Genomic DNA, 144,179 nt, shown 5'->3' with positions numbered 1-144,179 from the left:
GAGGCCTAAACACTGCAATTCATTCTCAGCATCATGAAGCTTATGTCTCGTAGCAAGTACTCCAGGGCTCATGGCTTGCTTTCGAAACCCTTGCAGCTCCAAGATCCTGACTCGCATTCTTGAGCTGATGTTTACCATCATGCAGTCGATTTCTGAGATGGTCATTTGCACTCATGATGTGCTACAAATCAGAGAGCCCGAAATATGACAGGCTTGATGTCACTTTGTGAGAGCTGTAAATAGAGAGGGGTGTTGCCCTGGCAGCAGAAACAACGTTCAGAGCTACTTGGCCAGCACAATCGTCCTTTGTTTTTGCAGAGCCTTCCTCTGTTTTTTGACTTGAGAGGTGGGTATTACGCACCTCCACTTTTCAACATGGGCATCGTATCCTTTTTCTTGAAGGTCCTGCAAATGCTGGACAGCAAACTCAACCCAATTGAACTGCATGATTGAGCCACTTGCAATTGCCATTAGACTGAATTGTTTTAGACAACCCTTTGCAAAAGACAAATTAATTTCCATGTTGGTGGGGGGCTTCTGGTACACCCTGTAATGCAGCTGAAGTACTTAGTCGTACATGTCGCTACGAATGCTACTGCATTTGAAGCGATATTTGTTGCAATCCTTTGCCTCTCTAAATACAGTAAACCAATCCAAATCTGTAATCTGCTCCCATTTCACCAATCTGGGGTCGTCACCGTTCATGGAGAGGCCATGGACAACATCAAACTCTCATGCTGTTACACAAAACTTTTCCTACAGTGGGATGTTCAGCTTGGAAGCTTTCCATCAGCCTACACACCACACGGGATTATAAGATTAAAGCCTTACAAAACCCCACTAGAATAGGGTTGTCAAGTAATTTCTACACAGGCAATTATGCGGGCTCTCCTTAGATGCAATCATCTAAGCATGCACCTTGAATGCCTAAGGCAATGCACAAGCACCTGATCAATGTGAGAGAATCCACAACTAGATTGCAGCCAGAGGCAACACAATTTTCTCATGGGCGAGAGGATTCACTAACAGATTAGTAGTCGGGGCATGCTGGAGGAATGTGTCATGCTTGCTTGATTTACAACTTCCAAATGTGGCCCCCTCATTGAAGAGAGAGAGAGAGAGAGAGAGAGAGAGAGAGAGAGAGTACCGGAGTCCTGCTTCCCCTTCTTTTCATGCATGTACTTTGACATTGGGGATCCCTAATAATTAGAAGCATTCAATATTTTGCAGTACAGAGGAGAAGCAACAGAACCTTTGCCCCTCAACTTCCTTCTCGGTCGAGTACTGTCAAGATTGTGGTCGGAGGTGACTGGCTCCAGTGGTGAGCTATCCCTCCACTTGGGCTAACTGCTAGCCTCTGGCTGCAGACCTACTTGCATCTTGCAATCACTTTCCTCCCTGTCTCTAGCCTGTGGCCCTTGCATTGTGCTTCCCTCCATGCTTCATGACTACACCACTACCTCAACGTAACGAGACTGAGCTTAAATGTTAGAGATTTTAAAAATATTATGATTCATTTTTTTGAAGTCCAAGTATTACACTTTGTATAGTTCATGATGGTGGCCCACACACTTGAAAAAACATGACTATCCTATCCATGTGTTATGCTTACAAGATGTGCTTGTTGGCATATGTTAACGAGCACAAAAAGCGTGACACATTAACATGCTTTCACCCACCAATATTTTATCCTTTGACAACCACCAAAGATCCCTTGAGATCTTCAAATGTTTGTTTTTGAATGCAACATTGTGACCTTCGTCGCCCAATTGTCTTGTAGAGATAATTTTTTTACAAAGAGAAGGAACATGCCTAACATCTTTCTTTAAGCTTCCATTCATTTCCATTAGCAGTTTTGACACAAAATTGTACCTTTGCCAACAATTTCACAAGCTTCATCATCTCCCAAGTATACATATCCAAAATTAACTTTGGTGTAATCTTGGAAATGTTGCTTGTGCTATTTTGCATGGAGTGAAGCACCAAAATCTACTATCCAAGAACTAGATACATGGTCTAATGAGAGAATTAGAACATCTTGCTCTAATTTACCTGCCACATTGGCCTTCGATGTCACCTTGTTGTTTTGACACTCCGAATCCTTATCCTTCTTGGACCATCAATCCTTCTTGATGCGACCTTTCTTGCCACAATTCCAATATTCAAGAACTGATTTTGTTTGTGACTTGCTCCACCTTGAGCAATCACAACCCTTTTGGTTGTTCAAACTCTCCTTTGATATTCCCCTCGTTTTTGCTGACAATGTAGTTCTTGATGATTCACTTGTGCTTCTTCATTGAATTTTCTCTCTTAAGAGACAACCACAATGTCATCAAACTTAAGAGTCTTTGTGTCAGAGACAGAGTTACTTACAACCAACAAGGTTTTCCCAACTATATAGTAGAGATGATAGTATAAGGAAGGCTTGCACTTCATCTTTGAAATTGACCTTTACCATTCTAAGTTGGCTTATGTTGGTGTTAAAGTCGTTTGGACTCCCTTTATAGGTCAAAAGGGCTACCCTCTCTCATGAGAGGAAGCTATGCATACCTGCCCTTGTGTAAACAAGTCCAAGTTGGGGTGTCCAATGTGCTTATGTGTGGCCTCCCTTGAGAACACAATTCTACCTTGAAATCGGCCACCGGCCATTGACTACCGACCATCATCCAACAACCTAACACCCATTTTTTGACCACTTTTCGGCCGCCAAGAAATATTCCGACCGTAAATTTTTCATTTCCCGACGAGTGATTTCTCTTTGTGCATGATGGTTTCTCCTCATAACAAGGGCCTTATAAATGTACGTTTTTAATACTAAAAGTTACAAGGGGTAAACTATGCCCCATACTTAACAGCTACAACTTCCATGTAGACTACTTTTTAAAATTTGGATGGAAAGTGGACACTAAAATTCCACAAAAACATGTCTTTCTTCTCTCTGCAATAGTCTTCAGGTAGATCCCTTTGCATTGAACTTACTTATGGCTCCGAGAATATACACATGATAGTATATGTAAGAAAGATTATGATCTTTGAAAAGAGTGTCCAAGAATCTATACGCATCCCGATAGAATATAAATATGAATTTAAAATAAATAATAAAGTATGATAAAATGAAAAATAGGATAAATGTAGTATAATCATGATATCTGACAGGATCTAGATAGTAGATAAACAAAATGCAGAGTCGTTAAAACTTTTTATCCATGTAATTATTAGCAATAAAAGTTAGAGAGTTTATCCTCAAGGTTAGTTGGTAAATAAGATAGATAGCTTTGCCGTATGATACACACATACTTATGATTGAGAATGCTATAATGCATCTAAAAATGGAATCATAGCATTTCTTCCCATGATACTAGTGCCATAGCATGAAGACACGATTGTCCACAAGTTGTTTTTGTTTCCTGCTTGGCAGCTCATGGATATCATGGTTCAACACGAAGTAACCTATTGTGGCCACTTCCAGTCGTGGTTGAGTACAATGTAGTCCTCGTACCTTCAATTGAGTGTGTATGGCTCAGATGCCTTCTGGCTTATTTGGGTGTTGGATCAGACATTGCCAGCATCATCGACACTAACAACGATTAGAGCGCATTGGCAATTGCAAGGAACCCAGTTTTTCATGGTCGCACAATGCACAGTGAGGTGCATTATCACTATGTCGAAGAGAAACACTCAGTAGGAGAGCATTAGGGAGAATTTGGACTCTCAAAGGGGCCCTATAAGGACTTTGACTTCTCTCTCTCTTGTCCAAAACGGGCACAGAGTAAAAATTCTACAAATGAAATCAAAACTTGTCCGACCTTTTGGATTTAAAATTTACTCATCGATATATAGCATGCCATCAGCTTCCTTGTATTCTGGAAGATTTTGTTTTTTAATTTGACAGCTCTGTCTTATAAATGGAATCTCTCCCAGCATTTCAACTTTAGTGGGGAGGCCATAACTTATACAAATCAACTCCAAATTTGTCAAAACTTTGGGGATTTAGAATCCCCTTGCTACAATCTTTCCAGTAATATGTTGGTTTGACAAGGTTTTGACAAAGCGTTTGTGTACTTCCAGGTTACCCACTTTGGATAAGGAGGCAAAGTCCGTGAGTGTGTGAATGTGGTGCGTGTGTGGAGAGTGAGAAGGTGATAGGGAGAAAGAGATAGGGAGCATGACACAAGGATGTGGGGTGGAGCTCCCAAATCTCATTTTATGAACACAATGTAAGAATGAGTGAGAGCTTCTTATTCTTTGTATGTATAAAGAATAAGGACATAAATGTAGGCACCTGAACACTGGCCGGTGGACACGAGCAAAGCAGGGCGAGGCACACCACCTTTATCTAAAATTCTTCCACTAAAGGTTGTGTGCCGATAAGTGGGAAGAATACTAGCCTACGACTAGTATATACAAGAGGTGAGAGAAGACGTCTCTCAACCTATACCCATTGGCTCACTCCAAACATGTGAGTGCGTCTATAATCTCTCTATTGTAGATGCAACATGCATACCACTAGGGCTAGAGCTATGATGACACTCTGATGTAGGTATCGACTGAGGACGTGCATGGCTCCATAATGCACAATTCTAGGGTCATTTATCGCACAACTGACAACTCCCACTACATATGCACCAGCCACATAAGCAAGATCAGGTCTCGAGACCAAAAATTCAAACATGAGAGACCCAAAAGCCGATGAGACATGCACTATGTGTGCCAACCTATCCCTGTCAACAACCTCAATGCCATATGCATCCTCATCAGGAACCACCTGACTATGCATCACCATGCCAGCATCATCTAGCAAAGGTATATGTGTTGAGAATGACTGCAAAACCAAAAAATCAGCACCATTGCGATCACACACAGCTATCTGAAGGGCACGATCTCCCTCAAACATATCATATGCATCATAGAACAATGCATCGATCTCTAGCTCAACTGATGTCACCTCAACTAATGACTGACCAAGATGTGCATTTCCAGAGATAACACTGTCTGCATGAATGTCACCACAAGACAAATGCACAACCTGCTCTCCATGCAGCACATCCACAAAAAGACATGCCTCATCTCTCGCTCCAAACATGGCTACAAATACACAAAGACTACATCGCCTCATATGTCAAAAATATGAAAAGGGTAAACCATACCACTCCTAGCACCTCTAGCTATCACCAATGATTCCCACTGCATCTGAAATGACCGCTAACCAAGCAATACACAATGTCCACTACTCTGCAAGTGACGCACTGAAATGAGACTCTGGCGGAGTTTTAGTACATAACGTACGTCTTGTAGCATATGCAATGCACCGCTAGGTAAAGACATGCATACATATCTAGCACCCTCAATGTCATATGCTAAACCATTAGCAAAATGCACACAACCAAGTCTCCTACTAGAGAAAGAGAAACACAAATCATGACGCAGTGTCACGTGAAAAACTACATGCTTGTATAGTAGGAAACGCGTAGACAATGTGCCATCCCAAGACACAAAGTATTCTGGAGGCAAGTTAGACTCAAAAGTGACATGCCTGTCACATCCATACTCTCTAGCATCTTTCCTTATAGTAGCACCATGCATCTGCCTCTTTTGTTGCCTCATACACATGAAGCAACAACACCTAATATGTCCATCATGGCCGCAATGCCAACATGTCAGTCACGATCGTGAAACCTTTATCTTGAAGTGTCTCCATATCCATGCCAAAACTATGGAAAACAATGCTCGAGATCACAAGACTCTCCCTCCAAGAGCAAATTACTATCTCAAGCAAAGAAGGTGAGCAAACAGTGAAGCTCACTAGCCTCGTTCAATAGGCATACATATTTGGAAAAATTTTGGTAGATTCTCCTCTGTAAATGGAGAAAAAAACTCAACAATAAATTGCAATGGAGACAACAAAAAATGCCCAAATGGACAATCCGAGAATGCACTTGATCGGAATCATCTCACAAATTCATACACAAAGCCAAACCTCTCTAGCCGGAGTATCACTCAACGTCGCCATAAATGATATACATCTGTGAGTGAAAAGCTGTTGCTAAAATGTGTCAATGAATGAACAATGTGCCAGAAAATCGTAGCATACACAACTCATCACTCCTGCGAGAGGGACAAAAGAACACCAAACTATGCCCAAACTGACAAAACATGTCAAAATGAGATTAAACACTCCATCACTGTCAAAGTGGGAGGCGAGAATCTGGGAAAAATTCAACAAAGTTTTCCTTGAAAATTAAGCAAATACTCAAGTACAATCTCTACCATAAACCATGACACTACTCAATGCCAATGAGTAGAAATGCCAAAATGGCTCCACATTTTCACATACAATGGCAATCTCCACTCAATGTACATCAATGGAGTGACTGCACATAAGCAAGCATCAAAAGAGTTGAAATCCAAAAACTTGATCAATGCGAAAACAATGCTCTCAAGAGCGCTCATCGGCACCTTTTTGAAAGTGCTTGCTAAAATGCATGTACAATGGGCATCAACAATGTTATATCACCTTATGAAAATCATCCACAAATACCATGAATCCAAGCACAAAATCTCAGTCAAAGTACTCTAGGAAAACCTGTGAAAGAAGCTCCACCTGTGTTTTCCAAAAACAGTGTCTCTCAAGAGATCACTTCGATGGTGTGTAAATGCCTCCGTACTTCGTTGCCTAAATCTACCAAAAAATCCTCAAACCACAAGCTCTACACAAGCTTAAATTGCATCTTCAACTCAATATTTATGCACCCACTTGGAGCATTTGTCGGGCTTCCAAAAGTGCATCAAACTCGCACACTATGTAAAAACCAAAAACTTGCAATTTTTGTATACAATCAGTCTGACCTGAATATCTGCAAAACGATGAGGAATTTGCAAAAAGTTTCTGTTAAAAAGTTGTAGACCATGTTAAAAAGGATGGGCATTGTGGGATCTACATTCTATAAGGAAAAAAACAATTTTGAAAATAGTGTTCTTGGGCACACAGTTTTTAGGACAGCACATTCACTTACACACAATCTTCCACACTCCTTTTTGAGCTTCCACAAGAGCATACATCACTCTCAACTGAGCTCAAAATCTCTCATTGCATTCTCACAAAGCTTTCAAGATTTCTTCATCTCTCCACCACGGCGAACAAGCAAGCTATCACCTCGAAGCTCTCGAAGTGCTCTCAATCACCATGCACTTTGATACCAATTGTGAGTGCACGATTGATGTGCGCGTACGGAGCGTGAGAAGGAAAGAGAGAGAGAGAGAGAGAGAGAGAGAGAGAGAGAGAGAGAGAGAGAGAGAGAGAGAGAGAGAGAGAGAGAGAGAGAGAGCACAACACAAGAATGTGAAGTGGAGCTCCCAAATCTCACTGTATGAGCACAATGTGAGAATGAGTAAGAGCGTCTTATTCTTTGTATGTAAAAAGAATAAAAAGATAAATGTGGGCGGTCGGACACTGGCCATTGGACACAACAGGCAAAGCAAGGTGAGGCACACCGTCTTCACCTAACAAAAAATTTCCTTCTAGGAACCCTTTGAGAGTCCATTTTTTTCCTAATGGGTCAGCTTGGTTTATATAAAAACACAGGACAACCTTGCATCTTTGTTCACAAAGGCATTTCCTCGTGAGAAGTTTGAAGCTTTTAAATATATGGGCTTGCTTGCCTTTGTGGATTGATCATGTCCTCAGGACATGGGACTTCTTTATACATTACATGTGCTATCACTTGTTCACTGCATCACTCACAGGGATGATTTGTAACCATATATATGGTAGTGATGTGCATGAATATACTAAGGAGCGTCGGGGCATTTTTTCTCGCACTAGGAAGTTTTTTCCTCATGAATTGTATAGACGCCCAATCATTCTAGGGCTAACTTGACTTTCCATTGTGCACTAAAAAATATACTCTCTGATGTGTGTCGTGAGGTTCTTCATCTTCTCCAAGTTGTGTGTGTTTCCTTGCAACCCTAATTCTGACACTCTCATGAGACTCGATTGACTAGTAAAACCCAAGAGCCAGTTCTTACAGGCATTGACCCTCTTGGGCAGATTATTGATCTTCTTATCAACTTGATGAATCTTTTGGAGTCGCTTAAAAGTGCTGGTGTGGTCAAAAAGAAGAAGGAAAAAAAAACATGTCTCATTTGTGTTGGTTTCTCATCTTTCGTGTCACGGTGCCTCCCTTGTTAACCCGTTTTGGAGTTGTCTTTGTCTTTAATATATTGTTCCTCATGGATTGTGTGACATGAATTTATTATTAATTTTTTTCAATTTTAGTAATATAATATTCTCACATAATGTAAAATTTTTATTTTTTTTTTAAGTTACGTCTATTTTAGTTTCCCCATCGAGAACTTCCCTTTTAGAAAATTACTTTTTCTAAAAAGTTAGCTCCATTTTAGTTTTCCCACTTGGAAACTCTTTCCCTTTTCTTAAGACAACACCTAAAAATTTAAAAATATTCCTAATGGCTTTAAAAAATTAAAAGGTATTCCTAATTCAAAGATTCTTCCAAAATAGCAAAAATGATGCCCTAGTCTATAGCACGAAGCAATGGACAATGATGAAGCGTGTCGATTTGCAATAGTATTGGCTAGGAAGGATAGATACAACATAGAGAGAGAGAGAGAGAGAGAGAGAGAGAGAGAGAGAGAGAGAGAGTACAAGGACACTTTAAAGAGAAGAAAACGCGAAAGGGAAAATAAAGGAGAAGAGAAACACCTCTTTATATAGACACAAAAGGTTTTTTGACTTCCACCTTCATTTGTCTTTTGATGTCTTAAACTCGCCTATTATGCATTCGATATGTTTTGAAAGAAGATTCAGAGGCCTAATTGTTGGATTTCCCTTTAAGGAATAGGGTCTTAAATTGTGCCCAAATAGGTGCAAAAAATATTTTTTTGGGGACATATTAAGTGGAATCTTGCAAGATGCCTTTGGATTAAAGAATAAATGGGAGACTCTGGAAAACGTTAAGGTCCACATGTTAGCATATCTCTCTCTCTCTCTCTCTCTCTCTCTCTCTCTCTCTCTCTCTCTCTCTCTCTCTCTCTCTTCTAAGGCTTGGAGGCAAGGAGACGTTGTCCATGCTTCTTCCCTGAAACATATAGAACTATAGGACAAAGAGTTTCAAGAGGGAGATTCTCTCTCTTTCTCTCTCTCTCTCTCTCTCTCTCTCTCTCTCTCTCTCTCTCTCTCTCTCATGGTCGTTATGGCGTGAGGTTCATAATGGGACTAGTAGTCTCTTCTAGGCATTTTGTCATCTTTCTTTTTATATATAAAAAGAAAGGAAAAAACCCTTTTGTGTTATATCATTTTTCTGGGTAGCAAAAGACATTTCTCTCTACCGCATGATACCATAAGCAGTTGTGGGTGCCAACAAAGTTGCTTGGCAACATGGATGAATGCTCAAGTAACCAAGCTAGCGTTGTTAGGAGTTTTTTGAAAGAAGTGATTGCGCATATGTATATACACATGCATGGTGCATTAAATAAATAATTGCCCATTTTCTAGAGCCAGGTGGTTATGTGGGGCCCACATGTGTACAGGTAGGACAGCATATACATAGTGCATCGATTTTCACTATCAACAGTACCAGTGTGTTTTTTCTATAATAATGAGGATTTGGTAGCGCCTAAAACTTCTCGACGAAGCTATTGGTGGGCCGACGACATGAGGTAAGCAGGCACGTCAGATGGCATCTAGTGGTGTCAGGAGGTCGAATGGGGTCAATATTTGCATGTGGATAAGTACGGACACAATGTGGGTGTTTTCTTGTGATAATTATGCAAAAAGGTCATCATGAGAAGAGAAGAAAAAGAGATTTTTAACGCCATAGGAAATTATCCCAAGAGACTTTCAAGTTCTATCTGACGAGGAGAGTTGAACTCTAGACATGTTGTGAGAGAGAGAGAGAGAGAGAGAGAGAGAGAAGCTACATTGCTATTCAGCACTAGCTTGACCAGTGATGCCAGCATGCAAGTGGCACCCACTGCAGCTCTTCAAATAGTTCGATCATTGACACCATTGCCCATCTTGCTACAACATCCAAGGCCTCATGCGCAGAAGCTGCATTGTGCTTACGCAATGGTGTTTACCTGGTGCATTTGCAATGGATGTAGTGTTTACTACCTCGCTTGCAAAGCGAGAGTTTGATGCTACAATTTTTTTTTTTAGCATTAGGAGGATCCACCCCGGTCTAGGTGAGCAAGAAGGGGTTCAATAAGAAGCCAAAAGAGTGGAGGATCTTGCATGATTTTTGGCTGAATGTTCAAGGCAAAAATGGGATGCATGTGCCAATTCTAAAAAAGCAATTGCCTATTATTTTAGTAATTAATTAATAATACAATTATGGAAAATACATTTTTCCTACACAAAGAAAATAAGTGTATCATGGCACAACATGTAGCTCAGCTCATACTACAGCTACCCCATGATGTTTTTGACACACGTTCTGTGTGCACCATGTCGAATATATGATTATGATCGATGTGGCATTGTTGGCAAGGAAGGATTCACACACTTTGGTGTAGTCAAAGCAATAGGTGGCCTTGAAGGATTGGACACACAAGCTGTCATTCACGATGTTTGAAGGCATGCTACGATGTCCACAGACGATGAAGACATGAACAGTGTGTCATCCATGAGAGAGAGAGAGAGAGAGAGAGAGAGAGAGAGAGAGAGAGAGAGAGAGAGAGAGAGAGAGAGAGAGAGAGTATGCAAAGTAAGATGCCGCCTACGGGCCATACTTCCCAAAGAGAGACAATCGTAGAGATTGGTCAGGAATGAAGGAATCTAATGGACTGGTGGAGAATAGATGAAACATGTGGGAAGAAAATGGGGCCTTCTCTTTTGTGGAAGCAGGAAATCGCTAGAGAAGAGCAACATAGACATTGCATACATGAGCATGCTAATGGATGCTACAATTGTCCATAAAAGCTATGGATTAGGGAAGCACAGCTAGACAACACTTGGAGCTTTCCATAGACCTTGCAACAATAGGTAATTGTTAAAGAAGAGCAACAAATATTCTCAATGGGCAGGGAGCCCCGAGAGAGAGAGAGAGAGAGAGAGAGAGAGAGAGAGAGAGAGAGAGAGAGAGAGAGAGAGAGAGAATAGAGTACATTAAAATAAGGGACATTTATATTCAATTTTGGAAAAAAAATATTAAAATAAGGGATCATTTAATTCATTTAGACATGTTAAAAGAGTTTTTAATACCCCATGAATTTAGGTTATATACGGGGGTACTGAACGGTGAGTCCCCCCGAGCAATGTAATGATTCCATCTCCACTTGCATGCTCTTCATCCATTCTTCTTTGGATTTGTGTTGCATAGCTTCTTCGTATGATTTTGCCTCTCAAGAATTTGAGATCAAGAGATGGTTGAAGAAGGAAAAAATCTTTTTGGATGTCTGCTTGCTCTTGTAGATCTTTCGGGTATAGGTTGAGGCTCCTTATTTGGTTGACGTTGTTGCATGTTGTCACTGCTCGCACACTCCTTGAGTCTTCACTGTCCTCAAGCTCCATGTACTCATCGCCTTTATCTTTTGTTTGTTTTCTTTCTAAGTAATCTTTGTACATATTTTGTTCGTTGAAAATTATAGGCCTACTTCTAAAGATTTTACCATATTCGATATTCCATAGGCGATACCCAAAGTCAGCCTCTCCATAGCTAATGAAGAAACGCTTTTTTGGACTTTGCATCTAGCTTTGATCTTAGGCTTCTATCTATGTGTATAAAAGCCTCGCACCTAAACACTTTGAGAAATGAATAATTCATTGGTTTACCTATCTATTCCTCTTTTGGAACTCCCCAATCCAATGTCATTGAGGGTGACCGATTGATTAAGTACACATATGTACTTACTGCTTCTGCCCAAGCTCAAGCGATAGGCCTACATGTAGCCGCATTCTTCGTTCTTGCTCAATGATTGTACAGTTCATTCTTTCCAAAATTCCACTTTGTTGAGGTGTCCTCGTGATTGTCCTTTGCCTCAATTGCCATTGCTATTAGAAAAGCTTTCAAAACCTTGGCTACAATATTCACCTCCATTGTCGAATCTGAGTTATTTAAGCTTGGTACCTGTTTCATTCTCCACAAAGGCTTTCCATCTTTGAAATATGGAAAACACATTGGACTTATTCTTCATTACACAAACCAATGTTTTCCTAGTTGCATCGTCTATGATGTTACATAGTACAATGAGCCACCAAGTGATGTGTACTTGTAGGACCCCAAACATCATAATTAACCAATTCAAGTTTTTTATTTTTTCGTTCATGCCCAAGCTAGTAGTGCCACACCGCACTATCAACTTTTGTAGATGTAGATTCAAACCTCCTTATAGGGCCCCTTTGAGAGTCCAAATGTTTCCTAATGGTTTAGCTTGGTTTATATACCAACACACGACAACCTTGCAAATTTGTTCACAAGGGCATTTCCTCGTGAGAAGTCTGAAGCTTTTCACAAAGATTTGGGTTTGCTTCCCTTTGTGGGTTTCATGTCCTCAGGGCCTGGTACTTTGTTATACACTATGTGTGCTAGCACTCATTCACCGCATCAGTCCCAGGATGATGTATAACCATATATGTGGTAGTGATGTGCGTGAACACACTTAGGATTTTCGGTCATTTTTTCCCTCACTAGGAGGTTTTTTCCTCATGCGTTGTATATATACCCATTCATTCTAGGGCTAGCTTGTCTTTCCATTGTGCACTAAAAAATAGATTCTCTGATGTGTGTCTTGAGCTTCTTCATCTTCTCCAAGTTGTGTGTGTTTCCTTGCAGCCCTAATTCTGACACTCTCATGAGAGTTGATCGACTAGTAAAACCCAAGAGCCTTTTCTTACAGGCATTGACCCTCTTGGAAAAATTTGATCTTTGTATCCACTTTGTGAATGGTTTGGAGTCGTCTAAAAGTGTTGGTGTGGTAAAAAATAAGAAGGACAAAAAAATTAATGTCTCATTTGTGTTAGTTTCTCATCTTTCATGTCAGGGTGCCTCCCTTGTTAACCCAATTTGGTGGCGTCTTTGTCTTTAATATATTGTCTCTCATGGCTTGTGTGACATGACTATATTATTTATTCTTCCAAGTTTAGTACTATAATATAATACTCTCACATAATGTGAAAATGACTTTTTCTTTAAAAAGTTGGCTCTATTTTAGTTTCCCCACCAAGAACTTCCCTTTTAGAAAATAGTTTTTTCTGAAAACGTTAGCTCCATTTTAGTTTCCCCACCTGGAAATTCTTTCCCTTTTCTTAAGACAACAACTAGAAATTAAAAGGTATTCCTAATGTCTTCAGAAAAATTAACGATATTCCTAATTCAAAGATTTCTTCAACAATAACAAGAATGATACCCTAGTCTATAGCACGTAGCAATGGGCAATGACGAAGCATGTATATTTGCAACAGTATTAGTTGGAAAAGATGGATACAACATTGAGAGAGAGAGAGAGAGAGAGAGAGAGAGAGAGAGTACAATGACACTTTAAAAAGAATAAAACGTTAAAGGACAAATAAAGGAGAAGAGAAACACCTCTTTATATAGACACAAAAGGTCTGTTGATTTCCACCTTCATCTATCTTTTGATGTCCTAAGCTCACCCTACTTATGCACTTAATATGTTTTGAAAGACCTTTTTTTTTTTTTGACATTGGGGAGACCTAATTGTTGGATTCCCCTTTAAAAAAGAGGGTCTCAAATTGTACCCAACATGTGCAAAAAATATTGTTTTTCACGCATATTAAGTGGAATCTTGCAAGATGCCTTTGAATTAAAGAATAAATGGGAGATGGAAAATGTTAAGGTCCACATGTTAACATCCATATCTCTCTCTCTCTCTCTCTCTCTCTCTCTCTCTCTATCTATCTATCTATCTATCTATCTATCTACATGCTAAGGCTTGGAGGTGAGAGGAGATGTTGTCCATGCTTCTTCTTTAGACTTCTTCCCTGAACTTCTTTCTCGAAACACATAGACCCGTAGTGCAGAGAGTTGCAATAGGGAGAGAGTCTCTCTCTCTCTCTCTCTCTCTCTCTCTCTCTCTCTCTCTCTCTCTCTCTCTCTGTGGCATGAGGTTCATAATGGGACTGGTAGTGATAGATTGTATGAGACAACATAGAGGTGGTGCATCCTTTGTACAATCCCCTATGGCGGCCATGTCCCTTGGTGCTACATGCATGCAAGTAGAAAATGCAAGGACTAATCTGGGTGATTGTGGCTACTCTTTGCAACTGCTTGTTGCAAGGAGGGGATATATATATATGTATATATATATATATAAATATGTATAGATATATATACATATATATATATATATATATATAGATATATATACATATATATATATATATATATATATATATATATATATATATATATATATACATATACATACATATATATATATATATATATATAGAGAGAGAGAGAGAGAGAGACCCTCTATCTATGTGGAGAGGAAAGGGGGTCGTGTAGATGAGATTGCATAGAGAGGGAGGAGAAAGCGAGGGACGATGCGCACAGGCGGCCATGGCATAGGGGTTGGGGGGCCTCTACAAAGCAGATGACATCCATAGAAAGGGTACTTTTTCTTTCAAATTGATAGATTTTGAGGTAGTCTTAGACACTAATTAATGATTTTGGATGATTTCTATATCAAGTGTAACATCAGAGCTTTGTTAAAAGCAGGTAGTAGCGTATTTTTACGAAAAGGCCAATCCTTTACACAAGAAGGCTCGATAGGATGGTGACGGTGTGAGCGGGATTAAAACACACACAGCGCCTCTATAACGACCCGACACACACTCTTGGGAAGATACACACACACACACTATGGGGCACCACTCGGCTTACACAACACACCTGGCCGAGACAGGGAACACACCTCTGGAGTGAGAGGAGAGAGACTATCCACTTGCCCACTCCACACAGACACACACACACACACACCCAAAAAACTCAGCTCAAAAGAGGATAATTTCTGATGTTTAGATACAATTGAGCTTGGGCCAACACCAATGGGGCAAATAGCTCACACAATATGGGTAAAATAAGCAAGATATAATCACAAACTGGAGCAGAAACTTCGCTCATAGGAGAAACTTACACAGAAAAACAGCAGAAAAAGAGTGAGGAATTTGGCAAAATGGACAGCGCCATCCCGTCCGGAACGGCCCAAAACCCCAGTCTACAATGTCAAAGTGCTCAAATCCGACCTCGGATGAGTAGTTTACGGCCAAAACAGGCTCCAAAAACCCAAAAAACACACCTGCGGCTGTTCCTCCTCTCTTCTCCACGTTTTTTCTGGTCTTCTCTCTCTTTTTTCAGTTCCCACACTTAGCTTTATTAGCTGGGCACCCTTGGCCTTTTAGATGACCTCAAATGGACCCCGAACAGGCCAAAAACTGACCTCGCAGTGCATAGTTGTCACCTTTTTGCATCATTTGCACACCTGGCACTCAACTTTTTTCCAATAATGCATCTCGCCACCACATGAAGTGGCCCCAAAAAGTGTTCCTAATGATGACCTTTCTGCATAACTCTCACCAGAAAACACCCACGTTGTGTCCGTCCTCATCCGCGTGCAAATATTGACCTCGTTCGCCCTCCTGACGCCACTAGATGCCATCTGACGCACCTGCTGACCTCACGTCGTCGGCCCGCGGATAGCTTCCTTGAGAAGTTTTACGCGCTACCAACTCCTCCTTATTGTAGAAAAAACACACTAGTATTGATAATAGTGAAAATCGTTGCACTATGTACATGCTGTCCTACCTGTACACATGTGGGCCCCACGTAACCACCTGGCTCTGGAAAATGGGCAATTCCTTATTTGATGCACCATGCATGTGTATGTACATATGCGCAATTCCTTGCTCCAAAAAACTCCTGACATAATTTGCCCATCCCCTAGCCTGCTAGATCATTCATGATCAGCAGAAGCAAAGAGAGATATGAGACTCGCCGCATCACAGGGCTCCTCATCCCTCACCAACACTGCTTGATCCACAGATAACTCATCTTGATCCACCATCATCAATCTAGCATGATACAATTTAAGACGCAACCCATTTACCCTTGACTTATGTAGAACACCATCCTGGTTAGCCAGCTGATATGTGCCATTTGGAAAACACTCCACTACCTTGAAAGGGCCTTCCCACTTAATTTGAAACTTCTTTTGGAAGGTGTTGTCCAGCTTACTATTGTAGTGCAAAACCAAGTCATGTATCTTGATACCCTAACTTTTAACTTTTTCATTTATCTTTGCCAAAGCCTTATCCTGCATCTGCCCATAATGCTCCAATGCGCTCATCCGATCCAACTGGACCTCTTGTAACTGCAAGAGCCTCTCTTTGAATGCATCACTAGGCGACCCAAGCAACTTCTCTAACATCTTGACCGCAGGCAACTCTACCTCCACAGGCAATAGTGCTTCCTTTCCATACACTAAATGAAATGGAGTAAACCCTGTACCTGTCTTCACCGAAGTACAGTAAGCCCATAATGCACTAGGCAATTCCAAATCCCAATTCTTTCCTTGGTGCTCTGTCACTTTAGAAAGAATTTGTACCAACTCACCATTGAATCTTTCATTTAAGCCATTACACTGCGGGTAATAAGGAGTGGTATGCTGGTGCCTAATCTTCATCTTTGTGCATAAGAAGTCTAGCAGTTTAGCTCTAAATCCTGGCCCCTTATCTGAAAGTAGCTCTAATGGCACCCCAAACTTGCAACATATTTCATCATACACAAATTTTTCCACATCCTTTGCAGTGATCTGTTTTACTGCTATAGCCTCTGCCCATCTAGAAAGATAGTCCACTGCCGTCAAAATATAGCTTTTGCCCCTGCTTGTGATAGGTAACAAGCCTATTGCATCAATCCCCCACTTTTCAAACACATCAAACGCCATAATGGTTTTTCGTAGCTCTGGCTTCAACACTCTCTTCCCAAATGCTTGACACCTATTGCAAGACCTACACCAATGGTGAACATCCTTGTGCAAACTAGGCCATACATACCCCTCTTGCAAAATCTTATGCAAGGTGATCTTTAGAGCAAAATGGCCACCACATGCGCCTTCATGATTCTCTTCCAACACTCTGTAAAGCTCCTCCCGCCAAGGTACACGTCTCAACACGAGATCAGCCCCTTTCATGTATAAGACATCGCCAATCAATTTGTACCTGTATGCTCTACGCACAAAGCCATACTTCTTAGACTTCTGAATCTCCTTTGGAATGATTCCTGTTAGCAAAAACTCCTCTTCTTGAGCCAAACTTTCCCGGCCATGATAAAGAGGTAAATTGGTCCTCAACACGAATAGCTCCCCAATCATGCCTTGAGCTGCTTCATGTGCCTCTCCATTTAAATCACGTTCAATGTGTTTGATGCTCCATGCTTCAAACTTTTTTAACAGGCCTTTAATTCTAAAGCACATTTCCTTCAATGAGGTGTTCTTGCTCTTCCACACACCCAGCACTTGCTTCACCACTAACAAGGCCACCTTTTATGCTCAACCTTCGAACCCCATGCTTCAAACAAATGTGTAATCCTGCTTCCAATGTAGCATATTCAGCCTCATTGTTACTATGCGCATCCAATTTGAACCCTCTCTTGCATACTAGCTTCCCCTCTGGATCATAAAGTGCTATACCCCCTGAAGCTGCATTGTGGCTCTTTCTGTATGAACCATCAAAGAACAACACATGTGCATGGCTGATCTGTGGCACTTCTTCAACTACCTTTCTCACCACCTCTTCCTTAACAATAAGGGGATTCTCCTTGTAGGTCAACAAATCAGCTAGGGTAGCCCTTGTACTATCTTCCACTAGAAAAGAGAACTCAAAATCTTGCAGCTCAATTACCCATTTCTTCACCACATTTGACATGTTAGTACCATTAATTAACTGTGGCAAAAAGGCATAACTCGTCAAGAAAACAAAAGGGCGTGGTAGCAAGTAATGACGAAATCGTCGACAAGCAAATATTACACTGGCCATCACTAGCTCTACTTCCGATAACTTTCTCTCCGCTACCAACTTCACTCGGCTTGCACAATACACTGGCCTCATATAATGGCTGCCCTTCCCCTTTTGCAATAGCATGGCTCCAATGGCATCATCCCCTACTGATGGATTTACATAAAAAACATTCTCCCAATCAAGAGCCCGCATGGCTGACAACCCCCCTAACACCTCTTTCACCTCTTGAAACACTTCTTCACACTTGTCATCCCATTGCAATGGATCATGCTTTGCCACTTGCTGTAATGGATAAAGAAGCTACGAAGACAATGGAATAAACCGTGCCATGTACTTCACTTTGTGTATAAAGGTTGCCAATTGCTTCGTACTCATAGGTGATGGAAGAAGAATAATAGACTTAACCTTGTCTGGATCAGCCTCAATGCCATTTTCTGACACCATATGGCCCAATAACTTCACCCTTGGCTGTGCTAGATGACATTTCTTTGGATTTAGTTGTCCTCCACATTCATCATATCGAGCCAATACCATCTGCAGCTTCTCATGGTGATCAGCCCTACTGCTATAGACACAAAAGTCATCCATAAAAGCTTTAACACAACTACCAATGAATGGTTCCAACACCCAATTTGCTCTCTCTTGATAGAAGGAAGGTCCATTTGACAACCCAAATGGCAATACTGTGTAGCAATAGCAGCCCCATGGCGTAATAAAAGTTGTCTTTGTGCGGTCTTTAAGAGCAATCTTCAATTGAAAATAGCCTGAAAAACCATCACACACACTGTACCTCTCATAACCTGCCACTGAATCCAAGATCTGATCGATGAATGGAAGAGGATATGGGTTCTTCTTAGTGGCTGCGTTTAAGGGTTTAAAATCCACACAAATTCTCCACTTCCCATCCTTCTTTGGACTGACTACAACTGGACTCACCCATTCTGTGGTCTCCACTGGAACTATGAACCCTGCCTTCAATAACTTGTCCACCTCTACCCGCAAGGCTTCCATTTGCTCTTGACCCATTTTTCTTAGCCTTTGCCGCACTGGCTTAGCACCTTCTTTCAGCTCTATATGCATCTCTTCACCCTTGAACCCTCTGATCTCTTCATATGAAGTAATGAACAAATCAGGAAAACTAGCCAGCATATGCAAAAATATATCCTTCTCCATAGCTGAGAGGTCTCCACTAATCATTTGCGTCATTAATTTCTGCTTCTTTGACAACTCAACCTTGGTTTGCATCAGCCCTTCAATCACTTCATAAGGATCTTCACTTTCATCTTCAACCTCATTCGGAAATGCAACTAAACCAATCTCCTGGATTTCTTTGTCCATCAAAAGAAATGCAACATCAGCATCCTCATCACTGCTGGTAGTGCTATCACTGTCCTCATCTGTCACCGTGGAAGAGTCTTCATCACTAGACTCATCCTCATCTTCATAAAGCTCCTCTAATCGTTTCCTTCTATCCATATTATAAAGCTTCTTGGTACCCGTCTTTCCATAGAGGCTAATCGTACCATGTCGCCAATCTTGAACAGCTCCCACTGCACGTAACCATGGTCTTCCTAGTATAATAGGATATGCTCCCAACCCTGCTGGCATCACATGAAAATCAACCACTGCCTTTGCATCATATGCCTCCACTTCTAAGCTCTTTACAACACCTAAGCATTTTACTTTTTGATGGTTTGCCAATCTGATCCGAAACCCTGACACCCCAGCCACTGTGAGACCCATCTTCTCAACGCATGAGTGTGTTATGACGCATATTTGGGCTCCACCATCCACATAACCTTGTCCCAAATTTTCCCTTTTATGCCACACATCTACTATTGGACAAATGTCTGGTAGCTCGTCCATTGCCAACACCTTCACTGAACCTCTCTCTGGCTCTTTCTCCATTGGGTTAACCATCCTCTTCCACTGTCGCTTTAGCTTAGGCACCATCTCTATAAGCTGCCCAAAAGTAACATCTGCCTTCCTGCTCGTCAGATCCTCCTCAAGTCATAGCTTAATTGCCCATCCCCTAGTGGAAAATCTGAAACATGAAACTTTCGACGAGCTCTCCTTTTCCTCTTGGCCTTGACATCCTCGCCTTCATGGCTCTTTCCTTTCTTCTTACTAGGACCTGGGGCACTTCTTCCTTCCTTATCCTCTGTGGTCCTCTTCCCAATAGGCATCACTAATGTATCCTCTAGCTTTGATGCCTTCTCCAAGGTGACTACACTTAGCACTTTTGTCTTTCCCTTTTCCTCCTGGGTCAGTCCACTGGTTCCTTCGTCTCCCTTAATTTCGATGCCATAATCATTTGACCTAGTTAGCACCTGTCTTGGCAATGGATACATGTCTCCCCCCATCCTTGGTGGCTTATCACATTGCGGGCTGATGTGACCCAACTCTCCACAATTATAACATGTGGGCGTCTGCCTCCAAAACCTACCATTGCTTTGTCCAACACCATTCCTAGGCCTTTCTTCACCTCCTTGCTGATTTGCAAACCTCCCTCGACCTCGATTATTTCCCACTTGACCTAGCATGTTTAGGCTGAGATTCTTCATCAAATCTACCATTTGCCTCATGTCTTGCCTTAGCCCATCATCTTGCACTGCTGTAGTGACCACTGCTGGCATAACCTGAGTAGTAACAGGAACCACTGGTTCATGATGAACCCCTGACATGCGCCCTTGTAAAGACTCTATAGGCTGAAATTCAGACCTCATTGGCAAAGACTCCACCCCTAACTGGCTCATTTTCCTCAGCTTCCACTCTTTGTTCCTTGCTACCTCTAGTGCATCCTCATATGTCCTAGGCTTCTTTAGCTCCACTCTCCAACGTATATTCTCCCAAAGACCAGCCAAGAACCTGTCCTTCTTCATCATGTCAGGCGGGGGTACCTGTGGTGCTAAAGCCTTGCACATTCGCTCCCATGCCAATGAAAACTTACGTATGTACGCATCTACTGGCTCACCTTCCTTTTGCACCAAAGCCTGTACTTCTTGCCACACCTTGTCAGGATCTTCTATCTTCACAAACTCCACTTCCAACCCATGTCGTAGATTGTCCCAACTCAACCTTACAGGTGGATCAGCCACACGCAACTCCTCTTCAAATGCTTTAGACCAAACTCGTGCATCACTCTTCAAACAAATTTGGAGAAGGCGTAACATTTGCGTAGGGTCATGAATCTGGTTGCTAATGCAGGCAACCTCCATCTTTTCCAAAAATTCTTCCACATCTTCATCACTTCTTCCATGAAACTCCGGATAAGAGAAAGCCATGGCTACCCAAATTATGATGCTTTGAGAACCCCTTCGAACACACGTGCAAGAACCCAAAACTTTTCACTACCCAATCCCCAGAAACTTCAATGGAGATCAACTTTAGATAAGGACAAACACATGCACATCAAATGAGTTTTCATAGTTAATCATCGGAATGACAACAGGCAAAGGACATTCCAGGATCTCTCTCAATCTTCTTGGCCCAAACATAAAGACTATGCGCTGCTGGAAAAAGATCTTCCTGGACACATGAACATTAATCTGAATTCTTTGAGTTAAATGAAAAGGAGTGAACTGAGGGCCATTTTGATCATCCATTAAAGCCAACCATGAAGCTCCCAAGAAGGCACACCTGACTCAACCTCTGATTTTGCCAAAATTTCAGCAGCATAACAGCATAAATGGCTCAAAATACCAAAAAATGAGCCATCATAACTTGGGAAAATTTCGACAGAGTTTCCCCAGAAGTAGAGCAGTAGGAACCCAAAATATAGACTGTCTATGTATGCATAAACTGTCAACAATAGAACCCGAGCATCAAGTAGGACTCACTAGTACATAGCCTATGGCGAGGTCACAAAAAGGGTGCTCCAGCTACCTGTATCACCGAAAGGATCTCCACATTTGAGAATCCCCCAGCTCAATAGAAACCTCACGCTATCGACCCTCACACGAAGGCTAATGCAAATCGCATATAGTCAAGTCTCAGAAATGACTATCTTCCAGACCAAGTCTTAGAAATGGCTGGGACTGCCAAATACAACCAAGTATGGCTCCACAAATGCGTACAATGGCAGTTTCCACAAGTAACGTACAATCCAGCAGACAATGCGCTCAAATAGGCGCCAAGTGATGCATACCCACAACAACTGCAAGTGACATCACTGCTAGTATATCACTGTATTCCAGCTACCTGTACCTGTGTGAATCACCTGTACCTGTACCTGTACCTGTAACGTGTAACCTGTAACCTGTAATCTGTCACTTGTAATCTGCAACCTGCAACTGTAATCCCGAAGCTCGAAGCTCGAAGCTCGAAGCAGAAGGTACTCGAAGAAGATCCTCCGTGGGGGCGCCAAAAGAATGTGAGCGGGATGAAAACACACACAGCGCCTCTATAACGACCCGACACACACTCTTAGGAAGATACACACACACACACTATGGGGCACCACTCGGCTTACACAACACACCTGGCCGAGACAGGGAACACACCTCTGGAGTGAGAGGAGAGAGACTATCCACTTGCCCACTCCACACAGACACACACACACACACACCCAAAAAACTCAGCTCAAAAGAGGAGAATTTCTGATGTTTAGATACAATTGAGCTTGGGCCAACACCAATGGGGCAAATAGCTCACACAATATGGGTAAAATAAGCCAGATATAATCACAAACTGGAGCAGAAACTTCGCTCATAGGAGAAACTTACACAGAAAAACAGCAGAAAAAGAGTGAGGAATTTGGCAAAATGGACAGTGCCATCGCGTCCGGAACGGCCCAAAACCCCAGTCTACAATGTCAAAGTGCTCAAATCCGACCTCGGATGAGCAGTTTACGGCCAAACCAGGCTCCAAAAACCCAAAAAACACACCTGCGGCTGTTCCTCCTCTCTTCTCCACGTTTTTTCTGGTCTTCTCTCTCTTTTTTCAGTTCCCACACTTAGCTTTATTAGTTGGGCACCCTTGGCCTTTTAGATGACCTCAAACGGACCCCGAACAGGCCAAAAACTGACCTCGCAGTGCATGGTTGTCACCTTTTTGCATCATTTGCACACCTGGCACTCAACTTTTTTCCAATAATGCATCTCGCCACCACATGAAGTGGCCCCAAAAAGTGGTCCTAATGATGACCTTTCTGCATAACTCTCACCAGAAAACACCCACGTTGTGTCCGTCCGCATCCGCGTGCAAATATTGACCTCGTTCGCCCTCCTGACGCCACTAGATGCCATCTGACGCACCTGCTGACCTCACGTCGTCGGCCCGCGGATAGCTTCCTCGAGAAGTTTTACGCGCTACCAACTCCTCCTTATTGTAGAAAAAACACACTAGTATTGATAATAGTGAAAATCGCTGCACTATGTACATGCTGTCCTACCTGTACACATGTGGGCCCCACGTAACCACCTGGCTCTGGAAAATGGGCAATTCCTTATTTGATGCACCATGCATGTGTATGTACATATGCGCAATTCCTTGCTCCAAAAAACTCCTGACAACGGTTACCCTAAGCCAATCACCCACCGAGTTATGCCTTTTATCTACCACATATATTATCTCTTTGGTTTTTATAAAATCTTTGAGAAGCTAGCCACAAATAGGTCACTATCAAGAACATAACAGTTCTTAGCCTTCCACATATTACTAAAGAAACAATATCTAACAATCTAAGTATAGATTAGAAGTGCAAACTTCAAAACTGTTTGCCACCAAGGCACGGATCCTTCTTGGAAAACCCTATCCATTTACACATAATTCTTGCAAGGCCTCGCCGGGCATTCCATGAAAAGGTGGACGAGGTCTTCGCAGCCAATCTACACCCTGAACATCTATCGGACCCGATACCACGTGCTTGAATCTTGACACCTGTCGGCAATGTCCCCATAGTACCTTCAACAAAACAATCTTCATAGAATGAGGCCACTATGGATTCCAAATGTTATTCATGACCTCAACCCATCGAGCCTTTGACCATTGCTTCTTCCAGTGCTTGTTTAAAGAGGAAAATCAATCATCCTCGTGTAACGCTTGGTAAATACCCTTGATTTGGGATTTAGAGAATTGGCTACTCATGGCCCATTTCCAAGATTTCCACTCAAAAGTAGATTCACAGGTTGACATCAGAATATATTCCAGGCCTTCTATATCCCTGTTGACAAGTAGCTTCCTAGTACCACTAAGTTGAAATTGGGCAGCCACCTAGTCAAAGGATTTCTAGCACTTGCTATTTCTATCCCAGTAATAGCAAGTTGGCTCAACCGCTTTAGTCATGTATTGTTCATCCTTCTTGCATTTTCTCTCCAATAAGGGACCAAGATTATCCCAACAACTTTAGACATCCATGGGGACCAGTGTGAGATGGAGTTATGGAAGTAGATTCTGGTTGATTCATCCCATTTTAGTGCCCATGTTTCTCTAAAGAACTTTTGCACAAGCTCTCTCGTGATGCCACTCAGTCTTATGCTAGACCACCTCAGGGCTAATAGTTTTTCGTGCACCTCCTTCCCTTTCCACTAACCACCTTCATAGAAAAGGTTTTCCTTGTTTATCATATCCTTGGTCATGGTGGCCTAAGACTACGCAATAAAAGATAACCAAAAAAAAAGTCACAATTTTCTTTTGGAGGGTCGGGTTGAGGAGCGCAGAGATGGTTGTTTCCTGTAGCTCACTGTGTGCCCTCGCACATTGGGGGGGCCCTAGGAGGCCGTTGTTGGGGTGGGGTATAGTCATCTTGTGTGTATGCGGAGATGTTCTCTACAAGGCCATGAAGGACTAGTCCCCGAGAGGGGGGGCTCTGATGCTCAGCGCAGGCTCTGTTTCTCTCCCTCTTTGTTGGCCGACAACCATGTTTTTTGGATCTAGGTCTGTTGGGCAATTCCCGCCGCCCCCCCCCCCCCCCCCTCGTCACTATATGGCACGGTTCTAGGCCAGAGGGGATCTAGGGCCCAAATTTGGGGGCACGAGGCGGTTTTAATCTCCGCCGTCGTATCACAAAGTGAACTAGGGGTGAACTAGGGGTGAACTAGGGGCGCCTAAACTAGGGTGTGATCATGTGTCATGCCAACATGGACATTGACGCGCGCTAGCGTGGTGGTAGAGCATTCGTGTGGCAACCGAGACGTTCCAGGTTCGACCCACACCCCACGAGGCAGGTGAACTAGGGGTGAACTAGGGGGGGGGGGGGGGGGGGGGGGGGGGGGGTGAACTAGGAGTGAACTTGGGGCGCCATTTTTGCCCCGAGTTCACCCCTAGTTCACCCCCAGTTCACTGCGTGATCCGACGGCCGAGATTAAAGCCGCCTCACACCCCCAAATTAACTTGGGCCCTAGATCCCCTCTGGCCTAGAACCGTGCCATATAGTGACGAGCCCCCCCCCCCCCCCCCCCCCCCCCCCCCCCTTTTGATGGTGGAAAATAGTGTGCTCTACATCAACGGTGCAGCCTCATCCAGCCTTGGTGGTTGGATGTTTGGCTACATGTTGCGTTGGGTGGATCATTCTCGGTTTGCTGCTTTGTTGCCACTTGTGCTCTGGTTGTTGCTTGGGTGATGGGGACTTTGGGCCCCATCCCTTTTTGGCTTTATGCGGATTATATGATTTCTTTTGACTCTACATCGACCTTGTATCGCTTGGAGGAAGGTCCTTCATGTGGTAGGTGGGCTCCTTTTGTGGCATCCCTTGTAGAGTCTTTTCTTGATATGCTCGTATAATTTTGTGGGATGTCTCCACTTTTTGCCAGATTTATGTGTTGTTGAATATCTCAATGGTGCTAGATATGATCTATTCGGTTGGTCTGGTCATGTTACTTCGATGACAAGCATCATGTTGAGCATTGGTACCTTTGTAATTCTTTTTGTTATGCAACATATATCTACTACTCACAATTGTTAGTACTGCCAAAAAAAAAAGTTTTTTTTTCAAAACTCAGAATGGTGAGTATATTATATTGACAACCACAAAATAATTACATAGTCTTGGCATGCTTGTACCGAGCCATGACATCTCTAGGAGGTCACTGATTATATCAGCTAATGGGGGAGCCACCCCGTGAACAACATAGTGTCTTTATCTTCACGAGTTGATTAAAGCAATGACAATTCACATGTTCCATTCATCAGAGTTCTTATGTTTTCCAAGGGCTAGGATCGACCCATGCTTTCTTCTATTTTAATATGCCAACATGAGCTTTCACCTTGATTGTTTTAGAATGTCAATATGACACATCGCCTTACTCTCTTCTAAGCTTTCTTTCTTTCTTTTAACCCTTTTGTGTTGTATTTTCTTTTGAGGATACCCCAAACACGAGCAAATATTTCCGAGCAACACCATATTCGAGCAAGTATGAGTGTCAATTCTATCGAAATCTACTACATATTACTATAGCAAAACACAAAAACTCTAATTGTGTGACGCAAAATAATATGACAAGGTGGACGAGGATATTGACGGGATGGAGAACACAACAAGGTAGCCCCCCTCTCCCAAAATCATCTATTCTATATAATAAGAACATACGGATTTTGAGGGGCATGTGGTTGTCTTTGGAGCCTCCCGCCCTCCGGCTTCTCGGCGTGCTCTCCTAATAATGGGTCCACGCTTGTTGTCACAGCTGCAACTCCATGTTATTACAACTATTCCACTGCCAACCTAACTTTTCACTTCCATGACCCAAGGTGGTGTTTTTGTTTCCGGCTTTTAAAAAAGTAAAAAACCTTTAAGCGGAAAAGAGTAGAGATTTATGGATAGAATTCAGAGGTATTTGCATTAAATCCACTGAAAAGGTCTTAGATTGTAGGTATTATGGCTGTTACTTATACTTAATCAGGAGCCGATAAAGTTTTGAAGGTGGAATTACACTAAACCTATCTTTTTAGAGAGAGAGAGTGGGATCAATAGCCATCTCTCTCTCTCTCTCTCTCTCTCTCTGTCCCTCTCTCTCTCTCTATCTATATATATATATATATATATATATATATATATATATATATATATATATATATATATATATATATATATATATATATATATATATATATATATATATAATATATAGATATATATTTCTATCGCTGTGTGAAGGACTAATTTAAGACTTCTAGTTTTCATCAAAGACAAGACTTTGTTCTTCAAGTTCCATAAGACACAAAGGGAAAAATTGTGGAAACATTCATAGTTTAATCCAATAAACTCCCTACCAATAAACAACCATGAAGCAATCTATACAACATATCAATGGCCGACATTTTGATATACATTGGACAGAACACCAAAAAGATAGAATAATATCGATTAGCATCGCAACAAAATAAGCATCGGATATATTACGGCGAAGGTACTATGTAGCTATTCCAAAAATACTTTCTAATCTCAAAAACTCTAGGATGACACTTGTTGAGAGGCACATGTCAAAAACTGACTCTGAATAGCTAAGTCGGATTTTGACTTATCGGATATTTACTGAGCTGTATTTTGCTAAGTCGGAAGTCACTGTATTTCAGTTGCAGTCTGCTGAATGTCTTGTGACTGGGTAGTTAAGTCGGATTTATCTATATAAGTGGGGAATGTATCTGCGCACGGGGTATCTGTTCTCTGATATGAATGTGATGATGATGGTGCAGTGCAGCGACTATTCAGTGTATTTTCTGCTTACTCTGATATTTAGAGTAGTCATGTTTACTGTGTCTGAATTGTTGTTAATGAAGTATGGTGGAGTAGATGGTTATTATTGCTGTGTATGATGTTCATGTGTTGACCTAACCCACAACACATTTGGCGATCCTACTGGGTTAACGTTTATTTTCAAGTAATGATGCATGTCAGAGGGAGACAGGAGAGTAGGAAGAGTGTACTACACAAGGGCTCAAGCACAGGCTGGAAACATTGATCCATTTAACTATGATCATGACAATCAGCAATCACCCGATGCTCAGGGGCAGCAACCTGTAGACCAAGGAGGGGTAGGATCAGGAGCAGCAGGAGAAGAGAGAGTGAGGCAATTTATTGGAGCTTTATTCCTGGCAAGGAGAACCACCAGGAGAAGGATCCAGTTTGACCCACTTCAGGGGGCTACCAGGCAAAGACCTAGGAGACCACCACAACCCATTCCAATGGCTCAACCACCACCCAACCCAAAGGTCAAGGCAGCCAAGTTTAGAGCAGGGAGTAAGGAAGATGCTGACTGTCATGTGGCACAGTTTGAAACTAAGTGGCAGGCAAGTGGCTATCAGGTGATGTATGCTGATGGAGTAAAGATGGAACAGTTTGCTGCCACATTGGAAGGAAAGGCCATGAGTTGGTTCAGCCAATATGGCATTGCACATTTTGCTACTTATAATGCTTTGAAGCAGGCATTTCTGCAGAGATTTAGAAAGGAGAAGACTCCGACTGATGTCCTGAGAAAACTCAGAGACATTAAGCAAAATAAGATGCTGGTTGAAGACTATGCACAGAAGTTCAGAATTTTAGTAGAAAGATTGCAGGGGAATGAAAGACCCACTAATGAAATGTTAGCAGGTTATTTTTTGAAAGGATTGAGAAGCAGCTTAAAGGGAGCAGTAGCTAGCATTGATATTGCTGGAGGTCTGGATGACCTTGTTACTGCTGCTGCAAGGGTGGAGAAGAGACTTGGAGACTTGGCATGACCAAAGCAAAAGGAAAAGAAGACAGTGACTCAGATTCAGAAGAAGCATCTGAAGACACAGATTCCAGTGGGAACTCAGATTCAGACTCACCATCAGACAATGATGAGGAAACAGAAAAAAGAAAGAAGAAAAAGAGCAGTAAGAAGAAGAAAGTTAAGCAAAAGCAGAGTATTGAGCAAGATTTGGTAGGCAAACTTAAAAAGTTTGGTTATTCTGTTGTAGCACCTAAAGAAAAAGTGTATTGTAACATTTGTGAAAGGGATGGACATAGTACTGCTAGCTGTTGGTATAATCCAAAGAATAGAGGGCAGACAGCACCTAACATAGGAAGAGGAAGACCAGAAATTGGAGCAAATCAAGCAGTACCATTTAGGGGAAGACCACCATTTCAGAGGGCAAGACCTCCTAGACCTCCTTGGAGAGAGCAGGAGAACAATAATAATAGGAGACCCTGTGTGTACTGTGGTGCACCAGATCACTGGGTAGGTCCCAATTGTGCTTTATGGGTGAAGCATAGGGAAGAAAGGGGAATGCCCATTGTGAGATATAATCAGCCCAATCACCCTGAAAATCAGCAACAGCAGTAGCAGCAAAATCAGCCAGCAGCTCAGGCAAATGTAATCTTGTTTGATGTGTTTTCTCAGGATAAGCAGATGCAAGATACTGACCAAGAACAGGAGTAGCAAGGGAATGAAGAGGAACATCAATGGGCTTGTGACTGTAACCAATGTGTGCAGGAGGATCATGTTGAAGTTCTAGCAGTGACTAGGTCTAAGGATAAAGCACCTTTGGATTGGAAGGAGCAAAAAGGGGTAAGAGACCAGGTTACAAAAAGGATTGCCAAACACCAGGCAAAGCAGGTGGATATTGAGGATGACCCAAGAGAAAAGGAAGAGCAGAATAAAGGGAGTAAGGAGATGGAAAATAAACAGGATAAGGATTGGTTTGAAATACTTATTAGCTCACCTCTTCAATTATCTTTGGATCAGTTGTTGCAATTGGTTCCAGCTTTCAAAGACAGATTGTTCAGAAAGCTGCAGAACCTGAATGGACTTGGCACAATGGACAGGCAGTTTTATTCAGCAGCAGCAAATAGAATTGATCCAGCAGATGTGGACTTTGTGGTACCAGTTATTAAAGTACACTTTCTTGGAGAAAATTTTGATGATGTGTTATTGGATGGAGGCTCTGGGGTGAATATTTTACCAGAGGCAGTGTACAAAAGAATGGAGTTGGGAGCTATGGCTCCAGCACCTTTTCAGGTGAAAATGGCAGACCAATCTAGGGTACAACCTTTGGGAATTCTCAAAGCACAGGAAATTCAGGTGTCAGGATTATCCTTTTTTGTTAATTTTGTGGTACTCAGAATGTCAGACTCAGCAGCTGCATATGAAATGCTATTAGGAAGGCCTTGGTTCAGATTGGCTAAAGTAAGACAGGACTGGGGAGAAAATGTTGTCATATTGAAAAAAGGGAAAAAGAAAGTAACCATACCTATGAGGGGAAGGAAGATGGTTCCATTAAGTGAGAAACCACTGTTTGCTCAGACTATTAATTTTGCTGATGAGGTCACAGATGACCAAGAGGAAGAGTTCTTGAAGGCCAATCCAACTGTTGTACCTGTGTTTGAAGTAGATGTGGAAAGCATGTTACAGCAGGGTAAGAAACAGGATGAGCCAGATACAGGTTTAGCACAAGGACAGACAGTGCAGGGTAAGGAACTGTTACAGTTGGTGGACCAGAAATATGCTATGTCTGATAAGGAACAGATTCAGCAGGAAGAAAAGGAGGCCAGGGATATGGCTGAGACAATCTATGAAAAGAAGTTTGGGGCATCAAGCAGGGTAGAAAAGGAGGAGCTTCAGGAGCTAAATTTTGAAACAGAGGCAGAACCAAGAATGGTCAGAGTGAGTGCACACATTCAAGGGGAATTTCTGGCACAGCTGTTGCAATTATTGGTTGATTATAAGGATTTGTTTGCTTGGGATTATTCTCAGGTGAGAGGCATTGACCCAGCACTACATCAGCATAGGATTAATTTGAAAGAGGGTGCAAAACCAATTGTGCAGCAAAGATATAGAATGAATCCTAACTTTGCCAAACAGGTGAAGGAGGAGCTTGATAAGCTCCTGGCAGTAGGGTTCATTAAACCTGTACATGAAGTATCATGGTTGTCTCCTATACTGGTTGTGCCAAAGAAAAATGGAGCTTTAAGAGTATGTGTGGATTATAGAAAATTGAATGCAGCAACCATTACTGATCCCTTTCCTATGCCATTTTGTGATGCTGTGTTGGATGCAGTAGCTGGTCATGAAATGTACAGCTTTTTGGATGGATTTTCTGGTTATAATCAGATTAGTGTTGCTGAGTCGGATCAGCATAAAACAGCTTTTATAACTGAATGGGGAGCCTTTGCCTACACAGTGATGAGTTTTGGGTTAACCAATGGACCACGTTCATTTAATTTTGTTGCTCATAAGGTGTTTGAACCTTACTTACAGGACTTTATGAGAGTCTTTGTGGATGATTTCTCAGTGTTTGGAAAGAAGGATAAAAAGGATAAACATCTGCTACATCTGAAGCTCTGTTTTGAAAGATGCAGACAATTCAGGATGGCTCTGAATCCTTATAAAAGTGTAATTGCTGTGAGGAGTGGAATACTTTTAGGACATGTGGTGTCAGAAGCAGGAATGGCTATAGATGTCAAGAAAATAGAAGCCATTCAAGCAGCACCAGTTCCTACCAATGTTAAAGAGTTAATGAGGTTTGTTGGACAGACAAAGTGGCACTCCAAATATTTGAGGTATTTGTCTAATGTATGCTTGCCATTAACTCAATTAACAAAGAAGGATGTGGCATTTGTATGGGATGAACCTCAGCAGAAATCATTTCAGATGTTGAAGAAAATGATATCAGTAGCACCAATTTTGCAGCCACCTGATTGGTCATTGCCTTTTCATGTGTTTTTTGATGCGTCGGATATAGCAATAGGAGCTGTACTGATGCAGGAGAAGGAGAAGGGATGGTTCAGACCTGTGTACTATGCAAGCAGGGTTCTCACAGGTGCAGAAAGAAACTATCCTGTGACAGAAAGAGAAGCTTTAGGGATGGTATATGCATTGAATAAGTTTAGGCATTACTTGTTGGGGAACAAGATAGTTTTTCATGTTGATCATCAGGCCTTGTTGTATTTGATCAAGAAGCCACTTCTTACTGGAAGGCTTGCAAGATGGATGTTGTTATTGCAGGAGTTTGACTTTCAGATTGAGCATACTCCTGGGAAGGAGCATGTAATTGTAGATTATCTAAGCAGGATTGAAACAGGTGAAGCACCTACTGGGGTAGATGATGCACTTCCTGATGCTCAGTTGTTTGATGTGCAGACTGCTGTGACTGAGTCTTGGTATGATCAATTGCTGATGTTTTTGACTGATGGAACTATACCAAGGGAGTTCAATGCTGATCAGAGAAGAAAATTTGCACTGAAAACCAGACCCTATTTAGTTATTGCAGGGGCACTATATAAGAAAGGCATTGATCAAGTGATAAGAAGATGTGTACCAGAATTTGAGCAAAGTGCAGTCTTGCAGGAAGCACATTCAGGCACAGCAGGAGGGCATTTCTCTGGAGATACTACAGGGAAGAAGATTTTGCAGGCTGGATTATGGTGGCCTACAGTTTTAAAGGATGCACATGATTATGCCAAAAGATGTGTAATTTGTCAGAAAACAGGTCAACCTGATTCAAACAGGGATAGGATGGGGGATCATCCTATTTTGCCTTTGGAACCTTTTCAAAAGTGGGGTTTGGACTTTGTAGGACCTGTCAAACCAACTTCCAAGAGGGGATGCAGATACATTTTAGTGGCTACAGATTATTGCACTAAGTGGGTAGAAGCAGTAGCATTGAAGGATAATAAAGCTTCAAGTGTGGCCAGATTTCTTTATCATAACATTATGACCAGGTTTGGGTGTCCAGTGGAGCTGGTAAGTGACAGAGGAACTCATTTTCTGAATGAAGTAATTTCAGAGCTAACAAGGACACATATGATTATGCACAAGAAGTCTACAGCATATCATCCACAGGCTAATGGTCAGGCTGAGAGCTCTAACAAAACACTGGTAAGGATTTTGAAAAAGATTGTGACAGAGAATCAGAAGGATTGGGATGATAAGTTGGATTCTGCCTTATGGTCCTTTAGAACAGCTTTCAAAGTCACTACTGGTATCACACCATTCAAGCTGGTGTATGGGCTGGAAGCTGTGGTTCCTATGGAGTTTGTGGTACCAAGTTTAAGAGTCTCAGCAGAGAAGCAGTCTCCAAAGTTGTCAGTACTACACAGGAACAAATATCTGATGCAGCTGAAGGAGGATAGGTTGGTAAGCTCTTACATTACTGAAGTCTTACAAAGAAGAAGACAAGCATGGGTGACCAAGAATGTGAAGTTCAAGATCTTTCAGGTTGGAGATTGGGTAATGTTGTACAACTCTAAGCTGGGACCACATCCTGGTAAATTGTCATTGAGATATCAGGGACCATATCAGATTGTGCAGGATAAAGGACAAGGGACATTCATCATAGCTGATGTGTTTGGTACAAGAGTGGAAAAGGCAGTTAATGGTTTCAGGCTGAAGAAATTTCAGGGAAAGCCACCTCATTTGGACTGGCCAAGTGTAGCCTGCATAACTGTAATACCCTTACAGCCAGGAGATTCAGAATCAGCAAAAGGAAAAGGAAAAATGCTGGTTTGCATGGATTTGAGGAGGTCTTTTCATAGTATCCCATATAATTCATGGGTTGGAGGAAGTAGGCAGTTCCAAAGTGCACATCTGATTCAACATTGCAGATGTTGGAAGAGTACCTGTGTCGGAACTGACCAAGTCGGAATTTTTAATAAGAAATTATTAGGCCGGACTAATAACTTCGGGGAGTGTGCTGAAAAGAAGTTTCGTAGCACTTCAAGGATACTGGGTGGAGATATGTGTGCATGGTGCAGCGAGTATAATCATACATGCAACAAAAGTTTAGTACACATGCAGCAGCGTGGAGCATTCGGGTTTTCGCTTGAAGAAGCTTTATTCAGTCCTGCCATGCCGAAAGCAAAGCAATTGATGGCCATGCAACCACAGCCTGATGAGGAGCAGACCGAAGGTTCGGGGCGACGTTTGAGAAGCAAAGCTTTGCCTATGCGGCTTGACGTTAGCAGTGCAGACGAAAATAGTGACTCTGCAGAAGAGGAAACGCCAATGCCGACTCCTGTGTCAGAAGGTAAGGTGATGCAAACATTAATGGACCCTTTTATGGATTTCAAAGTTGACATAGATTGTCAGGCAGAGCGCAACGCCATATGGTTGCAACAGGTCGGATTGTATGAGTTTGCCATTCTGCCTTGGGAAGAATGTAAAAACAATGTATATGCAAAGTCTCAGTTGGACATACTTAGGAAGACTAAGGGGAGAGTGTCACCGCATGTGGTACTCAATGTGGAGTTGGTGTCTGAGGTATTCAAGCTGCCTTTGCATCCTAATACACCTATTCCAAAGTGTTCAGAGGAAGCACTGAAAAAGGAGTTTGGTCCAAGAGAAGGAGGCAGGCAGTATTACATGTTAAAGAATGTGGCATATGCTAGGAGAGAGCAGCTTAAGTGGTACTTGGAGAGGCTATGCTTTATTGTGAATTTTGATTATATGTCAAAAGAAAACTTTGCACCATTAAGCTATGCAGAGCAGGGAGGAGAAGTGAGCTGGGCTCACTGGGTGTATGAAAAGCTGGCAGCAGAGATTCATTCTTCAGATAAGAGGAAGACACAGGCAAATAGTAGGTTATGTGGTTACTTGTCAGCATTGTTTTTTTTTGCACAGAGAGTACAGAATGGTGAAGCAAGGTGGCCTGTGAAAGCAGAAAAGCTGCTGCAGGAGAAGCAGCAGCCAGTTCAGATTGAGCATCCCATCATGGTGCATTCTGAAAAGACAGGATTTGTGAAGTTTAATGCTAAGCATATGGAGGCTTATGAGGATTTGGTGAAAGCCAAATATACTCCAGGAGAGGCCTTTGAAGAAATCACAGCAAAAATGCAGTTTGCAGAATTTGGCACCATGGATGTTGATTCACCAATGCAGGTAAAAGCAGAGGAAACACCAATAAGGCTTGGTAAGGCTTTCACATTATCCAACAAGAGGAAGAAGTCTGAACCAGTCAGCAGAGTGTTTTCTAGATTAGATTTCAGTACTGAGGAAGTCTCTGTAGTATCAGTAGATACTGGGAAGTTGGACAGTGATAAAGTAGTTCAGATGCTGCAGCAGGTGCAGGAATTTGTGAGGCAGCAGAATAATATGCTGAAGGTTCAGAGTATGCAAGCTGAAAGGAATGCAGAAAAATTGATGGAGTTTAAAGGACAGGTGTCACAGGTGAAAGAGTTTGAAGAGCAGATAGCTATGATAAAAGTAAAGTATGAGCAGGATATGGAGGAAACAGTGGGGAAACAGAAGATGGAGTTAGCAAAAGTGAAGAGATCATTGGGGGAGTTTAAGCAATGGACTGAGAAAGTGGAGGCAGCGGTTGCTTTGGAATTGGAAGACATGGCAAAGAGGAATGCAGAGTTACAGGTCACTGTGGAGATGCAGAGGTTGAGATTGGAACCTTTGCAGATATTAGAGCAACAGATGTTGGCACAAGAGGAAATTAGCTTGAGTGCAGTATTAATGAAAGAAGGAGAAGTGTCTATTCTCAAGCAGCAGTTAGCTTTGGTTGCACAGGAGATGTGGCAAAAGACCAAGGAAAGAATGAGATTTGTCATTAAGTATCCATATGAGGTGTTAAAGGCAAGGTTAGTGCATGAGGTAGAAGCACAATTGTTGAAGGAAGTGGAGGAATTGCAAAAGGAGAGAGACTGTTTGAAGCAGCAGGTTCAGCAGATGGAAGAGAATAAGAGACAGCAGCTTGCAGAGTCAGCAAAGAAAGAGGAGAATTTTACTAATAGTTTTTTGATGCAGGATGTAGCTGAGGAGAAAGTGGCAGAAGAGCAGATTGATACTGAGATTGCAGATAGAGCACAAGAGGTGGAAATGGGAAAAGATGATGCAACAGAATCAGATGCAGTAAAGGAAGCAGAGCTGGTGGATCATAAAGTGAATACTGAGGACCAGAGTAAGGAAGAAGCTGTGCAGCAGAGGGTGGATTCCTGATCAAGGGATATGTGGATCCGGGTCAGATTTCTGCGAAATCTACCACCAGGGCGTGCCATGTGTTGAGAGGCACATGTCAGAAACTGACTCTGAATAGCTAAGTCGGATTTTGACTTATCGGATATTTACTGAGCTGTATTTTGCTAAGTCGGAAGTAACTGTATTTCAGTTGCAGTCTGCTGAATGTCTTGTGACTGGGTAGTTAAGTCGGATTTATCTATATAAGTGGGGAATGTATCTGCGCACGGGGTATCTGTTCTCTGATATGAATGTGATGATGATGGTGCAGTGCAGCGACTATTCAGTGTATTTTCTGCTTACTCTGATATTTAGAGTAGTCATGTTTACTGTGTCTGAATTGTTGTTAATGAAGTATGGTGGAGTAGATGGTTATTATTGCTGTGTATGATGTTCATGTGTTGACCTAACCCACAACAACACTATACATTTCATCTGTTCAACACTCATGGTTTCATAGTCATCCTCACACTTCCCAATACCTGAAATAACTCCACCTTTGACAACGCAGCTTGATGTATGAATTGGTGAGCCTCAGAGTCCAGGCCAAGTACTTGCAGGAACACATAGTATAGATGCTTACATGGCATGTATGTCAGATGCTTGCTTTCCCTTTTCTGAAAACCCTCACATGTGCATCTAGGGAAGTCTGACATTGTCACAGAGTAGTTCACGCCTTTTGCAAGAGACCCTTCTGTGCTTATATAGAAGATATGTGTCTCATTGCACACTACAATCACCTCTTTAAGTAGATCTGCATTCATTGATCTGCCACAATCTATCCGGCTAATAAATTCCTTTGTTAACTTTGAACACCACTTGACAACCTTCCCATCTCTAAATTTTGGACGGAACCCACTTGGTAGTCTATGCTCTCCAGGAACTGAACAACGAACATCTGTTGCATCACTCCCCCCTCCAAGAACAAAGCCATTTTCTTGGAGGAGCTTTGCCTCACTTGGTTGCATATTAGTACCTTGCCCCACCACCCAAACGCCAAGAGCTGGTCCAGGAGGCCCTACCACCATGTCATGGACCTTCCATGTGTGAGTGTTTGTGTTGTTGCAAACCCATATGAATCCTTCCACAATCCCTCCTGGTTGCAATCCATTTGAGGGATATTTCCTTCGGCCCCAAAAGCAAGGAGCAACAACACCCTTTTTGACATCCAAATTACTGTCATTGATGAACCGTCCACATCTGTCCCCTTGGTCTCCAACCACACCAAAACAAGTCATCTTTCTCCCCGGCTATGTTCGTCGTATTGCCCACACTGTCTTTGCAACATTTGTCTCATCGCACATCCCACCATCATTTGCTTCACCATCTGGTTTTTGCTTACCAGCCACGGGTGTCGTGGCTATAACGTACTCGGGCCTGTGGCTATCCTCGTCGAGTAAAACATCTGCATCCACTAAAATATACCTCTTTCTTCGTACACTCTTCTCTTGCACACTTCTAATCATTTATGGGCTAGAAATTCCAATCTCACGCATTGACGAGTGGGTAAGATCCACTAATCTCTTTGCAGCTCCCTTAGATGATGATTCACTTATAAAATGGTCAGCTATGTCTTTGATTCCAGGCCCATGGGCACTATGAATGCCCTTCAAATATGCATTGTACCTTACGCTTTGCAACACTGACATTGCCATGTCACCACAAGCCGCTTCATAAAGACTAATGTGGTTTTTGTACCCGACTGATGCACGCATGCTTGCATGCTTCGATTCAGATAGGTTTGTGGAGGGCACAAATGCACTAGAGTCATCTTGAGAAACAAATCTTCCACCCCAGTGAGGAACCCTAATATCCCACCATGACAACCATGTCTCCAACGATGGAACCTCCCCTTGTACTGCATGTCCTGCTTTCCAAAATCTTCTCAACTCTCCCTTACATACCTCGGCTGCATTATCACTAGGGGCATTCCGCCACTTGTGGCACAAGATCTTATGCTCTTCCTGAGATGATGCATGAATGCACTTGACGGTGTGTCGTACCATGATCTGCTCCCAATGAAAAACACAAGATCTTTCCCTCTTGGGATCAGCCTTCTTAGATCCGCCAAAATAAACTGTGCGTAATTAGCCTTGTCAGCCATGAACCCTCTAAAAATAGGTTTCTCAAAGCCTGCTTCAAGAACCACATTGTTTAGCATTTTCCAAAACTCTGTCTAGGAATATTTATTTTCAACTGTGAATTCACACGATGCAATGGTCAATAGCTCTCGGACAAACGGGTCATAAACGTGTGCAGACATTGTAGGCCAGCCCTGCACTTGGTGAAAATGATCAAAATGTACCCACATCTGCTCCAAATTTCCACCGGGTCGCATCCTATTAACCAAATCAACTCCACTCCCTGGTCCCTTAATGGACATTTTGAATACGTGAGGTTGTTGCCTGTCTCTTAGTTGACCTGGATACAAAACACTTTGAATAAATGGATACCGACATCTAGTCTTGAGATCTAATACTGCTTCCAAGCCTTTAGAACTAATGTTTCTTGATTGCTTTGCCTTTTCTAGACATCTTTCAACTCTTCTTTTGTTAGATAATGGAGTTATTGAGTCTAAGAACTCAGCAAATTCACCATCCCCCAGAGCATTGAGATCATCAACGCTCTCACCAACCAGCCTATCCAATATAACATCTTGAGTAGTGATCCGCTCCAACTGCTTGGCGGTTGTGAAGGGGTCCTTCTTGGCACTCTCTCCCAATATGCAATCTATTTGTAATTCAACTGCTCTACTCCTTCCTTCTACACATGGATGTCTATGTTCTCCTAGATGAATGGCACATCTAGTAGTTTTGTCTTTATCTCTAGGCAAGCAATAGTAAATAACAGCAGGGCAAGTAGCAAGACATTCTGGCATTTAACCATAGTGAAAGCATGTCAAACTGCCATTCTCCTTTTCTAGCAAACCTTTTGTACCACAACAAATCAGACGTCCACGCCATTGGACCTCATTCTGCATATTGGAGCGGAAATAATACAGACATTCATTGTTGAGACACCTGAGATGTCCACAACATCTACTAAATCTTACAACCCCATTAAAAAAATCACTGCTACATGTCACATACTCTGTCCACACATAACTATCATGCTTTTGCTCCATTCCAATCATCCCTGAACCTTTCTTTGAAGGAGGCAATTCATGTGCAACATGGCCATCGTAATAAACAAGAAGCTCATGCACACTAATGACCTCTTTGACCTATTGCGGTGCAACATAAAGATTGCTTTGTAGGGGCATTTTTCGAATAATAGATATGACACTTGTGTGAATTGGAGAAACCTGTTCACCATCCAAGTCAACATCAATGGGTGAAATCCTGCTCCCCTCCATTTTCGTCATAGCACAGCTTGAAGAGACATCTACCTTATAGAACTGATGTTGGTCATGATCTAAATGAAACATCAAGTTCCCTTTACCATCATCAGCAGGCTCCAGCTTTACTTGAGCACCAGATAGTGTCAATGGATTCAAAGAGAACCCTATCCCTTGGAGTTCAAAATGCAACTTAATAGCATCTACACCAACTTCAACCACCCTCTTGTCTGACTGCACAATCAACTTAGTTCCCAATTTGGGCCCATAGATAGTTAGGTGTCTTGCCATAGATAGTTAGGTGAGAGCAGACGAGAAAATGCCAAAATCATAGACGAGAAATACCAATGCAAACTTGAAGTTACTAGAGAAATACCATAGGAATACCAGTGCACGATTAAATAAATGGTCTATAAATACTTCAAAGCTTTTGATTTATAATTTTTTACCAACATGAGAAAAGGATGTTCAGTTAAATGTGACGTTTCGGAATCAGACGTTTCTCGTAAATGATGAAATGTGACGTTTTCAGGTATGTTTCAGAATCAAAAATATATTTCGTTGTCAGTCATATTAAACAAATATGTATAATAAACTTCGTTTTCCGTGTGGGCTCGACGGCCAAATCATCATCGCCACTCGTGTACACAATAAAAAAATCTCTGAATATCTATTAACCTCATAATCTCTGAATATCTGTACACTCGTGAATAAACTTCGTTGTCCGTGTGGGCTCGACGGCCAAATCATCATCGCCACTCGTGACCTCATAAAGATTTTTCAAATTTAATAAACAAAGTATTTTTAAAAATACTTTTGAAATAGCTCTTAACAAACCTAGTATTTTTAAAACAAAGAAAACAAGCTTTGCCTAAAAACTTGACGATTAAAGTGAAATTCAAGCTGTTCAATCACAGAAGAAACCTAAAAACACAGACAAAGAATCTGCCATGCCTCGCAAACCATCAACTTGTAGAGATTCTTCACAAAGGTACACAAGTCCGCCCTCTCTGCACATTTAAAAAAAAATTCGTGCTTCAGTTGGCGTTAAAAGAGGCATACAAAACTGTGCAAAAACAGTCCGCGTTAACCCGAACTATTTTTGCAGAGTTTTAGATACCCCTGTTGCGTCTTTCAGAAGCATTGTTTTTGCTTGGAAGGTACACTAAGGCTACGTTTTCAACCAGCGTTTTTCACAAGACTGCGAATCTGTGAATCTCGTTTTTGTGCGAATCTACGAATCTGTGCGAATCTTGTTTTTCACAAGACTACGAATCTGTGTTGTATCTGTGAATCTCGTTTTTGTGCCTTCACTGTGTTGATATATAGGATTGATTGTCTGAGTCATGTGAACTCACGCCTTCAGGGCTGCGCAGGTCGTAAAATATGGGTGCTCTATTGCAATTTCGTAAATGATTAAAGTTGAGCTGCGCAGGTCGTAAAATATGGTTGCTTTATTGTAATTTTGTAAATGTTTAAAGTTGTGCATTGTAATTCTTTCACCTACACACAATGTAGAGAGAGAGACACTGTGACAGAGAGAATGTATGCCAAATGTGGACATGTATGCCAAATGTGGTGATGTTTCAACTAGGCGGCGTGTTCTTGAGGAACTCCCGTCTCGAAATGTTGTCACTTGGAGTACATTGATTGCAGGATATGTGCAAGAAGGTGAAGCTGATCAAGAACTAGATTGCCTTGAACAGATGCAGCAAGAAGGCATCCTTCCAGATGCGATAACTTATGCTTGTGCATTGAGAGCTTGTGCCACAATCAGGGTTGTCAGAAGGGGGAAGCACATTTATGAGGGCAGGGGCTTTTGCAGAATAACCTTATATTGGACAATGTGCTCGTGGAAATGTATGCCAAGTGCGGTCATGTTACAGAGGCGCGGCGGGTGCTTGAAGAGCTCCCTTTTCGAAATGTTGTCTCTTAGAGTGTATTGATTGCAGGGTACGCTCAAGAAGGTGAAGCTGAGGAAGCACTAAATTGCCTTGAATAGATGCAGCATGAGGGTATCCTTCCAGACATAGTAATTGAAGCAAGTCCAAGGTTTCCATATCAGCTGCAAATATCCATGTCATGGGCTCCTTAGCACCTCATCAAGCAGGCAATCCTAATGTTTTTGGCAACTCCTCATTACTTTCTTGGTTAGAATTTCTATGTATACCACTCGATTCTCTGCTTAACATCCTTTTGAAGGACATTGAAGGCTGAGGTTCCTCAGTGGATGAGATGAGCAGGCTTCTGGGTCAAGAGAAGGAGCAGTGTCGAGGACTATGTTGCCTCTAGATATGGGGATGTCTATGCTGATGCAGTGAGTGAATGATCCCAAGCAAGATATCGATGATGAATGTGAGCATGATGTGTCTTTAATGGCAGAGCTTGAATGGGTTAGTGCAAGTCTTTGGCTGAGATACGCAGAGCTGAGAGCAAGTGTTGACATGTCCGATTGTAAATATTGGTTAAATTGCTTGTTAGACAGCTTAAAAGCATGTATAATGAAGCAACCAAAACTGTGGAAAAACTGTGGAAAAACTGTGAACAGCTTGATATTGGGTCGGTCCATGAGACTGACAATGCACACGATGCGGAAGAGGCATGCATGGAAATTGTTCCTTTTGTAGTGTAGGCTGAGGTTGTGGGTGAGATGGATGTCGAAGATGAAAATAGACTCCACATGCAAAGAGGAGAAGATATATTACAAAAAACCAGAATTCTAAGTTGCTTTGAATGTGCGACCATCCCTCTCTGTAGATTAATTCCATATGCTAGAGTGCGAGGACTAAGGGATGATGTTAGTGGACTCAAAGCTACGTTTGCAAAAGAAGGATACATGCAAGAAAAGGGAGCATTTATTGTGTCTCTTTGGACATGCAAGCAAGAAGATACCTTTGTGTCTGGTAAGCATAATTCTAGTTTGTTCTTGCTTGATTTCGCTTGATGTAGTTATGCTAGCTGGTTAGTCTTATATATGCTTTTCTTAGGATGGTTTGTATGCTCTAAATTTATAGATGCCATTAAAGATTCTTGGGATCCAATTTGGATGGAGGTAAATGAAGATTTTGAAAAAGAAATAGCATCACGAAATGAGCTTCATATCCTGTCAAAAAGGATGTTCTACAACCACAGGACCGTAGCTTGGGGAGTGGCAATTAAAGAAAAGTTCTCTTTGGTAAGAGAGAAGCATTGCAGGGTCCTATGTACTATTATTGATCCCACCAAGGTATCAGAGATTGCATTGTTGGTGGCTGGGCTATAGAGAATGAATTTGTAAGTTTCGTTTTTCATTTTTGAAATCTTGTTGAGTCTTGCCATGCAAGGAACTTTTGCAGAAAAATGTTTCATGTTTGATTGTCAGCATGAATACCCACACACTTGTGGCTTCCCATTTGCGAGATGAGATGGTTAATTGCTCAAACATATGTGGTGCGGATCACGAAGAATATCTAAAGTGTTTACCGAAAAAAGATCAAAAAGTAATTGCATTGATTAGGAAGAAATATTCGAAAGGAGCTGAGCCTTGGTATCCTTTGACGAGGCGATATTTGGGAAAATTACTTTATGATGTATGTCTTGTGAATATTTCATTTTAATTATTTTACTTGTTTTATAAGAGGGTTCATTTTTTAAGAGGCATATTATGACAGGTTCAAAACTCTAAAGAAATTCATATGCGTATGGATCAAGCACGACAAAGGTTGCCTACAGACGATCTAGTTAAAGAAGAGGAGAAAGTTGTCAATGATCTTGCTCTCAAGTATGGTGATCGAGTAGGGAAGGTAAGTTAAACATGAACACTTTTAAATGTTTATGATTGGTTAACAAGATTTCAAATTTTACGTATTTTGTGTCTCTTTTAATTTAGATGTTGAACATTGTGGATCCTCGACTTGGAGAGGATTGGTTGGCCCGTGTGTGGGCTCTTAGATGGGGCACCGATAGTTGGGCCACATTGGAGAAGCTCAACCTAATAGCTCTCCAAGACGCTCCTGTTGAGAGCAAGATCTTGTGGGTTTCTTTGTTGGAATCAGATAAGATCACAAGAGCTGCTCATGGGCTTAAGCGTGGAGATCTGTTCTGTTTCTTATGAGTTTAGCTATCATTGTGTTAGTTTCTGAGCTTGTTGTCTAAAAAAGTTGATAATGATGTACAATGTTGGTATTTTTCTAGTTGGATTCGTAGAGAGGGATTACTACAACGTATTTTTGGGAGGGCTAGCACTCTTCTTTTAGATTTTGTTGATATGCTCGATGGCGTCAGTGTGCCTCCTGAATGTACACTCTCCATGTATTTTGAAGAATTAAAGCTTGAGGCTAGAGCTCACCTCTTTCTTGTTGAGACTAAGTTTGGAGCCAAGACCAAGGATGCAGAGTTGTTGGCATCAAACAAGGAAGATGTGATTCCAATGGCGGCTCAGAGGCTTCTCTATCGGTGAGAACGATAACTTTAATTATATCACTAGTTGGTGATTAAAAACTTTGACTTATTGAGAGCCTTTGTTTGTAGGTATTTTTGTCACTTGAAATCTATGGGACATATTGTCATGATCCTATCATGGCCAAACAATGGACAAACATAGCTCGGGTGATGGTTGTATGTATCCCAAATCAATACAACATTTGTCGGAGTGGGAGTTGGGTCATTGTCCATGGTGGGTGGATATGGTCCAAGGGCATATCCTTGCTAGAGAGAGGGAGCTTCATGATGAGATGAAGAAGCAAAAAAATACAACCACAAAGACAATGGATCCTCCAATGATAAAAGAACATCTAACTACAGGTATGAGTACTTTATGGGTTTCCTTAAGAAGTATTGATGCTTTAGTGGTCAATGTAATTTTGAATTCTTGATTTAAAATTAGTAGGTGGTACTAAGGACAAGGGAAAACAAGCTGCATATGTGTATACAGATGTGGATGTTAGGGAAGAGTCATTAATCTCACATGGTTATATTCTTGAACTCTTGATTTCTTGAGGTCGTGTAGTTTACATTGCATATTTTCACACTTGGGAATCAATGCAGGTGTTGGTGGCGCTCTTACAGTGAGAAAGGTTCTCTCTTTTGTGCATGCCTCAAACTTTCCTACTGGGGTCTTTGGCTCTTCCAAAGATGTCAGATGTATGGCAGTGGTTGGAGACTATATTGCTATTGCCAGTGACTTTCGTGCAGGGCTGCAAAACCCAGTTTGGAATTCGTTCATGATTACATGCTCAAAGCTCGAGAAGATGGTGTACAATATACCCGAGTGGGCAAGAAAGTGGCTTGGGCAGCTGATTTCATATTTTTGGATTTTCCATTCGGTGGTTTGCATCATGCATCGACAACGACGCTATCTTGGGATGTCTGCATAGAGGATCATGTTCGTGGTGGAGTTCATCTCTCATTCTCTACTCTGGCTGATTCAGGTTGGGTGTTGATCATGACATCATGTGTTGGTGAGTCTCTAACTTCACTTGTCTAGTTTTTCATGCCTGGTAATAATTGTATCTCATCTTCTCTGTAGGGGATAGCATTTGGTGGGTAGAGCGTTTTTGTAGGGCATCCGACTTGCTTATTCATAGGCAGATTGTGCTCCTTCATCATGGCGCATATGGTTTTGTTCGTAGCTATGGGGAGCATATTGAGGTAATTTATAAAAACTATGAAATCGTGCTACTCATGAATTTAATAGTTTGTTTATCTCTTTTTTTGTTTCTTGTTGGTTTGCAGTGCGACACATCTATGCTTTTCTTAATTCACAGACGAGGGATGCAACCTCCTTGTTATCTTCCAGAGAGTACTTCACTATTTCGCTTTCTTGGTATGAGTCCTACGGATTCAACGATGAGACGTTATTTGCCTCCAGCCTCAAGAGCCCTTACTACTACAGGAGAGCCACTATGTGGAGGCCTTCAGATGAGTCATGCATTGTTAGCATGCTTCGTGGAGATGCTATGCAGACGTGGTGGTATCTGTTTGGAGTTCGGGTGTGGGACAGCACCCGTCCTTGCAGCTTGCCTTGTTACTGGGCGTGCATGTGCTTCCATTGATAGTGATGAGGGCTTGATATTGACGTATGTACAGCCATTACTGCTTCCACATGAGCGGAGTGTTGATGCCACCACATCTGTAGATGTGGAAGATGAGGGTGACAGACCTGGTGGGAACCCGTATGATGACTTGTGAGGCTCCCACCCTCTCATTGACATTTTATTGCATTTTTTTATGTTGGACTTTGCTTGTTGTCAGGATTGTGGCAATGGTTTTTTATGTTGCGTGTTTCGCTATGTATTGTGTTGGGTCAATAATCTAGTTCTCTTGTTTCATTGAAGTATTTTGCCAGTATATATAAAGGAGACCGCAAGAAGAATGGCCTCGGACAAGTGCTATGACTACAATATCCAAAATGAGCGACAGAGACGTAATTTGTTCATCAATGATCAGTGTGACTCATCATAGTGATATGGGTGAAACCCATGCAATCTCTTGATGGAACATTTTTGTTATTTTTTTTGGTGGGAGATATAATTGTTGAAATACAAAAATAGCAGGGTTTTTTATGTTGAATTTTTAAGTACTTGTTTTGTTTCGTAGTAGCTTCACTCTTACTTGACCTTTGTTACCACTAAAACACGCCAAAAAACTATTGAGAACAATCGCATATCGGACAACCTCTCACATATCTCTACAAGGAACAACTCTCTCTCTCTCTCTCTCTCTCTCTCTCTCTCTCTCTCTCTCTCTCTCTCTCTCTCTCAGATATGCCATTAAACACTCTCTTAGCTACGTCAATGAATAATACATGATATATGTTATTAGCACATAGACTCATGGATGTAGGATACATAGAATCCTCGTCAAAATACATCATTTGTGAGGCTATACCACCTTTTGTAGGGCTAGAGACATATGTAGATGCCCAACATATTACAACATTTTGCTTTTCATATATCAACCTTTATATTTCATATATATCTTATCAAACTCACTTGACTATGGTGTTGCTCGGAAATATCCGCTTGATGTATGGTAAGACCCCTTCTTTTTTGGGTAGCAAAATTCATTTCTCTGTGCCAGGTGATACAATGGGCATCCGTGAGTGCTACCAAAGTCGCTTGGCCACATAGATGAATGCTCAATCAACCAAGCTAGCTCCTTTTGTTTATATCATTTCTTATAATTTGTCTTTTTATCCAATGTGCAAGGTCTTTTCTCAAGACACTGTTGTATCCTAGCATTATATTGCCTAGAAATAAGCTTGTCTTCAAGGTTTTTTCAACAATAGAAATCCACGTTATATCTCTTGAGAGAGAGAGAGAGGGAGAGAGGGGGGCGGGAGTGAGACATAACATTGTTTCAAGCTATTTCTCACTTTAAATTTGATAAGTGTGACTCACCATCTTCAGGGAGCTATTGGTAGTCTTGTAGGATTTTTCTTCTTGCACATACCTTTAATGGGTGGTTAGACCCAAGGAACAAGGGACATCGGGATATTGGACCCAACAATACACTTAGAGATCATCATCATGAACACAAATGTGTAGTCTCCTTAACGAGTCAAAGGCAAGATTGGGCAACCATGGTTATGAATATCATTGACAAAGTATAGCTTTTTTTGCAAGGAGGCTAAAATGCAAGTCAAAATTCTTGCCCCAATTTGGGCTTGTGTGAAGCTTGGAGGCTACATTGGGGAGTTACAAAGAAAGTGCAATAAAGCCGCATCATCACTTGAATGGAGGGAGACCTTTAAAAACCTTCAAGTACTCCATCTTACATTGGTCCCCTTAAATCTCCAAGTTAGTAGAATGATCCTTGAATGCCTTTTGGAGGGAAGTCGCTAGAAAAATTAATAACAAAGTGATCTCCAAGCTGGCTCATCTCTGGAGCAATGACAACTACTATTTGAAAGATGTAGACTAGTTGTGGTGATACAACATAGGCTAAATATAATTGAAACGATTTTAATCAATAGAGTCTCAGAAAGTTTTATGCAATTGTCGAATTCATGCTGCTAGGTCAAAACTCGATTGAAAAGCTTGGCGTTGGCCCAAAAACACAATTTTTGCATTTCCCAAAATTAGTGGAAACTTATACAAGTTAATGTAAAAGGGGGATCTGTTCATACATCTCATCAAATTTGGAAGGCAAATTGGTCTAAAGAGAAATAGAAAAATAGGTAACAACAATTGAGAGGTAAATTGACTAAGTACAATGAAGGTATTCACATAGAAGTTATTATGGGGAGTTATCCTATTCAGAAACAAGATTCTTGTTAGAGGGCTTGGCCCAAACACTTTCTTTGGTTGCAAAGCAACTTCAAAGGATCCCTTGCTCACCGGTTCTTGCCGCCAAAAATTGTAGATTGGTGCAAAGGACTTTGGACGGTGTCTCTTTAGAAATGACTTGGTCTTGAGAGAAAGAAGGTTTCAAAACAAAGCAGTCCTAGTATGCACACAAGTCACCAAGCACTACTACCAAGGATATCATGCATGCAAGCACGGAGCATATATTCATAATAGGGTCTAATGCACTAGTCAAAAAGGAAATCATTCATCAAGTTCTACTTGTATGTGACCCGCATGTTGTTGCGACTAAGAAAAGCATGGTTATAGGATCTCTCTCTCTCTCTCTCTCTCTCTCTCTCTCTCTCTCTCTCTCTCACTCACACACACACACACACACACACACACACAAAGAGAGAGTCATATATAGGTAGGTGTGTGTGGGTATGTATGTGCCCACATGTGAGGTTGTAGTCTTTGGAATCACTCTAGGAAGATAACAATGTGCCTCTCTCTCTCTCTCTCTCTCTCTCTCTCTCTCTCTCTCTCTCTCTCTCACACACACACACACACACACACACACATATGTGCTCACATGTGCACACACACACACACACACATGCCTTAGGATAGATGTAAAACTTCTCCAGATATGTGAAGCTAAAGAAGTCGACGGCAATGGCTCCTAGAAGCCAAAACGACACTGCTAGCCATAGAAGAAGCCCAAATGCATCCAATGCTAAGATGCTTTGCATCCTTGCATCCTCAATTAAGGTCTTTTTGTATTCACCATTGCAAGAAAAGGACCCATTTTAACTTTTTTCTTCAATTACTACTTCACCGTCATAACCTGTAGATAAATATCTCTTAGTACATCAGCCCCCACAGTGCTCTAATGAAGTGCCATCGATTTTTATGGGGAGCTGAGAAAGAGCATGGAGAAGAATGTGTCCCCTAATTTTGGACAATGGAATGGGCTCCTCTCTCTCTCTCTCTCTCTCTCTCTCTCTCTCTCTCTCTCTCTCTCTCACACACACACACACACACACACACACACACACACTTTGTCCAAGTTGTGGCTACAATTGCTTCCACCTAAGCCATTAGCTCTTTACTTTCTTTCTACCAGACCAAACTCATAGTGGCTCAAGCAAACCCATGCACACCTATTGCCTTGAGCACCCATCTTCTACTACGAAGCACTCCACACCAATGGACGGTGCTTATTCCTTGTTCGTCTCTACATGATCATTAGTAGCTATCATGATCAAGGTCTTGGTCTTGGTCCCGATGACCCACCTCACTCTTTCTCTGTCTACTTGCTAGTGGCAAATCTCTCTCTCTCTCTCTCTCTCTCTCTCTCTCTCTCTCTCTCTCTCTCTCTCTCTCTCTCATACACACACACACACATAGATTGACAACTGGTTGTCATGCATACAATTTTGACTATGATTGAAAAAGGATGGAATCGCATAAAATCTGAGCTAGTTCACTTAATTTTCACAGGCTCTTTAATGTGTCTATGATAAGGAGGACAACCCATCAACAACTCAAGTTTGGTGTTGATCCAACAGGCCATGCAAATCAACCAAAAAAGAACACGTGGAGGCCCTCTCCTTCCTCTAATTTTTCAAACTCCCTTATAAAGATTTTAGATAATGGACTATTGAATAATAGCAAAAATCTATTGTGTACTCAAATGCTCAAGAAAAACCTAGGTTTAGTATAATCTCGCCTATAAATTTTCTGGACTTATATCTAATGCACCTTGGAAGCCCTTGCCACGTGACATAAGGAAACGGCTTGGAAGGGGACCGGGAGGGAGGGAGACTAAGGAAAAGAAAGAAAGAGATGGATTGGGTGCCAAGAAAAGGGTCTCTCTCTCTCTCTCTCTCTCTCTCTCTCTCTCTCTCTCTCTCTCTCTCTCTCTCTCTCTCCATCCATAGGATGGGCCACACACTTGTAAGATTTAATTTGAATGTTAGGATACCCATAAAAATTGGAGGAAAAAAATTAGGTTTAGTATAATCCCATCTAACTTTTTTGAGATTTATCTCTAATTCCAAATGGCTTTTATCAAGTAGGAGGAAGCGGCTTGCCAAGAAGAAGAAGATAGGTGCTTGATAGAAATATAATGTACTTGCAAAAATGTTCGGGTATGATTTGGGTCATAGTGTGCATATGTTGTATTGGTTGGAGACCCATGTGCAAAGATATGCCAAGGACTGCATGTATTCTTTTCTAGTTAATTCAAATCAAGCTCTTAAGAGCATTTTTATAATAAAAAAAGGAAACTACAAAGGTTAGAGAATATAAATTAATTTTTAGAGAATCTAAAAAATACAGAGAAGTTTAGTGCAAGAACCTTCATATAGTAAATTTGCCTCTAAAATGCTAGAAAAAAGGTATGGTATAGCCAAATGCTTGAAAATTCCTCTATTTAATGTAATCCCACTTTTTGCTGATTTTGAAATTTATCTCTAAATTATAGATTTGAAGGTGAGAAAACCTACAAAGAAGAAAGAAATTGAGTGTAAAAGCCTTAAAATATAATCAAGTTGCCCCTAAAATTTCTCATACGCAAATTTTCTATGCTTTTAGCAGAATGCACTATGCCTCAACTCGATTTAGTATAACCCTCCTTACAAAATTTTGAGATTTGCCTCAAACATTCTAATTTTTCTCTAAACGCTTGAGAAAACTTAGATTTAGTGCAATCCCACTTACAAATTTTGAGATTCACCTTTGAATTCCAAAGTCAACCCAAAGGCAAGGGCACTCACAAAGCTCAAAGAAATCTAGCGTAAAAACCTTCAAAAATAGCCGAGAATTGTTGTAGTTATCTCTGGTCATCCACCTTTGTTGTTTGTTGAGGTTTGATCCTGACTTTGGCTTGCACATCTTTTGCCAAGGATTTTTTGAATTGAACTTTCCAAATTGCATCAACTCTCAATTTTGTCAATTCTTTGTAAATGTTGATGTCGTTTTTTTTTTTTTAATTCTTGATTGTAGATTTTGTTGATTGTCGCTTTGTTGATTGCTAATTATAAAACCAATGCTTATTCTCCCACCCGTCTTTCTAGTGCCGGTGTGAGAGCCCTCTCTCTCTCTCTCTCTCTCTCTCTCTCTCTCTCTCTCTCACACACACACACACACACACACACATACACACACAATGTGTGCATGACATCCATATCAAAGTGTTGGACTCCTATCGTTGAATTGTTGAGATCAATGTATTTCAATAATGCAATGTAAATGTAAAAGCCTTCATGCAATGCGCCAACACCTTGGAGAATGGCATGTCGATTTTGTCTTTTATATTCACACACAGCAAGACAATCTCTCTCTCTCTCTCTCTCTCTCTCTCACACACACACACACACACACACACACACACACACACACGAGTACATGCATCTAGCTTTTGACCTTTGAGCATCGAGATCAAAGATCATTTACGACATAGAAGGTCCGTACAAACTTACGAAGGGAGGTTCATTGAACAACACATAAAAAACAAGTGAAAGAGTCACGACTGCTTTCAAAAACAATAAGAAAGTGACAAAATTGTTTGGTTGAATCAAACTGGTATCAGTGTTTGGGAAAGGATTGCCTTAGCTTAGTCTTGAGCCGATTGAAAAGCGAAACTAGCTAGTTGCAAACCATCGTAAACGGAAGAAAAACCGATGAAATATGTGAGAAAGTTGTCCAAAAAGTCTGCAAATCTCAAAATTTTTCTAGTATTTTCGGTTTTCTTCTTTGTGAGAGGAGGAAACTCGACCAGCAATCGTTTAATAAAAGAGACTTTCTCGAACGTTAACATTGACTGTAATCAAGTTATAGAATGCAAGAAGCGTAAAGCCATGTGAAGTTGTGAAATGAAAGGTGAAATAAAAAGAACTAATAAATATATGTGTGTGTATAGAATTTATTAGAATTATGCAAGGTGAAGCTTTACTTTAGCATTCTAAAACAATAGAATGCAAAAAAACATATATGTATGTGTGTGTAAAATTTACTAAAATTATGCAAAGTAAAGCTTCACTTTAACATTCTAAAACAATAGATTATAGAATGCAAGAAAAGTAAAAACATGTCAGGATATGAAATGAAAGGTAAGTCTTCATTATGCACTAAATGAAAGGTAAGTCTTCATCATAGACTGAAAACAATGAAAGTCTCTCTAACCCAACACAACACTAAGTGTTTCTTTTAAAACCCTCAAAATGTAAAGGAAAGCCATTCTTCAAATGATTTTCAAACATAAAAGTAGTTAGTGGTGAGCCTTTTTTTTACTTTCCAATGCAAAGACAACCTCACAAGTCTTTTCATTTTCTACCATCCTAGTTATTAATCTTCACTTTTTCATTTTTAATTAAATGTTCTTTGAAGGTTGTCTTTGAAATGAAGCAGAATGTGACACATCTCTCCTTCCTTAAAACTTTTAAGGTGCTTCATATATAGTATAGATAGATATAGATTAGATGAGTGGCTCATGTTGATTAATTATACACCTCTTTTGTGAAAATGTTGTCTCCTCAAAGCACATGTAGTGTTGGAGATTGAATTAATGTATCATTTTCACTCACAATTGTGAGTACGGCCAGAAAACAAAATCACACACCTCTATTGACCTTTAAGTCATAGTACAACTCCAAAACTTTATGTAAGGTAAACTTGCACTAGGGCTAGATAAAATTTCTTAAGGCTAGTGGTTGGTGTCGCTATAATGTGGATAGTCTCATACAGTGCGGCTATGTCTGATAGTGCATAAATAAATTGTCAGGCATTCCTTGTCAACTTGACAAAAGCACACAGTGCCACACACAAGACTGCTCAAAGAAGACCACTAAAAATCACAAGCCCGGGGCGGGCCCCCCAAGTCTTTACCACTAGGCATCCAAGGTGCTACGTCCAACTCCCACCTTGCATCTCGTGGCTAGCACTACAAAGACCTAGTTCTATGTTACAATATTTGAAATATACAATTTGAATTTGAAGGTGAAAAAATTTAAATTATTTTAAGCAATCTAGTCTAAAAGCCTTCAAATATATTCAATTTCTTGATAAATTTTTTTGACAAAGTCTCTAAGTAATTATTTATTTTTGAGATCTGTTTGTGGAATTTTAAGTAAGTGCGCTCAATTTTCCTTTTGAGATCTAGTAAGTGGAACTAGAGTGCTTCGTTAGCCATACCTGTATTGAATTAAAGTGGGTCCAAGGGTAAGAGAAAACAAGAACCTAGAAGAAAAATGATGTGTGTGTGTGTGTGTGTGTGTGTGTGTGTGTGTGTGTGTGTGTGTGTGTGTGTGTGTGAGAGAGAGAGAGAGAGAGAGAGAGAGAGAGCTTGTGCTTTGTTTTCCACAAATCTTATTACCTTAAGTTCACATAATCCTATTTTGACAAGGCGATGATCTTCATGTCCCAATGTTGTTATGTCTAAATATGTTTTTAGATTTTAGATTGTATCAATTCTTTGATTCATGATCTATTGTCTAAATTCTTATCATTTGTATATGCCACTTCAACCTTCTTAAATGAATAAAAATCAACAAATTCTATTATTTGATGCTATTAATTATGTCTAAGATATTTATTAATTGGGAGGTGAGACGTTAAAATGAAGCACAGAGAGAGAGAGAGAGCGTGTCAAATCGTGTTAGATTTTTTTACGTGAGAGCGTGTTTGGGATATTGATCATAGTGTTTCAGAGGTGTACCTTGCAAAAAACCACAAAGAGAGTTAGAGTTTTGTCAAGGTCAATGTTTGTAATCATAGAAGATGGCAATGTTATTAATTGTTTATTGTTCCATTTTTATGCTTTTTTTTTAAAACATGCAAGTCTCCTTGCATGGGGGAGTTTGGACAGTCCTCCCCAATCTGCGTGCAATTTTCAGCGCGTTCATTAACTGCATTCTCAGTGTCAAAAATTAGAAAATGGTAACGCTTATTCACCTTGTGATTATTGTCAATGCACATAGATTGCATTTAACCTTTCGTATCACCGCACTGCTCTGAACAAACATGATAATTGAGACGGAGTGGACACTGCAAAGACTGAATTTGCATCACCAAGTGTCATGAAACCTAATATCTAACCAATCTAAATGGTTTTCTCATATTAAATTGATCATTTAATGTGGGAGAATAAATGGGAACAAGGGTTAAAATATAGACATGTGGTTATGGATCTATCTCAGCACGGGGCCAAGGTTAAAGGGGTCCAAATGGGAGATGGTCTGTGGGTTGCTTCTTGATACTCCATGTGATAGCAGAACTCCCAAGTGAGAAAATGAATCTGCTGGTAGACCTGCGATTTGGTTTTGGAAGTGCACCACATTCAGCATACGTATCGACCAAGGCATTCCTAAGCACGACAATTTTTTGAAACGGCCCTTACTGAAGTGTTCCACATTTGGCATGCATATCGACCAAGACAGTGCCAAGCATGCCATATCTTTTCACGAGAAATTTGCATAGATCCACAAGCCTACAAGATGCACACGTAGGTGATAGCATCTGGAGAAAGTAGAAGAAAGGCCCTCGCTTTGCATCTACTAAAAAAGCCCAGACCTTGCTTGCCCAGCCATTGTTGGGCATACCCTGCAATCAGTGCGTTCCAAAACACATCTTGCATACATATCGACCAAGGCATTTCCAAGCATGGAAATTGTTTGCAACAGCCCCTTACTAACAATATCAGAGTTTGCCAACCACAACAATTTTTTGTTGAAGTGTCCCATAGTTGGCGTACATTACCGTAGTCAATGCACTCGAAGAGATGCCATTCGGGACATGAAACTCCTCAAGCATGTTTTGTGCTTTCTGAAGTGCACCACATTGAGCATACATATCAACCAAGCCATTGCCAAGCACGGAAATTTTATAAAAAAGCCCTAGTGAAAGTGTCCTACGTTTGGCATATGTATCAACAAAGGCAAGGCCAAGAATGCCATCTCTTTTAGAGAGCCTCTTGCATAGAGCCACATGCCTACAAGATGCACACGTATGTGATAGCATCTGGAGAAGGTCCCCCACTTCGCACCTATTGAAAACAACCCATAGCTTCCTAGCCTCTGGCCGTTTTTGGGCATATCTTGCAATTAGTGCATTTCAAAAGATGACATCCCGCACAGGAGCACCACATTTGGCGTACATATCAACCAAGGCATTTCCAGACACAACAATTTTCTGCAGCAACCCATGACTAACAACATCATAGTGAATTTTTAAGCCCATATCGGCATCTTGTGTACAAACACATGCCTTGTAGATGAACGCGTATGTGATTGCATTTGGAGAGAGGCCCTCACTTTGGATCCGATGAAAATAGCTGAGAGCTTTCTGTCCCTGCTCCTATTGCACGTATCCTACAATCAATGCACTCCAAGAGATAGCATTGGGAATAGGAAGCTCCTCAAGCTCGTTTTGTGCTTTTTGAAGTGCACCACATTTAGCATACGTATCAACCAAGGCATTGCCAAGCAAGACAATTTTTATGAACAACCCTTGCTAAAGTGTCCCACATTTGTCATACATATCGACCGAGGCATTGCCAAGCGCGCCATCTCTTTTTTAGAAAAATTTGCATAGAGCCACATGCTTGCAAGATGCACACGTAGGTGATAGCATCTAGAGAAATGCCCTAACTTTGCACCTGCTGAAAAAAGCCCAGAGCTTGCCGGCCCGGCTATTGTTGGGCATATCCTGCAGCTTGTACGTTCCAAAAGATGGCATCCCGCACAAAAGCACCACATCTGGCATAGATATCGACCAAGGCATTGCCAAGCATGGCAATTTTTTTCAATAGCCCCTTACTACCGATATCGGAGTGAATTTTTAAGCCCACAACAACGTCTTGTATGCCTTCAAGATGCACTCTTATGTGATTGCATCTAGAGAGAGGCCCTTGCTCTGCATCCATTGAAAATAGCTGAGAGCTTTCCAACCTTGCTCTTGTTGTGCGTATCTAGCAATCAATGCACTCCAAGAGATGGCATTCGGGACCGAAAGATCCACAATCACATTTTGTTCTTTCTCAAGTGCACCACCTTTAGCATATGTCTCAACCAAGGCATTGCCAAGCATGGAAAATTTTTGCAACAGCCCCTAACTAACAATATAAGAGTGAATTTATAAGCCCATGTCGGCATCTTGCGTACAACAACATGCCTACAAGATGCACGCTTATGTGATTGTATATGGAGAGAGGCCCTACCTTTGCATCCGCTGCAAACAACCAAGAGCTTTTTGGCCCTACTCCTGTTGCCTGGATCCGACAATCAATACACTCCAAGAGACAACACTTGGGACAGGAAGTTTTGGGCGTAGTCTGCAGAAAACACATTCCAAGCGAAGAGCATTCCTTGAAGACATTTCATGTTTCCATGATGGCACCACATTTGACATACATATGGACCAATGCCTTGCTAAGCAGCGCTAGTTGATTATAGTTGATTATGAATTATCTTACCCATATGAGAGTCTTGCGTAAAAACATAATCCATGTACGACAATTTTTTGAAACACCCATATCCAAAGTGCCCCACAGTTGGCCTACATTCCCGCAATCAATGCACTCCAGAAGACGACATTCGGGAGTAGAAGCTCCGCAAGCACGTTTTGTACTTTTTGAAGTGCAGTACATTTAGCATACATATCGATCAAGGCATTGCCAAGCATGACGAGTTTTTGAAAAAGCCCCAGCCAAAGTGTCCCACATTTGGTGTATGTATCAACGAAGGCAGTGCCAAGCATGCCATCTCTTTTACAGAGCATCTTGCATCGAGCCACATGCCTGCAAGATGCATATGTAGGTGATAGCATCTAGAGAGAGGCCCTCGCTTCGCACCTGTTCAAAACAACCCATAGCTTCCTGGCTCAGTCGTTGTCGAGCATATCTTGCAATCATAATGCATTCCAAAAGAGGACATCTCGCACACGCGCACCACATTTGGCGTACATATCAACCAAGGCATTGCCAGGCCCGACAGGTTTCTGCCACAACCCTTGACTTATAATAACAGAGCAAAATTTTAAGCCCATATCAACATCTTGCGTTCACACATGGCTTCAAGATACACACGTATGTGATTGCTTCTGGAGAGAGGCCCTCGCTTCGGATCCTTTGAAAACAGCCGAGAGATTTTTGGACCGGCTCCCGATGCGCTTATCCCGCAATCAATGCACTGGGGCAAGAAGCTCCTCAAGCTCGTTTTGTGCTTTCTAAAGTGCACCACGTATCGACCAAGGCATTCCCAAACACGACAAGTTTTATAAAAAACCCTTGTTGAAGTGTCCCACATTTGTCATACATATTGACCAAGGGAGTGCCAAGCACACCATCTCTTTTTGAGAGAAATTTGCATTACTATTTTCAGCAGGTGCAAAGCGAAGGCCTTTCTCCAAACACTGTCACCTACATGTGCATCTTGCAAGCATGTCGCTCTGAGCTTGTTGGCCCTGCTGTTGTTGGGCATATTCTACAATCAATGCATTCCAAAAGACGACATCCCGCACAGGAGCACCACATATGGCATACATATCGACCAAGGCATTGCCAAGCATGGCAGTTTTTTGCAACAGCCCCTTACTAACAATATTAGAGTGAATTATTAAGTCCAAACCATTGTCTTGTGTGCTTTCAAGATGCACGCATATGTGATTTCATCTAGAGAGAGGCCCTTGCTCTGCATCCGCTAAAAACAGTTGAGAGCTTTCCCGCCATGCTCTTGTTGCGAGTATCCTGTAATCAATGCACTCCAAGGGACAACATTTGGGATAGGAAGCTCCACGGACACGCTTTGTGCTTTCTGAAGTGCACCACATTTAGCATACATCTCGACCAAGTCATCATTGCCAAGCATGTCAATTTTTTGCAATAGCCCCTGACTAACAATATCAGTGTGAATTTAACAGTCGGTCGCTAACTAACAATTTGAGACAGGAAGCTCGACAAGCACGTTTTGTGCTTTTTGAAGTGCACCATGTTTAGCGTACGTCTCGACCAAGGCATTGCCAAGCATGGAAATGTTTTTGCAACAAGCCCTGACTAACAATATCATAGTGAATTTATAAGCCCACGTCGGCATCTTGCATACAGCCACATGCTTTCAAGATGCATGCTTATGTGGTTGCATCTGGAGAGAGACCCTCACTTTGCACGCTTATCTGGAGAGAGGCCCTCGCTTTGCATCCGTTGAAAACAACCAAGAGCCTTTTGGCCTTGCTCTTGTTGCGCTTTTCTCGTAATCAGTGCATTCCAAGAGACAACATTCTGGATAGGAAGCTCCTCAAGCACTTTTGGTGTTTTCTCAAGCACATCACAGTTGGCATACATATTGACCAAGACAATTCCAGGCATTGCATCTTGAACCTTTTGAACAACCCCTGACTATAGCACTCTCATCATGAATTATCTCATCTAGGGGGAGGCTTTCAAAGTGCTTGCACTTTGCTTTGAATCTTGTGAAAAGAACCCAAAGCTTCCTTGCCACATCCATGTTGAGTATACCCTGCAATCAAAGCACTACAAGAGACATCCCAAAAAGGATGCCCATCAAGAACTTATGTGCTTTGGTGAGGGCATCACATTCGACACACATAACGAGCATACATACTCTCATCCATGTCAACGTCTTGTGAAAGGGTGTAGGCCTTCAAGATGCAAGATGCATCTGGAGGCTTGCGTTTGCATTTGGCAAAGTAGTATGAAAACTACTGCTATGTGGACTCATAACCGGTGACGCTTACAAGATATTTTATCCACCCCGCAAAGATAATTTCAGAAAGGATACCCATCAATAACTTTTTGTGCTTTGGTGAGAGTCCCAAATTTGACATACATATTTGCTTAAAGCAGCGTGGAGGAATTCATGAATTCTCTCTTGAGTTGTTGATGCCCTACCTGCGATAGGTGCCTCAATTCAAGAGTTGCACCATGCAACAGAGAGCTGCTTAGATTCAAGGAGCTATTTAGCAGCATGAGGACCATCGCACATGAGTCGTGAGAATTCAGCAGATGTATGTGCACTTTCTTGTTGTCTTTTTCATGAAACACGCCATCATGATGAGGAAAAGTGATGCAAGCTGAGGTTGGATAAGAGACTACATAGGGTGGACTCCAACTCTGGAGGTAGGAGCATGCATAGACTCAGAGAATGTGGCGTAGTGTTGTCAAAAAGCGTACAATCCATATTAAATGACATAAAAAATGACATTTCCTACTAAAAAGCTATGACCACGTGGAGGCTTGAGAGCTCGAGAATTCAAAAGAGGCTGCTACGCAAACGAAGTAATCAAGCGCAGATTCCGCCATGCCTTTGAAGGGAAAAAGAGGGAAAGTTGCACGTTGAGGAGAGAGGGGGAGGTAGATTTTTTGGGTTTGTAGTGTGTCAAGTGGATGAGACGTGCAGAGCCAAGATGCGTAGAGGCTCTCTCTTTCCTTCATGTCCCTATGTAAGGGGGACCCGAGCTACAGCGCTAGCCTATCTCTCTCTCACACTCAATCTTTCCTCTGTAGGGTAGGCCCAGGGTGAAGTGCGCCCCCTCTCTCGCTCTCTCTCTCTCCCTATCATTTCTGTATAGGGACATCCCACTTTGGTTTTATAGAGGGGATGCTACATGTGGAGCCGTAGCTAGAAGCACACGCAGGTGGCACTCTCTTTCTTCTCTCTCTACTACCCGTGTGTAAGGACATTCCAACAGGGACCTTGCGGTGGTGTAGTGAAGGGAAGTTGTCACAATCCCGAGGAATGGTGAATGGAACAATAGATGGTGGGTGTAGGAGATAGAGGGAGGGATACAAACCTATTGTGTCTGAGACTCTGAGGCCAAGGTGGTTGTGTGAGGGTGAAGGCCGAGAGGGAGACAGAGCTATGTTTTGCTGCATAGACGGACGATGGCGATAACCCCTTTTTTTGGCTTTAGGACTCAGAGATTCCTTCCAAATTTGTGAATCTTTGAGACTACTAGTAGCATGTTTTTAGTAGATAGCATTCAATGGAAGTTTTCTTGAATAATTTTGTTTGCAGCTTCCTAAACCAAACTTGTGAAGAACACCCTTGAATGTTTTTTAAGGGTCTTCTATATGGATCTTGGCTTCCATCCAAATAATAGTCTTTATTTTACTTTTCAAATGGCCTCTTTCAAGAAGGCTAATGTAAGGGCATCGTTAATCATGAGGTTCTCGGCATTGCACTGATTAAATTTACATGAATTAACAAAAAACGACCACTTTTTTTCGATGGGGTAGTGCATTAACATGCTGTGAGGAAAACCGTTTTCTTAGGCCTTGATTTTTCTTTATTTTTCAAAACTTACAATAGTGAGTGGTGTATTAGTTACAGATCACAGATCACAAAAAAAAAAATACAGATCACAACACAGCCCTGCTCAAACCGAGCCAGGGCATCGTCAATACAAAATAAGACATTCACTAAATACACAGGCGGAGACCATTCATCTACACCTTGGTGAGTTCATTTTCTTTATGGACTCACCAATTATGGACAATACTACTGCAAAGGAATTATGGTAGTCATTATGCTCACTTTGGGATGGTAAGAGTGCCTCGAACAAAGTTTTTATCATGAAGAAGCTTATGCATTTGAACATGAAGAAAGGTAGCAATGTCAATTCCCACTTAAATGAGTTCAATAATTTGTTTACACAATTGAATTCAAAGCAAATTCTAAAGGGCTGAATTTTATTTCTATCCTCTTTGCTTGCATCATGGGACATGTTTAACACTACCATTGGTAACTCTACCCCTAAGCGTAGGCTTTTTTTAGTGATGTTACTAGTGCTTTTCCCATAGAAGAGATTTGACACCATCCTCTTGATACTAGTGGTCATGGTAATGCATATATGGCTAGTAAAAGTAGCCAAAAAAACCATCAATGGCAAAGAGGTCGTAGTCGCAGCCGTGCTTGTTCTCAGGATTGCAAGGATGCATATAGCAAGAGTCATAGACGTGACACAAGGAACATTAAATGCTACCATTGTCATAATAAATGACACATGAATAAAGATTGTCATTTATTGCAAAGATAAAAGGATAAAGCCATTGTCATAAGTCCTGCACCTCCTAAAAGCATTGTGAAGATAGAGGAGCTCAATGTCGTAAAATTTCAACATGTTGATATTATTCATGACGTGTTGTAGCCGTCAGATGTACTAGTCTTCACTTTTGATTTGAGTTCAAAGGCGTTATTAGCTCTTGAAAAATGCTATGCGTAGAATTGGATCATTGACTAAAGTGCCAATTTTTATTCTACTCCTCACAAGGAGTCGTTCTCTGGTTATTCTTCTACACATGGTTCAGTTAAGCTAGGTGATTATCATCAACTTGAGATATGTGGCATTTGAGATGTGAAGTTGTTATGTGTAATGGTACCAAGCTCATGCTTCGAGGTGTTAAACATGTGTCAAATCTAATTGAGAGCTTGGTTTCTGTAGGAGAGCTTGACAATTTGGGATATACTATAGTTTTTGGAAATGTTTCTTGGATACTCAGCAAAGGTAATTTGTTCATTTTGAAAGGCCAAACATCTAGCTCATTATATTCCTTGTATGTCTCTATATGAAACAGAACACTATTTATGTAAGCGAGTTGCCTTCAACTGAGATGTGGCATAATCGGCTTGGTCATATGAGTCAGAAGAGATTGAAGCAATTACAATGTTTTTGCTATAGCCATGTGTTAAACTATTCTGATTTTAGTTATGTGGGCATTGCATATATGGGAAACAGATTAGGCTTACCACTTTGTCATTGGAAAAGAAAGTTAAGGAATCCTCTAGATTTGGTTAACAGTAATCTATGTGGACTTATCCCTCATAAGTCTCTAGGGAGGGCATTATATTTCTTGGCTTTCATAGATGACTCTACTCGAAAGGTGTGGGCTACCTCTTGAATAGGAAAGAAGAAGTCTTTGGTGTCTTCCAAGAGTTCCTAGCTATGTTCAAGAACTAGTCAGGCAAGAAGTTGAGGGCTTTGTGCATTGACAATGGGGGAGAGTATGTCTCCACTGAGTTTAGGGACTTTTGTAGCAAACAAAGCACCTGCTCAAAATGGAGTTGTTGAGCGCATGAATAGAACTATTTAGAATAGAGTCAATTCCATGCTATTTATGGCAAATTTACCTTGAGAGTTTTAGCAAGAGGCTATTTTGACAGCATTGCATATAATCAATAGGTCGCCTATTACATTGTTGAACTACAAGATTCTAAAAGATATGTGGACAAGCAAGAATCCCAATTATGATAAATTACAAAGAGCTTAGAAAGAAGCTTGATCCCAAGTCACACAAATGTATCTTGATTGGCTATGGTATAGATGGAGAGATGGATTATCATCTCTAGCACCCAGAATCTTGGAGAGCTATTCGCAGCTCATAGGTGATTTTTTTTAAAGAATCATAGATGCATAGACATCATGTGAAAGAATTTGAGTATTACAAACTAGGATTCATGAATGTATCTTGAAGTCCAATTACGCAAATAACTCGGTCTACTAGTGATGTACCTACCTCTAGTAATGCTCCAGAGAGAGCTAGTGATGCTCTTGAGAGAGCAGAGCCTAGCATCCAAGCACTGAGGAGATCTACATGTTTCTCTTGTGCCCCTGAACTAGCCAGGGTTAGACTTATTTTTGATTCACTGATTATAGAGATCCTACCTACTACCAAGAGGATCTATTGAGATAGAAGATAGCTTGAAGTGGGATCAGGCAATGTAATTTGAGTATAACTTGATTATAAAAAATAACACTTGGGAATTGAAAAAGTTTCCAGAGAGAAAAAAATCTTTTCCTTGCAAATGGGTGTACAAATGCACAGCAGAAGATCCTGAGTCTAAGTATAAGCCTAGATTGGCTGCTAAGGGATTCAAGCAGAAGAAAGTGTAGACTTTAATGAGATTTTTCTCCAATAGTCAAAATGACTACATTGCATCTTGTCTTGTACTAGTAGGTGCAGCGTAGGCCCAAGGGTTGCCATTTCTCGAGCTAGCAAGCCGAGGTTCAAAATCTATACACAATTTATCCTTTAGTGATAGAAAATATTGAATACAAACGACTATATTTCGAGTAGAAAATTTGTCAAAAGAATTTTTTTACAAAATTTTGATGCCATCATCTTTGATCATAAAATCTATTCTAGCCTTTCAAATAAACTCGTTATCAATTAGGCTAGTTAAGCAAAGGTAAAGCATTGCCTTAAGACACTCCTTTTCATAGCAAACACTCATATTTTACTTTATATAGCTTAGAACTTGAAGCCAAAACAACAAAATCTGAAGTACAACATGATAAGCATTGGCTTAGGAACCCAAACTGATACTACATAATGGTATTTTAATTGTATTAGTTGAGAATGTGAGGTGCAAAAAGGAGGATATTTGAAGCACAAAAAGATGGCCTAGCCACAAAGGCACCAAAACTAGTATTATATCTAGGCTATCAAACTCTTGAGAGTGCAATGTGGAGCTCATCTTTTGTCAAAGCATCCTTGTGAGCTAGTTTAGGGACTTTCAAGTCAAGTTGCAAGTGACGGATAAGGACACAATAAATATGTTTACAAGGCATGTAACACTCTGCTCCGCATTACCTATGAATAAAGTCCTCACAAGAGCAAGATGGAAACACAGATATCGTCACAGAGTATGAAGTACCTTTCCTCCTTGACCCAGAAGTGTCTATAACAAATTCAACATACTCTCTCTGTTGAATAACATGTGTACTCAACAACTCATATTCCAATGACATTGCAATATCAATCCTATTCTGCATATCCTTACTGATTGATCTTCTAGTAATAATCTTTTGGCCTTCTCTGTACTCAGGCCTGGCTTTTGTTTGTGCAATATCCCCATGTGCTCATCCCCAAAAGGGTTTAGGCTACCCATTCCCTGTAGGCGATCAAGAACAAATCTTGCATCTTGAAGACTTTTAATTTCACCCGTAGTAGGTAATGTTCCTTTCACCACCAACCATTTAGTAGGTGTAGGTGATAGCAATCCATAAATGGAATTTGTTGGCTCCCCGCTATACTCAACACTATCACTACAAAACCATATCATCTGCGGTCAAATTTTAGAGTCATCTTGTGATATTCTTATTCTTCCATAGAAAGAAGGTGTCGAAACTCTTTCATTGCCTGCACGTCCCTTTGAATCTATGTATTGTTACACTTAGCTTTAATAGAGTTGAGATATCCTTGACATCTAGCCATACTGATTGGATTGGTTCGACGTATTTCCCACGTTGTTTGACTCTTATCTACCTCTGCTATTTGAAAACTATCATCTCGTTCAGGAGTAAAACTAGTAGCACACGAGGATCGTCTTTGTTGTTGAGGCATTGTAATCCTTTGAAACTTTGGCCTCTGTGAGTCAAACTCATGAATTGGAGATGCAAGTGATTTGGTCTCTTCTTTCTGACTGTGGTTGTATTTTCACATTCGACATCTACCTCAACATCAATACCAATTTCTGTAACAACTTCATTTGTGTGGTTTATTATCTTCCTTTTTGAGTATGTTTGCTTCATCCTCATTGTCTCCCTATGTTGCAAAGTTTGTAAGTTGGGTCCAGCTCCTATGTGTTGCCCCTTCAAGAAAGCGGTATGTCATGCACCTTGCAGGCATGCATCAATGAAGTCTGACACACATGCTTCATATAAGGACATATGTTTCACACCATTATTTGTGGCCAACCAGCTCCCATGAATAGATTTAGATAGGTTACAATGTGGAACCATATATATATCATCTTCCTCCATTGCCCAGAGAAAATATAAGAATGTTTGAAAGGAACGAAAGAATAATTAAATTAATCACAAGATTTCCAAGAGAAATCTAGCTACCTTTAGAATATATTCTCCCTAGTGGAGAACTATGGCATGCCACCAGGAAATCCAAGTTTCCAGCACTCTGGTTGGACACACTTTCTTGAATGTTTATCCAATTTTTCTTCCCAATTCCACAGGCAAGTTCGTTCTTTTCCATCCATACTATTTTTTGGACCTCCATTGAACACTGTCCGCATCGCCAACCAATTTTATTGAGCCTCATCAGCCATGAAACCATGGAATTCAGCTCTTGGGTAACCCTCCTTTTTCAACACTTCATTCAATAGTTGCCAAAATAATATTTGAGCCTCTGTATCCTCACATCCAAACTCACCAATTGCTATTGTTTGAAGTTCTTGCATGTATGGATTATACACATGACATGCCATGGTATGTCAATCTCTAATCTTCTTCACATGATTAAAGCATACCCAACAATTTCCCATCTCTCTGGATGGTCGCATTTTACTAACAAGATCTATACCTGAACCAGCTCTTTTTGTACTCATCTTAAACACATGGCATCTAGCATAGTTTGTTGATGAAAGCTGACTTGGAAATACTACACCATGTATGAAGTGCAACTTGCTTTTTGCTTTTAGGGCCACAACATTTCCAATCCATGTTTCAAAATAGACATACTATCTTTGTCATCTCTTTTCCACCTTGCAATCCTATTACAATTAAAAGAAAAGCATGATTAGTATAATTTTTAGTAAGAAAAAATGGTAATGAAAATAAGTGCAACCTTTTAGTACTCAACAATGGTTGAACATTCTGAAATAAGTCATTAAGCTCAGTATCTGTCATTTGGCCATTGTTTTCTGTAGATAGCACAGCCTCCAACACGAAGTCTTCTGCCAGCTTCTTTTGCAAAGCCTTAGGTCTTGAACTTGTACCTTGATGCAATATATCTTGCAACCTTTGTTTTATATCAACCAAATCTTGTTTTGAAGACCCTTCACCAACCCTATGCAGATGATAGCCTAGATGAATGACACAACATGTTATAGGTCTAGTTGGTGTATCATGTGGAAGGCGCAAGTACATCTTGCATCCACACAAGGCCATACAAGAGGGAGGGCACTTGCAATAGGGACATTTTAGGGATCTTGGAGCCAAACACCTAGCTGTGGGACCTTGTTCACACGGCCCTTCTGGTGACATTCATTTTTGGTTCCTGTTCTACTGATATAGGGGCAAAGATGATTTGTACAAAAAATCTGACCTGCACACTTTCTTAGCCTAATTGTCCCACTAAATCCCAAGATGTGTGTTGTAACATCTCCACTCCAAAGGTGCCCACTATATTTGGTCTCCATTCCCTTACTCTTTGGATCATCATGAGATGGTGGAAATTCAAATAAAATGTTTCCATCATATTTGTTTGGAAGTTCATGAACCTGTTGAAATTTTAAAACCAGCTTGATGGCCAAATGAAGAGTATTGTTGGAAGGTAACCCTTTAATCAAGCTAATAATGCTAGTAGTTGATGCATCTACTTGCAAACCAATCTGTGGACTTCTAGAAATGAAAAACTTAGCACCAAATTGAATGTCCAAGAGAAATTCTTTGCCATCTTGACCTCAATGGCTCAATACTCTAAATAGAACCTCACCTCCATCCTTATGATCTACTTGTTGATATAGCTCCATTGTATCTTCTTGCAGCTTGAAGTACAAAGCAAGATATGAAGAACTGACAATGGTGGTATATTGGATACACTCAACATTGAGTTCAAAACCGTTGGAATCCTCAATACATTCCATGAGAGGATCATCTACCATTAAAAGATTGAAGTATATAGATAACTAGTTGTAAATGGATAAATATGGACGTTGTTAACTGTCTTTGAAGTTTAATACAAAGCACTTGTGATAAACATGGGAGCTATTATAAATAATCGAGTAAAATAAATACGCATTGATAGTTGAGGGAAGTTTGAGAACGTGGGCAATAATTTCTATTTCTTTTGAGAACGTGGTCAGTTATTGCTTTTTTTGACGTGTTTTCATTATCAAACGAATCAAGAAGTGTTTTGAAGAACCTGCTAGTGCATAGGAACCTCGAAATTCCATTGCCTTTAGAAACGCATTTCCCTAGCCAGTGTAAAATGCAGAAACTCAGAGCCAATGTGAAACGCATTTCCCTAGCCAATGTGAATTGCAGAACCTCAAAAAAAAATTATGATGCTTTCAAAACACAGATCGCTCCTCCCCAGATATAAAGGATCACTCTTGCTGAATTTCGCTAACGAAATAGGTATTCAACTCTGTTTGTGCGCTTTTCTTCAGTTTTGCTTATCTACTTTCTTCAAACCTTGAAGCTGTTGTTCTAATCCAACAGACTCCTTGCGCTAAAGCACTTAAGCAAAAATAAACAATTTTGCTAGCAAAATATGACTTGAAGGCCCTTCACTGGCAACCCCGAAGGCTCCTGCTCTTCTAATTTTGCCAACGAAATAGGTATTCTATCCTATTTTTGTGCTTTCCTTCAGTTTTCTTATGTGCTTTCTTCAAACCAACAGAGTCATTGTGAATGCTTTTGAAGCCATTGTGCTCATGCGCTTCAAAAGATATAATCAAATTTGCCAACAACATACGATTTGAAGGCCCTTCATTGGCAACCCCAAAGGCTTCTGCTCTTCTAATTTTGCCATCAAAATATACAGGCTGGATAACTAAACTACCTTGTTAATATATTTTCATTCACAAAGATAGATTGTCATTTGTCTATCATCTAGATTGACAATCAAAAAGGATAACTCTACCAGGATGACACGCCTAGATGTCGCATAAAAAGAGTCCATACCATGCATTCTAGAGCCAAGAAAAAGGGAAATGTGTGTTTATCATGCTGTGTGAATGGATCTGGGGTGAACGGATTCAAGTGGAATCTCCTTCTCCCCATGTCAGCAATGCACTCATTTTACATTCATTGAGAGTAGTGCTACGCGTAGTGGAGAGTAAGTTAACTTCACTTTATTTCTACATAGCCATTTAGCGCCAACTATGTAGCCCTTGTGCTCCTGCTCTTTAGCGAACACGCTTAATTTTGCCAATGAAATTGGCAAGGACTTCAAGTATATTTCACCAGCGAAATATACTTGGTGAATGATTTTTTCATTTTATGCAGTTTGTTTAGTTATTTTTTGTGATGGAAGTACAATGTCGCAACATTGGATACATTGGAAAATTAAGTAGGGAAGCATATTTCCATTTGTTTGATTGAGTTGGTCTGACGGTACAAAATGTAACCTGGCTATCATTATAATTTTGCCAGCGATATTGGATATTTTTTATGCATACGATATTCATTGTTTGGATATTGATGATTAATGTAGCAATGCTTTTCTTTTTTTTTGGGTGGTAGCCATCATTATGACGCGTGCAAGTAGCCAAAAGAAAGGGAACAGAGTAGCAAGCTCAAGTTCCCAACCAAAGTCAAAGAAGGCAACAAAAAATTCAGAAGTGCAAGTAGAGAAAGTGGCACCTATGGAGTTGGAAGGTGAGATCCAAATCCAAGAACTTGAGCAGGGAGATGGTGACACTGAAATGCAAACTCTAGAGGATGACATGGAACAAGAAATGGATGAACATGTGCCTGCAATCATTGACAAACCTTTTGGGTCATACATTTTGATTGCACTTACTATGCACAGGGGTAAGCCAATTCTAGAAATACCTCTATGTCAATTGTGTCATTAACACAAGGGTTTGAGAATTGAGACCAGATCTCTCTGATTTGATAAGGGCTTTTACTCATGAAGGGTATGCTCCCAGTAAAGGTTTATTCATTCTTTCTTTACATCTTCCTGATGGCACAACTAAACATGTGGATGCTGACATCATGTCCACTTGGGACAAGAATTGGCGTTTTATCAATGACGAATTTGAGAAAGAGATTGAGGAAGATCCAATCTGTTCTTGTTTGTTTGGAAAAATGTTCTACGTTTGGGAGGGAAATCACAGAACAGCTTCTTGGATGGAAGTCAAAAAAGAAGTTTGGTCTAGAGATAAAGAGAGACATGTTAGGATCAGAGATGGGTTCATTGACCCCGATCCAAAACATGAAGTCAAACTTTTGGCTGCTCTTCAGAGATTCAATTTGTGAGTGCTTCTTATCTTTAAATATTATGAGTAATTAAAGTTTGTTGTTCTTTTTTTTATGATTAATCTTATTGCAGAATGAATGAAAATTCCATTGTTCTCACAAGCTTGAGGAACTATTTGCAATACACTAGTACTCTTTGCTCGTGTGATGTGGATGATTTTATGGAGTATTTTACACCAAGTGAGAAGATAGCTATTGAGAAAGCACATGTGACTGGAGCTTTTGGTGGTCGTAAAGTTTGGTATCCTCTTACCCAATCTTTGCTTGCTCGGATGGTATTTTTGGTTAGTATCTAGATTTGGGTTAGTGGTCTTGTAATCTCAAATGATTTCATTTGATTCTATTTATTGGTTTATGCTTCTCAACTTAGGCTGGCTACAAAAAGAGTGTAGAAAAAGAGGAAAAGAAGATTCCAAGTGGACTACCAAAAGAAGAACGAGAGCACAAGATTGTAATGATTAGAAAAGTTGTGACTAAAACATTCGTGCGAAAGATTCACAGAGTAAGTTTCTATCGAAGTGTGTTTCAATTTGTCATGTAATTAATATCTGTAATATGGTAGTAATACTATGATGTTAATTGCAAATGTTGTGTATTATTAATCCAAGCTTGGGAAAGTCTTGGTTTGATGTTCTTTGGGGTTTACCAATGTTTGATACGACAAAAAAGATCACATTGGATCAATTATACCAAATTTCAATTGCAGCGTGCTCTCAAGATAAAAATATTTCTATGCTCTCTTTTCTTGGTGCGGATGATAATTTAAAAAGTTCTTATGGTATTCTTGGAGGTGATCATGAATTTATAAGATGGTGTGCAAAAGAGGTCTGGATGGGGCAACTCTTGATGGAAGCCTCAAGAATGCTCTCACAAGTGATCAAGAAAAACATTGGAGGAGAGCAATTGACTTTACCGGAGCACCCGCCTTTGACAGAGTACTTCAATGATATTTTGTTCAGGTGCAGGGATACCCTTTTTGAGCCTCTTTCAAAGGAGATGGCAGTGGCAAGTCCAGCAATAAAGCAAGTTGATCTACCAAATGTTGCCCGAACAGTTGTTTATAGGTATGTAAATATGAATTTTTGAAAAAAGAGTATTGTTTATGATAATATTATGTAATACATATTTCGATGTTTTGCCTTGAAGGTTTCTCCTATCTTTGTTGAGTAGCAAGAAAATAATCAATCTCCCACATATTTGTAAAGCATGGCCAATGCTTTCACCTCCATCATTCTGCATGTATACTTCCACTATTTTTAGAGAGGATAGAAAGACATCCGGTGCATTTCTTCTTAGTGACTAGAAAAGAAAGCATTGTCCATGGTGGGTTGACATGAATAAAGGATGTTTTATTGAGGAATAAAGTGAAGCATATGCAAGGCACCAGAAGGGAGAGTGTAGATCAGATTCAAGGTCAACTGAAAACATGAATGAAGCTACACTAAAACATGTGCAAGAACGACAAAAAAACATTTTAGAGGCTGAGAAATTGCAATTGGAGCAACTGCCTGCAAGAACATGAAGATTAAAGCTTCAAACTGCTAGGGACACAAGAGGTAATGATTCTTTCTTTGTATGCCTTTTGGTTTTGTCTATTGCTTAAGTGATCATAAATTAACTATAAATTGTTATAAATGTAGAGAAATATTGTGTTGATGTTGAAATTATACATACTGAGAAGAGAAAGAAAAGCTTCACCACTAACATGATATACTTGCCAATTCAATCCTTCTCTCATCTCTCCCATCGTGCAACTAAAGAGAGTGTGGCCGTTCTTGAATGTGATTACATTGTCTTGGGTAAGGATATACTTGCTGGGAAGTTTGGTGGTGAGTTTGAAAAGATAAGGTCATTATTTTTAAAAACCAATGGAGAGAGAAGGCAACACCACAAGAAGACTTGTGCTTGGAGTGTTGATTTATGCATTATTGACTTACCTACTGGATCTATGTGTTAGGTAATGTTTGATTGCCTATGAAGAGCTTAAATCACAACTTTGAATAGTGATAATATGTATTGTTGACTTTATTTCAAGGTATGAGGTTATGCCTCATTGAAATGACATCTCTGATGATCATGTTCTCTACTCATTGGGCATTGCGGCTGCTTGTATGGATGATGGCATGGAAGTAGATATGCATGATGAAGATGAAGTGAGAGTCAAGTGTATGGCTTCAAAAGTGCGGCTGGAGGTTCATCTTTGATGGTTGGCTGAGACCATGGAGCCATAAACCTACACCAACAAGAGTGACTTTGTGGTGAAGGTTAGTTTAATTAAAACTTGTATAGTCTATATGTTATTGTACATATTGCATTGAGATTGATTGGATGTGATATTGATGAACATTTATGTTTTTTTAATTGTTTAGGAGAATGCATTTCATGTGCTTCTTTTGAAGAGACCTGGTTACCATTACTTCATTTTGAAAAAGGCAATGCAATAGCAAAAGAGTTACAACAATCTTTGGAGTCTTACATCCTTCACATTTTCTTCCATCATCTCAATGCTCTAAACAAGCAGGCAATCCTAGAAGCTGGCGAGGAGGAATTGAGAAAAGTCTTGCTTTCATGCTTATGTTTTTGGAGTTTCTAACTACCTCAAATAGTACTATGCTAGAGCTTGGAGCAGGGACGGGGCTCGTTTTGAGAGGATGTCTACATACAGGAAGGTGGTGTCTTGCAATGGAGGATGATAAATCCATTGTCAATAATCATCTTCGACCTTTGATAACTTCCTATTTTATGGATGTTGGAGCCTCTTCATCATATATACCAATGGATGAGGAAGAATTGGAGACCTTTGACTTTCAAGTTCCCACAGATTGGTAAGTTCTAAATAAAACTTTGATTTTTGTCTCTTTGAGTTACAATTTGTTGCATTTATGAGACATAGCTTTAAATCTAGGTCGTTGCCATGTTATGTTGCAAAAATGGCGAGTTTCATGTGTAATAGAGATGGCTACTTTGATCGACCATTGGTGGAGAAGCAAAGATCACGATCCGTTTTTGTTGATGACCATGCTGCACATAGCGATGGTACTACAAGTAGCGAAGCTTAATGAACATAACTTATTGATACTACTAATATTTTGGTATTGGATGTTGTGGATTGATTTTACATTCTATTTTGTATTTGACAATATGGTTTGTCTCAAATTTGGACATATTGCCTTGGTTTGGATATATAGTCATTTTATGGTATTGAACATAGAGCTGGCTATATGCTTAGTGTGATATTTTCCTATTTGACTTTATAAATTTTTGGTATTGAACATAGAGTGGCTATATGGTTAGTGTGATATTTGCCTATTTGATTTTATTATTTTGTGGTCTCATTGAGCTTTGCTTCTTGCGTTTTTCATTACGATAACAATGTTCTTGTGTTCTTGTGTTCTTGAGTTCTCCTTTGAGAAGGAGATGCGTCATCAAGAAGAATATTTTTGAGCCCTTCGTATGGATCCTCTTATTCTTCCCGACGGAGAGAGGCCTCTTTTGTAAGTCTCGCAAGGAGGCTTCCTAGGTACTCTCTCATCATGGTGGGGAGCTTCGAGAATTCCATGAGCACGAAGCTGCCATTGCACTTCACTTTGGAGGGATGGATTACCCATGGCTTGTTGAAGCTAGAAACAATATAGTTAACAAGCATAGGGGCATCATTAGTAGCCTGCTCATTAGCAAAATCAAAGTTATCAACATTAATTTCACTCTCTTTACTATTGTCAACCATTCTAACAATTTTTGGTGTAAACTTTTTAGGTGTACTTTGGCACTTTAAGCCCTAGTTTCTACTCCTTTTACCCCTTTAGAAAAAGCACTCAAGCTACTGTACCCGTGGCTCGAATACCATTAATTGCAAGGAATAGAAGAGAGGGTCGTTCAACACCAAAATAGCACTGGCTCCTGTCAAGCTTCTAATAGCTCAGTAGTGGTTAAGCCATAGGCAAGCCCTGTAGGACTCCACTATTAATACCATATCTCTCGATGGTGATGCCAGGTTATCTGCACAAAGGCAGGTGCACTACAAGGCTAAAAATCCCTATTCTACTTACTCATTTTGCAATTAATAATAACAACCATTTATAGCTAGCTTGAGGAACTCCCTTCTTGAGCAATAAAAGAGAAACTTTGTGCTCTGATACCAATGTAGCATATAACTTGTGTGTAGTGGAAAATAGCATGAACATAGTGAGCATTTCATTAGAATAGATTCCTAATGAGAATAACAAGAGTACTTGGGTGGAGAGAGCAACAAAAAGTATAACACCTAGTTAGATAGCATGAACAATACTTCAAAAGAGAAAGAAATTAAGCTATTGACAACAGTTAAGGACCGGATTTAGATGGAGCCGGTCCCCCCTCCAAAACCAGGCTTTGTATTATGGTTTCTCCCATCAAGAGAGACATTTTACAATACAATTCTTTGTGTTCCTTCAATACTAGCTAGTGCAATGAAGATGGAAAAATTCAAGCCCTAAGCAAAACACTTATTAAACACAACATCAATTCCCTCACGGTCTGAGACCCAAGACCTCACACACCTTCGAAGATGGTGAGAGCTAGCGGGATATGAGAGTAGATTGAGAGGAGGAAGGAGTATTCTTACAAGAAATATGTACATCTCCTCACATAATCACTCATATTAGCATAGCTTAGCTTAGTAATTTTCATGGTAGAGAATATGAGCATGCATTGAAGCTTGGCTCTTGGTTGGATTTTCATCACAAAGCCAAGAGTTGTTGGTGTAGGCCTCCCTTCTCACAGGCTTGGAGTAGGTGGTAAGCTTTCCATTAAAGCTTGAGAGAGAGAGAGAGAGAGAGAGAGTCTTCTTGATTCACACATGAGATTGTGTGAGTGTGTACGTGATAATGCCTTTGAAAAATCAGTCCCCCTCTCTCTCTTGGTCGACCCCTCTTGCTATTTGCTCATGCTCACACCCTATTGGCCCTTTCTACGCTTAGCCAATGAGTATTAAGAAGCATAAGTGATAGCCTTCTGACATGTGTCCCCATTTTCCCTTTTTTGAGAGCTTTTGCTAATTAATTAATGCAACTATACTCTGATTGGACCCATTTGTCTCCTGGCCAATAGGAATTAGGCAAGCCATTGGGCTATTGAATGCTCATTGGACCCCTTGGGAGACTGTCCAATAGTCTTCTAGAGAGCTTAATTCTTATTGGTTCTTTTATTAAGTGTTTTTAAATTAATTAAACTAGATTTACTCTAGCCTAATTCTCATTGGTCCACCTCCATGGCCATCCAATAGGAATTGAGTACACCTTGTGGGCATCTGGGCTAGGGAGTTGACATGTGTCCCTCTTTTCCCTTGTGTGTGAAGGAAGCTTGTGATTGTGTGTGTGTATTTATCTCTCATCCCCTACTTCTTGGGCTCGCCCCCTCCTTTGTAGGACTTGGGAAGAATTTTTTTACACACATACAAAGCATCCAAATTTCCTAAGCTTAACCATTGGACGCAACCTTTGAATTTTGGAACCTTAGCATTTTGGAAGTCTTAATGGGCTGAACCTTAGGGTCGTTTAAGCCCATTGTTGTAGATTGATCTTTTGCAAATGCCCCCCCCCCCCCCCCCCTTTGGATCCCTATTTTCCCTCCTTTGGATCCTATTGTGGCCGGTCTGCCAACCTAACCAATATTCTAGCTTTTTCTACCCTGGTACTTCCCCATATTAAATGATCAGTTTAACATTAGAAAATCATTTAGGAGAATTAGATATTAGTTATTATGACATGTATATTCTACTTTGTACTTTGGTACCCTCAAAAACCTTACTTGCTACTCTTCTTTGCTTTTGAAAATTAGCTCTCAAGCTGCCACACCCGTGGTTTAGAGACTGTTTATTGCAAAGAGTAGGGAATAGGGTCTAACCTTGATCGGTTGATTATGGTTCCTGTTAAGCTTGCTAGTAGCTCAATAATGGTTAAGCCAAAGGAAACCCTGAAAGACTCCATTATTAAGTCTATTAATCCCAACTGTGTATCTCAAACTAAGTCCTTTTGAACCAAGATCATAGATTCCTATCCCACTTACCCTCTTGGAATGAGCAGGTCCAAACTTTCATGGACAAATTAAGGACCTCTCTTCTTACGCAAGAAAAGAGAAACCAATAGCTCTGAGACCAATGTAATAGAATATGGCTATAACATTGATTGCAGCGGAATTTAAATAACAATAGTGAGCATTCTCCTTAAGAGAATTCTTAAAGAGCATAAGAAGAGTACTTGATTAAGGGTAGCAAAATGAACATTACACCTAATTATCTTGGCATAAACTATCCTTGTAAGAGAGAGAGAGAGAGAGAGAGAGAGAGAGAGAGAGAGAGGATTAGAGAAATTGACAACACTTGAGGACCGGATTTATGTGGAGCCAATCCCCCCTCCAAAATGCTCTTGTAGTATAGATTCCCCCATAAAGAGAAACTTGGTACAATACAAGCTTGTATTCCTTGAGACCTAGTTGGTGCAATGAAGATGGTAGACTTCATACACCAAAATTATTCCTTTAATTAACTTGCAAAATCATTAACAAATCCCTGGCTTCAATTCCAAGACCTCAAACACCTTCAAAGGTGAAGAAAGCTAGCAAGGAGTAAGGGAAGGGAAGAGGAAGAAGAAGTAACATACGAGAAATAAATAGTCTCCTCACTTGTTATCACTCTTATAGCTTAGCAGCATAGTAGCATAGTGATGGAGATGAAGAAGATGGAAATCTTGCACTTTGAAGCATGGCTCTTGGTTGGATTTGCATTCCATAGCCAAGAGTTGTTGGTGTAGGCTCTCAGCTTCTCAAGCTTGGAGGAGGAGATGGATTTCTTGCTCAACACACCATGAGAATGAGTGTGTGTGAGTGTGAGAGAGAAGGTATATGGTCAAGCCCTCCCTACTTGGGTCATCCCTCCTCCTAGCTCTAGCTTGAAAATGATTGTACCTCCTCAAGCCTAGCCAATCACATGATTGAGTCATAACAAGAAACAAGGGTAGCATTTGGACAAGTGTCCTCCTTTCCCCTTTTAGAGAGAGGACTTGAATAATGCTTTTTAAAAAATTCAATTGAACTAAATTCTCATTGGAACCCTTTAGAGGCCAATCAATAGGATTTAGGCAACACTACATGAGGGCAGCATGTGTAGATGCTTGACATGTGTCCTTATTACCTCTTGAGTCTTGGGCTTGCCTTGAGTGTGTGTGAGTGTGTGTTCTCTCTCATGCCCCTAGCTTTAGGGCTCGCCCCCTCCTTTGTAGGGATCATGTTGACTTTGGAACACCACAAGCCCCTCAAGCACCTTAGTCATAAATCATGACAAGCACCTCAAGCACCTTACTCATAAAGCATGACAAGCACCTCAAGTATCGTAGTCATCAAGCACAACAAGCACCTCAAGTACCCTAGTCAGCTCAAGCATAACAAGCACCTCAGGCGTAGGCTTAGCTTGTCTAAGGTCTAAAATACCCTAAGCTCTTAGTTCTAAGGACTTTTAACACTAACCTTTGGAGGTCTTTAATGAAGCTAACTCTAAGGTCTTTTAAGCTCCATTATCTAGTCCTTTGTCTTTGATATACCATCTCCCTTTTGGACCGGTTGCCGTCTTTCCCTTTTCTCCCATGCTGAGAGAGACCTAAAAGCACATGTTATATTCTAACTCTTGTTTCCGTTTATTTCCCCACATTAAATGATCAATTAAATACAAGGAAAACATTTGGGTTAGTTAGATATTAGATTTTATGACAACCACCCTATCAGCCTCGGTTGCACCCTACTTCACCCCCCTCAATTTGTGTACATAGGGAGTGTCCTTTCCTCCCTCCTCTTCTACAAGAGGGTTTTGAAGACCTAGTTTGTCTAAATTTGCTTTTGCTCTCTCCATGCAGTCCTCTGGCAAGGCGTTTGGTGGGTGGAAACCTCCACCCCTTGGTGGCAGTGGCTCACTACATGGGAAGGGGCTTGGCCCCCCTTTTTTGGCCTACTGACCCTTCGCAAGTGGTGGTACTTCTTGAGGGTTTTATGTTGGTGTTAGACTCTCCAAAAAAGCCTATGTTCTATGTTCTAGATCTGATGTTGAATTGGTTTCTAGGTTGTGAGGTGATGGAACTTGCATGCTCCCCCCTTATGCGGTTCTAATTGGTTTATGGCTATCCTTTTTTGAGATGTACTAGGTAAAGGGCCCATGTAAAACCCTTGTTTGGTCTTCATGAGTTAATGGTTGTCTTTGCTGTGGGGTGGCTTCCGTGTCAGCTGGTTGGATTGTTCATGTCTATGGAGGTAGTGGGAGGTGCCATGCCCAGTGTGAGCATTACCTGCAATGTACATTTTTGGGTTTAATGCCTTGCACTCACAATATGTGAGTTTTGCCCAAAAAAAAGTTCAAGCAATGAACGTCAAACTTTGATGGACCAAAATTTTGGTGAAAAAATCCTCATCTCGTGACCTTGGAGACGAAGTTGATCTTTCTAAAGGTCCTCAAAGCCCATAATGGCTAGATGTTCTCGTGCATACATATCATGAACACATATATCGAGCACTATGTCCACTATCATACATGTTCTATGGCGAGGCCACAATAAGGGAAACTCCAGCGACCCAATCCACCTTGCACTAGGGAACCAGGGCCCCTGTGTTTAGCTTCAAAAAACCTTACACACGACTCTAACAAAAGGCTAAGCAATGACACGACTATAGTCTCGAAAATGGCTATCTTTTGGAACAAGTCTCAGAAATGGCCAAGATTGCCATACTAGCCAAGATGGCTCCACGAATGCGTACATAGATAGTATCCATAAGACCATGCATCAAAGTAATCAACAATGCGCATAAGCAAGCGCAAACCCGCAAGATGCACTATCAACCATAAATCTCCTCAACAAACATAATCAAATCTCATTTGTGTCCTTCACAAGCTAAACATAAATTTCTGCCATGTATGCTCAAAATGCCAAGCAAATCAGTCACGCATTGAACAAATGAAGTATGTAATAAGCATCCCACTTCCAACAACTCTTCACAAAAGCATTTGCAACTTTCAAAACACCCTCCAGTCGGCCCTCCGATATCTCTCAAAATTTATAGAATTTGCAAAAACTTCCTTTTGCAAAGTTATATAGACCACAAAAATTGGTTAGGATTGACTCCAATAGTAGTCAGTCACTACTACTGGAGTCAATCAATATCTATATATCTATATATATAGATATAAATATAACTATTTAGTCATACTACAGGGTCTACTCCATCGATTAATTAATTTCTTTCAAAGATTCCTTGAACACCTTAAGTTTTGAAAGTAGGCATTCAATTGGAGGTGATGCACGCGCTCCCTTCTGTATTGCCTGTTTTCCCCTTGCGCGTCTTGCTCGCCCCGCCCTTCTCTGTGGTCTTGTGACCAGTCAAACCACTCCTACTGCATCAGAGACAATCAACCCCAGCATCTGACTGGCCTTGTTGGGTTCATGAAAACCTGCAACAAAGAAACCGACACACAACATCATCGTACTCCTCCCTGCAACCTCGTCCTCATCCTCCTCCGTGTCCGGCCTAACCTTTGTGAAGTGTAAGCTCTCGCCCCCTCTTCGTCCTCATCCTCCTCCACATCCTCTTGCTCCACACTCCTCTTGCCTTGTGTTGATTGTCGGCTCATCCTCAAGTCCCATCGTGTGGCAGTGGAAACCATCGTCTGAGAGAGAGAGAGAGAGAGAGAGAGAGAGAGAGAGAGAGAGAGAGAGAGAGAGACTCCATGGCTTCTGGGTCCTGCACACGAGCATGAGAGAGACACGAAGGCAGGATCGCCTGCACAATTCCACCCCTCTTGATCCCTCCAACGAGTCGTCTGGAGTAAGTGACTCCAATCTGTGAGCTTTCGTTTCGTGGTCGCTATGCTATGCAGTTTAAAAAAACCTAATGTTGCCTTGTCTTGCCTCGCACTGCTCATGTCCACTACGATGCACCGCAGTCCACCATCTGGGCGCTAAAGGCATTGCCTTCATGGCCTGCCACCTAATCTCTACATCGTGCATCGCCCTGTCATGTGGCTCCGTTTCATTCACTCAAAGCTCACACCAAGATATTCGCTTTCACCATTTTACTTTGCTTCGAAAGGGTATCTTGCTAAGATACCCCTTAATAAGACCCGTTGAAAAAATTGTATGGACATATTTGTCTTTCATTTATTTTTTAAAACCCAAAACGTTGTCTACACGAGGAAATAAATTAGTGCAAAGACATATGACCTGTTAGCCTCATACCCAAAGGCATTCTAGGCTAAATTTACCTATAACACACAAAGTTAGTCCCAAAAACTTCTCAATGGTAGCTACTTGCTCCACTTTTGTTTTTCATTACCACCAACCCCCCAAAACCACCACCACCACCACCCCACACACACACACACACACACACACACACACACACACACACCCACCCCCACAAAAATAAAAACTAATTAATCAATGACTTCTCAAAAAGTCGTTTTGGCTCCTTACTATGGCTCTATGTCAAGGCTACACCACAACAACAACAACAACAACAACAACCCAAACCCCCCCCCCCCCCCCCCCCCCCCCCACCCCCCAAAAAAAAACTAATTAATTAATGACTTCTCAAAAAGTCGTTTTGGCTCCTTAGTATGGCTCTATGTCAAGGCTACATTAATTAATTAGCAAGATTCCATGTTTTCTTACCTCAGTAGAGGACATGAATTGCTTGACCATGTTCACACGCAAGGTATCTCTCGAAAACACGAAACACATAAGATTAACGTTCTGGCACATTCGACTCACTTTCAAACATAATTACCAGATTGCACCAAGACAATCATATTGATACTCAAGATGACTATCTAAATTCAATTATCAGACGCAATGGGAGTACATGCTAGCAATAAACAACCAAAATGCACAGCAACAAAAGAACCTAGCAAATGTCGAGAATGAGCCTACAAAATTGCCAGCACGTGTACTGATATTTTTTCGCATCTTGAGACTCTACTCAACGAGATGTCTGTTTAGCAGGTTCGCAAGCCTACATAAGAGTGCATTCAACTTGCTGAGCTGCGTTTTCAGCTTTGATACCTCAGCACGCAGCAGCAAGATCTACTCCTCTAGCTTAGAAACCTGGATATCAGCGACGTTTGTCTCGCGTTCATCAATTGTGTCCTTAAATCTATGTATTGCATCCAAGACATCATATCAAAGAGCTGCATAACCCTCCACTCGATTCCTAGACACTTCGTGCAAAATTTCTGAGACCATCTCCTCGATCTTGTCCAATCGTGGATCCTCGATTTCATCCAGTGAGTCATCTACTTGCGTCTCTGTCATCGTGTCCACCAAGTTCGTCTGGTCCATTTTACCCTGCATTCACAAACCAGAAACTTTTAGCTTGATCACGTGGAACAAATAGAAGCAATTACAACAAATCGGAAATACATTGTATCATGCAATTGTTGTTACGCCAACACTATGGACCAACGGGATATAGTCTCATCGCCTATCTGTGGGCTCCCTCCGTCGGTATCATCATCCCCATCATTCCGATTTCGTTCACTACAGTTATCTTCCCGATTAGTTGGCACGCTTGCTGGACTATTGAGAAGACGCTCGATACATAGAGAAATGCAAAATCAGAATCATTCCTATGTATATTCATGAACGTACCTCTCAACTCCTTGCCACTGAGAGTGGAACCGGTCAACAGGTGGGTGAGTTGTACCACATTCATCATTGTTGATGAAGATGCTAGCAATATCTTGGTATGTTGTGGTCGATGGATAAACCATGCATCTCCAAAGAGCTTTTGTCTTGCCTAATTGCATCCCCCGGCCTTGATAGGGTGTGACCCATTCCGATGAGGGATAGTATTTCCCAGTTTTTAGCATTTTGTGCACGGTCAATAAGAAATCATTTCCCAATGGATGCCCCAATCTAAACTTCCAGAACATACACGTCCTATCAAAGATATTTGCGGGCGTCAAACAAACTTTTTTCTTCAAGTCGTCGCCGCCATACAAGCTATACAACTCGATGCCCTTGTTGATCTCATCTGCGTGAATATTATGCATGACCACTCGAAAATATGGTTGGTCTTGGTCCTTCAAGCAGTGGCCAAGCATACCTTCGAAAGTATGCATGTTACATTGCTTCAAAGCACGGCAAAGGACCATCCCACCTACACAGGCACAGCCTTGTCCCACCCCAAGTATTGCTTTACTTTCCTATTTGCTGCCACCAAGGAGCTAGTCCAAAGCCGCATGACCATCTGGAAGTGCAAGTGAAAAAGAGTGCCCCCTCTTTCGACAACACAAAGACCAGCAGTTGTCTCCCTTTCAAGGAATGCATACATGGAAGCTAACAAAGCTACATCAATATATGAACCTCCTACAGACACCGTAACACTAACCTCCATCAGCCTACATCTTTTCGGCTTCTCAGACCTCCCACTACAAGCTAGCAATGACTCAACCCCATCTCTTTTTCGTTTTTTTGATATATTACCCTCATTTCCACTCTGTCTACAGCGCGCCTCTGCTTTCAGCCGAACCATAGCCCTTTCTATTAAACGAAAATACACAGCACAATACAAACACAACAGCACACACTGAGCTCCTTGTGCTTGAATTCAGCAGACAATCACGTCCGTAAACAAAAATACAGAGCAGAATACACACACAACAGCATGCACTCACCTCCTTGTGCTTCGATTCAGCAGACAATCGCGTGCGGACACAAAATCAGCTGAAGCAGCTCCCAACGGAGATCCGGAGCAATCACCAAAAGCATTCGCAGTCCTATAAAACGACCAGCAACACATGTTTCTGTCCAGCAATAACCACCACCACCTGTCCTGACACATGCCAGAGCGCTTCGCTCACCTTCATTTCGCTTCCTGGAGTTTCCTTCGCATCTATAGTGATTCGCCTTAATTCGACCCACAAAAAGTCGTTTTCGGGACCTACTGGGCATGAAATGGATTGTTTTTACAAGTCAAAACAGATCTATAAACATCTACAGTTATCTATACATGATCTACAAGTAGTTTGAGAAAAATCGGTGTTGATTTTGGAAAAATTTTCAATTGGAAAGTTGTAGAGCACGATGTTTCTGGCTAGGGAGGTGAGAACCAAGCTAAAAATTGTATTTTTACTTAGTCAAATCTTTGTTGCAAAACAAAGCTTGAAATTTTGCAGCTTCATTGTATTCTCTACCACAACATTGCAATGATGGAAGGCCTTCATTCCAACTTTGATACCAGTTGTTGATGAGTGCGCAATGCAAAAGGGAAGCAAGGGCTGAGAGATTAGGGTTTCAATCGAAGAGAGAGAGAGAGAGAGAGAGAGAGAGAGAGAGAGAGAGAGAGAGAGATAGGTTTTGCTGGAGTTTCTTTTCACATTGTATGTGAGCTCCTTATTGTTTAATATCAAATAAGAAAGAATGAGATTATGGTTAGTGAGCGGTTAGTCTGTGTTGGTATCCTCAACACATGTAGACATTGCAAGAATTTTAACAAGCACACCTTTCATTTCACATCCTCACACGGCTTGACTTCACTTACACTCTATTCTTTTAGAATGCTAAAGTGAAGCTTCACCTTTCATAATTCTAGTAAATTCTATACATATACATATATACACATACATATATTTATTTATTTTACACATACATTCTTTTATGTGTGTGTGTGTGTGTGTGTGTGTGTGTGTGTGTGTGTGTGTGTGTGTACCACACTAAATGAGCAAACCATGGTAAAGGGAAGAAAAAATGGTGAAATATGTGAGAACTTAGCTAAAAAATCTTGCAAATTCAAAAATTCGACTATTATTTTCGGTTTGCTTCTTTGCAAGGAGGAAACTCGGTCCCTTAACAAAAGAGATATTCCTCAACAATGCTTTACCTTATATAATCCTAGTTAAACTCAACCTAATGATTTTATCATTTTCTTGTTATTTTAGAAAGCCATTGTGACCCTTTCACTTGTTTTTATTTGATTCTGTGCCATCTCATCATCTAGTATTTGAAGTTCCGAATCACTAATCAAATCCAACCCGCTGATCCAATATTCACATTCCCTACCCAATAGCTTTGGGACCAACTTTGAAAAGGTTGTTAAGCTCTCTCTCTCTCTCTCTCTCTCTCTCTCTCACACACACACACACACACACACACACATACTTGGGTGTGGGTGTGGGTGCTAACAAAAAGAGGAAAATAGTAAAACCTTTCTATCACCCAAGTGTGGTAGATTGGTTATGCCATTTCCCTCTTATATAACAGGTCTTGAGTTCAACTCCTCGTCGGTTAGATTTTTAAGGTCTCTTGGGATAGTTTCCTACGACGTTAAAACTCTCTTCTTCTTCTTCTTCTTCTTCTCTCTCTCTCTCTGTGTGTGTGTGTGTGTGTGTGTGTGTGTGTGAGAGAGAGAGAGAGAGAGAGAGAGAGAGAGAGAGAGAGAGATTCTATGTCATTTGATCATCTAGTATCTTAAGTTCCGAACCACTTATCAAATCCGACCCGCTCATTCAAATCTCAGATTCCATGGCCAATAGCTTTGAGACCAACTCTTGAAAGGATGTCAAGCTCTAGCCCCCCCCCCCCCCCCCCCCCCCCCCCCACACCCACCACCAAAAAAAAAATGATCACAATCGTGATCACAGCTTGGCCCTAAAACTTGCATGATTATGCACCACTTGCAACAGAGGTTTTTTTGTTCTTTTTTTATGAAGAGCAACTGAATTGAATTAAAAAGTAAGGGAAAGTACAATTGCCCCTGAGGTAGGCCAGGGACTTTCCTGGACAAAAGAAAAAAGGCTCAAAGAAAGGGGAGGCATCGAAGGGAATAACAAAATGAGAGATAAATGGAATATAGTCTCAACGGATCATAATAAGATAAGATGCATCTCTCCATCTTTGACTTCTCTGCATAACTTTCACTTCTTCCTCACAAAAAGTTTTGGATAAATTATCACAATAATTCCCACATAGTGACTTACCTCAACATCATGAGCTTCTGCTCGAGAGGCATCGCATACCTAGCTAGGTACGATTGGGGGCAGGGGACCACCGGCGCCCCCCCCCCCTACCTAGCTAGGTATGCGATGCCTCTCGAGCGGAAGCTCATTATGTTATGTATTGTCACTGAAAAAGAGTCTGTTTTCCTACATGAGAAAATTTCTAAATCTTCTTGTGCCCGGGCTGCTTTGGATGCATTACCAGAGATTTGTGACATAACTACGCTGAAGCTGATGGTAAGGAGATGCAAAAGAAGAAAAAGGGGCAGCCAAACTTAGCTTTGTTACTTTCTAACCAAATTTGCCACATATATGCCCCCCTTAAGCAGGTCCTGATAGGTATGTCTGCAAAGCTGCATTAACCAAGTAACATGGATCTCCAAGTGATCTTTTAAGGGTCAACAACACAAGCTTACTGAATCTCCTTTTTGAAAAAAAACATATTAAATTTACAATTGATGAACAGGTGGGACAGAGACTCTCATGAATTTTACACCACCTACAAATACCATCAGAAACCCCTATTCTCTTAGCCTTTGATCCTGTCCATAAACCTAACATTGCCATCAATGCCATGTGGCATTCATCGACACGCTTTATCCAATGGTCAAATCGCCTCTATGACATTAAGTAGCTCAAGAAGATGCATAAGCCTCCCAGGGCACTATGTCCAAAGTTCACCCACATCAACTCTGAAGACTTTTACAGGCAGTTACACGGCCCAAAAAAAGAAATAATACATATATATATGGTGACAAAAAGAGGAGGGAGGTACTGATTACAATAAATAAATGCGTCAGTTAGTCAAAAAAATCTTTCAAGGCAAAAGCACTTCTATCAAATATCCTTGAAGAGTTCTCCCTTCCAACTATGAGGAAAGATGTACAATATACTGTTTCTGTTAACCATGATGAGTATCTGGCCTTTGAGATGGAAGAGGCGATGTCTGCCTGGACTGAGGCAAGGGGAAAGAGGCCATGGGCGAGGCAACATTCGGTGATGAGATCGGTTGGAGATGATTAGGGGATGCCTTTTGAGATATGGCAGGGGACAAAGAGTCTAAGGACGGGGAATGGCGAGGAGAGGGGTGACGATATGGCGAATGGGAGAAAGAATTATACGATAGTAGTTGCGGAATTGGCGATGCACACGGTGAGGTTTGGCGTGAAGAAAGGGGAGAATTATACAAGGATTGTGCACTAGAATTTATGTCCATAGACTCTCCTTGCTCCTCAGAGTCTTTGGTCTTGGTGTCATTTAGGGGCTCAGCAGGATGGTCTCCATTTGCTGAATGCTTCTGCTTTGAGACGTCATTTCGAGCTTTGGGTGTGCAGGAGGCCGAGGTAATCGAATTGGAGAGGTGGAAACGCATGCCAAAATGGAACGCAAGAGGAGGTTGTGACACTTTAGAGTAACCCTCCAGCATAAGGAGAGCATTCCCCATAGTGGGCCTTAGAGATGGGTTATCTTGAATGCACCAAAAAGCTATCCTAATGACTCTGGTTGCCTCTACCATATCTTCTTTTCCAAGAGGCAAGATACTCTTGTCGATGATGTCAAGCACATTGCCTTCCTTCAATTTCTTCGCAGCCAATGCTGGAAAATACCAACCTTCACCATCTCCATGCACAGTCAATCTAGACACATCCACATTCTTTCTTCCACTCACAAGCTCTAGCAAGACCATCCCAAAGCTGTACACATCGCTCTTCTCTGTCGCATCTGTGAGAACCAAGCATTCCGGGGCCATGTAGCCCGGGGTGCCTCTCATTCTTGACACTGCGCTATCCTGATCTTCATTAATGAGCCTCGACAGGCCGAAATCTGACAGCTTTGGAACGAACTTCTCATCCAAAAGGATGTTCTGAGGTTTGATATCCAAATGGACAATGCAGTTCCGACACTGCTCATGAAGGAAAACGAGGCCTCGGGCCGTCTGCACGGCAATGGCCAGTCGGGTCTTCCAATCAAGAGGTGGCCCAGGGCGCGCAGCTCCCTTGCGAAAAAGCCATGTATCAAGAGACCCATTTGACACATACTCATACACAAGTAATCGATGCCCACCATCTGCACAGAAACCTCGCAAGTGGACGAGATTTTGATGATTGATGTTGCTCAAAGCATTGACCTCATTTCTGAATTCTTTCAAGCCCTGAGTAAACCTAGTTGTATTTTCCAATTGCTTTACTGCCACAAAAGATCCATCGGAGAACATACCCTTATACACTGACCCAAAACCGCCCACACCAAGCTTCTGACTGAATTCCCATGTTGCAGCTTGAAGCTCTTTGTAGTTTAGCCTTTTAGGCTGCCCTGGCAAGGAAGCAAGTAGATCATCATCATCCCGATTAAGGGCTTTACGCTTCCCTTTATTCTTCTTGCGATGGTAGTACCATACGCCAAGAAAGGCAGTCGATACCAAGGTTGTAATGCTGATACCAACTATCAAACCCAACTCTGACTTATTGCTGGCCGGTCTTTCCTGTTGCATTTTGATTGCTCCCACATATGCTGAATCATTTACCCGAATCATTGAAAGAACGCTTTCATGCAAATAGCACTCCTTTGATTTAGTCCTGTAGAAGGCTGCCTGGCATGAACAACTTCCCAGGCAGACGCTCTTGCATGCAGCGAAGGAATTCGCCAGCATGCTAGGCTTCATGTAATCATTTGCAAAATAGTCTACTCTTTCAACATCCAGGAAAAAATGCGAATCGCTGTTGGGAAGGCAACTGAGAGGCACTTTGCGGACACATGAAGTTTGGGTAAGCAAGAACTCTTTGGCCCGTGAAGGATAGAAGTATTGGGTGTCTGTAGTTCCATTTCCAGGGCAGGTGCAGTTTGAATTTTCACATATACCATAAGGGCCACATGCATTAGGGAATCCGCAGGACCCTTTGGTGCTGTTTTGAAACACATCATAAGAAGGCTTGTGGTCAGGGTAATAGCCCTTTAACACACCATTAGGCTCCAATCTGATGAAAACAATAGGGCTGTCGAATGAGACAGCTAGCTGTGATGGCGCCGCCGCCAGCTGACATGAAGGAGAATCAGCACTCTGGACTTGTGTCAGGTTATACTTGCTTAACACTAGGCGCGTATGATTACAGGGGCTGCTGTTGATACCATCGGGCGTCGTGGGGACGACAGGATAGCCCAGAGCATAATACGGGAGAGGCTGAGAAGTAGAATTCTCATAGAAAATGAGCCCTCCTCCTCTCATCTCAGCTATAAAGCTACCTGTGGGTGACACATGCGACGAGAATCCGGCCACAATTATGCTTCCCGGGTTAAGAAATTGTCCCGGAACAAGCAGATCTATCGGCTCAGAGAAGCTTTCCCAAATAGACCTGTTTTCACTATCAAAGAGGATGAGATTACCTTCAGTTGTGAGGCGGATACCACTCGGATTGAACCCGTCCGTGTTGCTGCTCCACACTTGCCTGCCATCAAAGTCTTCAAGAAGAGCTGATCCTTGAGGGTTGAGAATAAAGGAGGCATTGTGTTGGACAGGGTAGTGCCGATTCGCGAGCCAGATTGGCGTGTTTGGGAAGTTGAGGCCCGAGAGAGCAACACTGAAGTAGTAGGAGGACGAGTCTCGCGAGAGGCAGCCGAAAACAAAGGGCGAATTGAAGAGAAGGATGGTGGTGATGTAGCCGGGGGTATTTTCCCTGGCATCACATCCAACAGCCCGGGTCTCATTGAAGTGGAGCACCGAGGGCGCGCCAGGCGTTGCACCACCAATTGCTTGCGGTGTTGCTGAGGGCGGCTGTGTCGTCGAATCTGCTTCAGCCGCATCTGCTACTGCTAGGATGAGATCGCCATAACCAGATAATGACATGATCATCACCAGTAAACCCGCTGTGTATAGCCATGGCTGCCTCGATGGAGAAGAGAAGAAGCGCAAAATCATGGCTTTACCCTAGAGCATCATACATCTGTTCTAAAGCAGTGTGTGTGTGTGTGTGTGTGTGTGTTTGCACAGAAGAGTAAGAGAGGTGCTTCTTGTGTGCGAGAACCTACTTTCCACCCACTATGCATAGTACGAACAGTATCATACACACTATCTACAACGCAGAATGAGAGCAGGAAAGCAGGCCTCGCACTACAAAAGCACACGTGCGAGGAGTACCCGGAGAGAGTCCCTAGGTCTTGACTGTTGCAGTGTTGCTATGTAATAAGCGTAGGGGGGGCAGTGTGTGGCATCGGGAGGGGCGAATTAAGAGGAGAAGGAGAAGACTAGTTGCTCCTTGCATTCCTCGTTTCGTTTGTTTCAAAGCTCCAATGCTCGACATTTGTTTGCTGGCTTGATGGTCTCTCCGCGTGACCCCACCGCAATATATGTATGCCTCTCTTTCTCTCTCTCTCTCTCTCTCTCTCTCTCTCATGTGCTCCCAAATATATAGACCTATCTCTCTCTCTCTCTCTCTCTCTCTCTCTCTCTCTCTCTCTCATGGGGTGCTAGGCCGAAGGGTGGGTTCAAACGAACCCAGCAGCAATCTCCGCGATTGTTTTCTACCTTCGTTCTCATGTTCCCACAGAACGGCACTTAGTTTAGGGTAAAGGAGCCAGTTGTAACACATGTGCCTTTTAAAAATCATGCACGTCCCAATTTAGAGACAAAAATTTGGAATATGCTAGGAATCTTGCTTATGTGTCAACTTGTGATTTGCTGAAAACTGTACCATTACTGAGCCTTGGGTGTTTCTAACCCCTAAAGATCTCAGAATTTAAACTTTCTCAAATTGGCTGCCCAAATTAAATCAAAAACATATCAATCTTGGTATTACCTAATCCGCCTTTGCATGAGGAATCTCATGCAAATTTCAAAATTCAAATCTGACCAAATTTGCAAAATCCCACCCAAAATTACACTTTTTTTATTGCGTGTCTCTAAATTGGCTCCTTTACCCTAGGTTAACTATGGCGGGAGAGCAGACATGCAGTGGTGCATAGCCAAGTGAGTGTGTTATTAGCTGCAGATCTGACGTACAAAGCTCAACTCGCAGTGTCTGAGTTTAGAGCCGAAAGAGCCCGACAATGCGGATCTTCAGGAAAGGGGGGGGGGGGGGATACGGTTGCTCAAGAGGTGGCAGGTCCGGAGAGAAGGGAGGATTTTGTAACCCAATCGGTACCCGCCAGGTAGGAAGCACGCACCTTCCTTCCATTTTGTCGTCGACCCGTATGAACCTAGCCTAATATATGCCTAACCTCTCTCTCTCTCTCTCTCTAGGATTTGACGTCCATTTGCCTTTTTTAAGGGATTTTTTATGTCATATGAGGTCAATATTGAATCTGTCAAAAGAGCTTGTTTAAAAATTTCCCTTCTATAGGAAAAGGAAGTAAAATAGGGTATCCATAAGTGGAAGGAGAGCACATTAAGATCCTCATCTATACTACTCTATTAAAGAGATGGAGATTCAATTAAGGAGATGGAGATTCAGGCAAGCCACGTGGCATAACTAGGGGAAGGGTTGGTGAACAGAAGGTGAGGAGCGCACTCCGGGTGGTAGGTGAAAAGGCAGGGCGGAGAGAAGAAGAGAATTTTAGCGTCGTAGGAAGCTATCCCAAAAGAGAGAGAGAGAGAGTACTTTCTAGGAGGCGCATCTCGAGAGGAGGAGAGCAGATTAAGGCTTCATAGAGTCACCTCTCAAATTTTTGACAAGCCTGTAGCTTCTATATTTGTTAGGCTTCGAGGGCCTCTCTCTCTCTCTCTCTCTCTCTCTAAAACCATGCTGTTCCGGGGGATTGGAGCCCTAGACGGCTGGAATTTGCTTGAGACGGTTGGAGCACTGCCTACCAATGGTTGAAGCATTATAATTGAGGCAGCTGGAATTTGCTTGAGACGGTTGGAGCACTGAAGCGGCGATGCTGAGTGTACATTTTAGGCTTCTGTAAACTTTTGCTTGGACGGACTCATGACGCCTACCAATGGTTGAAGCATTATAATTGAGGCAGCTGGAATTTGCTTGAGACGGTTGGAGCACTGAAGCGGCGGTGCTGAGTGTACATTTTAGGCTTCTGTAAACTTTTGCTTGGACGGACTCATGACGTTGTGCAATGACGTAGACCCTAGCAAAACCGCCAGGCTACATATTTAGCCTTCAAAGTTAGGAGAGTCTGGCTTGACAACTTGCGTGAAGTTGCCATTATGACAGCCTGCAAAAGGCTACAAGTGTTCAAATTTGAAATGCATTTGTATGTCGCTCTGTTACAACCTCTGCATATTGCCTTCCATTCTAACATCATGAGCTATATTACAAGCTAGCCGTTCTTCCTCCGCCAACATTCACTGCTTATAGGGCCTTGCATCAAGACTGGCATGCTTCCACTAGCTTGCTCGCACTCTCTAACAAAGCCTTGCGTGGACGATTGGACGTGTGTGCAAGAGGGAGAAGATGGCCACCGGAAGAGCATTGGCTATTGATCTGTAGGCTTCTCTATAGGAGGTAATCATCCTTTGTGTGTGTGTATGTGTGTGTGTGTGTGCGCGCGCGCGCCGCACGCGTAGGAGACAACAGACTCTCAGTAGGGGACAAAGGTATGCAAGAACAACAATGGTAGGCACATGTGCAGAATCAATAGCTCCAGCAGCTTCAATAATAGCATTAATAGCGGTTGTAGTAATAGTAGCATCAATGGCTGCAGCAACCACGGAGCAGCGTCGACACGCATAGCGGAAAAATGCAGGGGACGGCCATACCTACTTGACTGTGGCCAGAGCACAGCGTGAAAGAGAACAACTACATGGGGTGTGTGTGTGTGTGCGTGTGTGTGTGTGTGTGTGTGTGTGTGTGTGTGTGTGTGTGTGTGTGAGAGAGAGAGAGAGAGAGAGAGATTTTGCAGAAGAAGCGACGACTAAGCTTTCCAGATCCATACTCGGGATAGAAGCAAGGAGCAGGTCTATAAAATTACACGACTAGCAGAGGGCATACCAATGGTGAAGGCAAAAAGAAAAATATGGCATAGGGGTCGAGCAACGAACAGGAGTGGCAAGAAAGCATCAAACACGCATATCCACACACACATACGCAGTGATCCGAGCCTATCACAAATTTTTGTTTATCATATTTTGTTGGTTTTCCTTGCTTCTAGAGGTTTACAATAAAAGAAAGAGTGAGAACAACCTCTTGGAAACATTTTTTAAAAAATGATTTTTTCTTGACTAGTTCACCGGAGGTGAAAGGTAGAGGGAGAACCTAGTGGTAAAGGGAAGGGAAAATATGTAAATGTGAAAAGAAAAGATATGATGTGGTTGTGGAGCCATGCACCCATGATTCAAGGGTCATGAGTGGCTCATATCATCATGGCTTTGGAGCCATATGATGATTCAAACAAATGGGACCCAAGTGGAAGACTTGGTAAAGGAAGAAACCAGGCACATGATTTTGTTGAATTTTTAAAAAATACTTCCACTCCGATCCAAGAAAAGTTGTCTTCATCAAAGTTGTAACTGACAAGCTGAAGATTCTGGCCATATTTTTTTTATAATTTTTGCACCTACGGTCTAGGAGATATGGCCAAAATGGTGGACGGCAGTTTTTTCAACTGTGGTGGAGACCACCCCCCTACCTTTACACACACACACCCTTCCTTTTCCACATTGAGACCTTCTTTTAAATCAGCCATTAGTCTTCTCACCCTCCTCTCCTTCCTCCTCTCTCTCAAGCTCAAAAACCCATCAAAGTTCCTCTTTTAATCACCTCTCAAGTCATGCTTAATCTTGTTGTAATTCATAAAGTTCTCATTCAACCCCTTTCTATTATTACTAGATATGTATTGATTTTATGTAGATTCTTTACATTTTAAAATAAGGAAGCTCTTGGACTCAAGCTATGGAGGAAGGAGTGAAGACAACACAAGTGATGATGGAGCTAATTGGTCAACAAATCACTTGGAAGGAGCTTCTTCATTGGTTGAATGTCCTTAATCAAACTTCATTTGTACAAATTACACTTGTATCTTAACCTCACTCCTAATCACTCTCTTTCCTATATAAAGAGGCCTTCCCCTTTGTAATTTCAAGCCTCCCTCAGCCCCATTGAGCCTTTGTATCACTCACCATGAGCCCATAAGCTCATTCATTCACTCTATTCTTGCACATCCTAGAGTGCAAATTGTTTCATGCTAGTACCCTCTCCTCCTCTTACTCGTGTTAATTAAGTGAAATGTTGTATATGCGTGTGAGAGTGCTTGATGTGATCTTGGCTAATCCTTGAGTGATTGTTTGGTAATCTATATGCTATTTGTGTTGGGAGTGTTTGAAGTCATCCATTCCTTGTGCACACACCACAGTTAATGCTTCATTCATAGTGCTCTCTCTCTCTCTCTCTCTCTCTCTCTCTCTCTCTCTCTCTCTCTCTCTCTCTCTCTCTTTGTGTAGCGGTCCTAGTCCACGCTTCCAAGACTAGGTGGTGCCCTCATCTCATTTCCCTTGTGGCGCAATGGAGTTTGTTTTGGTGTAGAGGCCGCCATTCCAAATTTCCTTCGTCATAAATTGGTGCCCCCACGGAGGAGTTTTCAAGCAGCGCTCTATCAATCCTATGAAGGAAGATCCATCAAATTCTCCGAGACTTCCACTATGGTCTCCCCAAGAAGCTCGAGAAAAGAAGCGTCTTTATCTACAAACGGCACGTATGCGGGTAAAGAGAGTTAACTACACACACCCTTCTTTGCTTCAAGGAAAATCTTGTAGTCATCAAGTCCCTAGGTCAAAAAACTGTGTTGAGTGCTTTGTGGCTAGTGTGAAGACACTTCCTTTGAAGCCTCGACTTCAGGTGGTGAAAGCACTCTCAAACTCGGGTATTAACAAGTTTTTGGAGGGGGAGCTACACATCAATGGGGTGCGGTATTGGCAAGAGGCTACATATGGTGATGCACTCCAACTACTACTAGCAAGAAGGCTCAAGGTGGTTGAGAGGGTAGCCATCGAACCCTATGAACTCTACAAAGCTGAAGATGGTCACACCAAAGCTAGGCTAATCACCGGTGAGCAAATTCTTCGCATCTCTCAAATGGTGGGATCCAAGAGAGCTCAACTTCAATGAAGTGCTTCATGGAAGGTTGTAATTAATGCACCAATGAATAATCCCATTTTCCACAACTTTCAATCAGTTCAGAATATTAGGGTGAATGTGCGCATTGATAGAAAGATTTTTTTCCAACAAAGATTGGTCTTCTATTTTGGAGCTGAGAGGTTGAGAGAGATATTGCTGTCCCCTGACCCTATAATATTTCCTATTTTGGAGTATAATGTATCTTTTGATCTTCATCTTGCTTTAAGCATACTCCATGAATCATAGGGATTTATATGGACCTTTCCAACCTCTTGCTAGACAAACTGTGCATATAATAGCTAGCACAAAGCTTAGGTTCCAAAACATCATAAGGGACTTACTAGGCCCTCGTCGTCTAGCTGAGATTAATGCATCTATCAATCCATTTATTCTACCCTTAATAAGATATGATTTGGGCCTAGACGTTTTCATCTTTGTGCTATATTGAGAGGAACGCAACCCACTTTTATTTTGGCTTTCCCAAATTTTTTCGGGCGTAGTGGGGAAAATGCTGGGGATTTTTTGGATAACTTGGAGATGGCTTTCCTTGTCTCCGGGAGGGATGACGAAGCAGTGAAATTGAGAGCTTTTCCTTTGGTGCTCAAAGAAGAAGCTAGGGTATGGTTCCAGGCTCTAGATCCAACCCAAAGAATTGATTGGGAGGGATTGAAGGTGGCTTTCCTACGAAGATTTCAACGAGCCAATTCGGCAGAAGAACTATGGCAACGACTTCTGTCCCTTCATCAAGTTGACCCTCATGGTTATGCAACCTATGAGGAAGGTTTTCTGAAACTTTGGGGGCAATGGTCAGACTCACTAAACCCTGGTGAGCGAGCTCCCAATTGCCTCCAAAAGGATCGATTTATCTCAGGTTTGTACCCCTTGCTAAGGGAGAAGGTAAAGGGCAAATTTCCAAATGCTTTTGAAGATGCCTTAAGAATTGCTAGGGAAAAGAATAGAAAGATTCTCTATCAAGCCCAAGCTGGCCAGCTAGCTTTGGGAGGCAATATCACAACTATGGAAGCTTCTCACATACCTCCAAATGTGCCTAATGCACCAGACCTCAATAGAGGTCAACAAGAAGATATGCTCCAACAAATAAACAATCTCACAAACCAGCTAGAGGGGTTGAGAGTAAATCTTGTGCAGGGTGTAAGAAGGCCTATTGAGGGAAATGGTGGGAATCGGCCACCAATGCGACGTCAAGCAAGGGAAATGTTGTGTTACAATTGTGGGGAAATTGGCCACGGCATGTATAATTGCCCTCATCCCAGAAGATATGACTACCCTGTCAGAGGTCCTCGACAACAAGTAAGTCCACCCCGTGCTAGAGCTCAAGCACAAGAGCAACCGCAACCTCAAATTTTGCAGCCACCTCGTGCTCAAGCTCAAGCCCCTGCTACTCAACCAAATGTGAGCATCATAAGGATGGAGGAGGTCCTCAAGGGCAGAAGCAACCAGGAAGAAATAGCTAAAGGGAAGATGAAGATAGATGAAGTGGCTACAATGCCTATCAAACGTGTGCGTGTCCAAGATGAAGTAGGTAAAGAAACAAGCAAGGATGCAAGCAATGAAGCAAGTACATCTCGGGCAACTAAAGATGAAGCCAAGAAGAGAAAGACCCGTACTAGGTCTCAAATTGACATCTCTGATTTCCCTATGGGATCTCGGACACAACCTTATGACTTGACAGCTGATGTGAGTTCTCAAGGACCAAAGATTACTTGGCCACAACTACTTCATATCTCCCCAAAGCTTCGACGACAATGGTCAAAAATGGTGAGCACGAGAGCAAAGCGAAGTAAGCTAGTAAGTGTAATAAAAGCATATGGTCTCAAGGATATAGTGCCTTTGGTGGAGGCTCAAATCAAGGGACAACGGATTCCAAAAACTTACATTGACAGTGGAGCAGAGGTTTGTGTCATGACAGAAAAGCTAATGCATCAATTGGGTTTAGAGGTAATGGAATCATCAAACTTTAGGGCAAAAATGGCCAATAATGTCTCTGTCACTTGTGTGGGTGTAGTGAAAGCTTTGAGAGTTTCTGTTTTTGGAATCACTACAGAGGTTGATGCTTATGTGATGCCAGTAAAGGGAGAAGGATACCCCCTTATTTTAGGACGACCTTGGCTCATGGGTATAGGAGCTAGGCAAGATTGGGCAACAGGAGACTTGGAGTTGAGGCCTCGCATGGGTGGCCATAGTCGGAAGGTGGTTTATAACCTAAAGAATGGGCGACAAGAGAACCTTGAACTAGAGACGTCAGCTGATGAGTGGAGCTCAAGTGGATGCTCCTCATGCATGGACGAGGAAGAGAGTTCAAGTGAAGAGAGTGATAGCACTCTCGAAGTCATGGGCGTCACCATAAAGGAAACTACCTCATCAGAAGACAACCCAAGGATCCAAATGAAGAATGTGTGGGATGCCAGCCTAGAGGAGATGTTATCCAAGGATATAAAGGAAGAAGAAAAGGAGGGTTATGTAAATGTTCTCAAGAAGCATGCATCATTGTTTATTTCTGATTACACTCACATTACAGGTGTCACTGCAGTGAAGCATCATATCCATCTAAAAGAAGGGAGCAAGCCAGTAGTACAAAAACTAAGAAGATTAGGAGTTGTGCAACAAAATGCACTGTTGTCTGAGGTGAAGAGACTCTTAGAAGCAGGATTCATATACCCAGTAGAAGATTCAGAATGGGTCTCCCCAGTAGTGGTGAGGCCAAAGAAGAATGGTAAATGGCGAGTGTGCGTGGATTACAAGCCACTAAATGCTGCAACAAAGAGGGACCACTTCCCTCTCCCATTTCAAGATGAGATTCTAAATGAAGTAGCAGGCCATGAGAGATACACAGTGTGTGATGGCTACTCTGGCTACTTTCAAATACGCATTGCAGAGGAGGACCAGAAAAAGACTACTTTCATCACACCATGGGGATGTTTTGCATTTCGAGTCATGCCTTTTGGTCTCACCAACACTCCAGCCACCTTTCAACGATTCATGAACATGGTCTTCCAACCTTACTTTGGTAAGTCCATAAGGGTTTTCATAGATGACTTTTGTATTTACAGCTCCAAAAGTATGCATCTCGGCAAGATTGATGAAGGATTTACTCGTTTAGCTAAGCTGGGTGGACAACTAAACAAGGACAAATGTCACATTGGGGAAAGCAAGGTTACACTATTAGGGCATGTAGTGTCCATTGATGGAATCGAGGTAGATCCTGAAAAGATAGAAACATTGCTAAATCTACCTTCCCCAACTTCCATCAAACAATTAATCTCCTTCTTGCAAAAGCTAAGATATTTGAGTAGATTCATACACTTACTCTCCCAAGTGATATTTCCTCTACAACAGCTGACTCGTCAAGAGACGCTTGTTTGGAGTGAAGAAAGTGAAGGGCATTTTAGAGAGATTAAAAAAATGTTAGGGTCACTCCCTGTTATCCTCCAACCTTGTTGGGAAGAAACATTCTTTGTAAACCCTAGTGTGGGAGAAGAAGCCATTGGTGCTGCCCTCCTACAAAAAGATCCAAAAACCTCCTTTATGAGGCCTGTGTATTTTGCTAGCCGCCTCATGGAAAACACAGAGAAGGCCTACACCCTAATGGAACAGCTAGTGTTAGCTCTCATGTTTGCGGTAACCAAATTTCGGCCATACTTGCTGCCGAAGAGGTTTGTAATTATCACTGTGGAGGATATGTTTCCCTATGCACTACAACATATGGAAATCTCTGACAAAATAGCAAAGTGGGTGGTGCGACTTCAAGAGTTTGATTATACAATACAGGTTGAAAGAACAACTCGAGCATGCTTAGCCGACATTTTAACAAACAAGTGCTATGAAAAAGTTTGCCATTTGAAGAGAAAGGAACTTCCGCCACCTCCAGCTCTAGAGGCTTTGGTCAATGCTTACAGCCTCTACTTTGATGGAGCATACAAGAGAACCAAGGATAAGGCAGCTGCAGGCATCGTGGTCTTATCCCCATTGGGAGAGAGGATCCATGGTGAAGGGATCACTCTAGAAGATGTCCACTCCAACAATGAAGCAGAATATCATGCTCTAATTCATGGCCTTTGCTGGTGCCTCGATAATTCAATTAAGAGATTAAACGCTTTTGGTGACGCCATGCTTTTGGTAAGGCAAATGCAAGGTACATGGGCTTGCAAAAATGCCCGTCTCTCTACTAAAATGAGAGAAGCAAAAGCTCTTATGAGGAGATTTAGGGAGGCACAAGTACATCATGTACCAAGAGACCAGAACAAGGATGCAGACCACCTAGCATCATCAAAGTTAAATGAGTCAATAGTGGGAGCAGTGGCCATCAAACTTCCACTTCAGCAAGGCAAGGAGGACTTGGAAGATATTATGCACATTCTGGAGCAAGGAGAGGCTCCTAAACACTTGAATGCAGGGGAAAGGCGATGGTTAGCTAGGAAGGCTACCAGGTATCGCATAGTAAATGATGACTTGTATTGTCTTGGTAAGGATAGTGTGCTTAGGAGAGTTCCTTTGAAGAGTGAAATTGAAGAGATTTTAAAAGCTTGTCACGATGATATGTGTGGAGGACACTTTGCACACGACGTCACTAGTAGAAAGGTTCTACAAGCTGGGTTTACTTGGCCAAGTCTTCATCGTGATGTCAAATATTGGTGTCAAACATGTGATGAATGTCAGAAAGCAGGACCACGACGGCTCATAGCTGAACCTCAGAACCCAATAAAGGTATATGGGCCCTTTGAGAAGTGGGGAATTGATGCCATAGGGCCTCTACCACGCACTCAGTCAGGTAAAGAGTACATCATCATGGGAGTAGACTACATGACTAGATGGGCTGAGGCTATGCCGACCAATAGAATTACTGCTAAGGATGTGAGTCAGTTCATCTTTGACCACATCTGTTGCCGGTTTGGCACCCCTCTTGAAATACTATCTGATAGAGGACCAGGGTTTAGAGCAGAGTTGGTAGGAGAACTCATGAAGAAGCTAAATATTCAGCATCAACACTCTACTCCTTACTACCCTCAGTGCAATGGTTTGGTGGAAAAGGTAAATGGAATCATTTGCAAAATTCTCACCAAACAGGCACATGCCAGGCGCCAAGATTGGGACAAACACCTGAATGGAGCTCTATGGGCCTATAGAACCTCCTTCAAAACCACATTAGGGTACACACCCTTTCATTTGGTTTATGGAAAGGAGGCGCTTTTGCCCATTGAAGTGAAGTTAACAAGTCTTCGAATATTGGGTAGCCAGGTAGGCTCTCAAAAGGAGAAAGTACATCAAAGGATCATGGATCTAGAGAGGCTGCAATTGGATCGTGAAGAAGCCATCAACCACTATTCTCAAGAAGCAGAGAAGCGCAGAGAAAAGTTCAACAAAAAGCTAGCATCCAAAGACATCAACAAGGGATCTCTGGTGCTTCGATATGACAATCGCTTCGACACTCGTAAGGATGGAAAGTTTCTTTTCCGATGGGAAGGCCCGTTCTTGGTCACCAAAAAGTTCAAAAATGGCTCTTACAGACTTCAAGACATTGATGGTAAAGTGCACAAGACCAGGACAAATGGATGGCGTCTAAAGCCTTATCACATCAGGATAAGGTCAGCTCAAGATCAAAGAAAGTAGGCTAAAGGCATAAATACCCCTAGCCAGGTTTGGGGGGGCTATGATCCGAGCCTATCACAAATTTTTGTTTATCATATTTTGTTGGTTTTCCTTGCTTCTAGAGGTTTACAATAAAAGAAAGAGTGAGAACAACCTCTTGGAAACATTTTAAAAAAAATGATTTTTTCTTGACTAGTTCACCGGAGGTGAAAGGTAGAGGGAGAACCTAGTGGTAAAGGGAAGGGAAAATATGTAAATGTGAAAAGAAAAGATATGATGTGGTTGTGGAGCCATGCACCCATGATTCAAGGGTCATGAGTGGCTCATATCATCATGGCTTTGGAGCCATATGATGATTCAAACAAATGGGACCCAAGTGGAAGACTTGGTAAAGGAAGAAACCAGGCACATGATTTTGTTGAATTTTTAAAAAATACTTCCACTCCGATCCAAGAAAAGTTGTCTTCATCAAAGTTGTAACTGACAAGCTGAAGATTCTGGCCATATTTTTTTTATAATTTTTGCACCTACGGTCTAGGAGATATGGCCAAAATGGTGGACGGCAGTTTTTTCAACTGTGGTGGAGACCACCCCCCTACCTTTACACACACACACCCTTCCTTTTCCACATTGAGACCTTCTTTTAAATCAGCCATTAGTCTTCTCACCCTCCTCTCCTTCCTCCTCTCTCTCAAGCTCAAAAACCCATCAAAGTTCCTCTTCTAATCACCTCTCAAGTCATGCTTAATCTTGTTGTAATTCATAAAGTTCTCATTCAACCCCTTTCTATTATTACTAGATATGTATTGATTTTATGTAGATTCTTTACATTTTAAAATAAGGAAGCTCTTGGACTCAAGCTATGGAGGAAGGAGTGAAGACAACACAAGTGATGATGGAGCTAATTGGTCAACAAATCACTTGGAAGGAGCTTCTTCATTGGTTGAATGTCCTTAATCAAGCTTCATTTGTACAAATTACACTTGTATCTTAACCTCACTCCTAATCACTCTCTTTCCTATATAAAGAGGCCTTCCCCTTTGTAATTTCAAGCCTCCCTCAGCCCCATTGAGCCTTTGTATCACTCACCATGAGCCCATAAGCTCATTCATTCACTCTATTCTTGCACATCCTAGAGTGCAAATTGTTTCATGCTAGTACCCTCTCCTCCTCTTACTTGTGTTAATTAAGTGAAATGTTGTATATGTGTGTGAGAGTGCTTGATGTGATCTTGGCTAATCCTTGAGTGATTGTTTGGTAATCTATATGCTATTTGTGTTGGGAGTGTTTGAAGTCATCCATTCCTTGTGCACACACCACGGTTAATGCTTCATTCATAGTGCTCTCTCTCTCTCTCTCTCTCTCTCTCTCTCTCTCTCTCTCTCTCTCTCTTCTCGCACATTTCTTTGTGTGTGTGTTGAGAAGCTTGCGCCACATACTTGATTGTGTGTCGATTCAAGCTTTGCTTCCAATGGAAAAGACAAGAACGCTCTCGACCGCTCATTGTATTGGTCTTGTCACCACAATTGAAAACAATTCGAACTGCATTCCAATTTTCTTGAGCTTCATCCGCCATGAAGCCAAAGAAATTAGCTTTGTCACACCCACATGATAGCATTACATCATTGAGGCACTCCCAAAACAAACATTGTGTTTCCATGTCTTCCTGTTTCATTTCACAAGTTGCAATCGTCAAAAGGTCCTGCATGCTGCAAGTAAATTGTTAGAGAGAGAGTCAAAGGCAACCCACAATGCTGTGAAGGTGCGCCATGTACCTTAATTCATAGACATGACAGGCCATACTCACCCATTTATTAACACGTCTGGTGTGATCAAACTGCATCCACACACGTCGAAGATCGCCATCCCAATCTTGTCTCATTCGGTTCACCAGGTCCACACCGGATGCTAGACCAATTGTGGACATTTTGAAGACATAACATTTCTCCCCCTCCGTACCATGACTAGGAAAGCGGCTTCCATGGAAAAAGTCATAGGTGCAGTCTCGCTTTAGCTTTAGGAGTACATCAATGCCGAAAGATTCTTTGTCAACCCCTCTTCGTAAACTAGATACTGACCTTCGAAACCTAACAATGTTCAAAGTGTTTAGAGCAAAAATAATTTAGCATAAAGTTTTGCATCGAAATAAGAATCTAGGAAATGCTCATACCAATTATCTTGCACCAATGGCCCCAACTCCTCAGCGATTGCAAAGAGCTGTTGCTCGACTAAAATTGCTTTGGTGGTGTTGTTGCAAACAAGTGTTATACTTATAATTTCTTTTGCCAAACACATTTGAACCTTTTTGGCTCCTGTATGTGGGTCAACAATCAAAATACTTTGCACCATCACCTTGGTCTTGTCTATTGGTGTTTTGCATGTGCCGTTACGCACATCGTGTCTATGTGTGCCACGATGAATCATGACTCTAGTGGCGGTCTCATCGGATGGCATGACATAGTATACTACACAATCATATGTTGCAATACAGAAAGAAATTGCCTTACAAAAGTGGCATGTAAGTCTCTTATCTCTAATCTTACAATATTGTGCAGGTACAGTTGCCTTTTGTATGTACCCGTTGAAATGACTTGTATTGGGAATATGATAATTAGCTAAGCGGGCACACTGTTCATTCATGCACTTTAGAGATCCTATGCAATGACTAAGACGCACTACACCTGGAAAAACTATATTGGACGTTTGTGGCTTCGACCGCAAATGAGGATCATACTTATGCTCCATTGCATCCATATGGTGCAACTTTCCATGGTAGGTGGAAATTTTAAAACAAGATCACCATTCTAAGACCTTGGAATCTCTGTAACTTGTTCCACTTGTTGTATTTGCATTAAAAGCTTTGTCAATGTGCCCTTGTTTTCGGCCTGTAGAATTTTTTGTCTTGTACTCCTTTTGAAGCCATTTGGGAGCAAAACTCGAGACGGGATGCATAGATCTATTAACTCCTTTTGAGCGAATTGCACCTCTGATGGACTATCCACAATGGCAATGGGAGTCATGCTAGGTGAGCATGCATAATGTGTTTGATGGGATACGTTGACTTTGTATTTACGTGACAGCTGTTCATCCAGTACATAGATGAATTCACCCAGATTGTTGAGCGTCCTTTTAAGAGGCAAATTCATTTCAATATCACCAACTTCGATGACAACATCTAAAGTGGTAAATTGCATTGGAGAAATTAATTCTAAAAGAAATGATTCAAATATTATAAATTTACCATTGTAAAAAGGATAAGAAAGCTCCTTACCCAGGAAAAATAAAGAGCAAGCCATAATAATAAGCTAAACAAATAATTAAGCACAAGATCACATTACATAAACTAACAAATTGTTTATATACTCACGTCTAATAATATAGCCGTTATAAATTTAAATTTAATAATATTTTATTATTTTTTAAATTTATTTAAAAAATATAAAAATATTTAGTATCAAAAAAATATTTGTGTGCGACTGTGTGAGCACGTGAATGCTAGTCTAATGCAATGGATAAAAGGAGAAATTCTGTCCGAATAATTCTTTAAAAAAATTCTTTTGAAGGTTTGTGTATAGGGGAGACACGCTCGCTCAGGTCTGTAGGCTACCGGGGGGGAGGGGCAGGGACGTGTGGCGGTCGTGTGCTGGCGACCGTGTGGGGGGCCGAGTGAGCTGTCGATCGAGAGGGGGCGGGCCCGAGGTATGTGGGCGGCCAGGAAGAGGGGGGGGGACGTGTGTGTGCAGGCTACCGGGGGGCAGGGAAGTGTGGGCGGTCGGGTGTGCGGACGACCGTGGGGCGGGGTGGGTGTGCTCGTGGGGGGGCGGGGTGTGCTGTTGGTCGAGCGGGGGGCGGGCCAAATGTATGTGGGCGGCCAGGAAGGGGGGAGGGACGTGTGTGTGCGGGTGGCCACACGCCCCCACGCACCCCTAACCAGCACTTCAAGGGCCAGCATGGGCGGCCACGCGCCCCCACACGGAGGCGTGCGTCTGCCCCTGGCCAGTGGCAGTCCACGTAGGCCGCCTCGAGGCCACGCTGATTTGCCACGTGTATCGGCGTCAATCGACGATACACGTGACATGCCACGTAGACCACGTGGACTGCCACGTCGACAGTGCGATGGCCATGTGGTGTGCCACGTGTATCATCGCTGGGCGATAGTACATGTGGCACGCCACGTGGTGCCTTTATAGGCATCAAATGGCGTGCCACCGTGCTGTCGACATGGCATACCACGTGGTCTACGTGGCATGCCACATGTACCGTCGGTTGCCGATGGTACACGTGGCAAATCCATGTGGCCACGAGGCAGCCTGCGTGGACACTCCGTGGCCACGTGGACTGCCACCACTGAGTGGGAGATGCGGGGTCACGTGTGGCAGCGTGTGGCTCGCGCTTGACCACACACATACACATGCATTGGAATGTGTGTGTGCATGTTGTGTCACACACAACATACACACACACACGTGCGCACACACACGCATACACCCGTGTACACACACACGTACACACACACACACATGCATCCACCACACACACACCCTCACCCACCTCTCTCACACACATACACATCTCAATTAAAAATAAATTTAAGTAATAACATTTAAACTTTTATAAAGAGAATTTAGAAGCTCTTTTTCATTCCTCTCAACTCTTAGCTCCTTATAATTCTCCTCATCTACACTTTCTTATATTACAAAGATTTCTCTCTGTCAAGTTCTCTTTTGCTAGCTTTTCTTTCTCAAGCTCTTAGCTATAATTTCTCATAAGCCATACTTATATCTATCTTCTCTAATTCTTTAGCCCAAGTATGAAAACGAGAAATCAATCCAAAAATAATGGTGCCGTGGATGAGGTTTATGTTACCACATCGCAAGAAGTCCCTCCGTGATACATTCAAGAGAGCAAAAAATTTCAAGCCTTAAGTTCTCTAGATCGGATTGTGTCCATCGTAACCGGTGTGGATGGAACAACACAATCAAGTGGAGGATTGAGTCATCGTGTGAAAACTGCTACCACAACTGAAGATGTAAGAGATGAAGCGTTTGGAAATGTGGTCAACAAGCATATTTCTTTGGGTTGGGTGGATTCTCATAGAACTCCCTACGATGACAAACTTCCACGCTTGCCTCTATGTCGACTTCTTTCAAACCCCGCCATCCGCACGCATGATGACCATGTGGTGGATTTGCAACTCTCCATTGCAAACAAAAGCTACCAACCAACCATGGCAAGATTTATTGTTAGTGAACGGATTCTTGGGGATGATCATAAGTAATTCTCTTGTCGTGGTCACACTTCAAGAGATCTTGCAATGTCTTATGATTTGGACGAGGAGCTTCGTCTAGTCTCCGAGCTTAGTCACATGGTCGAGAGGTACTTTGTGGTTTGGGATGTAAATCACAGATTGGAGGCATGGATGCGGTGGATGAATGAGAACGACATCCCAATTGAGAAGGCACCAAAGGTGGAGTGCGTTCTTGTCGATTTTCAACCCCATGAGACAACGGAGTTTCTATTGGTTTTGGGAATGATAAATTGGTAGGTCCAACTGTTTTTTTGCGAATGTAAATGCATCTTATTGTTTTGACAATGTGAATTACACTCGAGTGTTAAACAGGGCCACAAGGGTTTCAGTGCCTCACACAACTGCGCATGATAGATTCATGATGAGAAAGCTAGGGTTGGCGGACCCTACTTCATGCCTGTAGAAATTTTTGGAAAGAGCACGTCTTGCACAGAAAGGGCTTTGAATTTTAGGGGTCCAAACAAATCAAAGTGGCTAAAATTGTCAATGGCTGTCCTTGCGCAACTCATTTTGAAAGTATGTTTGAAACCAATGCTAAATGAGAATATGTTTTGATTGCAAAATCTTACTATGTGTGTTTTGATTGTGTCCTTGTCAAATGATAGGAAGAGTTCGATGCTATGTATAGTAGTAAAACGGAAGGGTTGCCATCAAAAGGGAGTTTTGACTACAAGTTGGCACGTGACACATACGAGCAAAGCATTGTTCTAGCGCTATCTCAAACAGAGCAATATTTCATGAGCAAAAGGCTTGAGATAGCAACCATTGCAAATCCAGAGAATGGCAAAACGATTTTTTACAAAAATGTATATAATTTACAGGTTGGGGTGAGAAGACCACCAAAATGACACCCTCCTGAGTGGCAGAGGTTGCACGTGCATGCATTAGCCCAAAAGAGTAAGTAAATGTCTTTCTCTTTTGATTATGTCACAATGAAAAATAAGTCTCGCTTTTCCTTTGCTAGATCGTGCCGCTTAATTGATTTGCTCCAAGGTGGTGATGCATCCTTGAAAAATAATGGCATAGGGTTGACGGAGAAGGCATGGTTCTAGTGGCTTCAATATCACGTGTATTGGTGGCAATTGGAAAGGTTGGATCAAAGTGATTATGTCCTTGAATCAAATTTTTGGTAATCTAACTTGTGACCTATTATTTGCTGCAGGAGAATGCTTGAGATGGCCAAGAAAACGGAGGGCGAAAATTAGCATGTTGCTATCCAACACGAGAAGGCTGAAGAGAAGCATGGTTGCACACTTGCACACACATTATAAACATACAGACGGAACCACTTTGACAAAGCCTTCAAGAAGTGGAGTGCACGGATCAAGTCCACACAAGAACTCGAAGAGCAACCCGACTTTGCTTGCACGGCACGACACATGTTGTACAGGTTTGACATCTTTGATTGACACATTAAGAATGTTGCAGGATACACTAATTTTGTTCTCGATGGCTCAAAACATTGTGGTATGTCTTGTAGATGGTGGAGAGATGCTCTTGTCTTTCCCATTCCCGAGCACCCCAGTGATGCATGGTGCAGGTCGGAGAGAGAGAGGAGACGGGCTTATATCTGGACGCGGGGATAGACGACTTGTGGCCAAAGGGAGCGTGGCTCAAGTGTCCTTGGTGGCTGGATTACCCGGACAAGGAGTACCCACCCGAAGAGGAAGCGCTATACATAGGTATCGTACTATGCAGATTTTACATTTGCCATGCAATACGACATGAGAACAATAACTACTCTTTTTTAATTAATAGCAGAGCATACTGCTTCACGAAAGAAATCCGTTGTGATAGAGGATGCACTATCTCCAAACACAACAAAAAAACCGGACAAAAAGAAACAGGTCTCAAAGAAAGACACAAAGATTGGCTGCACATCGGCTCCGCAAGCACCATTGGCTGACCGGCAACGTGGAAAGAGAAAGAAGAGAGCTGTTGCTTCCAGTGATAGTGAGAGTGAGCATGTGGTTGAGAAGTATTCTGTAGAAGTCAGTGATAATGCTCATAGCCTTGGTGCTATGAGCCACAATGTACCGAAGGCAGAGGGAGCTTATTTCCAGTTGTTGAGGATATTGTACATACGGCTGTCGGAGTCTAGCTGCACGACTGTTTAGGACTATGTAGAGGGGGTATGTTATTTTTTGTTTTGATATTGAATAGTATCTTTGATGTTCACATTTCAAAATATCAATGTTTTACTGTTATTCGTAGGTTGGTACTTTGTTGCTAGTCATTTTTCCCCCTAGAACCGGTGGGTGTCGGCTTCCAAGGTATGATCGAGCGGATGGAGAGATTGCAACAAATGTATGTGGCTTCTTTGCAGATGACGACATGTTGTGGGAGAAGCTACCAGGTACAAATTCCACACAGTGGACGCTTGATCTTATGGGCAGGCCTTATTGTAGAAGTGTTGAGAGGAGTCCAACGTTTGCCAGGTGCTAGAAACTTATTGGATGTTTTTTCTTCATGTTCCTATAAAATTAAGGGTATAACAAATCTAAATATTTCTTTGTTTTGTAGATGGCTACTAGATACCTTCACAAACATGGGAGATGCTGTGTTGGACTATTTTGCCGGAGTGGGGACATTGGCAGCACAATGTTTACTACTACGCAGGCATTGCATCAGTTGTGAGAAGGATTAGTTAGTTTTCAGTGCTTGTCTAGAGCAGGCTTAGCGTCTACCTTTCGATTTAGGCTCGAAATTGATGTTTCATAGGAGTGACAGAGCTCCCCCCCCCCCCCCACATATGGTTCGTATCCTCTGCCATTTGGAGGAGTTTCCCCACCATTTGGTGCACTGCCCCCGTTGGCACGACCTTTGTTTCCTCTCGGAGCATATGGCCTCCCACCGCCCTTCTTTTATCCACCTCACCCATGATGTATCCGCCCCCCCTCCCCCCCCCCCATATGTATTTACTTTTGATGCAATGGAACACATAGATTTGGGGTTGGCTATATGAAATAGACCATAATTGTGTATAATGAACTTCTCTTTGTCTTATCAATAGTGTATTGAATGCATCCATGGTGGTTTTTGTTTGAATGTAAATTGGCCGTGTAACTACAATCAAATTTTAGTTGAAAAGAGAGAGAGAGAGAGAGAGAGAGAGAGAGAGAGAGAGAGAGAGTGACAGATAGAGGAAACAAAAGAGAGAGAGAGAGAGAGAGAGAGAGAGAGAGAGAGAGAGATGGGTAGATAAAGGATCTTTTGGGAATCCGCTTGCCCGATCCTTAAATAGAGCTCGCCAGAAATTGCTCGCCCAAAAATTGCGTCCCTAACCCCGGACTTTCTCTGTATAACCAACAGAGCCTTTGCAAAGGATTTATTTTTTAATCGTGAATTGCGCAACCTTTTCATCTTGCTAACCGCGAGGCATCCCGCTAACTGCGAGGCATCCGCTAATTGCCAGGCATCTCGCTGATCGCAAGGCGGGGGCCTCCGCCCCCGAGGCCTCTAAAGTTGCCCCTGATTCTTGTCCGTGAAAATTTTGGTTTCCGATGAGTGATTTTCCTTCACGCATGATGGCTTCTCCTCATAATGGGGGCCTTACAAATGTGCGCTTTTACCACAGAAAATTACAAGGGTAAATCAGGCTCCATACTTAACATGATCAATTACAAGAGAATGATTTTTCCTTAAAGTACCCCTAACATTTTAGGTCCCCATCAATGTACATGTGTTTCACAACCCCACCATTGAGAAAGTCTTCATGCAATGAAGAGAAGGCAACTCTCAATGTCAAAAAATAGATCGGGTGCCATCAAGAGAAGGACGCCAATGTGAATGTTCGTCCTATAAACATGGATCTTGTTTATAGATTCGTGTTACCTAAGAATTGATATTGATTGATTGAGGAAATTGAGAAGGACTCAACCGAGTAGGGGGGGGGGGAGAGAGAGAGAGAGAGAGAGAGAGAGAGAGAGAAATTCAAGAGATTTACCATTTATAATAAATGAGAAAATGAGATGACTTAATTGTTTAGCTTCACTTGATCACATAGGTCCATGTTAAATGTCTTTTAGTATTGGTTAGGTTTACCTTTACCTTACGGGGCTTTGACTACCTTCTCTAAGGCTAATTGGCATCGCAATAACTGACTCTCATAGATAAGGACCCTATGTTGGCCGAGGGGTGGCTCTGCTATTAACCTATGTACAAGTGATCTCTTAGAGATGTCATGGCTTTGCACGAGCATGGCAAAAATTTATAACTTTTTTGTGGTTGTCAATATAATTTGCTCACCATTGCGCGTTTAAAAAAAACAAAAAGTATTAGTCAGGTTTACTACGAAATTTCATAGTATGTGTGACTACTTTTGAAATTATTAGTCAATCTACCTCCAGAATTCTAAACGCGAAGGTTTTCTAAGGCTTCTTCAAAAAGGTTGTTTGCAAATAATTATTGGAGCATTGCTGACGATGTAGTTGAAATAACCACAACATTGTAGTGTTTATGTTTTGCTAGTGGTTTGAAAAACCTTGTCTTTGAAAATTAAAGTTCAACCTCTTTGACTTGCTTGTCTTTGCTTTCAATTCATGACATCTGACATGAAAAAGAGGCATCGCATCTCTACCTAAAAGGAGACTCAAACACTACATACTGTTAGAGTTGCCTTACGGAATCTTTAGTAAAAAGAAAACACCAATGTTAGTTAAAATTGGGTCTCCGTTGCTAAATTTCCATTTATTACCTATCCAGACTCGAACGAATCTTTCAAATTCTAAATCAAAAGAGCTTTCATTGTGTTCATGCACCCCAAGCCCCTTCGAGGCTTCGTGCACAGAGGGATCCATCCCAACTTCACACCCTGTCTTAGCACCTAACTTTCATTGTTGTGTCTACCTTGGATTATGAAACAGACACAAAGTGTCCCCCACCCTACCTTTGAGAGAGAGAGAGAGAGAGAGAGAGAGAGAGTCTTTGTTGAAAGACTGCCCTTGGAGACCTACAACAGTGAGACGCTCTCTCTTGTCCCTGTGGAGCTCTAGTAGCAAGAGAGAGAGAGAGAGACAGAGAGAGAGAGGGTGTCCACTACCCCCTGCTCTGTCTACGCACTCCTACCCTCTCTTGCCTTGTCCACGTGAGCAACTTATTCTTCTGTCCTACCTGCACACTGCCCATCCCCTCTTTCGGTGGCGTCGCCTCATAATCTTTTGCTCACCTTTAGGAAATCTCTCTCTCTCTCTCTCTCTCTCTCTCTCTCTTTGCACGGGAGGCCCCCATTGCAATGTGAGTAGCAAGGGAGAGTGATGTTTTGATTTTGTTGTGCCTCGGTGGAGATGCTTAGACAGGGCAACGACACAAAGAGAGAGAGAGAGAGAGAGAGAGAGAGAGAGAGAGAGAGAGAGAGCTCTGCCATCGATACAGCTCTACAAGAACGAAAATTTTATTCTCCCTCAGCTTGCCCTGTCGGATCGCCTTGTGTGCGTGCTCGTGTTGATGCACATCATGCCTATTTGTCTTCCCCCCAGCATGCCTATATGTCTTCCCCTCAGCCTTTGTGTTCACAGAGAAAAAAGTAACTCTTTCTCTCTTCTCCATGCGCCATCCCTCTCTTTCTTGCAAGTCCATGTGTGCGTGGATGCGTGCGAGAAAGGGGAGGAGCACGAGATGGTGTGTGTGGAGCAACCTTAAGAACTAGTGGTGAGGAGTTCCTTATTCTCATGTATATGAAGAATAAGGGTATGTACACATGTGGACAGGCGATCGAACACCGACCGTCCGGTCTCGAGCAAAGACACAACATCTTTACCCCAACAATCTCCCACTTAAAGGCGATGCGCTAATAAGTGGGACCTACTAGCTAAACTACTAGTATGTACAAGAAAACAGGTGAGAGACTCTCTCAACCTACGCCCACTGGCTCACTCTGTCGATCTACACGCAGTTGTATAGCCTTTGGTGGTAGGCTAGTGTGCGTACCCACACTAGAGCCTACATGTAAATCTCACAGACTACTCTATATGGTCTGCAAAACTCCACTATGCATCATGCTAGTGTCAGCCATCGCACGACTAACAACCCCTGCTACAAATGCTCCCACTACAGATGCTAGATCATGCCTTGACACTAACATGTCGTACATGAGACGCCCAAACGCTGACAAAATCTATACAAACCTGGTTGTACTCGCCTCCCATGCACTATCTACAATCACTGCATCACTATGACTACCCATCATGTATGGATGTGTTACCGCCGACACTAGGGAAGGTACGTCCCTCTCACCCATAGGCAAAATTGTGCATCCTGGCACCAACTCATCAGCCTCTAACATGAGCATGTCAAAAAACTCCTTATCTATCAGCTCTGTTTGTGCCTCTGGGGAGCATACCTGCTCTACCTCTACCTAAACAAAGTCTGACAATACCTGCTGTGTCTCACTAGAGCACTGCCGCTCTATCTTTGTCTCTATAAAGTCTACTTGCATGTCCTGCACAGCTAAATGCTATGTCTTGTGAGCATGGTAGAGCTTTCTTGCAAAAGAGACACATCTCGTCTCTCGCTCAAAGCATTCTAGCAACAAAACCGAGACTATGCCATCTCAAACCTCAGACACATGCATAGGATATACCAGGCCACTGTGGGCTCCTCTGGCAATCACTAGTGAGCCGCAATGCATCTGGAAAGACTGCTCTCTAAGCAATATATGACAACCAAAGTCTGCTACTGTTACACTAAGATCAAGATCTGTCTCAACTGAGGAATGTAGCACACATGTCGTAGCGTGTATGATGCACCATTAGGCAAAGACAAACAAACATCTCCTACATCAGTTATGTAATGGATATGGCCTATAAACTTTGAGAATAGCGGAATTAAGAGAATTAGAGTGAGTATTTTTGTGAGGTTACTTTGAGAACAAAGAGGGTGAACTTAATTGATGGTATCAACATAAACATAGTACTTAATTAACTTGGCATGAACAATACTTTTGCAAAAGAGAGTATTAGAGAACATGACAATAGTTGAGGACCGGATTTACTTGGAGCCGGTCCCCCCTCCAAAAGGCGTTTGTATTATAGATTCTCCCATCAAGAGAGACCTCGTACAATAAAATCTTTGTGTTCCTTGTGACCTAGGTGATGCAATGAAGATGGAAAGCTTCATGCATCACGAGCATAACATAAACTTTGCAAAAAACATTAACTATCCCAAGCCTCAGTCCCAAGGCCTCAAATACCTTCGAAGGTGGAGAGAGCTAGCGGGGAATGATGGTAGGAAACATGAAGAAGAATCATTCATAGGAGAAAGAAATAGTTCCTCACTTATCATTATTCTTCTTGCTTAGCATAGCATAATAGCATAGTAAATAAGATGACAAGCTTAAGCATTGAAGCATGGCTCTTGGTTGAATTTTCATTCCATAGCCAAGAGTGTTGGTGTAGGCTCTCAACCTCTCAACAAGCCTGGAGAAGGAGATGGAGCTCTTGCACTTTGTACTTCACACAATTAGTGTGTGTGTGTGTGTGTGTGTGGGAGAGTATTTAACTCTCTCTCTCTCTCTCTCGTATTATTTAATTATATCATTTGAACATGTGTCCTCTTTTTCTTCTTTGAGGGAAAGAACTTAATTATTTTTTATGCATCTAAAATTATCATTGGACCCCTTTAAAGCCTATCCAATAGGATTCAAGCACATCACTAGGGCCAAATGGGGAGGATCTTGACATGTGTCTTTTATGCTTCTTAAGATATCATGTTTGATTTGAATACTTCAAGCACCTTACTCATTTAAGCATGAAAATTGTTTATGCCTCTTGAGAGATCATGTTTGAATCGAACACTTCAAGAACCTTAGTCATTTAAGCATGAGAAGCACCTCAAGCTTGGGAAAGGTTCCCACAAACACCTTAAGCACCTTAGCTAGCAAGCGCGACAAGCACCTTTTGCTTGGGTAGGATTCCCATCTCAAGGTTAGTCCTAGCTTGCCTAAGGTCAAAGGACTTTTTAACAATAACTTTTGGAGGTCGTTTTTTAATGAAGCTAACCCTAAGGTCTTTAAGCTCCATTAGGTAGCATTGCTCTTTAACAGACCGTCTCTCATTTGGGCCCCTTTAACCTTGGCCCCGTGTTGAGCCAGATCCATAAGCACATATCTATATTCAAACCCTTGTTCTTGTTTATTCTCCCACATGGAATGATCAGTTTGATATGAAAAATTCATTTGGATTGGTTAGATACTAGATTTTATGACATTACCTCCCTCTTGAAATCATAGTCATCCTCGACTATGAGGTAGAAGAGATAAAGTCCTAATCATTAGTCTACGTTTCTTAGCGGGTAGAGGTTCCCTTTTTACCCTACGACATCATTCCAAAATGGATGACTAATCCATTTGGTGCTTGGTGCTGCAAGCATGTCTGCTCTTTAGTCCATATCATACTCCCAAAGTAGAGTGACAAATTCTACTTGGTGTTTGAGTGACGTCGTTATAACAAACATGATTCTAAGCATGCATACTATTTAAATTTGTGCACAAAAGAGGATTAGTCTTATAAGACAAGAACATTGTTTATTTAAAAAGCATTTACATTTGCTTACTCTAGTGTAGCATTGTAAGCATTGACAAGGTTCATACTATCCTTAAGCTGTATTCCATGCATCCATCTAGCATCTTCAAAAGGATAATTTTTGAACTCAATAAGATACTGTTGGATAATCTTACCATGTCGTAGTACCTTGTCTTCATGCATTGAAGGATAGCTTCGGGTTGTAGCACCTCTTCTTGGTCTTCAATATTTGGAGGGTCTTCAATAATTGGTTCCCTTGGCGGCTCTCCTTTGTAGGGCTTAAGTAGGCTCACATGAAAATCATTTTGTATGAGCCAACGGTTGGGGAACTTGAGTTGATAAGCCATGTCATTGATTGGCTTCAAGATTTGAAAAGGACCATAGTATCTTTTTGCCAGTTTAGCACGATACTTTTGATGGCCCATAGGATTTTTGCCCGTCGTTTGCCTCAATCGAGCTTTGGAAAACTTAAGTAAGACCCAATCATTTTCTTTGAACGTTAGGCTCTTCTATGCTTGTCAGCAATAACTTTTTGCCTTTGTTGAGATATGGATATAGCCTCCTTAACCTTTTGAAAAAATTCTTGTAGGTCACGACTATACTCATCAGTAGCGAAGATCTTTCCATGTACCTTTAGTAGCAAGGGACTTTTAGGTCTTCCCTCTATGATCTCAAAAGGTTCTTTCCCCGAAGTAGTATGGACAACATTATTGTATACATACTGTACAAGGGGTAAGTACTTCTCCCATTGTGAGCATTGATCTACTTCTATAACATAAGTCTTTATTAGATCGAGTATCGTAAGATTGGCTATCTCACTTGGCCATCCGTTTGTGGGTGATATACCGAAGAGAAATTCAATTTTGTACCTAGATTTTCAAGGAGACCGTTTCACCAAAAATTACTCGTCAGTCTAGGATCTCGATCTGACATGATGGATGTTGGTAATGCATGGTTTTTGAAAATGTGAGATATGAAGAGGGTTGCCATTTGGTGTGCCCTAATAGTCGTTTTGAAAGCAATAAAGTGTGCTTGCTTGCTGAACTTGTCATCTATTTGTCCATATTTCCATGGATAGACTTGGGTAATCCAGAAATAAAATACATGGATATACTCTCCCATGGTGAATTAGGGATTGTCAATGACTGGAGTAATCTAGGTTTCGTCCCTCTATCATACTTAGTCTTTTGACATACCACACATTTTGAAACATACTCTTGTATGTCCACTTTCATGGTAGGCCAATAGAAGTACGTCTCTACTCCTCAAAGAGTAGGTTGAATGTCTCTATGCCCCGCATAGGGAGGAGCATGGGATTCATACATGATTTTCTCATGAAGGGAGTAAGCGTGAGGGTGATGTATTTCCCATCATTGTTTTATATGTAGATGATATGTTGATTACCGGTCCGAATGAGACACACATTGCTGAGTTCAAGATTGATTTGAGTTCTACTTTCAAGATGAAAGACATGGGGCTTTTGCATCATTACTTGGGCATACAACTCAAGAAGTGTGATGGTGGTATTGCCTTGTGTCAAACAAGCTACATAGAGACATTACTATGTAAGTTTGGACTTGAGGATTGCAAACCTATTGCTACTCCCATGGAAATAGGTTTGAAATGAGTCTTCATGATGCTGGTGAATGATCCTGCTGATGTCACTCTTTATTAGACTATTATTGGATGTCTTATTTGTGTATGATGAAATATGAGGCCCGATATTTAGTTTGCAGTCTCGCTGAAGGTCAGCAAATTTATGCATAGCCAAGGGTCTAAGGCGCATTGGAAGAGGAATTTTTGCTACTTGAGTGGCACTTTACATCTTGGATTCTTGGCTTGTTTTATCTCAAGAGGTCTCAGATTGGATTGGTTGTAATGACACATGAGTGTCCACAAGTGGTTTTTGTTTCATGCTCTATAGTTTATGCATATCATGGTTGAGCAAGAAGCAACCTACTGTGGCCACCTTCAGTTGTGAGGTGAGTACATGGCAGTCTTCACAGCTCCCTCATAGTTACAGTTGAGTGTGTATGGGTCAGACGCCTTATGGATGATTTGGGTGTTGGATATGACACTGTAAAAATCATCTACACTAATAGTCCGAGTGCATTGGCAGTTGTGAGGAACCCAGTTTTTCATGCTCGCAAAAAGAACATTGAGGTGCATTATCACTACGTCAAAGAGAGACTCTCAGCGGGAGAGATCAACTTGGCCTATCTGCCGACACAGGACAAACTTGCAGATCCATTCATAAAGACATTGTCTTGTGAGAGGTACGAAGCTTTTCGCAAAGCTTTGGGCTTGCTTCCCTTTGTGGATTGATCATGCACTCAGGGCATGGCACTTCCCTATACTCTATGTAGTAGCTCTTGTTCACCACATCACTCCCAGAGGGGATTTGTTACCATACACTACTAGGCCAATTTTTAATTAGAGATGGGTTTTTACATCGTATAAATGACGAAAATTGCATCACTATCAACGTCACTACAAAGGCCTTGTATAAGAGACACTCTTAGCGATGCATTAATATTGCATAAGCGGCTAAATTTGATGTCGTTTAAGGGACGCTCGTCATATTTGTTGTTGAGCTCCCTCAGAGCCCAACCATTTGAAGCAAGGCTCTCTCTCTCTCTCTCTCTCTCTCACACACACACACACACACACACACACACACACACACACACACACACACACACACACACACACACACACACACACACACACACACACACACACACACACACACACACACACACACACTCACTCACACACAAAGCTCTCTCTCGCTCTCTCTCTCTCTCTCTCTCTCTCTCTCTCTCTCTCTCTCTCTCTCCCACACACACACACACACAAAGCTCTCTCTCTTTCGCTTACGTACGATAAACAACAAAATTTCAAGCGGAAAGTGTACACTCAAAAGCGTTCTACATATACTACAACAAAAAGACAACCGATAAATTTATGCGAACACAAAATCAAAAGTATGAATGATCATTGTAAGTTGTTTTCTTCCTTTACACTTTGTGATGAAAAAAAGATTAAAATAATTTGAATATTAACAAAAATACTTGACAATGTAAACAAAACTGATTGAAACAAATTGAATATGACCAAAGAAACTTAACAACATTATACAAGTAGACTAGAGCTGAATGAAGCAAACTAAATATATAAATTATCAATGTATGTATGTATACAATGTCAATACTCCAACATAATCATCTATCTAAATGCCACTACGGCTATGTATCAAACGTATTGGACTCGTCTGCACGATCGTCCTATCTCCCAACATGTGAAGATGATGCAGCGCATGCCCGTTGCTCATCTATCCTCCTACCTTCCTTATCCTCTCTCACAACAAGTTCAAGATCTCTGTCGCCATGAACCTCCTGCATTCATAAAACTTAAATTCAATCGCTTCCCAATTAAAAACTAATTTGAAAATTAGGTTAACATAAAAAGATAACTCAAAGTTACAAATATTACTCACAAAAGGACGTATTGGTGGAAGGATGCGTTGCAAGAATCTGATCCCTGGTATGTCGCCATCTTGATCTCTGCTTGAGTCGAAGGTTGATTGTAATCTTTGGTCTGAACAAAATAGATCTAAAGTTTAAGATTATTTGTATTCACATCATTCTGAAAACTATGGTATGAAAATCTATAAATATATACTTACGAAAGTGGCTATGAAGCCGCTCTTGCCTATGCGACCAAAGTGGGACGTGTGTCCGCTTGCAACTCTAGCCTGTGTTGCCTCCTATATTGCATTCATTGAAAATAAAATGATAATATAGTTACATTGTCAATGAATACATAAGTAATTTAATTAAAAATTCAAATTGTAATTTGACATACTTTTTGCTGTGGGAATGCTACCTGTAATCGCATCTCCTGTCGAAAGTGGGTCCATGACTCCTCATGGAATCCTGGAGGTCTCTTATTTTTAGGGACCTATTTGTCTTCACAACAAGAGGAAACAATATATGTTTGTATGTATATATGTATATATACATGTATATATGCATCTGCGTATGTATGTACGTACGTACACACACACACTAGTACTTTAGTCAAATTAAATTTAACTTTCTTTTTTTAATACAAATTCAGATTCCTCTTGTAATTCATTGCCTCCATATTATAGTCATGGAGACCACTCTCATACAATGGGACATGAAGAAGAGCCTTCAGAGAGAGCGCCTTCAATTTATTATGAAGAGGAGAGGATTCCATGTTGGTGCGATAGACATCAAGGCTTACATCAAAGGCCACAATGCCAATGGCGTACACATGAGTTGGATTGGGATGTTTATGATCATGCACCAATGCTCACACATCGAGATGAACCTATGGTTAGTCTTCTTTACTCTAGATTATATTTATTTAAATTCTTATAATTAATTGTGTCAATAATATAAAATAATATTTCACATGTAGGGACATGCATCTCTAGTTGATGATGAGGTTTCCATCTTTGATTAAGCTGCTCGTCATTCTCACACACGACATGGTCATGCATGTTGGAATTAGGGTTGTAGGAAAACACACACAACTTGGAGAAGACGAAGAAAGTTCAAGGCACACAACAGAGAGTGTTTTACTTAGTGTGCAATAGAAAGATAGATAGCCCTAGAATGATGGGCGTATATACAGTGCATGAGGGAAGAAATCTCCTATTGAGGGAAAAAATGCCCCGACGGTCCTAAGTGTGTTCACACACATCACCACCACATGTATATGGTAACAAATACCCTCTGGAGTGATGCGGTCATTCCCTGAGGACATGATCAGTCCACAAAGGGGAGTAAGCCCAAAGATTTTTGGAAAGTTTTGAACTTCTCTGTAGACGGCTGGATAAGTTTCACGAAGTGGGAACATTCTCTTATGAGACGGGCAGCGAGTTAGTTAGTAATTACTACGGTAATATGGTAAACCCAAGGTGTATAAATAGGGCCCATTACATTGTAATTTGGTTGGCAATTGTTGGCATTTGGGTTAGCATTTTGGCAACATTTGTACTTGAGTTGTCAATCATTGGCAGTTGTTGTCGGCTATACTCTCTCTGTAAATCATATCATACTCACTGTAATCTTTTATCTGTAATCCCAATCATGGCAGATATTCCAGTCACACTTACTTTGTGTCCAGTACTCTGAATCTGAATCTGAATATTATTCTCAGTACATAGTCTGATTCTTATTTCAGTATCCAAATTCCAGTCCAGTTTCTGATTTCTGTTCAGTCTACTGTCTGAAGTCTTCTAACACTAGTAGCTGAAATCTTCTAACACTAGTAGCTGAAATCTTCTAACATTGGAATTAGCTGTCTCAAGAAATCAGCTCCAATTCCAGTAATCATCAATAAAAGTCATGAAGTAAAGGTAATTGCCCAAGGATGGAGTTTGCATGGGTCCACAAACATCTCTTGCATGTGGCCCTAAGTGAACCATCCTTTGGAAACTTCGAAAGCTGCATCTTACCCAAAATACATCCTGTCATAAGATCTAATATCTAACCAAACCAAATGATTTTCTCATATTAAATTGATCATTTAATGTGGAAGAATAAACAAAAACAAGAGTTAGAAGATAGACATGTGCTTACAGATCTATCTCAACATGGGGCCAATGTAAAGGGGTTTAAATTAGAGATGGTATGTAAAAGATCAAGGTTATCTAATGGAGCTTAAATACCTTAGGGTTAGCTTCATTAAAGACCTCCACAAAGGTTAGTGTGAAAAGTCCTTTGACCTTAGGAAAGCTAGGGCTGTGCTTTAGGTGGGAACTCGGCCCAAGCTTGGGGTGCTTGTCGTGCTTGCTGGCTAAGGTGCGTGAGGTGCTTGCTGACTAAGGTGCTTGAGGTGCTTAATGACTAAGGTGCTAAGGTGTTCCATGACTAAGGTACTTGAGAGTAAGGTGTTCCACAAAGTCAATGCATATCCCTACACAAGGGGGGACAAGCCCTCATTCTAGGGGTTAGAGAGAGAACACACACACCTCACACAAGTCAAGCTTGGTACAAAGAAATCAAATATGAAACTTGTCAAGCTTCTCGTCATGTTGCCCCCATGGTGTGGATAAAGCCTATTGGTTAGCCTCCCAAGGGGTCCAATGATAATTAGTTGATTTAATTAATTGTTTTTGCATTTATCAAGTCCTCTCTCTCAAAGGGAAAAGGGTGACACTTGTCCCAGGGCTACCCTTGTTGCTTGATATGCACCTAATCTGTGATTGAACAAGCTTAAGGAGGTCCAATCATATGCAAGCTAGTGCTAGAAGAGGGGTCAACCAAGCAAGGACAGGGCTAGCGTGGGGGGTACACACTCTCTCTCTCTCTCTCTCTCTCTCTCTCTCTCTCTCTCTCTCTCTCTCTCTCTATATATATATATATATATATATATATATATATATATATATATATCTCATTGTGTGAAATGCAAAGTGAAAGAGCTCCTTCTCCTTCTTCAAGCTAGTAGAGAAGTTGAGAGCCTACACCAACACTCTTGGCTATTGGCTTTCATCCAGCAATTTAATGTGGCCTTTGGAGATGGGCTTCACAGAGTCCTCCAAGCTACACCATGTAGCTATGTACTTCCAAAAGTCGGCTCGTCAATGGTGGGCTAGACTTTGTGGCAATGGTGAAGCCCCAAAGACATGGAAAACTCTACGAGTTTCCATCATGAAGCAATTCCTTGCAAGCGACGCAAAGAACAAAGTGCTTACCGAATGGTGACGTTTTAAGCTTCTCTTCCATGAGTCTATTCACAAATATGTGGACAAGTTTTGGGGTTTACATCTCAAGGATACCATCTTTCAAAAGATAGACTCCGCCAAGAAAAAGCAATAATTTTTTGTGGGATTACCTAAAGAGATGGCCGAGTATGTCAACTCTCAGTGACCTAGTTCTATCACAGAAGTAATCCACCACACTATGGTTGCTTCGCATATCAATTTCCAGCAAGGGGCTAGAAGGAATGTCAAGCCCATAGAAAGATAAGACAAAAGTGATGAAAAGGGGAAACCCAATGCCCAAACTTATTCCCAAGGAAATTCCAACAACAACAACAACAACAACAACAACAACAACAACAACAACAACAACAACAACAACAACAACAACAACAATCAGTCCAAGGAGAAGAGAGTTTATAAAGGTAGAAACAAACTATCTCCTGAAGAGCTTGAAGCTTTTCACAAGGACCATAAATGTTTTAAGTGTGGGGAGCAAGGACATGGTTATTGTTCTTGCCCCAAGAGGAATGCCCGCAATGAGACTCCTAGAGCTTCCACTATTGAAGCTCCAAAAGAGGATTCTCATTGCAAAGGGTCACCTCTCTCCTATGCTTGGGGAAAGGTAAAGGAGCATGATGCCTTCATCTTGTTTGATCTTTTCTCTACTCACAACTTCATATCAATGGAGTTGGCCACAAGTTGGACATTCAAGATTTCAAGATGGGAGATATTGTAACTGTTGATACCGCTTGCAATGGACAAAAATCCTCTGTTACTCCATTGATTAGAAGTTGAGGCTTCATGTCCAAATCTATGTCGACAAAGAAGACTTTTTCATCTCTCCTCTACAACATGAGGATGCTATCCTAGGGGCACCATGGTTCAACCACATGGCTGCCAACATGAAGTTCTCTGAAAGGAGAACCTACTTCACCTACATGGGAAAGAGCATGTATATAGATGCTAATGAGTCTGGTCATACTATACCACTTGTAAACTCACTAGCTTTTGATAAGTCAATGAAAAGCTCAATTTTTGGGTACATGATTTTTGTCAAAGAGTCCCCAAAAGGTCCTAATGTTTCATCAAATGTAAATGGTAGGAATAAAAAAGAGTTATACTTGTCTAATTTTCTAAAAGGATTCCAAGATGTGTTCATCGATGATATCCCTATGGATTTACCTCCAAAACGAGGGGATGATAACCATCGAATTGAGCTCCTACCAGGAAGCTCACCACCTAACAAGCCTTCTTATCGAGTTTCTTAAGCTCAACAAGAGAAGATCATGAGGCAAGTATAAGAATTGGTAGACAAAGGGATGGTGAGGCCTAGCTCCTCTCCCTTTTGTTCTCCAGTCCTTTTAGTGCAAAAGAAAGATGGTACATATCACATGTGTGTGGACTATCACAAGCACTAAACCATATCACTATCAAAAACAAATTTCCCGTGCCTTCGGTAGAATATCTGTTTGATAAGCTACAAGGATCTACGTATTTCAGTAGGATTGACCTTAAAAGTGGATATCATCAAATAAGGATAGTGGATGAATATATCCTAAAGACCGCATTTCATACAATGTTTGGCCTTTATGAATATCTAGTCATGCCTTTTGGCTTGACTAATGCACCAGCCACGTTCAATTGTTTAATGGAGAGAATCTTTAGACCCTATCGCAAATTCAGTGGAGTGTTCTTTGATGATATCATCATCTACTCCAAGTCCTTGGAGGAACACAAGCAAAATCTCCTAGTGATTTTTCAAGCATTGAGGGAAAATAAACTTTTTCTCAAATAGCAAGACCACTACATATTTTTAACAAAGAAGAACGTTAAGTACGCATGGAATGCTAAGGAGAAAAATTCTTTTGAAAAGCTCAAAGAGAAGAAAACCTCCCAACCATTCCTTATGCTTCTGAATCTCTCAAAGCCATTTGAGGTCCAATGTGATGCTTGTGGTGATTTTCTTGGATCAGTCTTGCTTCAAGAAGGGCATGCCATAGCATATGAGAGTCGAAGGATCAATATGGATGAACAAGTCTTGGGAATTTATGACAAAGAGCTTTTATCCATTCTACATGCCCTAGACACATGGAACCACTATCTATTGGGGACTTCATTTATTTTACAAACAGACCACCAAAGTCTCAAGTACTTCATGACACAAACTAAGCTTTCTGACAAACAAATGAGATGGGAAAATTTTCTTTTCCAATTTTATTTTCATATTGCTCACATTGCTGGTAACCACAATCATGTGGCTGATGCACTTTCACGACGACCAAAAGTTAATGCGGTGTCTATAGCTACTCACAATGATCTATCTTCAATGATATATGAGTATGCCACTGACCCTGACTTTAAAGATGTAATGTCAACCCTTGATTTAGGGAAGAAAGAGGAACCATTCATCTTGCAGGATGGTTATGATCTCCATGGCAATAGGCTATGTGCTACCCACTCCCTTCTGAGAGAAAGTCATGTATGAATCGCATGCTGCTCTCTATGTGGGACATAGGGGTATTCAACCTACTCTTTGAGGAGTAGAGATGTACTTCTATTGGCCTACCATGAAAGTGGACATACAAGAGTACGTTTCAAAATGTGTGGTATTCCAAATGCCTAAGTATGATAGAGGGAAGCAACCTGGATTAATTCAGCCATTGCCAATCCCTAAATCACCATGGGAGAGTATATCCATGGATTACCCAAGTCTATCCATGGGAATATGAAAATATATGGACAATAGTCGACAGGTTTAGCAAGCAAGCATACTTTATTATTGTCAAAAAGACTATTAAGGCACACCAAATGGAAACTCTCTTCATATCTCATATTTTCAAACACCATGGATTTCCAACATCCATTGTGTCAGATAGAGATCTAGAATGACTAGTAATTTTTGGAAATGTCTCTTTGAAGATTTAGGCACAAGATTGAATTTCTCTTCGGCCTGTTACCCACAAACGGATGGACAAAGTGAGATAGCCAATCTTATGATACTCGATCTACTAAAGACTTATGTTATAGAAGTAGCTCAACGCTCACAATGCGAAAAGTACTTACCTCTTGTAGAGTACGCATACACTAATATTGTCCATACTTCTATGGGAAAATCACCTTTTGAAATCATAGAGGGAAGAGCTAAAAGTACCTTGCTACTTAAAGTACATGGGAAAATCTCCGCTGCCAAAGAGTATAGCAGTGACCTACAAGAATATTTCCAAAAGATTAAGGAGGCTATATCCATCTCTCAACAAAGGAAAAAATCTGCTGCTGCCAAGCACAAAAGGGCCTTGATGTTTAGAGAAAATGATTGGGTCTTACTTAGGTTTCCCAAGGCTTAATTTAGGCAAAGGATGAGAAAAAATCCTACGGGCCACCAAAAGTATTATGATAAATCAACAAAAAGATACTATGGTCCTTTTCAAATCTTGAAGCCAATCAATGAGATGGCTTATCAACTCAAGTTGCTCAACCATTGGCTCATAAAGCCCTGCAAAGGGGAGACACCAAGTGAACCAATTATTGAAGACCCTCCCAAAATTGAAGACCAAGAAGAGGTACTGCAACCTAAAGGTATCATTCGGCATGAAGACAAGGTACTACGACATGGTAAGACTATCTGACGGTATCTTATTTGAAAAATTATCCTTTTGAAGATGGATGCAAGGAATACAACTTAAGGATAGTATGAACCTTGCCAATGCTTATAATGCTACATCAGAGTAAGAAAATGTACAAATTTCTTTCAAATAACCAATGTTTTTGTATTAAAAGAGTAATTCTCTTTTATTGTGCACAAATTTAAGTAGTATGCATACTTAGAATTATGTTTTTGATGACGATGTCTCTCAAACACCAAGTAGAGTTTGCCACTCTACTTGGGAAAATGAAATGGACTAAAGAGCAAACATGCTTATGGAAGCTATGTCTCCCAAGAACCAAATGGATTATTCATCCATCTTGGAAAAATGTCATAGGGTAAAAAGAGATTCTCTACTTGCATAGAAACATTGACTAATGACTAAGTCTTTACTCTTCTACCTCATAGTCAAGGATGACTATGATTTCAAGAGAGAGGCAATGTCATAAAATCTAATATCTAACCAACCCAAATGATTTTCTCATCTTAAACTGATCATTTAATGTGGGAGAATAAACAAAAACAAGGGTTAGAATATAGACATGTGCTTACATATCTATCTCAACACAGGGCCAATGTAAAGGGGTCCAAATGAGAGATGGTCTGTCAAAGAGCAAGGCTAGCTAATGGAGCTTAAAGACCTTAGGGTTAGCTTCATTAAAGTCCTCCAAAGATTAGTGTTAAAAGGGATTTTACCTTAGGCAATCTCGGGTTGTTCTTGAGGTTGGAACCCGGACCAAGCTTGAGGTGCTTGTCGTGGTTGCTGACTAAGGTGCTTGAGGTTCTTCTCGTGCTTGCTAGATAAGGCGCTTGTCGTGCTTGCTGAGACTAAGGTGCTTGAGGTGCTTAATGACTAAGGTGCTAAGGTGCTCCATAACTAAGGTACTTGAGGGTAAGGTGTTCCACAAAGTCAATGCATATCCCTACACAAGGGGGGGGGATCCCTCATTCTAGGGGTTAAAAAGAGAGAACACACACCCTCACACAATGCAAGCTTGGTACAAAGAAATCAAACAGGACACTTGTCAAGCTCCTCTTCATGTTTCCCTCATGGTGTGCCTAAAGCCTATTGATTAGCCTCTCAAGGGGTCCAATGATAATTTAGTTTATTTTATTAACTTTTTTTGCATTTATCAAGTCCTCTCTCTCAAAGGGGAAAGGGGGTCACTTGTACCGGGGCTATCCTTGTTGCTTGATATGTAGTAAGCATGTGATTGGCCAAGCTTGAGGAGGTCCAATCATATGCAAGCTAGTGCTAGAAGAGGAAGTGCAAAGTGCAAGAGGTCCTTTCCTTCTCCAAGCTAGTAGAGAAGTTGAGAGCCACCAACACTCTTGGCTATGGAATGCAAATCCAAGCAAGAGCCATGCTTCAGTGATTTATCTTTCCATCTTCTCCATCTTCATTACTATGCTATAATGCTATGCTAAGAAAGAAGAGTGATGATAAGTGAGGAACTATTTATTTCTCCTCAGAATGTTTCTTCTTCCTCTTCCCTACCCTCATTCCCCGCTAGCTCTCTCCACCTTTGAAGGTGTTTGAGACCTTGGCACCGAGGCTGGGGATAGTTAATGCTTTTTACAAAGTCTATGTTATGATTGTGTGCATGAAGCTTTCCATGTTCATTGCATCACCTAGGTCACAAGGAACACAAATATTGTATTGTACCAAGTATCTCTTGATGATATAATCTATAATACAAAAGCCTATTGGAGGGGGGACTGGCTCCACATAAATCTGGTTCTCAATTTCTGTCAAGTTCTCTCAAATCTCTCTCTTGCAAAAGTATTGTTCATGCCAAGTTAACTAAGTACTATGATTATGTTGCTACCATCAATTAGGTTCACCCTCTATGTTCCTAAAGTAGTCTCACAAAAATGCTCTTTTTTTATTCCCCTAATTTTGCTATTCTCACAGTTCATAGGCCATTTCCGTACACATCCTTCACAAACATGTTTGACAGGTGCTTCAAGAGGTGGCAAAGAAGAAACCATATCAAATTTTTGCAAACACAGTATACTGGCAAAAATCATATGTCCAAAACGTGCATGCCAAATTTTTGTATTTGAAATAGCCTTAGAATCTACAACTACATTTGCAAAATGTAGTTGAGCTTATACAATCCACGAAATAAAATGCCAGATGTCATAAAATCTAATATCTAATATCTAACCAACCCAAATGATTTTCTCATATTAAACTGATCACTTAATGTGGGAGAATAAACGGAAACAAGGGTTAAGATATAGACATGTGCTTATAGATCTATCTCAACACGGGGCCAATGGTAAAGGAACCCAAATGAGAGATGGTCTATCAAAGAGCAAGGTTAAACAATGGAGCATAAGACTTTAGGGTTAGCTTCATTGAAGACCTCCAATAATGTGTGTAAAAGTCCTTAGATTTAGGACCATAGTCAAGCTAGGTTTGAGCTTGAGGTGGGAACCCGGCCCAAGATCGAGGTGCTTGTCTTGCTTGAAGTGCTTGTCATGCTTGAGGTGCTTGATTAAGGTGCTTGAGGTACTTGACCTATTCCATGATTAAGGTGTTTGAGGTGCTTGACCTGATGCATGATTAAGGTGCTTGAGGTGCTTTGACATGCTTGCCTGAGATGCTTGTGGGAACACCCCTAGTCCAAGTGCTTGGTCATGCTTGATGACTAAGGTGCTTGAGCACCCAAGGTCAAAAGATCCCTACAAAGAGGGGGGCGAGCCCTTTTCTTAGGGGTTAGAAAGAGAACACACACACACACACACACTCTCAAGGAAATCCCAAGCTTAAAGAGGCAGCAAGGACAGATGGCAAGCCCCTACCCATGTTACCTCCATGAGGTGCTTGAACCCTATTGGCTAGGATTAAAAGGGGTCCAATGATAATTTACAACAATTATCTAATTGTTTTTTCATTTATCAAGTCCTCTCTCTCTCTAAGGGGAAAGGGGGACACTTGTCCCAAGACTACACCTATTGCTAGAAATGGCCCAAGCTTGTGATTGGCTAGGCTTGGCATGAGCCAATGAGCTTCAATGATGAGCTAGAAGAGGGGGTCGACCTAGCAAGGAGGGGGGTTGCTTGCAAGGTATACTCACCCACACACACTCACAAACACTCTCATTGTGTGCTATGCAAAGTGCAAGAGCTCCCTCTCCTTGTCCAAGCAAGTAGAGGTTGAGAGCCTCCACCAACACTCTTGGATATGGAGTGCAAATCCAACCAAGAGCCATGCTTCAATGCTTAAGCTTGCCATCTCCTTCTTCTTCATTACTATGCTATTATGTATGCTAGCAACAAGAGTTATGATAAGTGAGGAACTTATTCTTTCTCCTACAAAATGTTTCTTCTTCCTCTTCCCTACCCTCATTCCCTGCTAGCTCTCTCCACCTTCGAAGGTGTTTGAGGTCCTGGGACTGAGGCTTGAGATAGTTAAAGCTTTCTTCAAGTTTATGTTATGTTTGTGATGCATGAAGCTTTCCATCTTCATTGCATCACCTAGGTCACAAGGAACACAAAGATTGTATTGTAACAAGTCTCTCTTAATGGGAGAAATCATAATACAAATGCCTATTGGAGGGGGGACCGGCTCCACATAAATCCGGTCCTCAACTGTTGTCATGTTCTCTAAATTCTCTCTCTTGCAAAAGCATTGTTCATGCCAAGTTAACTAATTGCTATGATTATGTTACTATCTTCAACTATGTTCACCAGCTATACTCACAAAGTCATTTCTCAAAAGTACTTTCATTAATTTCCGCTACTCTCAAGTTAAATAGGCCAATTCCATTACATTGGTATCAAAGCATTTGTTTTCTCTTTTCTTGCTTAAGAAGAGAGGTCCTTAAGTAGCCTATAAATGGTTGATGTTGTTAATTATATTAGGGTAAGTGGAAGTGGGATCTATTATCGGTTTTGTTGAGTCCACTATGTGGGGGATGGTGCACACCTCGGGAGCTTTGGACTTAATAATGGAGTCTTTTTAGACTTGCCTACTGCTTTACCATTATTGAGCCATAAGAAGTCCGAAAGGAGCTAGCCCTTGGCAACTGTGCTATGTTAGACCTACTCCTCTACTCTCTATAATTAACCACTTCGAGCCGTGGGTGTAGATACTTAAGAGCCGATTTTCAAAGGCTAAGAGGAGTGGCAACTAAGGTTTTGAATTGCCAAAGCATACATTAAGTACATACATAAATTTTGTTAACATGGCTGACAATAATCAAGAGAGTAGAATGAACATTGATAGCTTTGATTTTGCACATGAAGGTGGTAATGATGATGCTTCCATGTTTGTGAATTATCGCGTCACTAGGTTACAGAAAACTATGGGCAACCCTGCTTTACAAGCCAAAGTTACTCAACAACTTCGTGCTTATGGAATTTTCCTTCCTCTCCAAGAGGAGAGAGAGCTTAGGAGGCCTCTTGAAGAGACCCCCAAAAGAATACTCTCTCCCATTCGAGAGGAGGAATCCAAAGAGCAAGAAAGCAATGAAAGTTTAAGTTCCTCTGAAGATGTGGCTCCACGAAGATGGCGGTCTAGACGGTTGCCCACTCCTCCCAAGAGGAAAACATCAACACATAGTCCTTCTCCTCATCACTCTGAAAGGCAAGAGAGGAAACAAAGGAAGAAAAGGGCTAGGAAGAGGTCACCCTCTTCTCCTTCTTCTTCACCTTCCTCCTCTTCTGACGAAAGTTATGGTTATTCTCCTAGAGAATACAAGAGGGGAGGACATCGCAAATCATTTCCTGCATGGTGAAGGTCACAAAAGCTATAGAATTTCAAGGAGGGAGGAAAGAGTATCTCTTTTCTCACCTATGATGGCACCTTCGGTGCTACCGACAAAGTGTTGGCCTTCCTCCAGCAATTTGATGCAGCCTTTGGAGATGAGGGCTTCACAGAGTCCTCTAAGCTACGCCATGTAGCTATGCACTTCCAAAAATCAGCTCGTCAATGGTGGGCTAGCCTTCGTGGAAATGGTGAAGCCCCAAAGACATGGAAAACTCTACGAGTTTCCATCATGAAGCCATTCCTTGCAAGCGATGCAAAGGACAAAGTGCTTACCGAATGGCGCAGCTTGAAGCTCCTCTCCCATGAGTCTATCCAAAAAATATGTAGACAAGTTTTGGGATTTACATCTCAAGGCTACTGTCTTTCAAAAGATAGACTTTGCCGAGCAAAGGCAGAAATTCTGTGCGGGATTACCTGAAGAGATGGCTGAATACATCAACTCTCAAAGGCCTGGTACTGTTAGCGAAGTAATCCATCACACCATGGTTGCTTCACGCATCAATTTCCATCAAGGGGCTAGACGTAATGTCAAGCCCATGGAAAACAAAGACAAAAATGATGCAAAGGGGAAAACCAATGTTCAAAATACTTCCCAAGTCAATTCCAACAACAACAACAATCGGTCCAAGGAGAAGGGAGTTTACAAAGGTAAAAAAAAACTCTCTCCTGAAGAGCTTGAAGCTTTTCACAAAGACCATAAGTGTTTCAAGTGTGGGGAGCAAGGACATGGCTATTGTTCTTGCCCCAAGAAGAATACTCGCACTGAGACTCCTAGGGCTTCCACCATCGAAGCTCCAAAAGAGGATGCTCATTGCAAAGGATCATCACTTTCCTATGCTTGGGGAAAAGTAAGAGAGCACGATGCCTTCATCTTGTTTGACCCTGGCTCTACTCTTAACTTCATATCAATGGAGTTGGCCACCAAGTTGGGCATTCAAGCTTTTGAGATGGGAGATATAGTAGTGGCTGATGCAGCTTTCAAGGGACAACAAGCCTCCGTTACTCCCTTGATTGGGAAGTTGAGGCTTCATGTCCAAAGCTATGTCGACAAAGAAGACTTCTTCATCTCCTCTCCAACATGAGGATGTTATCCTAGGGGCACCATGGTTTGATCGCATGGCTGCCAACATGAAGTTCCCTTAAAGGAGAATCTACTTCACCTACAGGGGAAAGAACATGTATATAGATGCTAGTGAGCGTGGTCGCACTATTCCTCTTGTAAATCCTCTTGCTTTTGATAAGTCAATGAAGAGCTCAGTTTCTGCGTACATGATTTTTGTCAAAGAGTCTCTAAAAGATACTAATGTTTCATCAAATGTAAGAAATCAAGAAGAGTAAGACTTGTCTAATTTTCTAAAAGGATTCCAAGATGTGTTCATCGATGATATCCCTATGGATCAGACCCAAGACCTCACACACCTTCGAAGATGGTGAGAGCTAGCAGGGTATGAGAGTAGATTGAGAGGAAGAAGGAGTATCTTACGAGAAAGATGTACATCTCCTCACATAATCACTCATATTAGCATAGCTTAGCTTAGTAATTAGCTTGGTAGAGGAGATGAGCATGCATTGAAGCTTGGCTCTTGGTTGGATTTGCATCCACATGCCAAGAGAGTGTTGATGTAGGCTTCTATCTCACAAGCTTGGAGTAGGTGATGAGTTCTCCATTAAAGCTCGGGAAGAGATAGTCTTCTCTTTCTTCACACATGAGCTTGTGTGAGTGTGTGTGTGATAATGCCTTGCAAAAATCAGCCCCCTCTCTCTCTTGGGCGAGCCCCCTTGCTATTTGCTCTTGCTCCAGCCTCATTGGCCCTCCCCAAGTCAAAGCCAATCACAATTAAGCAGCATAAGTGATAGCCTTTTGACATGTGTCCCCCTTTCCCCTTTTGTGAGAGCTTTAGGTAATTAAATAATTAAACTAAACTCTCATTGGACCCCTTTGCCCCCTGGCCAATAGGAATCAGGCAAGCCATTGGTCTCCTAAATGCTCATTGGAGCCCTTGGGAGACTGCCCAATAGTGTTCTAGGAGACTTAATTCTCATTGGTTTCTTTTATTAAATGTTTTTAAATTAATTAGACTAGATTTACTCTAGCTTAATTCTCATTGGTCCACTTCAAGGGTCATCCAATAGAAACTGGGCACACCTTGTGGGCATCTGGCCTAGGGAGCTGACATGTGTCCCTCATTCCCTTTGTGTAAAGGGAGCCTGTGTGTGTGTGTGTGTGTGTGTGTGTGTGACTTTCTCTCTCATCCCCTAGAAGAAGGGCTCGGCCCCTCCCATCGAGGGATATGCATTGACTTTGGAGAGCACACAAAGCATCCAATTCCCCCTAAGCTTTAACCCTTTGGACACAACCTTTGAATTTTGGAACCTTAGCATTTTGGAAGTCTTAATGGGCTGAACCTTAGGGTCTTTTTAGCCCATTGTTGCACATGGCTCTTTTGCAGATGGCCCCCCCTTTGGATCCCTATTTTCCCTCCTTTGGATCCCTACTATGGCCGGTCTGCTAGCTTAACCAATATTCTAGCCTTTTCTCCCCTGGCACTTCCGCACATTAAATGATCAGTTTAATATTAGAAAATCATTTAGGATAATTAGATATTGATTATTATGACATTACCTCTCTCTTGAAATCATATTCGTCTTGGACTATGGTGTAGAGAAGATAAAGCATATTCATGAGTCCTTTTCTTAGCGGGTAGAGGATCCCTATGTTACCCTACGACATCACCACAATGGATGACTAGTCCATTTGGCACTTGAGAGCCTGAGGCTGCCGCAAGCATGTCTGCACATTAGTCCTATCAGTCTTCCATAGTAGAGTGACAAGCTCTACTTGGTGTTTGGGAGACGTCATCTCCGCAAACTTGATCTAAGCATGCATACTACTTCATTTTTGTGCACAATAAAGAAAAAGAGAGTCTTATAAGACAAAAACTTTGTTCATTTTTAACATTTTGTACATTTGCTTACTCTTGGGAAGCATTGTAAGCATTGACAAGGTTTAGGTTATCCTTTAATTGTATGCCTTGCATCCATCTAGCATCTTCAAAAGGATAATTCTTAAACTTAATAAGATATCATTGGATAGTCTTACTACCTCTTAATACCTTGTCTTCATGTCGGAGAATGGACTCGGCCTGCAGCACCTCCTCTTGGTCCTCGATCTCCGGTGGTCTTCAATAGTTGGTTCTTGAGGTGGCTCTCCTTTGTAAGGCTTTAATAGGCTCACATGAAAAGCATTGTGTATGAGCCAATGATTGGGCAACTTGAGTTGATAGGCCATCTCATTGATTGGCCTAAGAATCTGAAAGGGACCATAGTACCTTTTTGATAGTTTAGCATAGTACTTTTGGTGGCCCGTAGGATTCTTGCCCGTCGTGTGCCTTAATCGAGCCTTGGGAAACTTTAACAAGACCCAATCATTTTCTTTAAAGGCTTGGGCTCTTCTGTGCTTGTCAGCAGTAGTCTTTTGCCTTTGCTGTGAGATAGAGATAGCATCCTTAATCTTTTGGAAATATTCTTGTAGGTCTTGGCTATACTCATCTGCAACGAAGATCTTCCCATGTACTTTAAGTATCAAGGGACTTTTTGATCTTCCCTCAATTACCTCGAAAGGTGCTTTTCCCGTGGAAGTATGTACAGTGTTATTGTAAGCATACTCCACTAAGGGTAAGTACTTCTCCCATTGGGATCTTTGATCTACTTCCGTTACATAGGCTTTTAGTAGATCGAGAATGGTTAGGTTAGATATTTCACTTTGGCCATCCGTTTGTGGATGATAGGCCGAAGAGAAGTTTAGCCTTGTCCCTAAATTCTCAAAGAGACCCTTCCAGAAATTATTGGTCATTCTAGGATCTCTATCCGACACTATGGACATTGGCAAGCCATGGTACTTGGAAATTTGTGAAATGAAGAGGGTTGCCATTTGATGGGCTTTGATAGTCTTTTTGACAGGTATAAAATGAGCTTGTTTACTGAACCTGTCTACTATCGTCTATATTCCCGTATTCCCATGGATAGACTTAGGCAATCCAAAGATAAAATCCATGGATATGCTCTCCCATGGTGAATTAGGTATTGGCAAGGGTTGAAGCAATCCAAGTTGCTTCCCTCTATCAAATTTTGTCTTTTGGCATACCACACATTTAGAAACATACTCTTGTATGTTCACTTTCATGGTAGGCCAATAGAAATATGTTTCAATTCCCTTTAAGGTAGACTGAATCCCTCTATGCCCCGCATAAGGTGGAGCATGAGATTCATACATTACTTTCTCACGTAGTGAGTTAGTAACGCATAGTCTATTGCCATAGAGAAGATAACCATCTTGTAAGGTAAATGGTTCTTCTTTCTTCCCCAATGCAAGGGCTGAAATCACATCTCTAAAATCGGGATCAATAGCATACTCATCTATCATTGAAGGTAGATCATTGTGAGTTGCTATGGAAACCGCATTCACTCTCGGCCGTCTTGAGAGTGCATTAGCTACTTGATTATGCTTGCCAACAATGTGAGCAATATGAAAATAAAATTGCGAAAGGAAATTTGCCCACCTCATTTGTCTGTCGGAGAGCTTGGTCTGCGTCATGAAGTACTTAAGACTTTGGTGATCCGTTCGCAGAATGAAAGGAGTCCCCAATAAATAGTGCTTCCATGAGTCTAAGGTATGTAGAACTGCAAGGAGTTCCTTTTCATATATGCCTAGAGCTTGCTCAACAGGTTCGAGCCTTCGACTCTCATAGCCTATGGCATGCCCTTCTTGGAGCAAATCAGCTCCAAGGCAATCACCACAAGCATCACATTGGACCTCAAATGGTTTTGAGAGGTCCGGTAGTGTAAGCACAGGTTGAGAGATAAGATTTTCTTTAAGATTTTCGAAAGCATTGAATTGTTGGATAAAGGCCAAGACTTTGTCCGTAGCACCAAAGGTGCCATCATAGGTAAGGAAAGAGATGCTCTTCCCTCCCTCTTTGAATTTCTTCAGCCTAGACGACCTCTTCCATGCGGCATAGGATTTCCTATGGCCTCTTCTTTTTGATGGTTCAAAGGTTGCACCATCACTTTCTTCAGAAGGTGAATAATTTGAAGAAGGTGGAGAAGAGGGTGACCTCTTTCTCGCCTTTTTCTTGTCTTGATCTTTGTCGTCTTCACCATAGCTTTCATAAGAGGAAGAGGATGAAGAAGATGGAGAAGAGGGTGTCCTCTTTCTCTCCTTTTTCTTCTCTTGCTGTTTATCATCCCTCTTTGAAGTATGGCGTGGAGAAGAGTATGATGGTCTTCTCCGCTTTGGTGGTGATGGAGAGCGTTTAGCCCGCCGTCTTCGTGGAGCCATCTCCGCCGAGGTGGCGGGAGACTCGCTTCTTTCTCGTTCCTTCGGTGGAGACTCTTGAGTTCTCCTTTGGGAAGGAGATGCATCATCAAGAAGTAAATTCTTGAGCCCTTCGTATGGATTCTCTTCTTCTTCCCAAATCGGAGAGAGACCTCTTTTGGTAGTCTCACAAGGAGGCTTCCTAAGCGTTCTCTCTTCATGGTGATGAGCTTGGAGAATCCCGTGAGCACGGAGCTGCCGTTGCACTTCACTTTGGAAGGATGGATTGCCCATGGCTTGTTGAAGCCTAGAAGATAGTTAACAAGCATTGAAGCATCATTAGTAGCTTGCTCATGAGCAAAATCAAAGTTATCAACATTAATTTCACTCTCTTTACTATTGTCAGCCATTCTAACAACTTTTAGGTGTAAACTTTTTAGGTGTACTTTGGCACTTCAAGCCTTAGTTGCTACTCCTCTTTACCCCTTTAGAAAAAGCACTCAAGCTACTGTACCCGCGGTTCGAATACCATTAATTGCAAGGAATAGAAGAGAGGGTCTTTCAACACCAAAACAGTACCGGCTCCTGTCAAGCTACTAATAGCTCAATAGTGATTAAGCCATAGGCAAGCCCCGCAGGACTCCACTATTAAGACCATAGCTCTCGACGATGATGCCCCGTTAACTGCACAAAGGCAGGCGCATTGCAAGGCTGAAAAATCCCTATTCTACTTACTCACAGGCAATTAATAATACCAACCATTTGTAGCTAGCTTGAGGACCTCCCTTCTTAAGCAAGAAAAGAGAAACCTTGGGCTCTGATACCAATGTAACATTTAATGGCCTAATAACTTGTGTGTAGTGGAAATGAGCATGAACATAGTGGGCATTTCATTAGAATAGATTTGTAATGAGAATTACAAGAGTGCTTGGGTGGAGAGAGCAACAAAAAGCAAAACACCTAGTTAGATAGCATCAACAATACTTTCAAAAGAGAGAGAAATTAAGCTAATGACAACAGTTGAGGACCGGATTTGCATGGAGCCGATCCCCTCTCCAAAAGGCGTTGTATTATGGTTTCTCCCATCAAGAGAGACATTGTACAATACAATTCTTTGTGTTCCTTCAAGACTAGCTAGTGCAATGAAGATGAAAGCTTCATGCACTAAGCAAACACTTAGCAAACAAAACTTGAATTATCCCCGTTCTCAGACCCAAGACCTCACACACCTTCGAAGATGGTGAGAGCTAGCAGGGTATGAGAGTAGATTGAGAGGAAGAAGGAGTATCTTACGAGAAAGATGTACATCTCCTCACATAATCACTCATATTAGCATAGCTTAGCTTAGTAATTAGCTTGGTAGAGGAGATGAGCATGCATTGAAGCTTGGCTCTTGGTTGGATTTGCATCCACATGCCAAGAGAGTGTTGATGTAGGCTTCTATCTCACAAGCTTGGAGTAGGTGATGAGTTCTCCATTAAAGCTCGGGAAGAGATAGTCTTCTCTTTCTTCACACATGAGCTTGTGTGAGTGTGTGTGTGATAATGCATTGCAAAAATCAGCCCCCTCTCTCTCTTGGGCGAGCCCCCTTGCTATTTGCTCTTGCTCCAGCCTCATTGGTCCTCCCCAAGTCAAAGCCAATCACAATTAAGCAGCATAAGTGATAGACTTTTGACATGTGTCCCCCTTTCCCCTTTTGTGAGAGCTTTAGGTAATTAAATAATTAAACTAAACTCTCATTGGACCCCTTTGCCTCCTGGCCAATAGGAATCAGGCAAGCCATTGGTCTCCTGAATGCTCATTGGACCCCTTGGGAGACTTCCCAATAGTGTTCTAGGAGACTTAATTCTCATTGGTTTCTTTTATTAAATGTTTTTAAATTAATTAAACTAGATTTACTCTAGCTTAATTCTCATTGGTCCACTTCAAGGGTCATCCAATAGAAACTGGGCACACCTTGTGGGCATCTGGCCTAGGGAGCTGACATGTGTCCCTCATTCCCTTTGTGTAAAGGGAGCCCGTGTGTGTGTGTGTGTGTGTGTGTGTGACTTTCTCTCTCATCCCCTAGAAGAAGGGCTCGGCCCCTCCATTCTAGGGATATGCATTAACTTTGGAGAGCACACAAAGCATCCAATTCCCCCTAAACTTTAACCCTTTGGACACAACCTTTGAATTTTGGAACCTTAGCATTTTGGAAGTCTTAATGGGCTGAACCTTAGGGTCTTTTTAGCCCATTGTTGCACATGGCTCTTTTGCAGATGGCCCCCCCTGTGGATCCCTATTTTCCCTCCTTTGGATCCCTACTGTGGCCAGTCTGCTAGCTTAACCAATATTCTAGCCTTTTCTCCCCTGGCACTTCCGCACATTAAATGATCAGTTGAATATTAGAAAATCATTTAGGAGAATTAGATATTGATTATTATGACAATATCATCATGTACTCCAAGTCTTTGGAGGAACATAAGCAACATCTCCAAGTGATTTTTCAAGCATTGAGGGAGAACAAGCTTTTTCTCAACCAAAAGACAAGCGAATTCTTCCTTCAAGAGATTCAATACCTAGGTTAAATTATCTCTAAAGATGGTATCCAAATGGATCCATCAAAGTTAGAGGTAATAAAAGCATGGCCTAACCCAAGAAATCTACATGAGCTAAGAAGCTTTGTTGGTATGTGCGCATACTATAGACGCTTCATAGCAAAATTCTCTCAAGTAGCAGGACCACTACACGACTTAACTAAGAAGAACGTTAAGTTTGTATGGACTGCTAAGGAGCAAAATGATTTTGAAAAGCTCAAAGAGAAGATTACTTCCCAAACAGTCCTCGTGCTTTATCTCTCAAAGCCATTTGAGGTCCAATGTGATGCTTGTGGTGATTGCCTTCGAGAAGTTTTGCTTCAAGAAGGGCATGCCATAGCATATGAGAGCCGAAGGTTCAATATTGATGAACGAGTCTTGGGCATTTATGAGAAAGAGCTTTTAGCTGTTCTACATGCCCTAGACACATGAAAGCACTACCTATTGGGGACTCCATTTATCCTACGAACCGACCACCAAAGTCTCAAGTATTTCATGACGCAAACCAAGCTTTCCGAAAAACAAATGAGGTGGGCAAATTTTCTTTGGCAATTTAATTTCCATATTGCTCACATAGCTGGTAAGCACAATCAAGTGGCTGCTGATGAACTTTCACGACGACCCAAAGTTAATGCGGTGTCTATAGCTACTCAAAATGATCTATCCTCTTTGATAGATGAGTATGCTACTGACCCTGACTTTAGAGACATAATGTCAGCCCTTGCTTTGGGGAAGAAAGAGGAACCATTCACCTTGCAGGATGGTTATCTTCTCCACGGCAATAGGCTATGTGTTACCCATTACTTTCGTGAGAAAGTTATGTATGAATCCCATGCTCCTCCATATGCGGGGCATATAGGTATTCAACCTACTCTCCAAGGAATAGAGACGTACTTCTATTGGCCTACCATGAAAGTGGACATACAAGAGTATGTTTCAAAATGTGTAGTATGCCAAAAGACCAAGTATGATAGAGGGAAGCAACCTGGATTACTCCAGCCATTGCCTATTCCAAATTCCCCATAGGAGAGTATATCCATGGATTTCATCTTTGGATTACCCAAGTCTATCCATGGGAATACAGGAAAATGGACAATAGTTGACAGGTTTAGCAAGCAAGCACATTTTATTCCTGTCAAAAAGACTATTAAGGCACATCAAATGGCAACTCTCTTCATATCTCAGATTTTCAAGCACCATGGATTACTCACATCCATCGTGTGAGATAGGGATCCTAGAATGACCAGTAATTTCTGGAAAGGTCTCTTTGAAAATCTAGGAACAAGATTGAATTTCTCTTCGGCCTATCACCCACAAACGGATGGCCAAAGTGAGATAGCCAATCTTACGATACTTGATCTACTCAAGACTTATGTTACTGAAGTCGATCAACCCTCACAATGGGAAAAGTACTTACCTCTTGTAGAGTATGTCTACAATAATACTGTACATACGTCTACGAAAAAAGCACGTTTTGAGATCATTGAGGGAAGACCTAAAAGTCCATTGCTACTCAAAGTACATGGGAAGATCTTCGCCGCCGATGAGTATAGCCGTGAAGAGCTTGAAGAGCTTGAAGAGCTTGAAGCTTTTCGCAAAGACCATAAGTGTTTCAAGTGTGGGGAGCAAGGACATGGCTATCGTTATTGCCCCAAGAAGAATACTCGCAATGAGACTGCTAGGGCTTCCACCATCGAAGCTCCAAAAGAGGGTGCTCATTGCAAAGGATCATCACTTTCCTATGCTTGGGGAAAAGTAAGAGAGCATAATGCCTTCATCTTGTTTGACCCTGGCTCTACTCTTAACTTCATATCAATGGAGTTGGCCACCAAGTTGGGCATTCAAGCTTTTGAGATGGGAGATATAGTAGTGGCTGATGCAGCCTTCAAGGGACAACAAGGCTCCGTTACTCTCTTGATTGGGAAGTTGAGGCTTCATGTCCAAAGCTATGTCGACAAAGAAGACTTCTTCATCTCCTCTCCAACATGAGGATGTTATCCTAGGGGCACCATGGTTTGATCGCATGGCTGCCAACATGAAGTTCCCTAAAGAGAATCTACTTCACCTACAGGGGAAAGAACATATATATAGATGCTAGTGAGCGTGGTCGCACTATTCCACTTGTAAATCCTCTTGATTTTGATAAGTCAATGAAGAGCTCAGTTTCTGCGTACATGATTTTTGTCACAAAGAGTCTCTAAAAGATACTAATGTTTCATCAAATGTAAATGGTAGGAATCAAGAAGAGTTGGACTTGTCTAATTTTCTAAAAGGATTCCAAGATGTGTTCATCGATGATATCCCTATGGACTTACCTCCAAAACGAGGGGATGATGACCATCGTATTGAGCTCCTTCCTGGAAGCTCACCACCTAACAAGCCTCCTTATTGAGTCTCACAAGCTCAACAAGAGGAGATCATGAGGCAAGTACAAGAGCTGGTAGACAAAGGGATGGTGAGGCCTAGTTCCTCTCCCTTTTGTTCTCCAGTCCTTTTAGTGCAAAAGAAAGATGGTACATATCGTATGTGTGTGGACTATCGAGCACTAAACCATATCACTATCAAAAACAGATTTTCCGTACCTCGGGTAGAAGATCTTTTTGATAAGCTACAAGGATCTACCTACTTCAGTAGGATTGACCTTAAGAGTGGCTATCATCAAATAAGGATAGTGGGTGAAGATATCTTAAAGACTGCGTTTCGCACAACGTTTTGTCTTTATGAATATCTAGTCATGCCTTTTGGCTTGACTAATGCACCGGCTATGTTCAATCGTTTGATGGGGAGAAAATTTTTAGACCATACCGCAAATTCATTGGAGTGTTCTTTGATGATATCATCATGTACTCCAAGTCTTTGGAGGAACATAAGCAACATCTCCAAGTGATTTTTCAAGCATTGAGGGAGAACAAGCTTTTTCTCAACCAAAAGACAAGCGAATTCTTCCTTCAAGAGATTCAATACCTAGGTCAAACTATCTCTAAAGATGGTATCCAAATGGATCCATCAAAGTTAGAGGTAATAAAAGCATGGCCTAACCCAAGAAATCTACATGAGCTAAGAAGCTTTGTTGGTATGTGCGCATACTATAGACGCTTCATAGCAAAATTCTCTCAAGTAGCAGGACCACTACACGACTTAACTAAGAAGAACGTTAAGTTTGTATGGACTGCTAAGGAGCAAAATGATTTTGAAAAGCTCAAAGAGAAGATTACTTCCCAACCAGTCCTCGTGCTTTATCTCTCAAAGCCATTTGAGGTCAAATGTGATGCTTGTGGTGATCGCCTTTGAGCAGTTTTGCTTCAAGAAGGGCATGCCATAGCATATGAGAGCCGAAGGTTCAATATTGATGAACGAGTCTTGGGCATTTATGAGAAAGAGCTTTTAGCTGTTCTACATGCCCTAGACACATGGAAGCACTACCTATTGGGGACTCCATTTATCCTACGAACCAACCACCAAAGTCTCAAGTATTTCATGACGCAAACCAAGCTTTCCGAAAAACAAATGAGGTGGGCAAATTTTCTTTCGCAATTTAATTTCCATATTGCTCACATAGCTGGTAAGCACAATCAAGTGGCTGCTGATGAACTTTCACGACGACCCAAAGTTAATGCGGTGTCTATAGCTACTCACAATGATCTATCCTCTATGATAGATGAGTATGCTACTGACCCTGAATTTAGAGACATAATGTCAGCCCTTGCTTTGGGGAAGAAAGAGGAACCATTCACCTTGCAGGATGGTTATCTTCTCCACGGAAATAGGCTATGTGTTACCCATTCCCTTCGTGAGAAAATTATGTATGAATCCCATGCTCCTCCATATGTGGGGCATAGAGGCATTGAACCTACTCTCCGAGGAGTAGAGACGTACTTCTATTAGCCTACCATGAAAGTGGACATACAAGAGTATGTTTCAAAATGTGTAGTATGCCAAAAGACCAAGTATGATAGAGGGAAGCAACCTGGATTACTCCAGCCATTGCCTATTCCAAATTCCCCATAGGAGAGTATATCCATGGATTTCATCTTTGGATTACCCAAGTCTATCCATGGGAATACAGGAAAATGGACAATAGTTGACAGGTTTAGCAAGCAAGCACATTTTATTCTTGTCAAAAAGACTATTAAGGCACATCAAATGGCAACTCTCTTCATATCTCAGATTTTCAAGCACCATGGATTACCCACATCCATCGTGTCAGATAGAGATCCTAGAATGACCAGTAATTGTTGGAAAGGTCTCTTTGAAAATCTAGGAACAAGATTGAATTTCTCTTCGGCCTATCACCCATAAACGGATGGCCAAATTGAGATAGCCAATCTTACGATACTTGATCTACTCAAGACTTATGTTACTGAAGTCGATCAACCCTCACAATGGGAAAAGTACTTACCTCTTGTAGAGTATGTCTACAATAATACTGTACATACGTCTACGGAAAAAGCACCTTTTGAGATCATTGAGGGAAGACCTAAAAGTCCATTGCTACTCAAAGTACATGGGAAGATCTTCGCCGCCGATGAGTATAGCCGTGACCTACAAGAATCTTTTCAAAAGATTAAGGAGACTATATCCATCTCTCAACAAAGGCAAAAAGCTGCTGCTGATAAGCACAGAAGAGCCTTAATGTTCTCGAATGAACCTGGAAAGAGATTGTAACATTTAATGGCGTAGTAACTTGTGTGTAGCGGAAAATAGCATGAACATAGTGAGCATTTCATTAGAATAGATTCCTAATGAGAATAGCAAGAGTGCTTGGGTGGAGAGAGCAACAAAAAGCATAACACCTAGTTAGATAGCATGAACAATACTTCAAAATAGAGACAAATTAAGCAATTGACAACAATTGAGGACTGGATTTTCATGGAGCCGGTCCCCCCTCCAAAAGGCCTTATATTATGGTTTCTCCCATCAAGAGAGACATTTTACAATACAATTCTTTGTGTTCCTTCAATACTAGCTACTGCAATGAAGATGAAAACTTCCTGCACTAAGCAAAACACTTATCAAACACAACATAAATTTCCTCACGGTCTCAGACCCAAGACCTCACACACCTTCGAAGATGGTGAGAGCTAGCAGGGTATGAGAGTAGATTGGGAAGAAGGAGTATTCTTACGAGAAAGATGTACATCTCCTCACATAATCACTCATAATAGCATAGCTTAGCTTAGTAATTAGCATGGTAGAGGAGATGAGCATGCATTGCAGCTTGGCTCTTGGTTGGATTTGCATCTCAAAGCCAAGAGTTGTTAGTGTAGGCCTCCCTTCTCACAAGCTTGGAGTAGGTGGTAAGCTTTCCATTAAAGCTTGAGAAGGAGAGAGAGTCTTCTTTGCTTCACACACGAGATTGTGTGAGAGAGTGTGTGATAATGCCCTGCAAAAATCAGCCCCCTCTCTCTCTTGGTCGACCCCTCTTGCTATTTGCTCATCCTCACACCTCATTGGACCTCCCCAGGCCTAGCCAATGGAAATTAAGCAACATAAGTGATAGTCTTTGACATGTGTCCCCCTTTCCCATTTTGTGAGAGCTTTAGGTGATTACTTAATTTAACTAAACTCTCATTGGACCCCTTTTCCTCCTGGACAATAGGAATCAGGCAAGCCATTGGGCTGCTGAATGCTCATTGGACCCCTTGGGAGACTGTCCAATAGTCTTGTAGAGAGCTTAATTCTTATTGATTCTTTTATTATGTGTTTTTAATTAATTAAAGTAGATTTAGTCCAGCTTAATTCTCATTGGTCCACATCCAAGGCCATCCAATAGGAATTGGGTACACCTTGTGGGCATCTGGGCTAGGGAGCTGATATGTGTCCCTCATTCCCTTTGTGTATAGGGAGCTTGTGTGTGTGTGTGTGTGTGTGTGTGTGAGTTTCTCTCTCATATCCTACTTCTAGGGCCTGCCCCCTCCTATGTAGAGATGGTTGAAGACTTTTGGGACACACACAAAGCATCCAATTTTTCCCTAAGATTTTTCCCTCCTATGTACCTTTTTGCTAACTTAGCATAGTACTTTTGGTGTCCCGTAGGATTCTTGCCTGTCGTGTGCCTTAATCGAGCCTTGGGAAATTTTAATAAGACCCAATCATTTTCTTTAAAGTCTTGGTCTCTTCTGTGCTTGTCAGCAGCAGCAGCCTTTTTCCTTTACTGTGAGATAGAGATAGCATCCTTAATCTTTTGGAAAGATTCTTGTAGGTCTCTACTATACTCATCTGCAGCAAAGATCTTCCCGTGTACCTTAAGTAGCAAGGCACTTTTTGATCTTCCCTCTATTATCTCAAAAGGTGCTTTTTCCATGGAAGTATGTACAGTGTTATTGTAGGCATACTCCTAAGTACTTCTCCCATTGGGATCTTTGATCTACTTCCGTTACATAGGCTTTTAGTAGATCAAGAATTGTTAGGTTAGCTATTTCACTTTGGCCATCCGTTTGCGGGTGATAGGCCGAAGAGAAATTTAGCCTTGTCCCTAAATTCTCAAAGAGACCCTTCCAGAACTTACTGGTCATTCTAGGATCTTTATCTGACACTATGGACTTTGGCAAGCCATGGTACTTGAAGATTTGTGAAATGAAGAGGCTTGCCATTTGATGGGCTTTGATAGTCTTTTTGACACGTATAAAATGAGCTTGTTTACTGAACCTATCTACTAAATCGTCCATATTCCCGTATTCCCATGGATAGACTTAGGTAATACAAAGATAAAATCCATGGATATGCTCTCCCATGGTGAATTAGGGATTGTCAAAGGTTGAACAATCCAGGTTGCTTTCCTCTATACAGCTTTGTCTTTTGGCATACCACACATTTAGAAATATACTCTTGCATGTTTGCTTTCATGGTATTCCAATAGAAATATGTTTCAATCCCCTTTAGGGTAGACTGAATCCCTCTATGCCCTACATAAGGAGGAGCATGAGATTCATACATCACTTTCTCACGTAGTGAGCTAGTAACGCATAGTCTATTGCCATAGAGAAGATAACCATCTTGTAAAGTAAATGGTTCCTCTTTCTTCCCTAGTGCAAGGACTAAACTCACATCTCTAAAATCGGAATCAATAGCATACTCATCTATCATAGAAGATAGATCATTGTGAGTTGCTATGAAAACCGCATTCACTCTCGGCCGTCTTGAGAGTGTATTGGCTACTTGATTATGCTTGCCAGCAATGTGAGCAATATGAAAATGAAATTGTGAAAGAAAGTTTTCCCATCTCATTTTTTTGTCAGAGAGCTTGGTCTGCGTCATGAAGTACTTAAGACTTTGGTGATCCGTTCGCAGAATTAAAGGAGTCCCCAATAAATAGTGCTTCCATGAGTCTAAGGCATGTAGAACTGCGAGGAGTTCCTTTTCATATATGCCTAGATCTTGCTCAAAAAGGTCAAGCCTTCAACTTTCATAGCCTATGGTGTGCCCTTCTTGAAGCAAAATAGCTCCAAGGCAATCACCACAAGCATCACATTGGACCTCAAATGGCTTTGAGAGATCCGGTAGTGTAAGCACAGAGTGAGAGATAAGCTTTTCCTTTTGCTTTTCAAAAGCATCGTTCTCCTTGGCAGACCATGTGTATCTAACGTTTTTCTTTGTTAGGTCATGTAATGGTCCTGCTATTAGTGAGAACTTTTCTATGAAGCGTCTATAGTATGCGCACATACCTGTAAAGCTTCTTAATTCATGAAGATTCCTTGGTTTAGGCCATCCTTTTATTACCTCTAACTTTGATGGATCCATTTGGATGCCATCTTGAGAGATAATGTGACCTAAATACTGAATCTCTTGTAAGAAAAATTCACTTTTCTTTCGATTAACATAAAGTTTATTCTCTCTTAGAGCTTGAAATATTACCTGGAGCTGTTGCTTGTGTTCTAATGAATTAGAGTAGATGATGATATCATCAAAGAACACTCCAGTAAAGGTTCCATGAGGCCTGAATAGCTTCTCCATCAAACGATTGAATGTGGCTGCTGCATTGGTCAAGGCAAAAGGCATGACAATGTATTCATAAAGACCAAACATAGTGCAAAATGCGGTCTTTACAATGTCTTGATCAACTATCTTTATTTGATGATAGCCACTTTTTAGGTCAATCCTACTGAAGTAGGTGGATCCTTGTAGCTTATCAAATAGGCCTTCTACCCGTGGAACGGGAAACCTATTCTTGAAAGTGATCCTATTTAGTGCTCTATAGTTGACACACATGAGATATGTGCCGTTTTTCTTTTGCACTAGTAGCACAGGAGAAAAAAATGGAGATGAGCTAGGCCTAACCATGCCCTTCTCAACTAACTCATGCACTTGACGCATAATCTCCTCTTGTTGAGCTTGAGAAACTATATAAGGAGGTTTGTTAGGTGGTGAACTTCCTGGAAGAAGTTCAATTGCATGGTCATCATTGCCTCGTTTAGGAGTTAGCTCACAAGGGATGTTGTCAATCAATACATCTTGAAACCCCTTGAGAAAATTGGATAACTCTAATACCTTGTGATTGTTTATATTTTCTTTTTCTAAAGCATTAGGTTCATTTTGAGAATCTTTAACAAAAATCATGTACACGAAAATAGAGCTCTTTATTGACTTGTTAAAAGTTGATTATGTACAATGGGTATGGTGCTACCCATTTGCTTAGCATCTATGTACATATCATTTTCCCTGAACCTAAAGTAGATTCCCCTTTCAGGGAATTTAACATTCGCAGCCATGCAATCAAACCATGGTGCCCCTCGGATTACATCCTCATGCTTGAGAAGAGAGATACATAAGTCCTCTTTGTCCACATAACTTTGGACATGGAGCCTCAATTTCCCGATTAAGGGAGTGACTGAAGCTTCTTGCCCATTGAAAGCACCATCTGCGGCGGGTAGGAATCTCCCATCTCATAGGCTTGGATGCCTAGCTTGGTGGCCAACTCTGTGGATATGAAATTATGAGTAGAACCAGGGTCAAAGAGAATAAAAGCATCATGTTCTCTTATCTTTCCCCAAGCATGGTATAGAGGAGATCCTTTGTGGTGATTTTCCTCCTCTTGGATTTTGACCAAGGTAGCTCTAGGAGGTTCATGGCGGGTGTTCTTTTGGGGACAAGCTCGGTACGCATGCCCTTGCTTGACACACTTGAAACAGCGGTTATCCTTGCGATAACGTTCAAGCTCTTCAGGAGAGAGTTTATTTTTACCTTTGTAAACTCCCTTCTCTTTAGCTTTGTTG

At 41.6% G+C, this 144,179-nt stretch overlaps 2 protein-coding genes and 4 pseudogenes across 2 annotated transcripts; 2 read left to right on the top strand and 4 right to left on the bottom strand.

The window, feature by feature from the left end:
- Positions 1-44,609: 44,609 nt before the first annotated feature.
- Positions 44,610-45,355, top strand: LOC147419460 (uncharacterized). Its single transcript, XM_086505814.1, has 4 exons — positions 44,610-44,625; positions 44,694-44,815; positions 44,900-44,922; positions 45,277-45,355. The coding sequence occupies exons 1-4, from the start codon at positions 44,610-44,612 to the stop codon at positions 45,353-45,355; spliced, it is 240 nt and encodes a 79-aa protein (XP_086361940.1).
- A 20,187-nt stretch (positions 45,356-65,542) lies between these two features.
- Positions 65,543-66,089, bottom strand: LOC147419459 (uncharacterized; annotated as a pseudogene).
- Positions 66,090-67,682: 1,593 nt separating this feature from the next.
- Positions 67,683-71,244, top strand: LOC147419458 (uncharacterized; annotated as a pseudogene).
- Positions 71,245-79,271: 8,027 nt separating this feature from the next.
- On the bottom strand, positions 79,272-80,139 carry LOC147419457 (uncharacterized; annotated as a pseudogene).
- Positions 80,140-80,318: 179 nt separating this feature from the next.
- On the bottom strand, positions 80,319-80,967 carry LOC147419456 (uncharacterized; annotated as a pseudogene).
- Positions 80,968-84,146: 3,179 nt separating this feature from the next.
- On the bottom strand, positions 84,147-87,682 carry LOC147419455 (G-type lectin S-receptor-like serine/threonine-protein kinase SD2-5). Its single transcript, XM_086505576.1, has one exon. It carries the CDS (start codon positions 87,333-87,335, stop codon positions 84,324-84,326), a length of 3,012 nt encoding a protein of 1,003 aa, XP_086361702.1. The 5' UTR covers positions 87,336-87,682; the 3' UTR covers positions 84,147-84,323.
- Between the last annotated feature and the right edge of the window lie 56,497 nt (positions 87,683-144,179).

Source organism: Adiantum capillus-veneris, chromosome 29, assembly GCF_014529385.1.
Source record: "Adiantum capillus-veneris isolate H3 chromosome 29, ASM1452938v2, whole genome shotgun sequence".
Classification (NCBI taxonomy): Eukaryota; Viridiplantae; Streptophyta; class Polypodiopsida; order Polypodiales; family Pteridaceae; genus Adiantum; species Adiantum capillus-veneris.
This window is presented reverse-complemented; position numbering and strand designations above follow the sequence as displayed.

Bases quoted from the DNA above. Each gene is read 5' to 3' on its own strand.
- LOC147419460 (XM_086505814.1), top strand. The intron at 44,816-44,899 runs GTAATTTATAAA...GTTGGTTTGCAG, and splicing joins GCTATGGGGAGCATATTGAG to TGCGACACATCTATGCTTTT. The intron at 44,923-45,276 runs AATTCACAGACG...TCCACATGAGCG, and splicing joins GACACATCTATGCTTTTCTT to GAGTGTTGATGCCACCACAT.
- LOC147419455 (XM_086505576.1), bottom strand. From the start codon at position 87,335: ATGATTTTGCGCTTCTTCTCTTCTCCATCGAGGCAGCCATGGCTATAC.